Here is a 142,711-nt window from a genome sequence, read left to right on the forward strand (position 1 = left end):
AATTAACAGAGGTTTTTTTTTAAGAAAACAAAGACATTATTATAAAGGTTGAAATTTGAATTTTAAATTTTTACCGTTTCTACTTTTTTTAAGCATGCAAATTCAGGACCGGCCCAACATATTATGTGGCCTAAAACGAATGTTAAAATGAGGCCTTTAATTTTTTTTAAAAAAAAATTAATTTTACAAAGGCACATATTATCTATAATTATTTAAATGATAATAATAATAATAATAATAATAACTAGAAAAAAAATATGACTGAACTTTCTTTTATGTCTATTTTATTGCATAAGTTTAACCCTAATTTAATGTTTTTTTTATTTCAAAATATCTTTATTGATTTTTTAAATTTAAGATTCAATATTCATATCATATAATATTAAATTTAAGTTAAAAAAACAACTTTTGTTTTTAAGAGCACATTTTTTAAATAAAAAAAAAAAATACATCAGGCCAAAATTGGTGAATGTTCTGGTAAAAATTATAGGGGTTTGTATTTATTTGATTAAATAACTATTAAAATGAAAGACCAAAGTTCAACCCTTCTTGTTTGAAGGATTGAATCGGTCTTGGCGCTAGTAAAGAAATAAAATGGCCTATATGATAAGAAACTCAATGATGAACCGAAAAAATCCAACCTTTTTTCAGAGTAATGATGTGCTATTTATAGGCTGCTCCTCCTTCTGCTGTCGTGGCCACGTTCCTATCCGCCACCTCCCCCGTCGTGGGGTCGTGATAAATGGTGGGCTGCTTCTCAATGTTAGATCGCGTGATCGTGGGGGTGATGGTGTGTTGTCCCTGTTGGTGCCCTGCGATCATGGAGATGGAGAAGATAAGTTCTCCCGCCTATTTTACCTTGTTCAAATGTTGTTGGGCCTGTCTTCGATGGGTCAAAATGTTATTCGGCCTAAGCAAAGAGACTATGGATCGGTGCCCAGTACAGTGATAATTGTTTTCAAGTCTCTATATTATAGGATAAAGATCTTTATTATAATTAAATTAAATAAAACTCCACAGTTGTAGAACAATTAGTTCAAAAATAAACAAACTCTACTAATAGAGTACAATAGTAAAGCATTATTTTTCATAATAAAGAAAAGTTATGGGCTTCTTCTATCAAATAAAAAAGGTGATGGCCTTCCAAAACAGTTAGAAAGGAGAAAATAAAAAAGAATTTTAACCAAATCTGCTACCTGCATGATTTGAGCCTGAGACATCCTTTCAAAACTATGAACGTGCACCAACTGATCTACACTTCTTTTATGGTATTTTTGGACATGAGGCTTATATATAATAAAACAAAAATTATTTGGAGGCCTAAATAGACTTTTAAGAAAAAAATCGATTTTTCGTTGAGACCTAAAGCCCTAACTTGGGCTGCTTGTAGCTTGGGCCGTCCCTGTGCGAATTTAATCACCAAACTATTTATAATAAGAAAAAGAAACAGCATATTTAAATAAGAAAAAGAAACGGCATAAATAACTAGGAGAGACTAGATTCAATAATAACTATGATGGGAAAATTAGGATTAGTGAAAATGATGGTAATGAATAATGTGGTCCTTGTATCCCCAACGAAAAAAATATGGTGGTCCCCTGTCTTGCCGGGTAATTTGGTGCAAAATTAATATTTGAAAGTTTTCCTTAAATCATTCTTGAAGAATAAGAGGTACTTAACCAATAATCAGTGAAAAGTTTAAGGGGTATACTTCACAAAGAAAATTACGATATTCACTTGTTGATTAGTTATAAACTTATAATTGCACACATCTTTGATGGACACATTTTGTTCTACCACTTGGACTTGAGGAGAAATTCAATTCTCACTCTTCTAAACATTCTGAAGTTCTATAATATAATTTCTAGCTTTTATAGATCTTTTTTCATTGTAGGATTATTGGAAAGTACTCCAAGAATATATTTTTCATAATCTATTCTTTTAAATTTCTAACAAACCTTATTCATATCATATTGCTCTTTATCTAACAAAATCTTAGAAGACTAAATATGTGTATATTATAGGATCAGAGACAAAGAAATAAAGAATATATATATATATATATATTAGGCTAATGATTCTAATATAAATTTATAATGAGAGAATCATAACACATCGTCACACCCCCCCCCCCTTCCCCTCAAACTCAAGTAGGTGGAGCTGTAAACAACTTGAGTTTGGACAATAAAGTGCGGAAGCGACCTGGAGAATGAGATTTTGTGAACAAATCAGCAGGTTGGTCTAGAGTGCCAATAGATACAAGATGAAGTTCACCACGGAGAAGATGTTGGCGGATGAAGTGATAATCAATTTCAATATGTTTTGTTCGCTCATGGAAAACATCATTGTGAGCAATTTGAATGGTTTGAATGACACTTAGATTGTCGCAATAAAGATCTGTCGGTGAAGGTTGAGATGTCTCTAAATCAGAAAGAAGCCAACGAAGCAATAGTATCTCAGAAGTAGTATCAGCAAGAGCACGATATTCAGCTTTAGTGCTAGAGTGGGCTGTCAAAGTTTGTTTCTTGCTACGCCAAGATATAAGAGAATCTCCAAGAAAAATACAAAAACATGTGGTGGAACGACGATCACTAGGATCACCGGAACAATCAGCATCAGAGTAGGCTCTAAGAATCAATGGGGATGTAGCTGAGTAATGAAGACCATAAAATAAGGTATCCTTGATATATCGAATGATCCGGAAGACGGCAACATGATGTGTGGTACGTGGAGAAGACATAAATTGGCTCACAAGATGAACATCATATGAAATATCCGGTCGAGTAACTGTGAGGTATATCAGACTACCTACAAGTTGTCGATAAAGAGTAGCATCATTAAGTAAAGTATCATCTTGAGGAGTAAATCAAACATTGGGTTCAAGAGGAGTGTGTTCAGTTTTACAATCGGTGAGACCTGTAACAGCCTGTGGCCCCACCAATTTAGGTAGTCCCGGCACTGTCACCTCACGATCTTCTTTACCACCCTCACTAGTAGAATTTTTGCCTTCTGTGGGAATCGAACCACGTACCATGGGGTTCAAGTACGTGTTCAATCCATTCCCACTACCAATGTTAGTTTTTTTTTTTTTGAATGACTACCAATGTTAGTCGTTAGTATTAACTTGTTATGTTAGTTTTTTCTCCTTTGTCAAGACTTGAACCGTGAACCCCCTACTCCTTAACCCTTAGCTTAGCTAGTTTAACCAGTTTTTTCATTAACATTTGTCAGTGTGGCAGAAGCTGATCTTGAGAGATTTGAAATTGATTTGATGTTGATCGCTCACCTATAAATTTCAGGGGTATTCCTTTTTTGCATTCACAAGGTGTGAAACCATCTAGCATAAGAAGACTGCAATATCATAAAAATTTCATATGTATTTTTATTATTTGCGTGGGACCATATGATAAATTATTTTCAAACCTATCACACATGATTGACTCGTTAGTCGTTACAATGAGAAATGAGAAATGAGAAATGATAAACTTTTGTGTGATTATAAAATTTTGGAAATCAAAATTTGCACACTCACAAAAATGAAGGAAAAACATAGGAAAAGAAAAAATAATTAAATAATTTATATTTTAAATAATTAAATAATATTTTTTTAAAAGTTTGTGTTTATATTTTGTATATCTTTTTGTGTTTTTTTATAAAGTTTCTTGACTATTTTCTATAATAATAAATTTTGGGGTCCTAAGAGAATCGTTATGGATCACACTCATTTGCATTCTTTTATTTTCTTTTATATATATATATATATATATATAAGTATCTATTAAAAAGAAGAGGATATATTTAGAATTAATTAAAGTAAATTAAAAATATATTGTCTCTAGAATGTTTGGCTAGAAATGACTGTTGTTGATTGCTGTTAAATCGATACAATTAATAAATTATTGGTGGTCTTCGTACCATCTTTGATTTCAGACTAGTCTTACTATCCTCGTCATTCTTCGGTTTGACATTAGACTGGTTGGCTCAAAAGAGTTATTGATTTCTTGTTGTTGTTGTAGGGAGTTGTTGATTCTTAGACTCATTTTGTGTTGGCAGTCGGTCCATTCACTAGTTGTTATACCTATGATTAGTTAGGCTGAAATAGAAGTTGGACATTTGTGTTGTCTTAAACTGTTTAGGTTACCTACACATTGTGTGGTACCACTGGCACTACAAGAAAAGTTGTGTATACCCAGGGTGTTTTTACCCACGGCCATTTTCCGTGGGTAATACCCACGGCAAAGCCGTCGAAAAGCTAAAAATAAGAAATCACTTGTTTCCCTCTCACATTTTCAAAGGAAAGTATTGCATCCACTAAAAGATGGGGTTAGCGCGAAAAAATATTTTGGTTACCCACGGCAAATTCGTATATAATAAGGACATTATAATTATTAATATTTTTTTTATTAATTTACTTCCACTTCCACTATACCTTTCTTTTCTCTACCACTATTCATACTTTTCCCAATTCTACACAAAAGTCTGATAAAAAAACGAAGGCTGGAAGACAACACGACGACGAAAGGCAAAACCCTATCACTCTCTACTCCGACGACCATCTTCGTTCTGGCGACCCTCTCCGCTCTAAAGACTGTCTCCACTTTCTTCGTTCCCAGCTGCGTCCTCTCTGTTCGTCCCCCCTCCACCGGAACAGTGAGTATAATCCTTACTACTCAATCTTCATGTTTTGCTAATTAATCGATACAATCTTGTTGTGTGAAGCTGAGAATTGATTTTGTTGTTGTTGGGAAACTGGGAATTTGATGGGAATCGGTCTTAGTTGCTATATGTGTTTATTGGTTACTTCAATATCATTTTTTATCTTTGTTCTTTTGGGGATTGTTTGCTCATTTGGAAATTAGAATTGAAATGTTCAATTTTCTTGTTGGATGATTTACATTTTGTAGTGAAAACCCTAAATTTAATTTTCATATGATTTGAACTTTACATTTTTTTTCCTATGAAAGTTCATTCTTTTTGTGGATTCATGATATGAAAAAATTCCCAAATATGAAAAGTAATAATTACCTTTTTTTTTAATGGCAAAAATATATTAATGGTTACCTTTGTGATTTCTTATTAGTTACTACTTAACCATTGTTTTGAGCTATGAAAAAGTTGAGGTGCATTCATAATGGAGATTTGTCCAAAAGTTTCTTCAATGGGTCATTGCCTCCTAACACAACCAGCTAAGTGGAATGGAATACAAATAAAAAATAGCAATATAGCCTTCTAACCATGAACCTGCAACAAGTACTACTACTATGGCAGCAACAACAGCTCAGGTAGCTTGTTTGTGTCTCTTTTTAATAAGAATTGTGTTGTTTTTGAGACGTTTTAGATATTGTTCTTGTTAGCGTTGTCATTAGAATTTATTTTGTTGGATTTTGACAAATAGATTGGAATTGGAAATAAATGAATTTCATATTCAAATACATTTTATGCATTCAATTTTCCACTTATGTGCTTAGGTGATTTTGGGGTTGTTTGTCTCTTTAAATAAAACTTTTTGAGCTTTATTGGGTCTGCATTGTATGGTTTGCAGTATAGCCTGCGTAGTTAGATAATTGGAGCAATTTGGATTATGTTTGCTGAGTTGGGTTCGGTGGACACTTTGAGTATTGCCTAGGAGCTTTTGTGTGTGTTTTATGTTGGGAGTTTTGTTGATGGTTTGTGCTAGGAGTCTCTGATGTATATTGGGCATATTTAATAGGGATTCTCTCATGTAACACATTTGGTTTCCATGTGGTCTCTATGCTGTTTTTTTGTATTGTTTTTCATGTACTATTTCTTTTTCAATGCATCAAATTGATAGATGATTAGTTCTACACTTCTACTGCACTGATATTGAAGACAGTGATCATAACAGATGAAGTAAATGCTTCTAACTTGAATAATGCCCAGACTGGTGCGACAGCCTGCCAGAAATCAGGCAGTGTCCATTTTAACACTGAGGAATCTGATCTTGTGAAGTCAGGCGCTATGACTGAGCACCCCTTTAAGTTCTCTGTCTAGTCTAATCTAAATTTTGTTATTTTTCCTAAACCAGGAAAACTGCATGATTGTTTTTTTGTCTCATTAGTTTGTGTACTATTATTCATATTTTGTTTTTTCCTAAACCAAACCTGGTGAAAATTGGAAAACTGCATGTATTGTTATATGCTCAAAGTTAGCTTTTTTCTGGCTCTTGTTTAATGCACTTCCAAACATGAATGCACACATGCTTGTTTGTTTGATGTTTCATAAACAAGAAAAATAAAATTAAGCATGACATTAAGATCGACACATTCAGAATAATTACGACCTTTTATACTTGTATTTAAGTGTCAACAATGATGTTGACATATAACTTAATGAAGGCAAATACAGTGCTTCCCTCATCAATGTTTTATTATGGTGATATGCATTACTATTAGACATAATATATATATGCACTGCGCACATGTCCTGTTCTATATTAGATCATAGTTTACAATATTGGGTCCCTAAGTTTATCTCGGGTCAGCTATTTGTGTTCTATATTTGTTTTGCTGATGAAGATTTCTTTGGAGCAGGAAGCTCTCTTTGGGAAATTGATACAGCTCGTCATCACCATTATTGTCCTCCTGTCTCATGGCAAGTGTTTTGATCTTTGGCACATTACTCCTTGCTTTCCTTTTCGTCAGTTCCGTGTTTGTGGATTTTGACATTCTTTTACTTGTACTTTTAGGTCACTTTGTCTCTTTAAACTGATTTGACAGTCAGAGCCAAAACAAGTGACGTTGGTGATTTTAGTGCTGGTTCTTATGCAACAATAGTTGGAGCGGAGGTGAATTTCCATTTTTTTCTTCTTCCTTTACAGTAATTTGTCTACATTTTTTGCATACTAAGAGAAAGGTTAAAATTTGGCTTTGATATCTATGATTTTTGTTTCTATCAAATATTTATTTTTAGTCGACACATTTGACATAAATAATGTGTTTTTTTTGTATTGTTTTTCATGTACTATTTATTTTTCAATGCATCAAATTGTATTCAATGTTGCAAATTGATAGATGATTAGTTCTACTGCACTGATATTGATGCCATGTGGTCATAATTTACATGTATGCCACAGATAGCAATGCTTATTTTATGGTATGGCCTCCAAGTATTTTATGAAATGAAGGTAGCATACAAGATTTAGGTGCTTCTGAGTTTGTATGTATGCAATAATTTGGCACAAAACTAAAGTCTGTCTTGTTTTATGTTTATGAAAGGCTGCAAAGTTGGGTAGAGTACTCACAGTGGAGAGGGTCTTTGTAAGAACTCAAACCAATGCATAGAAGTCATCTTGGGTTGAACAAGATATAAGTTGCAGGCCTCAGAAGCTGCAGATGGTAAGGGCTCCCAAACGATCAATACGATCGACCCTGCGACTCATTTTAAGTTATGTGCCTAATCATCTAGGGGGAAAACTGTTATGACTACATATTTTGTCCAAATTGTTAGTGTCTTATCTGTTTATTTTGAAACTTGTAATAGTGTCAATTTTTGTTAACACTACACTTTAGTTTGAGTAAGTGATCTTTTGATGATATGATTCAATTTGCTTAGTTTTAAATTTAGTTATTGTTTAGTTTGTGTTTGTTTGGTATTGGTTATCTTGTTGGATGAAAATGGACGGAGTGTTATGTGATAGTAGCATACAATTGCTACCAGCTGGTTTATGGATGAAAAAAAAAATTGAGCTTACCCACGGTAATACAGTAGGTAATGCTTTCCTATGGCAAAGCTGTGGGTAAGTATTTAGAAATGTTTTCTATTGCTTTCTATGGCAAAGCCGTGGGTATGCTCTACTTATGGTATTGCCATGGGTAACTATTCACGGCAAAAATTTGGATAATAACGTGGGAAAAGCCGTGGGTAGCCTACCCACGGCATTTTCTTGGGTAATGAGTTACCAACGAGGCAAAATGCCACGGACCAATGCCGTGGGTAATCCGTGGGTAAATCTCATGTACTCATAGTGAAGCCGTGGGTAATGGCAAAAATGGCCGTGGGTATAGACTAATTTTCTTGTAGTGTGGGTTAGGTTTTATGCCCTTCTCCCTAGTTTTTTTTCTTTTTGGGCAAATAGGGTTTTACCCCTACAAAATAGGCGAATTTTGTGTTACTCCCTACAATAACAAAAAAATTGTGATTACACCTCCCGTAATGTCCAGATTCCTTCAATTACCCCCTGAATGGCCAACTAGATATGAAATCTTCCTTTTTCATGATGTGGTAGCTTATGTGGATTATTGTTTCAATTTTGATTAATTTATTCAGATGAATATATTACATGTTTATTTAATTTTACTTTTTTGGTCAAAATATATTTATTATTTTAAAATAAAAATGAAAAAGATAAAAAAAATCAGATTATAATTTTTTTATAATTTAATTAATCCCTCAATCTTCCAACCTAATCCCTTCCTTCACTTTCACCGCAAAAGATTTCTCACCATCATACTCATCGATCATCAACCTCACCCAATGTAGAAATTCATCTTTTTCCCTCTCCTTCACTGCAAACTTTTCTCCAAAACCTCACCTTCAAACCTTTCTCATATCTTTCCCTCTGCTTCCGAAAACACCAACACACGCAGAAGAAGTTAACAATCGAGAGAGATTCGAAATAAAAAATGAAGAAGGGTCTTAATGGGTTGTTGTTTTTGTGAGGAAGATGAAGAAGGGTTTGAATTGGTTGTTGTTTTTGTAGTTTGAATCTTGTTCTTGGCCTGGGTTCTGAATTTGTTGCTCTTGTTTCTGAATATTTTTGGATGTGTTGTTCTTGTTTCTGAATTTATAATTTTTTTGCGTCAAAAAAAAGAATTTATAATCTTTTTTATTTTTCTTTTAAAAAAAAAGTATACGTAAATTGAAAACATACGAAAAAAAGTATTTGTAAGGTAAAAAAACATTACGTTACGTGATTATATCAAAAGAAAATGGATATTATAAATAAATAAATAAAAGTTCCGTAACAAAGAAAAAGGATATATATGAAGAATTAGCATAAAGAAGTTTACGTAAGATATTAAAAGTATATATATATATATATATATATATATATATATATATATATATATATATATATATATATATATATATATGTAATAAAATGATTTTAAAAAAAATAGAAAGTTGGGAACATAATAGAAAAGGATGATTTGATATTTTAAAATAACTATGAAGTCAATTATATTAAAATTGTAATAATACATATCACCTTCTCTCCCTTTCCCTCTTAAAAATTGAACCAAACTCATTTTATTAAAAATATCCGCTCACATTCCCTCCCCTTCCCTCAAAACCTCCCAACCACACACACCCTAAAGGTAGTTTAAATTTTTTTATCCTGAGTTTGTTGGTGGTGTTGTTGCTCTTGGTGGTATTGATGATATTCTTGTTGATTATTGTTTTGTGTTCATGTGGTACTAGTAGCTCTACAAGCACCAAATCAAATTGGAAAAACCATGGTGGAGATTTGTTCTTTTTTTTTTTTTTGCAGATTTGTTGCAGATTTTTTTAGCAGATTTGTTCATGTGGAATATAAGATATGCATGGTGGAGGTTTATGCAGATTTTTTTTTTTCAGATTTTTATTTTATTTTAAATAAATATGATTTGGAATAATTATAATAATAAAAAATTTTAAAAAAATCCAAATAAGCTGTCACATCATAAAAAAAAAGATTCGACATTTAGTTGGCCATTCAAGGGGGTAATTGAAGGAATCTGGATATTACATGGAGGTAATCACAAAAAAAAAATTTGCACGGGGTAACACAAAATTCGCCCATTTTGTAGGGGGTAAAACCCTATTTACCCTTTCTTTTCTATGTGTTATATTATTATGAGAATATGATATGCGATGAGGGTCTTTCGACCTACTAACTGAATTGGTGTGTTTAAAGATCCTTTAATACTTGTTATTCTCTTGACTTATAAATAAAATAAAATAACACAATACATAAAACAAATAATTTATAAGAAAATACATTAAAAGAACTTCAAAAACCTTAAAATAAATTACTAGCACAAAATAAATGAAAAATATATATTTAGAACAATTTTCAATTATAGTTATTTTCATGCCCAAAGCGTTTTCATATATGCTCTACCAAGTCATGTTGAAGGTAACATTGAATTTCCTTATCACAATCATGTAATCTTTTGCGTAAGAACTCTTGAAAATCAATATTAATATCATCGGGTACTGTAGTCGGGTCGCTTAAATGATCATAAGATTAATTAAAATTGTCACCATATGTGGCGCGTTCATCTTCAACAATGATGTTGTGCAATATGATGCACAAATCTATTATACATTTATGTGCGTTCAAATGTCAAGATCGAATCGGATTGCGTATGATCCCAAATCGAGATTGGAGAACTCCAAATGTTCGTTCAATATTCTTCCTTGCGCCTTCTTGATATTGGGCAAACAATTTTCACTTATCTCCTTATGGCATTGGGATACTTTTCACAAATATGACCTCCTTCCTAATTTTACAATTATGTCATCATTTACGGTAAAAAAAATTACATAATCATTTGTTGAGACATTCATTAATTAAAACACAAGTACATCACTAATTTTGGCTACATCTACATATGAAATGGACATCCAACTCTCCCTGTATGCCTAACAAAGGTAGAATCCGTAAGGAATGTGATGTCCAACCTCTTAAAATATATAAAATATTATTGAAAGTTAGTTTTTGGTAGTATATTTTATCCGATAATTTATTTTGATAAATTTAAGCATATAAAAGTAGAGATTTTGTCTAAAAGGAGATGGAGAATCACCTGAATATGATGATTCAATACATTTGGGGCTCTAATTGGCCTTTATTGGTTTATATTTCTTGACTTACCTTTTAGGTGAGTTTTCTTTTTGCTGAAAAATACAGAAATATGTCTATTATTGTATAGGTTTTTGTTTGGTTTGTTTATCAATTAATAACATCTCAGTTAAGTTTAAAAAAAAAAAAATAACATCTCAGTTATATTAATTTTTTTAGTTAAATTTATATATTTAAATTTGTTTGTCTTTAAAATATAAAACTAGTTGAAATGTGAGAATTGTCACCCCTCACACTGTGATTCAATAGCGAAAATTTGATAAGGGCAACCTGATGAATCTTGAGGAGGGTCTCACAATATTAATTTGATTATAAATGTTGAATAATAAAAATAGCATACAAGACAAGACAAAAAAACATAGCGTACAAGAAATTACACCGTCTTAAATATATATAAAACAAAAAGTTTGTAAGATAATAAATATCAAAAAGGGCCCAACCGGGTTCGAACCGGTGACCTCTTGATCTGCAGTCAAATGCTCTACCACTGAGCTATGGACCCTATTATTAAATATTTCAAAAAGGACCCTAAACTATGCTTGCCTTACGGATTCATTTCAAATATTTCATAATTGTTGAAAAATTGATTTCGACATTGAATATTAAAATGATTTTTTTTTTATAAGAAAATATTAAAATGATTTTATCGTTTACAGTTTGGTTTGCTTACATTTTTTTATTCATTTTAACTCGGTGATGATATCGGGTATGTACAGCGGATTCAAAATTTTGTATCCCGAATTCACTCCAATTACGTGTCAATTATTTTTGGAGAATGTTAACATGTGCATATATGGCACATGTTAAGGTAATAAAAATAGAAATAATGTTTTAGAATTTGTGCATTTTTACTTTTCAAGCATTAAATGTCTTGTATCATTAAATGTTAAATTTCTATATTAAGATATCTTATTATGTGCCCTATATGCACATGTTAACAAGACCCATTATTTTTTGAAGCTACTTCTACTCTGCCACTCCTTCCTGTCACATTGTTTTCTTAAAAACCACATTCCTATGAATTTATCAATGCTAATTCTTTTCCTCTCGCATTTGAATGGGTAATTCTAAAAACGTAAATTGTTTTTCTATATTCGAACAGGTAAATTCATATGGGACGTTGCGGGAGAAATAAATTCCCAAATTTTTACCTCCTCCAGATGCCCAGCCCAATTTTGAGTAAAACCAAGGGTCCACTTTTGAGGCAACAATAGAGACACTCTACTGTGTAAAAGAGTCTCCACTTTTTTTTTATTTATTTTTAACTTGCTACTATTTGTTAATTAGATTTGCTTTATTCGTTGAGATCTCATTTTGTCGCCTGACTGATTTTGGGGCGCGCCCTACGAAATTATCAACATACTCTTGTCCGCTACTTAGATAGCAAACACCCCTCAAAACATCCTACCTTTCTAACGTCCGCTACTTAAGCAGCGGATGTTATTTTTCAAAATTTCTGATTTTTATAACGTCCGCTACCTAAGTAGCGGAAGGGTAAAATTGGAAAATCGTAGGGCGCGCGAGTAACCGGTAGAGTGACAAAAGTAATTCTCTTATTTGTTTTGTTGTGTTTGTGGATATATTTTACTCCCTCTTTACCACAATATGTCACTTTGGGGAAACATTTTGTACCATAATATATATCGTTTTATATTACCAATGAAACATTTAATGCTATTTTTTCTATTATACCCTTAACTATTTATTACTCTTTCTTCTTTCAATTCTTCAGTTTATTTTTTCTATACCATAAATGAAGGACAATTTTGTAAATCAACTCATAATTTCTCTTTTCCATACAATATTAATTATTTTTCTTAATATATGTAAATGTGTCAAAGTGACATATATTATGGTAGGTAGGGAGTAAGTACTTGACTTGATAATGTGGTGAAATTTTAGGACTTTTGAAATGTTTGAAAGTATCTCATTTAGTTACAACTTTTCTTTGAATGAAAAACTGTTTTTTTCTTTATGAGTCACAACACAACCCAACCATGCTCAGATTTGATTGGTCTGATTCAGTTTTGGTGTGAAAAAATGAATTATTGATTGAACCCGTAGTAAAAAAGGAGGGTGTATATATGAAAAGTTGTTCCCTTGAATATAACTCAGTAAAATCATTATATTATATATGTAGAAGTCGGAATTCGATTCTAGAATTCCCCATATATTCACTTGAACTTTTAGCCACCGATTGATAAAAAAAATTACATAACGAAATTTTGAAAAACAAGTACGATTGGGCTTATGAGTTGTGCTAGTGTAGACAAGTCATGACCTTTCGAAAATACTTAACTATAACTAAAATTTTGTTGTTTTATACTAAACTAAAACTCACATATAAAACTCTGAGGTGGTCTCGAGTTTGAATTCAGTGAAGAGGTTCAATCTAACAATATCGGCATTGACTGTTAATCTAAATTTAAATACAATAAATAAGATTTAAATATAACTGGATATAAAAATATATATTGCTAAAACTCAATAATCCATGAACCATACATAAGGGACCAGAACAGACTCTAATCCAGTACCTCCTAAAGAGAAAAACTGACCAACATTCTCATTTCCTAGCTGAAAATCCCCTACCAACTACACTTTGATGAACTAATAAATACGAAGGAAAAAAAAAAGTTCTGCCCAAAGGAAAAACCCATGAGGAAGACCAAACCTAAAAAAAAGGAAATTGCACCTGTGTTCAAAATTTCACTAAACTGATGATCATTCTAAAAGTTCCCAAGATTTCAACTCCATATAGTTGAACATCAACTTGCTTAAGACATCACCTAGGGTCTTGATGCAACAAAAAGACTCCAGTCATAAACCTTGAAGCTTGTAACAGCATGTTTAAAGACCTCATCCATTGACATACATCCAGCTTGTGCAGCAGGAACAGCCATGCCGGCACCAACCGTGTCCGCACTTTCACTAAAAGGGCTGCAAACATAAAAAAAATAAAAAAAAAAATAAAAAATAAAAAATTAGAATAAGTGCGTATTTGGAAAACAACAAAAATCACGGTAGAAAATCATGGTCAACAAGAAACTACATATTGGAACTGCTAAATTCAAAGTGCAAGAGCTCTAAACTCACGATGGTGGTTGCCCACCGCTCAGCCATACACATGCTTAAATGACAATCAAACTAGCTTCTACAAAGTCAATCCATTTAAGTATAACATTTCATTTCTTTTTTCTGATTTGACATCTAATCTGTGTGTAGCTCTCTAATGTTGTTTGGGTTAGAGAATGTTTAGAAAAGCTTATTTAAAACTGATTTAAAACTCATTTCATAGCATATGCTTTTGTATTACGCTTTAAATACAATGAAAAAAGTAAATCACAACATAATTATAAAACTATTGTCTGCTTATTTGAGCACGGACAGACTGATTATAGACACGCCAGAATAGTACATGGATAAATACTTGATTAAGCTCTCTAGAATAGTTTCTTGAATAAAAGTTCAATTAAACTATTGATCCAAACACACTCAAAATTATTGATATTAACATTTACACAAGAAATCGATGGTTTTGAAAATTGGAAAACAGAAGTCTGAATCAAACCAGAAAGCCAATATAAAATTCAACTCAACTCCCCTAATCGGTCCTAATCGGTAAACAAATGAAACAGCTAAATTTCAAGACAATTTTGTAAAGAGATTATGTCAAGAAAAATGTATTCCAGAAACTTACTTGATAACAATGGGCTCATATGCAGTGATTAGTACATCAGTATCAACTCCTTTAATACGCAAGTTTGCCAAATAAACCTAATTAAATGAAACAGTGACAATTTAGCAAGACCAGTCAACGTTTATTATGGATAAAATTACAGATTAGCAATTGCAAAAGTTCAAAACGTGCCTAACAAAACGGAACATACTTTGACAATATTTTGTGCTTCCCTTCCTTGTCGTCCCTTAGAAATCGCCTAGCAATATTTGTTAATAACAAAGTAAGTGAAGGGTAAAAAGAGTGCACTGGCATAAAAAGAAACACGCACACATGATAAGGACGTCCATTTCCTTTTACGAAAATAAAAAAGGATTGCTTCTGATCAAACATGTTAAAAATTATATTATCATCTTCCTATCATTCAAGTGGATTGCAATATCTAATTGGCGATAAAAGCATAAGAACAATGTATGAAAACTAATCCTAAGATTACTCATTTGGATGACTCAAAATGATGTAGTACTAGTAACATTGCATAAAAATAAAAACAAGTAAAAAAAAAAAAAAAACTTTACCATTTGACCTACTGCAGTTGTTACAACAGCCGGTATATTATTATACATCAAACCAGGTGCTTCAAGAACTCCTGACTGCTCAATAACCTGAAATAATTTAAAGGGCATGGATGATCATAAGACAGTAATGGAACTAAGCTGAAGGAAAGTTATCCTCTCTTATAGAAAGTATTGTTCTTTCTTTTGTGTTGGTATTCAATCCATACGTGAATGCATGCACACATAGAGAAATTGTAGTGTTTTAGCTTCATTGTGTCAAATAACTTGAGCAACAGAAGTGACATAGACATAATACTTATGTTATATATCAACCATGTATTTTCACCTTAGTGCTTAAACTTTTCGAATAATGGTTCATGATATGGTATTAGAGCCTTCTAAACCCAAGTTATATAGAGTTTGATCCTTACCATTCCCACTCTTCTAATATAAGCATGTTTTGATTGAAACAAATCAAACAAAACCACTAGTTACAAACTTACAATTCATTCATCAGGCGACCTAATACTATGGAAAAAACAGTTGAAGTTTTGAAAAACATGATTCCTTGATCATTCATTGCCGCCACATATGATAAACACACACAACAAGATCCAATCTCTATATAACAATTGCAATGTCAAATTTCGCATTAACTTAGAAGAAACCAAAACAATAACATACCACAGTTCCTTCAGCATCCTGCTCGCTGGCAAGGTCTTGAAGAAACCATGTAGCACTTTCATTATCAGCAATATCAGGTTTATACTCTAAAAGCTCAACTATCAAGCTTTCATCACGACTAGGATCCGCAAACACCTCCTATAGAAATCACCAACATCACAAAAATTATGTTAGTAAAACGATCAAACATAAGAGTACAATATAGCCAAATTCAATGAGAAAGCACAACAAACCTGATGATCCGGGACTTCTCGAATATTGCTGACATCCTACAAGGAAAAAACCAGAACCTTGATTTCATCAAAGAGTTTTAATTTGATACCAACTGTTAGTGTAAAAAGTTTTACACCATCAACAAATCATAAGTAATCATATGTTTGTTGGTGTAAATATCTATGAAGCACTGACACTCCTCAAATTAAGTCGGACACGCATTGGTGTCTAACACCCACACAACACAGACACATTATTATATTGAATGATGTAATTTTCTAAAATTATTATTCACTTGTTGGTTACACCGTGTCGTGTCTGGTACGTCAGTGTAAAATCTATATATACAAAAGTGTATATGAACTAAATTCTTTCATCAAAACTAAAAAAACTACCAAATTTCAAAAATTCTAAACAAAACAAAAAAGAATTTTCACCTGGAACCTGTTAGGGAACATGGCTGATAATTTTCCCCCAAACAAAGGGCGCTGATGAACAATTTCTTGTGACATTTTTGCACTAGTAAAAACAACAGATACACTATATCAGTTACACCAAAAATTGAAAAATTCAAATAAAGAAAACGAAATTGAAAACTATGTTGTTAATAAGAAAAATGTTAATAAGAAATTGGAAATTGGGAGTAACAGTACCTAGCAATGGTAGGAAGTAGGAACCGAAGGAAGATGAAGAAGAAGAGTTTGGTCTATTCGGTCACTGCTGAGTGTTGAATAAATAGTACTTTATACTGCTTCAAATTTACGCTAAAAAAACTGTCAAAAACTGCTTCAAATTTAAGCTAACATTTACTCTGCTTAAAATTTAAGCTCTACCCTATTTTATTTTAGGCTTAACTACATATTTGGTCTTTTATGTTTATTTTAGTTTTTAATTTGGTCTTTACAATTAAAAAGTATTAATTTAGTCTCTTACGTTTATTTGAAACTTAAAATAAACATAAGGGAGCAAATGTGTAGTTAAGCCTTTATTTTATTATTTTGCAAAACTCTTTTTTTTTCGAAAAATACTTACTAGAATAGATAAGCTTTGTTTTAATTTTTTAAATTGTGATTTTTATTTTGACAGCTGTGAAATTTTTATTTTTTCTGACACCTGTGATTTTTTTTTTAGTCTCTATGAAATTGCTGATTTTGGTTATTTATTTAATTTTCACAAGAAATCACATTTTTTTACTAATCTTTGCTGAAATAAAATATGTTTAATTATCTTTTATTTTTAAAATTTTTTATTGCCTTAGTGCATGAATTTTAGAATGTTATAAAAACTTTACATTGATATGGTTTTTTTTGTGTTTTTGGTATTGCGGAATTTGGTGGGATATATTTTTGTGTTTTTACGGAGAAGAAAATATATTGTTACACGAGGAATACTATGTCTGTTTTTCTTTATCATGTATTATTCATAACTATATATATTTTTTTTAAACTTGTCAAAAAATATATATTTTTTTTAAACATTATTCATAATTATATGACTCTATATATAGAGCTACATAAAAACAAATTATATATTTTAAATAACAAACTAATCCTATAAATTCTAAACAAATCCTTAAAATTCTAAATATAAATATAAATCTTAAATTATAATATTATTTTATTTTAAATATAAATCTAAAATATATTTAAATCTAAAATCTTAAAAAAAATGTTTAGGCATTATTTTCAACATGCATCAACAAAAATTTATAATTTTTTAATGTATGATGAATTAAATATAAATTTTTTCAACGTGAAATATTCAAGATAAACATTAGAACTAAAAATTAAAATTTTGGTTTATTTTATTTGAATTTTTTATTATGTTTCATGCATGTCAACAAAAAATATTCAAAAATATATGTTAACTTAACTGTATAGATTATTAAAACTACTATTGTAGAATATCTTTGTAGGTCAAAAATACCTCTAAAAGCAGAGATATTAATCCAAAAAGGGGGAAGCTTGATCCAATTAAGTTGTTTGATAGAAGGAGGAGGCTACAATTTTCTCTTGTGAAAGAAACGTAGAGTGTGTTTGGATGAGAGATTTTAACGAGGGAAAGTAATGTTTTGAGGGAATTAAAATAATTTGAGTTATTTGAGTTAAAATTCATTGTTCGTATAACAATGTAAAGGATTTGTGAAATTCCAAGAATTTTGAAAAGGATTTGTTCCTCAGTCTACAATTCATTGTTTGGATAATAATTTAAAGGATTTGTGCAAAAGACCTCTTTAAACCTTCTCTATATCTAGTAGAGAAACTCGCATGAATAGAAGACACAGAACAAAATATTATAAAACATATCAACCAGAAAATTATATAAAATAACAAAAGAATTTATTAACTTGAAACTGAAGTTACTACATAAAAGAGGGTGCTTATTTTATTTATGAAGCACCAAAGCCACTCTTAAGTCTTAACTATATCCTTCTGATGTAGGACTTCCACAACATATCAAAAAACCAACTATATAACAATTCAATTGCATTTATTCTCAAGACTTTCAACCTGTCGAATGGTCTATCGTGCATTTGCGTAAATTCTTGGGCCGGTTGTTCTACATCAATAAGTACATAGGACCAAAGAGAAGCCAGAAAAAGAACCTTGTCTCAGCTCGGAAGATATGGATGTGTCCGTCAAAATGCACTTATTTCATTCCAACCAAATCCATTATCCGAAATGCACATAAGCGTCTTCTTCCAATAACAACTATATCAAAACTTACAAGTTCTTAACCCTACTACTCTTTGGGAGTAAGAGATACCTTTTAATTGCAAGTATAAGGACCCAAGTAGTAGCAGAGATCTTCTCCTTGATCATCAAGAGCAATGCCGAGCTCAAAACAGTTTTCAATATCTGAGCATGTAATCCTTTAAAATAGCCCAAAACTCCCTCCTTTTTCCATATTCCATAGAGAACGCTGGACACGGTTTTCGGTGATTTTATCAGTTTTTTAGAAGATTCTTCATCCGCGTCTGCAGCTTGAATGATTACTTTGCACCTATATGAAGAACAGAAGGTCTCAGTAGAGCCGTGGAAACTATGTTCACAGATCAAAACAAGTTGAAGAAACAACTATATACCTGATAGCAGGATACGTTAGACAGGTAGCAATACTCTTCGAAATTGCACCTAAAAGGAAGGCCATAAATGCAGACAGTGATGTTGGAGATACTCCTTTCTCGGATATGTTTTGGTTATTTGTCAGTACTCGGTTTTTCAGCTGATCAAACACTGTATACTGTAGCGCACGGTATTTCAAAGTTAAGCTACATCGGTCTTATAGATCAAGCATTTTAAAATACAACATAACTTAAAAAGAACAGAAACAACAGTTCCGGTGGGTACAAACTAGTTTGAGCTACCTGAATTGCAGGGTTTGTGGTGAGCATCAAGGAAATGCTAAGGCCATCAAATGCATCACTCCATGTGCCTTCCGTAAGGGTTTTCAGTAGCCCTTTAGATTTTCCAAAAGCACTTGTCTGCATCCTTGAAGAGGCTGTATCCAGGGGCTACATAGTCATCAATTAAGATACTCTTGCATTAAACTTACATAGTTTGATTAAAATAATTTGTCTCTCATATGTGACATAACAAACAACAAACAGAAAAACAAATGTTTGAAGATAGTAACAAATAATTGCAACAGCGATTTATTATATCTACTTACTTAACATTATGTGAGATTGGCCAAAGCACATAGTATTAGAACTTCACAGTTTTTTTTGTATAAAATGATTAAATTAAATGTGTCAAATTCTATGGATGAATCAGTTTCGATCCATATTCTAACGGTGAACATCATACTATAAAGCATAACCATCTATTTCGTTGGCGTGAGGTTATCTATTGACATAAACACATGTGAGACTGTTTAAGAGAACTTATGGAAACAACTTATATAAGTTTCTTAAAAAAAATGTCCATAAGTTGTTTTCAGTTTATTTCCATAAGCCCTCAAGGATGGCTTATGAAAACAGCTTATAGCTTATAAGAAAAACAGTTTCAATTTACTTTATCTTTTGTTATAAAAATAGTTTATACTTAGCACTTATAACATAAACAGCGCCTAATATCACAAATTTGAGCTATACAAAACAACGTCGAAGATATATTTTAAATGCACTGCAAAAAATAAAACTAAAAAATAGGTAATGCTACCTCACCTGAGTTGTAATGGCTGTGACAGCCCCAGCAGCAGCAGCAATTAACAAGTTTGCTCTTGTTCCAATGGATTTATATCCACTTTTTTCAAGATACAGTCTTTTAAAGTAACTATAACCATAGAAGTAGACAAACTGTGAAAAAAAGGATTGAAGATTTTTTGTTCCAAGGCCCTGGTAAAGCGAAAGAATCTGACGGTTAGATATCGCCTCCCATAACACATCAGAGAGATTCCTGCAAAGGTAAAAACACGTACAATGTAATTCAGTACATAAATCCAAGAGATTAATCTTGTAAATCTTAGGATCATGGAAAATAACAGTTTCTTCAAATTATGCTACAATGCTATAATGCCACTATTTGACAACACTTTGTACTAAACAGTGCATGGCGGAACAATAGTAATTTGTTCAAATTCCTCCATTGCTATTTGACAACACTGTAAGAGATACATTCTGGCTAGTTTTTTTGTGCAATTTCCATGGAGTGAGGATCAATCAACATGTATACTCAGCCAATCAAATTCTGATAACTACGGAACCATAGTAGTTATGCAATTAGGCAGACCCACACGAGAAACATACTTATCATTTGTAAAATTTGAACGCACCACACTTCATTCCCATGTTTAATTCATTCAAAGCAATGTAAAAATATAACAATTATCAAAGGAAAAATCAATAATTAAGAAACCTAAACCACTCAATTGTTCCTTATAAGACATAGTTTTCAACAATTTGGTCCCTCTACTTCCAGTAAAAGGTTTCTTTCGTTTAATTAAGAATTTCATCCTTCAATGTCCATGCCAATACACTATGAAGCATGACACTTCTAGGATTATCCGTGTCTGCTTGTCCAACACATGACGGTGTCCGACACCCATATGACACTTAGACAACACTAACAACTCAGACAAGTGTCCAAAGACAACTTTGTTATATCTTTGAGATTCCTCGCACATAGCTCAGACACGTAATAACGGACATCTAAAAAAGTAGAACAAAAATCATTTTAAAGGTAATACATCAGTATTTAAAAAGCCATTTTAATTGGCAATACATCCCAAACTGCAAACTCCTAGGATAGTTGACATGAAAGAAAAAAAACAGAGATACTTATGCCACAATCCAGATATTTTAAACTTGTAAGCTATGAACCACCGTCACTCACACGTCGAGATCGATAATATTTTGAAAAAATGACATAATTCAATATAATCTTGTGTCGGAGTTAACCAAGACATTGAACTCGGGTGGTTAATGAGCTCCCCCGGGATGAATCGTTCGGGAGAACCCGAGTTCGATTCCTGGTGGAAACAATTTTTTAACGGACTTTACTTACGTCGCGGATTACCAGGCCCCCTTCCCCTGGGAACCAGATGGTTAACACCAAAACTAAAAATGTAACGCATGTCCGACGACACTTTTGTCCCTGCTTCATAGCTTGTAAGGCATGCAAATTATGCAGGATAGAGAACTATAATACAATTACACAATTCAAAAGGAGCTGTCATTAGCTTTGGGGTACATAAAGAAAACATTTTTAAACAGGAAATGAGAATCTTTTCCCACCGCCACAAAGAACTACAACACAAACAATAAAAAAAAGTTCAATTCAAAGGAGACTTTTTTTCCTTTCAAAGGAGGAACAAAAAGAAACAATTTTTATACCATCAACAACCAAATGATCAAAAACCCACCAATCAAAAAAAACTAAATAAGCGATATTAATGAGGCAAAAACCAAAACCAATAAAAAAAAACATTCACAAATTGAAAATCAACGATGAATCAATAACAAAAAAGTGATTATTAGAATAAAGGGTATAAGGATCAAAAGTAAAAAGCCATGAAATGAAAATTAAAGGGAAATTAAACCTACTTGTACTTTCTGTTACCATGAGAACGTGCCTCAGCTTGATACTTAGTTTTGCAGGTATCAAGTGGGTAGAGAATTGTTGTGCTAAGCAATGATCCTATGGCTCCAGAAGTGGCTTCTGCCAAGGATTCCAGATCCACGTTCATCTTTCTCTTCTTCTTCTTTTCTTCTTCCTCTTTGAATCAATGACACGGGTGCCAAGGTGGTAGCTGGTAGTTGTATTAAATTAAATTATCAATCAATATATATACAAAGACTATATGTTTGTTTTTGTTAAAAAAAAAAGACTAAATAGTTTTTTTTTGGACGGAACTAATAATTATATATTTTTTTCGTCAAGTAGCATAATGACTTAAAAATTCATTTAAGGTAAATTAGTGGAGTGTTTCGCGTTCGAATTCGAACTCCTGCGTATATAATGCAACGTATTTACCAACTGAGCTAAGCTCATGGGGACGGAACTAGATAATTATATTATTATTTTATTATTATATTTTTGGTCATCATATTTTTTTTGTCAAGAAGGATATTTATGATTACCGTATAAAATAAATTGGTATTCAACTTTAAGGGTGTGTTTGGTTTGAGAGAAAAAAATAAAAAGAGAGAAAAACACGAATTTTAATCGATGTATTTGGACTAGCTTTAGTCCAAATACAAGCCGTGTTTTTCTCTATTCTCATTTTCTTTCTATCAAATCAAAAACACCCTAAGGGTTGGTATGTAAAAATACAGGAATTAGAGTTCAAGAGGTCATGGAGTTCGAGTCTCACTAGTGTTCTTGAAGGAAGTAAAGGTAATTATTTTTGTAGTATTTTAAGAATCCTAAGATCATTTTTATCTTGGACTATTGCACGTATTAAATTTAAATTTATCTTCTAAGTTTTACTTTGTTATCTTTTTAGTGACTCATTGTATTAATGCATGCACATGTGTTCGTTAAGTAAGTAACATGATATTATACGCTGCATTTTGACCCTCTAGGTTATATCTGTTTGGCAGATTCCCACGCATTAGGCACCCGTTCGCCACTTTGTTTTCAATTGTTCCCACCTCCTGGGCGAGAAAAACTACCTTCACGCTAGGAGCCTCTTTTCCTTCTGCCCAGCTCCCCAAGCGCACGGATCGTACTCGAGCTTCGGATCAATGTCCCCATAAGCAAGGAGAACGCCCGCATGTTTCAACGAGAACACCAAAAAAACCAAATTCAGCTCCGTGCAAAATAGTCAACGTACGATTGAGCAATTGACATGATATATTATTATTGATTGATACTAGTGTGAGAAAAATTATGATTTTGACTGAAATTGAACCAATTGCTCACAATAAAACTCTAGTTGCTTTTAAATGAATCTCAAATATAAACAAAACTAACAACGGAACGGAGTATCAATTTGGGTTCAATTCAATGGTTTGAAAATTGAAAGTAAAAGGAGAAGATGGATTTTAATTTGTAAATTTGCAAATTTTGACCAACGCATCAAAAACCATAGGAAGGGTCATAGGAAGGGTCGTATTCATAAATCATGGAACGGCACCACGTAAAGTTGTGTCTTGTTGGAAACAACTTAGATGCCACGATAGATCCCATTGTGAAAAAAACGTGGGTGGACTTGGGTCCAAGTTGGTCCCTCTAAAATAAATTTAACATTTGTTCATAAAGTAGAAATATTGAAATTGTTAGCTCAAACGCTATGATTGAAATTCGAGCTCCGGTCCTTCACTTTGTATGTGTGAATATTTTATCTCACCAAAAAATTGAGACAATCGGAAGCCCGACAAAAATTTGCGATGAGTTGCGGTTTAAGACAAAGGAGAATTAATGAGAGACTCTAAATGCTAAAACTTAAGCAACTATGAAATACGAGTTCTTCTTTTCGCGCTCCTTAGGACCCGATTGGTTCGAGGTAGATGGAGATGAGAGGAAAGGAGGGGAAGTGAAGTGAGGGGGCAATCTTGATAAAAAAATATTTCTTTTTATTAAATTTTTTTTATAAAAAAATGATGTTTTTTTATTCTTAAAAAATAAAATAAAAACAAAAACAAAAAATCTCAATTATTAGAGAGATTTGATTGGTTAAAAAAAACGTTTTGAATTGGTAAAGAGAATATTTTAAATTGTGAGGGAACATTTAAAAAAAAAATTATAAAGGGGCAAACTGAATGATGTGAAAAAAAAATAAAAAGATGCAAACTGAGAATTTCTTATATATATTCTTTTTCTAATATAAGTAGATTTTATAAAGGAAAACGATCTCAGCCGCGGATAATAAGATATTAGACAGTTGAGATCAGTCTGCAGGATATCTGATCTGATTCCAATAAAAAAGGTATATGCGAATTCATCTAACCCTAAAAATCTAGCGACAGTAGTCAACTCTTATTCTCTATCAATTCTACGTTTTCCTGTATCATTCTAATTACGTGTGATATATAATTGATCTACAAAAGATACTTTTTTGTTTTATTTTCGTCATACATACCAACAAAAAGATATAGTATATATTTAACTTTTTCATTGTATCAATAAGTTTCCATCTCTATATCTATGTGGTTAGTAAGTGTAATATTCTTCAAAGTAAGAAGAATAATTTGTTTTTGGTATTAACCGTCTGGTTCTCGGGAGAATGGACCCCGATAATCCAGAGTTCAGCTGCGAGGTAAATAAAGGAGGGCCAATAATTGTTCCCACCAGGAAAGAAATTCAGGTTCAGAATATGACGAGCAACAGTATGAACCAAACTATAAAAATATTTATGAGGAGCAGAAATCTAGAGGAGGAATCCATGAAATTAGAAAAGTTTTTGAAGGATTCATGGAAATTTTTGGAGCATGGACTCAATGCAATCTTCCACAAACAGAATGATGATTATATCAGCTTGGAACAACTTTACAGGTTCTCTTCTGTAATTATCTATTTGTTCTTCTTTTTAAAGAAATTTTGATTTTACTCCTTGATCTATTGTTTCATATAAGAATCATTTGAGATTTTTGCTTTTAATTTTACAATACTTCTATATTATTTCTTGAATTTAAGTGTTCTGCTGTCCTACCGAGTTTCAAATTGCAGATGGTCTTACAAAAGTTTTGAAGATTGATATATTTGTGTACCTAAGGGAATAAATGAGAATTATACTTGAGTAGGTTCATGGTGGTGAATTGAGTAGTAGTGAACTGGTGATCCAAAAACTTATATAGATTGTTAAAAAAGTTAGTTAATTAGTTAACTTGATGATTACTTGACTAACAAGCAGTGTTGTCAATTGCTGATAGAGCAAAATAGTGGATTGTTAAGATTCCGCCGTGCAATACCACCCCTATAGCGGCTATTTGACAACATTTTATATTAAAAATTGTGTGTCACGGAATTATAACGGTTTGTCCAAATTCCGCTACACTATAGCGGTATAGCGCTGCTATAATGGCGCTATTTAACAACATTGCTAACCAGTCATGACTCTATAAATAGTTGCAATCTATGATGCCTAGGTACGAATACGGTACCCGTACTGGTGCGGGTACCGGTACTGGATACGACATTTTTGAAAAATCTAAGGTACATGTACGTTAATATAGAATATCAAGAATATTTTGTGAGTGAATTTGTCCACCGCCTCTACTATTTTCATCAAAAGCGAGAGAAATAGTTAAAATATAATAAAAGAATTAAAATATTTTATGTTGTTTTTCCACCACCTGCACTTTTTCCCGTATCCACCACCCCGAATCAAACAAATGAAAATGGACTTGGATTTGTAAGACTCAACGAGTACCATACGCGTACCTGGTACAAATACTTCACTATTTTAAGAGTATTCGTGCTTCAGAGGTCGTAATAGCATTTCATTCACTTATGAGAATCATATTACAACAACGATCTCTTCTCTCTTTTAGCTATCAGAACATTCTTCAATAATTTCTTGTGTTACAAGAAACTCATACGCTGCGCTGTATTTTCAATAATTTGTGCTTTGATCTTTTTCTATGTAAATAATTCTCTTTTTTTTTCCATGCATGCTCTGATCAGTGAAGCCTATAACATGGTGATTCTAGGACAAGTCACAAGATTGTATATGGTATCAGTTACCATCATGACATCACATGTCAAAGAAATATCAAAATCCATTGAAGAAGCAGGAGAAGGGGACTTCTTTCTGGAAGAACTTAGTAGAAAATGGAATGATTACAAAATGGCTATACAAAACATTGAAAACATACTAATCTATATGGATAGAACTTATGTTAGAAAGAATGATAAAACCCCAATAAGAGATCTTGGATTGAACCTATGGAGAGATAATGTTGTTTATTCTGCACAAATTCAGTCTCAATTACAGAACACTCTTGTTGAATTACTACATGGAGAGCGCATCGGTAAAGTTATTAACAATAAAGCCTTGATAAGGAACATATTTATGATGCTAAAGTATTTAGGTGATTCAGATTATGAGACATCGCTTGAGATTCGTTTTCTTGAAGTTTCGGCTGAGTATTTTAGAGGCGAGTCTCAAAAGTTAATTGAATGTTGTGATTTTAGTGATTATATAAGAAAAGTTAAGAATCATTTGATTGAAGAAATGATTAGAGTGAGCCACTACTCGGATTTCATATGCGGAAAGAAGATTGTTGATGTAATGTGCAAGGAGATGATTGAAAACCGAATAGAAAGTTCTTGGTTAGTAACTTTTTTCCTTGATGACAGATATGAAGATTTAAGAAATGTGTATATGATGTTCACGCATTATGTTTCTGACGGACTCCGTAAATTACAGAAAGTGGTTAGGAACACATGTCAACTGTTTTTAACAGATCCAGAAAGGTTAAAGGATCCTATGGTTTTTGTTCAAGATCTTTTGGATAAGAAAGATAAATATGACAGTATATTAGACTCGTCATTCAACAACGATGAAAAATGTCATGCAGTTTTGAACTCCTTCTTTGAGTACATCATTAACATGAATCTCCATTCGCCAGAGTTTCTTTCATTGTTCTTAGATGTAAAGTTAAGGAAAGGTTTTGAAGGAGTAAATGCGGAGATTATTCTTGACAAGGTGGTGGCGCTTATCAGATTGTTGCATGAAAAAGATATGTTCCTTAAGTACTATAAAAAGCACCTTGCAAAGAGGCTTTTGTTAGGGAAAACAGTTTCTAAAGATGCCGAGAGAAGCCTCGTTGTTAAACTCAAAAGAGTTTGTGGTAACCAATTTGTTGTGTTAGAGAAAATGATTGTTGATATGGAAACCTCAGAAGAAATGTTACAAGGGTTTTATAAAAGCCACACTGAGCTAAGCGATGATCGTAAACTAAGTGTTCAGGTTTTGACCACATCTTTGTGGCCAATATCAAGCACTACACATTCATCATGCAACCTTCCGATCGAAGTCTCAGCACTATATGAGAAGTATAAGTCATATTATCTAGGAATCCACACTCAAAAGAAGCTATCATGGCAAGTAAACATGGGAAATGCAGAGATAATAGCAACATTTGGGAGTGGTCATAAGCACGAGTTACATGTCTCGACCTATCAAATGTGTGTACTAATGTTGTTTAATGATGTTGATCAACTAAGCTACAAGGATATTGCAAAAGCAACCCAAATTAATACTTTGGATTTAATCAAGTGCTTGTATTCCATGGTTCTTGTGAAAGGAAAAAATATAATCAAGAAAGAGCCGATGAATGGACATATTGGTGAGGACGATGTATTCTTTATCAATGACATGTTCAAAAGCAAGTTCTATAAAATTAAGTTAGATTCAGTGGCTGCAGAAAGGGAATCTAAACACGAGAAATTACAAACTCAAAAGAATGTAGAAGATGACAGAAGGCCTCAAATTGACGCAGCAATAATGAGGATTATGAAGTCAAGGAAACAGCTTGATCATAACAATATTATAGCAGAGGTGACAAAGGAAGTAAAGTCATTATTCCTTCCTAATCCAACAGAGATAAAGAAAAGGATTGAATCTCTTATTGAAAGAGATTACTTGGAGAGGGACAATATTGACAATAATTTGTATCGGTATCTTGCATGAAGAAATTTAATGAGGCGACTCTTCGCTAGTAAAGTGAAAGGTTCAAAGAAGTCAAGTTCAAAATTAATGTAACACTCATCTATTCTTTAACATCTTTGTTTGGAATTTCTTTTTCTCTACACCGAAACAGATTGGTTTGTTCTTGCTTAATTCGTTTTAAGTGAAACAGATTATTTTTTGTGGATATGATTTTAAGTTTTGTTGGTTTGGAGATGTGTAATATTTCTAACACATTTTTATTATCTTCGACAATTGATTTGTTTTCTAATATTTGAGGATTCATATGTTAGTAATAATTTAAAATTTATTCTTGTAACCGTAAAATCAGTATGCTGGCGTATAATCCACCAATATGGGTGGTAAAGGGTCACGATGTTTGCTAAAGTTATATCTCGATTTGAACTGGTTTTCTAGTGACTGGAGAATCTATGCCGTATGATGATTGGAGCCTTATGGGTTTAAATGGCAGGATTTGTCTTAAAGGCGTGTATGTGACTGCGGACTAAGTTCAGTTTCTTCAGCTCTATCCTCCCTCGAGGGGCGACTGATATAATTTCATATGAAAAGATTAAATTTCAAAAGAATCCAGCCACAATATCGAAAGCTAAACACACCCAAGAAAACTCATGAAGATAAATAATTTCATATGAAAAGAACTAAACCCCAAAAATGACCTAGTGTTATGTATCCTACAATCTAAGCCCTAATGAAAGAATGAAAAACTCTGGTTTTGTATATCGATGAAATGATGGTGACACCTTCTAGCCCGCCAGCTGACCCTGGTGTTATCTCAACAACATCAAGGTTCAAGACAAATCGGTGTTCAATGCTACCTTAAAATTTTCTTGTGTCCTATAGTGTTCTTTTGCAAATCAAACGGACCCTACTTTCTATTCTCAACTACTCTAGCAATCTTAAAATTCATCTAACAGGTTTATTGTCTTGTTATTAACATCCTTTTTGTTGAATAAAATAATCCAATATCGATTGTTAATGCAACATTGCTTGTTAAGTCAATCATAAAAACATAACTACAATTCTACAAATATGAACACAGCCACACATCATAATTACTATGAATTGAAAAGCACAATCATAATAATGATTATACACACTGCACAAATAATAGAGAAAGCTTTAACGAAGAAGAACAAGGTCACACTACCTTCGGTTGAAAATCTGTCAACGAATCAAAGGCTGAAGCAAATAAGTAATTTTGCCTGATTCAATAGTGATAATATTATACTATACAAGTAACTAAAAAGAGAATTGTACAACAACAAAGTCAGGATGGCCGAGTGGTCTAAGGCGCCAGACTCAAGTTCTGGTCTTCGAGAGAGGGCGTGGGTTCAAATCCCACTTCTGACAATATTGATTTTTTTCTAAAAAATTTACATAGATTATAATTTTTTTATATTCAGATAATTACTCACGATTTGTGCAGTTCATTTTTCACATTCGTAGCATGGACAAATCTAGAAAAAAAATTAGAAAAGAGATGATTTGGGTAGTAAAAAATAGGAAATTGAAAAGTTACGTTTGTTGTGTCGAGTAGATAAGTATAAGTTAGTAGATCTTGTTAGTTTTGTGGGGGAAATAAATATTAATAGTGTACCGGGCCATGGACCAGGGTGTGATTTGTTAAGGCCCAATACGAAAAAGCCCAATGGGAGCATCTAAAGGAGAAGCGTGAAAACAACCATGAAAAACACATGATAAACATGATCCACCATGACTTGGAGAAGAAGGAAGAAACTTGGAGAAGAAGGAAGAAGCTTGGAGAAGAAGGAAAAGAAACCGCCCACTACCCATGAATTCCTCTCCAAGCAAGGCGGTTATCAAGCAACAAGAGGGAGATGTTTTGCCTATAAATAGAATCTTCTTCAAGAGAATAAGGGGGACTCTCTCATTCTGAAAAACCACCATACTTTCATTCTTGTAAAGAGACAACTCTTTAATTCTTGTAAAGTCAATCAATTTTTTCTCTGATCATACTTGTATCAATTATCAATCCTGAATAATACAAACCCCCTATGTTCTTCACCAGAACAGGATCTTCATCTGACTTATAAAACTCCCAGGGTTGTTGGGATTAAACCAAGTGTAATCACACCATTTAATCAATAATACAAACCCCTTTGTTTTTACCAGAACATTTTGGCGCCCACCGTGGGGCCGCGGTAAAATCATTTGATCCCGGCCTACCACATCAAACTAGACAGAAATTAAACATCTCCATATGGCTGGAGAACACGGAAATAACGATAATTCTAGTGTCAGTACTTTGCAAGTGGCCGTCGTGGAAATACGGCGTTTGCAGACTCAGATCGCGGCCATTGAGGCTAAAAGAACACGCGGAAAAGAAAAGAAAATATGCTGCGGAAAAGAGTAAATCAGTGTTAGCGATGCAGAGAGAAAGGAAAGCGACTCGGCGACAGCGACACCTGAGTCAGCCAGGGTGTTAATCGGGCAGGTGGAAGGCTTCGCCGGCTGAATCGGAGACGCCGTCCTTGAGGACGGATGAATCAGGTGCTAGCTTTCTTTTAGGCTTAATTAATAAAATGGTCCCTTAAAGACATTTTTGGTTTCATATTGGTCCCTTAAAGAAAAAAAGGTCTAAATAGGTCCCTTAAAGAAAAAAAGGTCCGAATAGGTCCCTTAAAGACATATCCGTTAATCAGTTTGGTCCAATTTAGACCTCTTTTTAGGGACCAAACTGATTAACGGATATGTCTTTAAGGGACCTATTCGGACTTTTTTTCTTTAAGGGACCTATTTGGACCTTTTTTTCTTTAAGGGACCAATCTGAAACCAAAAATGTCTTTAAGGGACCATTTTATTAATTAAGCCTTTCTTTTATTAATTTCTATATTGCTAAATCAGGCTCAGTCGTGCTACTGAGTTGATAGTATTTTACTACTTGCAAGTTTTGCTTAGTTTTGCTAAATCAGACTTAGTCATCAATAAAATTTTGTTAATTGGAAAATAGTCTTTCGTTAAAATGGATAAATAAAGGTTGTTAGCACATAAAACAATCAAGGGCATTTTATTTATGTTTAAGAGGCATGCCTGTTTTTCATCAATCTGTTTATATTTATAAACTGTTTTTGTGCTTCTCAATAAATTGAGTTTTCAGTATCGTTGGTTGATAGCAATAATCATTTTTCCTGGTGCTAGCATATTTTGAGCAAGGCATGTAAGAGTGTATAGAAAGAATATTTTTGTATAAATCATAGCTGACTTTTGAGTGATAGCAAAAGACACTTCATATAATACTTGATCTGTATAGCAGAACTGTTTCAGTAGCTTATACATCAGGAGCAATAAAATTATGTAAAAGATTGTAACCTCTCTTTTTCGCTTTACTAATAATTGGCGGTGTGAGATAATATTTATATTTATGGTAACAATTGAAAGATAATCTTAGGTGATAGAGCACTTAAGTAGTGTCCAGTTTAAAAACTCAAGACTAAAGATATAGTGCTTACCTATTTCAATGAATGAATAGCACATTTAGTTAATTCATATGTACATCCCCAATTTTATTTGAAATTAGATATATTTGAATCTACATATTTATTTGTTTACATATTCATTGACATTTGACGAAATATGTATGCTTACGAGGAAATCACTCATGTAACCATTTCAAACGTCGACATCATCGCCGTCAAAGTCATGAAACCGAGCACACAAACATTATCGGATCATTTGTTAAGCTTGAATAACCATAGTCCAGTACAAAGTACTATGTTAAGGGTGGAGTGCCCCGTTACCAATGATCATCTTGAGGTGGATGCTGTTAAGAAGGAAAAAGCTGTCAACGAGCAACCGTAAGACATTTCAAATCAGATCAAGACCGATGCCTAAGGCGTGTCATGCTGCTACTCGAGTCAAGAAACAAGTTGGTCGACTTCTTCATTGTTCCATGGCGGAATAGACAACTCAGGTCTCAGAGACTATGCTTGGAATCAGGTTAAACTTTCCACTTTTATTTGGTCCACTTTTCTCGATTATGAGTAAACATTAATGAGACTGTAACTATTGGTGACTGTCATTATAACATCAATATCGCCCTGACTATGTGTTATGTTCAAAAAGTGAGAACAATATTCATTATAACTCTTTTAGTTTCTGAGCATAAATAATGGTCTAAGAACCCTTTGCCTAAATCCATGATCCACTATAAATTAAATTCTTCCACCATGATAAGGTTGATTTCCTTGTTGTCATGTTTTAATTTAACCAATATATTTAATGATGACAAGTACCTTTCACCTTCATTTCTATATGATTCTTCTCGGGTGACCACATTTTTATTCCGTCATTCTAAAGATAAAGTGACATATAATTTAGCAGTTATATTATTTGATACTGAACTATCTCTAACTCCATTTTTCATAATGTTGTTTGTGTCTTTCTTACATATGTTCAAAGTACTTTGACAGCAACACTTTTTCAAGAGGTGATCATAAAACACAAGCAATTGGTCATTAATGCCACTCGGCGAGATAGAAGTCGCCAACTAATATTTCAGGTTGAAGCATATTCCGCGATAACTACCGCAATGAAACTCGGTCTCGCCACACCAAAACATAATTGCTTTTCTTTCTAGGCGAGGAGCGCCGCAACAAACCGCCCATGGCGGTATCATTTTCGTTTGTTTTATTTTTCATATATTATTATCGTTGAACCTTTAATGTATCAAAGCTTATTTGCAGCAATCATGATTAAATTGCGGGCTCTGAACCATAATGAAGCCAGCCGTCTCTAAACCAATAAAGGCTAACCGGTGATGGAATAAAGGTCAACCTGATTAAGTTACGGGCTCTGAATAAGAAAACAAGGTTGAAAGGCCCTGGCGTTACCTGTAAACCTTACGAGTAGGGTACGTCAAAAACAGAAAATAAAACAAGGTTGAAAGGCCCTGGCGTTACCTGTAAACCTTACGAGTAGGGTACGTCAAAAACAGAAAATAAAACAAGGTTGAAAGGCCCTGGCGTTACCTGTAAACCTTACGAGTAGGGTACGTCAAAAACAGAAAATAAAACAAGGTTGAAAGGCCCTGGCATTACCTGTAAACCTTACGAGTAGGGTACGTCAAAAAACAGAAAATAAAACAAGGTTGAAAGGCCCTGGCGTTACCTGTAAACCTTATGAGTAGGGTACGTCAGAAACAGAAAATAAAACAAGGTTGAAAGGCCCTGGCGTTACCTGTAAACCTTACGAGTAGGGTACGTCAGAAACAGAAAATAAAACAATGGTTAAATGCTTTCTCGATGATAGTACAATCTATATGTCAAAGCAAGTTCAATATTTTTAGTTTCCATTTCCGATTCATTTCAATTTTAAATTTCAACATGTATTAATCTGTGTTGTTTTTGAACAGGGTGCTTGAGAATTAGATCTGATGTGGAAGAGAAAGTGTATAATTAACATTATTTTTCTTGAAAGAAGGTATCTATTTTTTCTCAATTATTTAGAAAGTTTCAATCTTCCACCGAAAGACCCCGTTTGACAACAATATTTTGAATTAGACCAGTATTTTACAAAGTGTGCTATCTTTCTCAAAAGCTTTTGTATTGGATAAATTCTGACCGATGATGTTAAATGTTGCCTCGATGACCCCTTAAGTCTTATTAGACTAGATAGCCCTATATTTGACATGTTGGGATGATATATTGACCCAAAATATATTTGTTGCTATATATTGACTCTATAAATTAATTTAAGATGGTAATATGTTGCCTCAATGAAGCATGAGTTCAATTTCTATTGGCTCTTCAAATTCACTTATGTTAAAATGTTGCATTGATGATCCTTAAGTGTAAATTCTATTGGCTATATAAATTCGGTTATATGTTGCCTCGATGACCTTTATTAAAAGTTGTCTTGCTGACCATTATTAAATGTTGGCTCGATGACCCTTAAGTCAAATTCATATTGGCTATATAAATTTGGTTACATATTTGCCCTAAGTATTATATGATGATTGAGTTTTAAAAATGGCACTTAAATCATCACTTGCAGGAAATTCCTCTAAAACCCTACCTCTTCACCAAACCCAGTTTCAACCCTGCACTTGCGACTGCATCACCTTCATTATGTGAACCGACTATTTGATTCCCTCTCGTAAGAAGTTCGACAAGATCAAGATGCACTGTGATGGCTGGCTGACCTAGTCTAAGTGTAATATGTAGGTATTTTTCTCCATCTTAGCAATATTGAACAATGTTCTGGAAATTTCAAAATTGTGTTCTTTAACTTCTTTTTGATCCTATGCTAGTTGATTGTGATTGTGAAGAGACAAAGCCTTGAAGCTTTCTTAACTTAACTACTTAAAAAAGGCCATTGAACACACCTCTAATTTCTCAATTGTTTGCGTATATTCAATTTCAAATTTCGATTGATAAATTCGGTCAAACATAGCTACATAATCTTTTTTGAAGAAGAGTAAATAACAAATCTAATGGAAGGGTTAATTTTTATTTACTCTTCAAGCTTCTGTGTGTGAAGTTTCAGCTGTAGAATTAACAAGTTAGAAAAAGAACTTACAAGGAGTACTCTTTGAATCAAAACACTTGTAAATTTTATGTCCAATTATCGATACCAGTGAAAAGCTTGTAATTAACCAATTATGTAGGTATTTTTCTCCAATTATATTTGTCCCTTAATCAAAACCCATAATTGGTTATAAGCTTATAACCTTCCATCTTCCATCTTCCACTGCCAATACCACCACCAACGCCACCACCAACGCTGCCGATTCAACCTCCAAAAATCCTCATATTTCCACTTCTCCCAATTTATTCCTCTTTTTTCATTTCTTGATTTATTGAATCATTTTTTGTTTTAAATATGGAACGTTAGATGTTATAGAACAAACCAAATCCTCATCAAAAACACAATCCTCCAAAAGAATTCTCTGAATATCACCACTATCTAAATTCTCATTAACACCTTCCTACTCAACTATGTAATATTCAATCATATACCTAACAACTTTTTCAATTCGAACGACGCTTTTCATAAACTTTTTCAAAATGTAACGTCCAATCAATGTAATCGACCGTGAAATCTTCTTCAATTCATCGGTTACAATTTTGTTTTGTTTTCTTCTTTGTTTTCGCATCGACCTCTTCGTTTCAAAACCGATGGTGGATCCGTCGTTTTGGACATACATTTGCGGACGCTTCATAGTTAGAGGTTGTTGAGATTTTAGATTTCGTGAAAGGTTCAGAGAAAAATAAGAGAGATTATGGGTTTTGGAGGTTGTAGCAATGCTAGGGTTGATAAATACCCTAACAACCTCCAAAACCCTAACAATTTTTCACTCACAATCTCTCATATTTGTTTTACAGAACTTTTCACAAAACCTAAAATCTCAACAAACCCTAACTTTGAAGCTTCCATAAAAATCCAAAACTACGGAGCAACCATCAGTTTCAAAACAAAGAGGTTGACCGCGAAAACAGAGAAAAAAACAAAATGAAACTGTAACCGATGAATCAAAAGATTTCAAAGCCGATTGCATTGATTGGACATTACATTTTGAAAGAGTTTTCAAAAAGGCCATGTTCGAATCGGAAAAATTGTTAGCTATAGGATCATATTTTATAGAGTTGAGTATGAAGGTGTTTATGAGGATTTAGATGATATTCGGAGAATTCTTTTAGAGGAGTGTGATTTGGATGATGATTTGATTCGTTCCATAAATTCTGACGTTCCATATTTGAAATAGAAAATGATTCAATAAATCAAGGAATATAAAAAAAGAGGAATAAATTGGGAGAAGTGGAAAGATGAGGATGTTCGGAGGTTGAAGCAGCGTTGTTATATATATATATATATATATATATATATATATATATATATATATATATATATATATATATAGAGAGAGAGAGTAAATTACATTTCTCTCCCTTGAGAGATGTTTAAATTACACTACCCTCCCCTCTTATGTTAAAATATATACTCCCCTCCCCTCTTATGCAAATTATAATCTCACTCCCCTCTCTTGAAAGAGGCTTAAATTACACTACCTCTCCTCTTATGTTAAAATATACACTCCTCTCCCCTCTTGTATACAAATTATAATCACACTCCCCTCCCTTGAAAAAAGCTTAAATTTCATTCCCCTCCTCTCTTATATTAAAACCTAAATTTCTATCATTTAATAAAAATTCATTTTAATGTGATCAAACTTTTAATGCATATATTTTAATTATTATTTTTTGCTCACATCATTAATATATAATGTTAAATGTTGTTAAAAATTATGAAAATATACAAAATAAAATACAAATCTCAGATAAATTACTAAAGTCGATTAAAAAACAATTTTATATTCTAAAATAATAAAATTTTCAAAGAAAAGAAAATTAATTTCTTAGAGTAATGAATTAAAGTTTTTGACATGAAATAATGGCTTGAAATGAATTATTATCAAAAAATTATTTATTTATGCTTTTTTATGTTAAAATGGACTAAAGTGTATATTTTCATATAAAATTATTTTTCAATCGAATTTAGTAATATATCCGAGATTTATATTTTATTTTGTACAATTTGATAATTTATAACAACAAATAACACATGTTAATGATATGAGCAAACAATAATAATTAAAATATATGCATTACATTAAATGTGCAAAATGTAGGTTTTAATTATAATATAAGAGAGGAGTGAAATTCAAGCTTCTTTTCAAAGTACGAGAGTGTCATTATAATTTGTATAAGAGGGGAGAGAAGTGTATATTTTAACATTAGAGGGGAGGGTATTGTAATTTAACATCTTTCAAAGAAGGGGAGATTATAATTTGCATACGAGAGGAGGGGAGCGTATATTTTAACATAAGAGGAAAGGGTAGTGTAATTTAAATATCTCTCAAGGGAGGTAAATGTAATGTATTCTTATATATATTATATTTGCCATTAAAAAAAAAAGAGATCTCTAAAGTGTGTTTGAAACCGGTAATAAACCATAACCACAAAATGGTATCCATATTTATGTTTTGGGCCTTATATGGTCCAGTTTGGTGTTTTTTTTATTAAAGATAGCTTCTCTTCGGGTCCCGTTTTTTTTTCTCTTTCAATTTTCAATTTTCCCTTGGAAAAAAATTCGGAACGCCGAAATCGAAGTTCAAATTCATGAAATAGAAACCAAAGTTGTTTTTCAAGGCAAAAAAAAATTGGTAAACAGAAACCGAAGTTTTTATTAGAAGGCAAAAAAAAGGAAATCCAAGGGGGGAAAGGAAACACGGGGTTGTACCAAAAAAAAGAAGAAATACGGGGGTCCGAAGAGAAACTATCTTTAAAAAATGGATGCAATTTAATAACCAAATTGTTTGCACATAATAACAACCAACTCTCTAAAATACACTACTAATATCAATGAAGATGTATATTTACATGGTTTTTTACCATTATTAAAAAGATTTAACGACGCAGCTTGTTGCCCGTTTATGCCTTTTATTCTTATGTAATTATTATAATTATAATATATATAAAGATATGGACCTCACATTGGTTTGATTATTAAAAAGAACCCAAAAACATGTATGTATTATTTCTTTGTTAAAATATTTCCTCATAGAAAATCACATGCGTTGTACAAAAAAACCTTGATATGATAGTACTTGAGTCGAGTTTAAATTGTTGCATCGCATGTAGATCAAAGTGAGGCAAAGTAATACAAAATTATTGTTTTTCCATTTTTAGATCTACAATCGATGCAACAAAACTCAACTCAAGGACTATAATATCAGTGTATAAAAAAAAAGGAATTATAATATCAAAGAAAATACAAAGAAAGAATATATAAATATATCTCGGACAACGTGAATTAGAGATTTAGAGAGAAAATGACGAGAGGAGGAAACCATGTGTTTGGATGCTTTGTTGAGGCTTTTCTTTTTTGTTTTATTTTGTCTTGTATTTTCTTCCTGATTAAAAAAAATACAAAGCCAGTCAATAAAACCATAATGAGATCCAATCAGAAATCAGAAATGTATATATAAATATACCTCGGATAGCGTGAATTAGGGTTTCAGCGAAAAAGTGACGAGAGGAGGAAACTGTGTGTTTGAATGCTTTGTATGAGGCTCTTATTTTGTGTTTTATTTTGTCTTGTATTCTCTTCCTGATAAAAAAAATACAAAGTGAGACAACAAATCTATAATGAAATCCAACCACAAGTGCAACATTTGCAGTTCTTTTTAAAATGCAAATGGACCAAGTACAATGAGAATTACATCAACAACACTATAATTGAAAAATTCAATAACTCAATTGAGCAATTTTATACTTTGGTTTGAGCTGCATACTACAATCTCAATTAACAGAACCCTTTTGTCTACTGATTCTACCACATTAACAATTAACAATCTAGATAGAACAATATATCAGATCCAAAAGAAGGTTTGAACCTGAGATTTAGATGATGGGCTATATCGAGGTGTTGATTATGGACGGTTGGTATTTAGCTCCGTTGTGAGGAGGGGTTGGTACCTACACATAACTCCAATTTATATAGGATGAGATTTAGGGTTTGATAGAAAACCTAGAACATTCTACTGGTTAGTTTATATATTTGGTAAAATTATAATATTGTATTATTCATTAATTATAAAATATTAATGTATATTTATTTATAAATATTCTTTTTGTTTTTTACTAAATTTATAAATATTCTACATCTATATAAATTCCTTTATTTAATTTTCTATATATTTTTTTCTTCATTTTCTTAGTCAAATCGTATCATAAATATTAAAAAAATTCCATATACATTGTATGTGTACTAAGAATGAAGGCTTCATTTTAATCTAGTGATGATGGATAATATGTTATAGGTCCTGGGTTCGATGCCCAACTCATTATAAAAAAAAAAAAATGAAGGCTTCATAAAGTAATAAAATTGCAATAGTCGTTATGTTGAAATTATTCAACTGCGAAGCAACATTTCACGGAGCCTAGTGTAATTTCATAATTCATTTGTATCTTGTATATTGGTTTAAATGGCGACGGTTAATTGCTTTGAATTGATGAAATACATTGAGTTATTTTTATATCCTTGTTAATCTTGTTCTGCGTGGATTAACTTTGAGATATTTTGTACTGTTCTTCATCGGTAATTTTGTGGATGATTTTATTTATTTATCTTAGACGGTTGTATGTTAACGGTACCTTAAACTTACAATAAGTAATTGCATAATATATTTTCGAGTTCAATCTTAAAATTAGAGAGTTAGTTTATCTTTACTCTATGACATGAACCGAAAAAAGTTTTGGTTGGTTTACTTTTAAATGTGTATTTTTTTTTATACACTAGTGCATAAAATACATTTGGTTAAGGGCTGCCACATATGTGGGTATCGGTGACATGTATAGTTGAGGAGAAACTGGAACACGGTACAATTTTTTTTCTGAATCGGCTAAATTTTATTAATGGACAAATTCCCTATACAAGAAGTATAAAGAATTGTCGGATCAAACAAAAAAAAAGTTAGGCGATAAAAACATCTAAACCAATCAAAAAGTACAATAAATAACCGCTGTCACCCACCCTTTACAATAGATTAAACGTCTATCACCAAGACTAAAACAAAGCCAACATAATCCCCACCAACAATCTCAACCAAAACCAGAGCAATAAGAAACATATCACTTTCCTCACAAAGTTACAACCACCACAAACGTCCCTAAACTGTAAGCATTTTCTCCTTTGATCGAAAAGTTTAAGACTAACATATGATCGATCCAAATACAAATTACTCCAAAGAAAATGATAGCAGGTCACAAAGTCATAAAACATATGGAGGTGACACAAAAAATGGTCCCAACAAGCTGTTATTTTCGAAAAGGGACCATTCACAAGGTCGATATGAATAAATATGGTTTTGATGTCATTATTATCTAATAAATCCCATTTTATTTATTTATTACAATGCGCAACACATGTATATCTAATAAACTCTCACAATATGACAAATTAAAATTTGATTACTTCCGGCAAAATAAACTATAGAAAATCAAATAAAGAAGTGAGTGTCTTAAAAAGTATTAGAAATATAATATTAGTTAATTGGTTAGATAAGTAATTTGCAACTCCTATAAGAGTTGGTTAGGAGTTGTTAACAATATAGAGCATGATAACGTATTCATTTTCCACAATCTTTTTCAATTAATTCAACATGTTTTTCAAGATGCAATCTCATGAGAATTAATGTACTCTTTATGTTTCTCACTTATATGATCTTCCCTTTTTATCCATGGATTAGTAACAAATCAGAGAGTGTGTTACTAGTATAAAAGAAGTTAAATATATTAAGATTGTCTCAGGTGCATTTAGTTCAATTGGCAGGGGGTTGAGGTTCGTGTTGGGGATTTCAGTGGAGCTCGGGAGAAATAATGGGGTCAATACTCCATGACCACAAGAAAGGGAGACACCACATCTCAATCCAAAACCCTAAGGCATTAGGTTAATGGTCATCTCTCTTATAAATTCAACATTCTTCTCATGCATAGTTGATGTGTGACTTAATCACTCACACTTGAAATCCAACATTCTCCCCCCAAGTGCGAGTCCCCACATCCTATATATAGTTGATCCAATTCTAAGGATCCACTCCTGCTCCCCCACCAAGCCGAACCTCGGCTCTGATACCACTTGTTGGAGAGTCTGGAGGAACTCGGGAGAAACAATGGAGTCAATGCTTCAGGACCACAAAAAAGGAAGACACCACGTATCAACCCAAAACCCTAAGGCATGCATTAGGTTAATGAGTCACCTCTCTTATAAATCCAACATTCTTCCCATAATAGTCGATGCGAGACTTAATCACTCACAGTTGAGACCCAATAATTTACCTTAAGAGTGAAATTTCTAGCCACTAAATTATTTGAAAACAAATATATTAAGACTTTCAGAGTGTTGGGGTCATGTTAACCGCCAGCCAATTCAATGTCCACCACTTAATTGGTTACCCTTATTTGTCAAGATTCAAATGTTCAAACAGATATAGGCCAAATTTGAGGAGATGGGCAATGACATGTTATTCACATCATAAATATGGAAATTGCAAGGTGTTTGATTATAAAGGTCACTATCTAATGTATTTTCATAGATAAGGAGTAAACATATACCAACAAGAGAACACAAAGGATGCAAATTAGCTAAAGGAAGGAATTATGGTGATAGGTATATGATGATCTATCACATATGGATTTTGTTTCCAACATTATTTGTCCCTTTGTGCCCTTCTTTTCTGCCCTGTTTTTCAACAGTAGCATATGAACATATTTTCTCTTGGTGCCAAAAATTAGTAAATGCCAATGACTTTTTTAAAGAATATTTACACAAACAGATCAATAATAGAGAATGGAAACTGTTGAAGGTGTCACACTGAATATGAAATGAAATTATGTTTATAAATAGGAGATATCTGTTCTTTACAAATTGATTTTGTAGTTTTTTTTTATTCAGCAAATTTTATTAATGGACAAATCCTCTAAATAAAAAGGATATGTTGAGTTACAAGGAGGCGGCTGCGAATCATTTACATTTGGCTCAAAACAACCATATATTATATACAAGTAAGCTGGACACCACATTTTTATATAAAACGGTTGAAAGATAATCTTTTACCGTTGGATTAGCTGCAGAAGAATTCTTCCAATTATAGATCACTGTCATCTCACGAATTGGATTTGAACCAATATCTCCGGTCGCAGGGCCGTCCCTCAGATTTTGGGTGTCCTGTGCAAGTTATAATTTTGGTGCCAAATTTTTTTTACAAGTCATATAAAAATATATTGTGAAAGAAAAATTAAAGATTATACTTTCAATTGTTAAAATTTCTCTGATAACTTTTAATTCTTTAAATGAATTTTACTATCAAGATCATAAGAGTTCAAGTCAATTTTAAAATTTAGTTATAATAATTATTTAATTTATTTATTTTAACAGACGCACGTACGCACACGCGAGTGCACACTCGCACGCACACAAACACACTAAGTAAAAAACAATTGGTGCCCTGTGCTGTCACTCCTCTCGAACACCCTCCGGAACCTTCCTGTCCGGTCAATTCTTTGTCGAACCATCGGCTCTGATACTACTGTTGGGCCACGAGGGACAGCCATAGAATCATCCATATTGGGCTCAGAACAACCATACAAATGAGTACTATTTAAGAAAGAAAATACAAGGACCTTGTGAAAGCCTTTTAGATTTCTTTATTAGCTACAAACTGATATTCTTTATGTTGATATTCAAATTTGTCACCCTGTTTTCTTTTGGCAGAGACTGTGTACAGAAGAATCCAAAAACCTTCAGCTAAAAACCTTCATGATCTTGAGAATAATCACCAAAAATTTGACCAACATTATGATATATAAAAAAGAAGGAAAGGGGAAATTGTCTTCACATATATATAACATTCAAAAGAGAAGACAAATTCGTGTTCAATTCCTGATGAAAACAATTATTGGTCAGACATTATTTACCTCCCAACCTAACTCTGAAGGGACTCCCTCTCCCTAAGAACCAGAGGGTTAAAAAAAAAAAGAGAAGACAAATATCTCAGCAGAGAGAATCTACACCAAGAAAAAAATGGAATGCTCAATCAGGTGCAAAACATTTTTAGGTGCCTACCACTTCCTCCTACAACTCTCCTCTTCACCTAAGGATCATTTTCCTGAAATGAAGAAAATAATGAATTTAACTTTTGAAACAATTAAGCAAAATTATACTTACTTATATATAGAAGCACACGCAAAAATATTGAAATAATATATTACCTATTGACTTTTTGCAATGGAGAACTGCTTCATAAATAGAGCTATCATCATGTTCAACATGAAAATCACCAATAAGATATGCTTTATGTGAATTGCTCAAGCTTTTAACTAACCAATCTGTCTTATCAATATCATCAACTTTGGTACTTTTCCTTGACCTCTCCATTTTCTGCCTTAATTGGTTGAAATACTTAAAAAATTGTACCAAAGTTCTCCATGTTGATTTTCTCAATCTTATAAGAAAACCATGATGATGACTTTTCACACTTCTTGTAGAAAATGTTATAGAAGATAAAGAAGTAGTTTCAATCTTTGTTTGAATAGGATCTGAAGTATTGTAGAAAACCTCTACTTTTGAAGGGTCAAGAAAAAATGGCCTTAAAAGACCATTAGAGAAAATTTCATCAGCATGAACAAGAACAAGATTTGATTGAGAGATACAAGTATCAAAATTGAAGTTTTGGCTATTATTTGAGGTACTGTCTCCATAGAAACTGCTCATAGAGTCTCTATGTGGTTCATCATGAAGGTAATCTAGAGGGGGTTTATTAGAGTTTGATAACCAACTATATGAAAAACTATCACTAGCCAGAGGCATTGAGGTTTCCATTTTGCAATGTTTAATGCAAATGATGTTATGAATTAATATAAAAACTTATATATATACCAACAAGGACAAAGGTTTTTTTTTTTCTTTCTTAATTGCATATTTAGTCACTTATGTTTATTTTAGGTTTTAATTTGGTCTCTTATGTTTAAAAAGTTTCAAGTTGGTCCTTTTCATCAAATTTTTGTTTAAATCGTCGACGTGTCTAATGAATTTGAGTACGTGGACCACTTAGGAGAGTATTATGTGAAAGTGTTAGAAGAAATTAACTCAAAAATTTAACAAAAGTTAGAAAAAATTAACCCAAAATTTAACGAAAAGGACCAACTTATGTTGAGATCAATAACATAAGGGACCAACTTTTTAAACATCAGAGACTAAATTGAAACCTAAAATAAACATAAGAGACTAAATATGCAATTAAGGCTTTTTCTTTTCTTTATTTTATTTTTTATATAAGTTGAAAAGAAGGCGACACACCGAGACACATGCTTTTTTTTTTTTTTTTTGCGTAAACTGGATATCTGGATATTCTTCGTGTGCAATTGTAGCGACCAATCTCTCGAACCTTGTGAGAATCAAATGGGTCGTGAACTATCCCTTAGAGTTTAACACTACTGCATATGCCTAAGCCGGAGATCGAACCCAGAACTTTGGTTAAGTTAGAAGAGACCTGCGTTATCTCATCTAAGTGGAAGAGATATGCATGCTTTTTGGATATTTTTTTTTATAAGCATGCTATTTTGGATATGATATAGTCTTGTTTGGAGAGTTGAGGGAGGAAATAAATGGGAGGTTTTTTTTGGTTTTCACCACCAGTTTAATCTGGTTCGGAGGTCAGTTCTGACATCAAGTGGTTTCAGCCCCTCGCGATCGCAATTGTGGGGGATCGAACCGCGGTCCTTCCTACCAAGTTTAGCGCCAATCACCACTGAACCAACTGACGATTGGTAAACAAATGAGAGGTTTGAAACAAGCCTTAGAAGCTACCATGACAATTGCTTTATACCTCTAAAAAAAATTTAAAAAACTTTTTAATAAAAAATCTCATACTTTACTCTAACCAAAGTTAGTAAAATTTTATCCATAATTAAAATTGTTTTAACAAAATCGATTAAATTCATCTTAATAAATTATTTTCTATCCTAAAATGCAAGAAACTTTTTTACCTCTCAATATTTAATAATTTTATTAAAATATTATTATAAATTTTAAAAAATATTACTTGACTTAATTTCAGACACCACTAATAATAGAGGCGGTTGCAACATTTTATGTACTATTAATTGCTTATAGTGACAAACCAATGGTGACCACAAGGGGAAAGTTTGTCTATTGTGTTGTTATCAAAAACAAAAAAAAAGTTTGTCTATTGTGTTAAGGTCAATAGAGAACAATTTTTTTTTGTTAAAATAATAATTACACTTAAATGAAAGTCAAATGAAACAACATAAAAGCAAACCCCTATTGACTTTAAGTGTTAAGTATAGGTTGATTTCTCATTTTTATTAGATGACAATTTGACCCTTATTTTTTGCAAAAAATAAATAAATTTGACCATATTTAGTGGGTAATCTTCAAAAATACTCAAAGGATAAGATAAAAATTCGCATTTTTAGTATCGACATTTTTTTTAAAGTCATTTTTGGTATGGACATGGATATGAGTATCTGTGAGCGGGTATGAGTAAAAGTACGAATACCTTAGTACTCACCCCGCCCCGTACCCTCATGATATATATAATTTATATTACTGTATAATAATATATGTGTATCAATTTAAAATATAGCACTATTAAACTATTACACATTTTTAATAAAACTATTTATTTATAACATAATTCAAACATAATGTAAATATGTCAACTTTCCGTCAAAAAAAATAATGTAAATATATCAACAAAGATATGAACTTTAGCATGAGATTAAAAATAATTTTGTTTATAATTTTCATGAGTCAACATTAAAAAATTTTGAAATTTATTTAATTCTATTAAAAAATATGATATTTTATAATCGATTTATTTTTAGCAAAAATGCGGTAACATGTACATGTATAAGTACTTAGATACTCATATGGTATATATGGACACAGGTACAAAAATTATTACCCATGCAGATATAGAAATGGATACGAATATTTTTTTACAAAAATACGAATATGAATATAAGGACTATAGTACCTTATTCATACCCTACATATTATCATCCCTAATTTTTATAGATGCCATATGCTAACTTGTGTCTTTATACTTGTTAAAAAAGACTTGTGTCTTTATAATACAATTGTATAAACTAAGTAACTGAAAAAATAAGTAAAAAGATAAATTTGCATCTAAGAAACAACATTTTAAGTTTTTAAAATATTGAATACACAATTTTTTAGATTATATGTGTCTTCTTAATTGACATGTACTATAAATGCATAAGTTAGCATTCCCTTTCTATTGTTATAGTTATAGTTATAGTTATAGTTATGCTTGTCTTTAATTTCAATTTCAACTAGACAAACAAATGTGATAAACAAACGAAGGTAATTAGAATTGATCATTAGTTAGTTTAATGGTGACTGACGATGAATTTTATAGAAAGTACCACAACTTGATTTTCCGTAACTGCGATCAGAAGATGATTGAAATCACTTGATGTTAGAACTGACTCCGGAATCATATTAAATGGTCCAATGAACCGAATACTGAAGGTGTGAAAACACAAGAAGGGGGGGGTTGAATTGTGTTTTAGCTAAGTTAAAACTTTTTCAAGTTCTTAACTCAACTACGTTAGCAGCGGATAAATAACACAAATAATAACACAAGAGAGAGAGAGAGAGATCACACAAGCAATTTATACTGGTTCCTCTCACAAAACGAGAGTAGTCCAGTCCCCTTGCACTTCCAAGGGATTTCACTATAATCACACAAGATTACACCTGCTCAAGCACACAAGCAAGAGACTTCTCAACAATGCTCAAGCACACAAGCTTAAGACTTCACACTTAAGCACACAAGCTTAAGTTTTCTCACGTAATAGTAAAGTATATGAAAATATACAAATGCTCTTAACAGAACCTAACGAGAGCCAATACAAAGAGTACAGAGTATTAGACTAAAGTGCAAAAACACTTAACAGAGGTTCAGAGCTTGTATATCACAGAGTTCAGAGTTTGTTCAGCGCGAGTTCAATTCTTGATAAAGTTATATGTTGTAGCTGATTCTTCTAGTATATATACCACTAGAAAAGAGTCGTTGCAAAAAGAACCGTTGGAGTTGATAATCTTTTGTCTTCAAGCAGTCTGTCTTGATGCAGTTTGGTTGTATCCAAAACTAAGAAAGAGTTTCAGGTACTTTGACTACTGCAGAGTGGACTTTCCTTATTCAGCTAACAATTCTGAAGACCCACGTTCTCAAGTGAGGACAGACAAACAGAGGGTAGCTGAACTGATCAGGCTTGAAAGGTCCTTTTCTTCATTGGTAGAAGAGTTGACTTGAAAAGGGAATCTTCACAGATATCAAAAAGATCTTCAGAAGTTGATGACGCTTTAGTCACTCAAGAAGTTCTGAAGTCTTCATCCTCTGAAGGTTGTAACTTCTGAAGTCCAACATCTTCTGAGCGCTTGTGAACTTCTGAATTCACATCCTCTGAGCTTCACTCAGAGCTTATTTGATGCTTATATCTGCACACTTAAAATAAATTTTTAGTCCTTCCAATTGTTTATTAATACTTTGTTATCATCAAAACCTTTATAGATTTAGGGGCTAATATTTTAAATCAATTTTGTTCCAACAAATACTGGTGGTAAAAAATATACGAAGCTAATTAGATATTTTCATCTTTATAATTATGTAAAGAAAGTTATTCAATTTGTCTCATAAAAATATTTCATTTGTAATATTTTTTTGTCTTAATAATTGTTACTTTAGAATATCAAAATTAATTTTTTTCTTGCTAATAAATCCTTATTTATTTTGTAATTTCAATTCACTTAACTACTCTATTAGCCATAATTAATAAAAGTATTTTAATAAATAAAATTTATTTTATTATTGAAGTTAATATAACTAACTATTTCTTTAAGAATCGTACACAACTCAAATAGTATATTTTTACGAGAAGGATGAGTAAATTTTTTTTTATTAACTTAGTTTGCTTGGTAATATTTTTTTATTTCAAAGAGATTCCTATCACACCAAATAATAAAAATAACGAAAATAATAAAAATTATAAAATGAAGACGAAGCGTGAGAGCATGCTGATGGCCATGTTTGATGATGCAAAATGGTGGCCTAGAATTTTGACATATAATGAGCATGAGAAATGCCATCATTTTCCACTCAATTAAACATGTTACGGTCACTTGGTAGAGATATATTGCAGGGGAGCAGTTCCCTTTATTCATTTTTAAGTTGAAATTTCTAGCTACTAGACTACTAGATAAAAAAATAAAAATAAAGATGTTACTCCTTCATAATTCATCTTGTGCGGTATACATTTTTCGACCGAGATTAATTATACGGTGGTGGAAACTTTGTACTTATATCGTGTGGTAATCCAAAATAAAAAAAGTTACTTACTAGTAGTTTTGGAAAAGAAAAAAAAAATTGTCCAAAATGATAAGTCGTTTTACGGTACCAATGAAACATTTAATGTTACATTTTCTATGTATACCCTTATAATAGTTATGGGAAAAGCTAACACATGTCCTTAAGACATTTGTTAGTGTATAAAGATATTAGTTTTTTATCGAAAACTGTGCACTTTTTATCACTTTATAAGTCAAAAAACTGTTGTATCAAAAACTTTTTTACTATTTCAAGTATATATATGTGCCCTTATGACACATGTCAAGAAATAAAGTTTTTTGCGGCAACATATGTTGTTGAGAAAAATACAAAGTTGCTACGAAATATGTTTTTTCCAGCAAGTGCCGTTGCGAAAAGTTTTGCAACAACAAAGATTGTTATCTTACATGACTATTATCGCTGCAAAAAGATATTTTTGTCAACAACTAAAGTCGCTGCAGAAATGTATTTTTATCAACAGCTAAATTCGCTGCAATAAGTTATTTTTTGACAACAATATAAATTTTTATATTGTTAGATCTTTTATACCTCAATAACAAAATTAGATATTTTTGTTATTTTGTCCCATAAATCCTAGATCAACTAACAAACTGCCAAAATTACTAGGCCGGCCGTCGTGACCCGGGTTCGAACACGGAATCTCACAATTATATGTGAGTTTAATTTCAGCGGATTACCACTTCATCTAAAACAAAAAAAAAAGATATTTTTGTTATTTTTTATAAGAAAATTAGCATCAATTACTTAATTTTTGAAAAAAAATATTTGGACATTATTTATAAGTTATTTTTTTCGTTCATTTTTTTTAATCAACAAATTTTATTTATAAAAAAAAATACAAATACAAATCAAAGTCTTCTAGACCGTTACAAAACCATGTACTTAAAAAAACAAAAAATAAAGTGCTCATTCGCATAATATCAAAATAGTACACCTTCTTCGTACTCCACTCAATAAAAACGATCTTATAACTAACCACTTTTCCGATTCGAACAACAATTTTTGAAAACACTTTCAAAATGTAACGTCCAATCATTGCAATCAGTTTTGAAATCTTCTTTGATTCATCGGTTATAGTTTTGTTCTATTTGCTTCTTTGTTTTCACGATCGACGGTTCATTTCGAAACTGATAGTCACTCCGTCATTTTGGATTTTTGCGGAAGCTTCATAGTTAGCATTTGTTGAGATTTTAGGTTATGTGTAAGGAACATTGAAAAAGAAGAGAGATTGTGAGTGAAAAAGTGTTAGAGTATCTATCTTCTTTTCACAAAACCTAAAATCTCAAAAAACCCTAACTATAAAGCTTTCGCAAAAATCCAAAACAATAGAGCCACCATTGGTTTCGAAATGAAGAGGTAAACCGTGAAAACAGAGAAGAAAACATAACGAAACTGTAATCGATGAATCAAAGAAGATTTCAAAGTTGGTTACATTGATTGGGCGTTATATTTTGAAAGAGTTCTCAAAAAGCGTTGTTCGAATCGGAAAAGTGGTTAGTTACAAGATCATTTTTATTGAGCGGAGTATGAAGAAGGTGTATATGAAGATTTAGATAGTGGTGATATTCAAGAATTATTTTGGAGGAATGTGATTTTGATGAGGATTTTTTTTTTTTTGATAAGCGATTTTGATGAGGATTTGATTCGTTCTGTAAATTTCTAACGTTCTAGATTTGAAACGGAAAATGATTCAATAAATCAATGAATGAAAAAAAGAGGAAAACAATGGGAGAAGTGGAAACATGAGGATGTTTGGAGGTTGAAGTAGTGGCGTTGGCAGCTGAAGATGGCAGGGATAGGGGAGAAGAAACATAAAGAGATAATCGATGATAAACTATAATAACCACAAAATGGTATCCAAATTTATGGTTTCGGCCTTATAGGATTCAATTTGGTTTTTTTTATTAAATGGATCTGGGCTTTTAAAAAATGGATGCAATTTGGTTCATAAATCAGTTAAGGATAACCAATATTTTAGCACACCCCTAGTAATAACAACCAACCCTCTAAAACACACTACTAATATTAATTAGTATGTATAATTATATAGTGTTTACCTTTATTAAAAAGAAATCTTGATATGATAGTCCTTGAGTCGGGTTTAATTTGTTGCATCGCATGTAGATCAAGAAGAGGCACAGTAATGTACAAAATTATTGTTTTGCCATTTCTAGATCTACAACAATGCAACAAAACTCAACTCAAAGACTATCATATCAAAATATTTTTTTTTGCAGCATATCTATGATTTCTCTTAGTAAATATGAGAACAACAATAAAGAAAGAATACATGTTTTTGTGTTCTTTTTAATGAAGGTAAAATATAAATATACCTCGGACAACGTGAATTAGGGATTCGGGCGAGAAATTGACGAGAGGAGGAAACCGTGTGTTTGGGTGCTTTGTTGAGGCTCTTCTTTTTTGTTTTATTTTGTCTTGTATTATTTCCTGATAAAAATAAAATAGTGTGAGTCAACAAAATCATAATGAGATCCAATTACCGCAAGTGCAACACTAGTTCTTTCTAAAATGCAAATGAACCAGGTACAATGAGAATTACATCAAGGACACTATAATTGAAAAATTGAATAACTCAACTGAGCAATTTTATACTTTGTTTGAGTTGCATGCTACAATCTCAACTAACAGAACCCCTTTGTCTGTATTGATTCTACCACATTAACAATTACAAATACAGATAGAAAAATATATCAGAACCAAAAGAAGAAGGTTCGAACCTGAGATCTGGATGATAGACTTGTATTGAGTTGTTGATTATGAACTATTGGTGATTGAACTTTGTTGTGAGGAGGGGATAATACTTACACATAGACTAATTTATATAGCATGAGAATTAGGGTTGCGAGAGGAAACTTAGAACATTCTATTGGTTAGTTTATATATATTTGGTAAAATTATAAATATTATATTATTCGGTAATTATAAAATATTAATGTATATTTATTTATAAATATTCTACATCTATATAAATTCCTTTATTTATTTTTCTATATATATTTTTCTTCATTTTCTTAACATAATTAGTCAAATTCTATCATAAATATACAACAAAAATATGTTATCATAAATATTAGAAAAAATAAATATACATTGTATGTGTACTAAGAATCAAGGCTTCATATCATCATAATAAAATTGCAATAGTCGACATGCTGAAATTATTCAACTGTGAAGCAACATTTCACTGAGCCTCGTCATTCACAAATGTCTTCTCTGAACTCAGAAGCTTCTTTCTTTTCAATTGTGTGTGTGTGTAATGTAAATTATGTAATTAAGACGATTGGTTATGCTATTCGCCATCGACCAGTCACATTGTTCACTATGGGTTCATTTTGAGATTATTTATTGTATTGTTCTTCATCGGTAGTTTAGTGGATGAGTTTATTTATTTACTTGGAAGGTCGTTTGTTCCTTATTTAATGGACTAATAAAACTTCTTCAATTAAGGGTTTTGATTATAACCAATTTTTCGATTTTGAAAAAAGTATTATCATATTCATAAAGAGTTTCGTTACTATCTCGATCAAATATTTTTTGGACCGAACATAATTTTAAAACCCGGACCGACGATCAATCCGGTCAAGGCACTAGGTCATTGAGTTACTGGTCAGACCAGCGGGTCACTAACCCGGACTATATAAAAAATTTAAAATATTTCATGACTTAAAATTATTGACAATAAAAATTTAATAAAAGTTTTTCTAAAAAATAATTAATAAAAATTATTTTAATGAAATTATTAAATCATATTTTTAATTTATATATCAAAATCAAGTTCATAATAACAAAGAAAAACAAAATTAACAATGTATTTTATCATATATTATTGATATATTCATATAGGAATAGTTCACCCAAAAATAAAATATATTGAGGTTGCTACTTTAATGCATTAACCATACTAATGTCTTCTTGACAAAAAAAAAAAAAAAAAACAGTACTAGTGTTTTTTTTTTCTTTTTTTTTTTACTCAAAAACAGTTCGAATGTCTTAATAAATATATTTGGTTACAAACCAATCGTCAGTTGGTTTAGTGGTGATTGGTGCTGAACTTGGTAGGGAGGACCGCGGTTCGATGCCCCGCAACTGCGATCGGGACGGGACTGAAACCACTTGATGCCAGAACTGACCCTCGAACCAGATTCAACTGGTGGTGAAAAACCAAATATATATATATATATATATTTGGTTACAATATTTATCAAATAAGATGAGCTGGATGAGTAGCAAAGTTCTTGCATCCATATGCGAAGGGAAGGGGCTCGATTCTCCTCGGCTGCAAAACTTGCAATTTTTTGGAAATATCAATTGATGGTCCAAACCGGTTCGGTCCGCTGTCGATTTCACTAGTTCACCAGTTTAACAACTGACACATTCGGTTCACACCGGTTTACAACCGGTTTAATATAAAACCGGTTATGCAGCTCAACCGACCCATAAATACCACCGCTTCTCGTTCGGACCGGTCTGAACAACCGGTCCGATCCGCTTTTTAAAACATTGGGACCAAGAACTTGTGTATGTTGGACTCTCACTACTTTTGAGTAAGTGCCCTGCAGGTTGCTAATAGTATATATGATTCATGTCTTTCTTTAGAGACTTATTTATTTTTAAAAAGAAGAAAGGACACCTTGCGTCTGCTGCTAACCGCTGTTAAAAAGCTAGAGCAATCGGAGAAGTAGAACAATCCCGATGAACGGATCTTAATTAAATCACTAATCACAAATCAAACAAACATAAGTTTATGTGTTTACTTCTTGAAGTGCAGAACTTTTGAAGCAAAACAGTTTATGATCACCAGCAAAGCAACCCAGCGATGCGTCTACTTAGTCCACACGAACGATTCCTCCAATCGCATTGCTATCTGAAGCTTGATTGAAGGTTTAGAGAGAGAGTGAGGGCGCGATATTTAGTTTAGAAAAATTACGATTCTGAATTCTCAATTCTGTTGACTTTATCCTCTACACAAGAGTTCTATTTATAGAGTCTCTTATGTGATCATTAAGTCATACTTGCTTGTCCTTATTCTTAATTTCATCTCACTAAAACGCGCATAATTATCCGTTATAATTATTCCATAATTATCTAACTACTAATAAGTCTCACTTAATTAGCATATTGTAAATAAATCCTATTTATTCACTTCGTAATTAATTATTCTTTATAATTATTTCGTAGTTATCTAATTAATAATAAGTCTCGCAGAACTTTTGAAGCAGAAAAAAGTTTCTGATCACGAACAATGCAACATAACAATGCCTCTAGTTATAATTTTTTTTTGGTATACTAGTTATAATTATTTTAATATTTTTAAATGTGGAGAAGTGAAATTCTCAATTTTGTACTTAGACCCTTATAAATCAGTGTTCTTAACAATACTGACTAAATGCATCACATTAGAATATTTTAATCACAAACATTTTATATAAATTGATATAATTATAGTATTCATTAGTTAATTAAAAAACAAAAATCTATATTTATTTATATACATTTTATATCTATATAAATTTCTTTATTTCTTTTTCTATTTAAAAAATTCCATTTACTTTTTTCAACATATTTAGTCAAACCATATCTTAAATATTAATTTTTTTCCATTTATGAATACAAGCGGGTCAGGCAAGCGCGTTCCGCGTCTGCTTGTGTCTAACTTATATCTAAAAAAAATGTCTTATGTTATGATCAATTTTTTAATAAAAAAAATTGCTGCTAAAAAAAATAGATTAAAAAATAGTTTGTTAATAAAAGATTTTTGTTGCTACTAAAAATAATCAAGGATATTATTGGTATTATGAAAAGTCTATACAAAAACTCATGTATCCTCTTTATACAAAAGTTTGATCTGCTAAAAAATAAATGACTGGACATGACAACTTATGCTATATTGTGTTTTATCTTAAAACTGTTCGAGGTACTGGACAAACGGGGGGCCAGGAGACAGGGCAAAATTTGAAATTCTTGTCCCCACAGAATTACGGGACAATTTTTTGTCTTCAGCACAAGTTGTCTAAAATATCAAAATAATCTTTTATCCACCAAACATCGTACAACACAAAATTTGTTCAAACCCTTAAATATTTATTTTATGCTGTTCTGTCTTATATTGTACTGTTCTGTTCGATATTTATATTTTGCAGATCAAACGCGCATAATTATTTGTACGGTGTGAAACAACCGAAGCTAATATAAAAGACGCGCTACAACGCGTGCATACGTGCGCATTCAACTGCTCACCAACGTTTCTTCTCACAGTCAGCTTCAAAACCAAAAATTTCTCTGAACTTCAAAGCTTCATTTTTCATCCAATCACTTCAATCATTCATTTCCAGTAAACAACTTTTTCAGTAAATTCTCTAAGCGACACTATTTTTCTTGCTGTTAATCTTTGTTTTAAGACTATTGATTTTTCATTTCTGTTCAATTTGATGTTTTTTTATGAAATTTAGATCAAGGGAAAGTTTCGTTTTTTTTTTATTGAGTTTTTTTTTTTGTTTGTTTGAAGGAGAAGATGAGTAACAAGAGGAAGAGGGATTTTCAGGTTGAGCCTTTCAAGCACACAATCATTCCTGATCAGGAATATAGTGAAAAGACATGGAAAATTCTGGAACATGCAATTCATCAGATATTCAATGACAACGTTGGTGCTCTCAATTTTGAAGAGCTTTACAGGTTTTTTTCTCATTCTTGTTGCTTCATATCATATTTAGTTGACATTAGATTTATTAAGGGGTTTTTGAAATTATCAAATTGATGCTAATGAAACACGGACACGGGACAGACACTTACACATGTCGACACCGATAATAAGTTGAGAAAATGACACAATTCAATGTAATTATAAGTGCCGGTGTCGTGTCATTGTCTGCCACATACGCGTGTCCAAGAGGACATGCCTAATCCGAGGAGTGTCTGTGCTTTATAGTGAAGCATAGACACACACACCATACACTAGTAACAATTTGAGAAAATGGATTAATTATATGTGCTGGTGCCGTGTCCATGTCGGGCACATGACACGCCTTTGATCAGAACTGTCGGCGAAGCACATACACCTCTATGATTAGGCGTGTCGCGGTGTCCAACACTCGTATTTTGTTAGCTTTTTGATAGTAGATAGATGAATAAAGGTCAAATATTATAGTATATTGTTTTACAACTTTTTTTAATGAAAAAACTTGCTCAACTTAGACGCACATGTATATATATATATATTTTTTTTGACAAACACATGTATATATTTTGATTCTCAATTTAGATCTTTTCTAAATATAGAGCGGTGTCAGTGTCCTATGTTTTTTATATTAGCAGTGTCGACGTTTCCGTGTCGTGTCAAGTGTCTGTGTCGGAGTTCGTACTTGGTACTATTGAAATGGAAATTTAGTTCAGATGTTACTTTTAAACTGATATTAGATAGCAGATCCACAAGATTCTATTTGGAAGCACTTATGAAAATAGTTGATGATATATATCAATAGTTTTAAGCTTATTTTCATAAATTCCTCAAATCACTTAATGTCAAAAGATACTTTCAGCTGATTATGCAGAATTTACACTAATTTCTTCTTTGATAAAAGAAATAGGTTTATATAAGCTCTTACATAACATGATAAGCGTATATTGAATAGATTTTTGGTTACGATATATACATCCAAAAGGAATCAGTTACTATGATATAGAATTTCTTAATTGTTGGACCAGTTCATTACATTTTTGTACCTTATATGGCTCATTAGTCATGACTCATGAATGTCTTCATTTGTTTTGTATTCTACTCTCTGTTGAACTTATGCATCTTCTGTCTTCATTGTGAATTGTTATTGGATTTATCCCTTTCTCTTCGCTTTTTGTGTTAATAGTAATACTCATAGATTATTCTTTGGAAAAATTAGCTATTATACCAAATAATTTCATAGTATGGTTAACTGAAATTCTATGTTGGATAACTGGACTGTTGTTATGATATGATGTCGTGTTTGGCATAAATCTTTTGATAACCAGTCATCATATGTGGTAGCAATACATATATGCTAATCTTTGGTTAACATATATGTAGCTATTAGATTCGAGTAATGGTTTTTTCACGTATTAATTATGTGTATATTTGTTTGGTTTGATAATCAGATATTAAATGCACAATCTATGGTCAATCTATGGTTAGATAATTGTTAGAGTTTGTTGCCTAATTTTGTTATTGTCCTCTCTTTGAATTGATTGTTTATAAATCTGAAATAACCAATTGTTTTTGCATCTAAGATGATCTTGCTAATTTGCGTCAAGAAAAAGATGATCTTGCCAATTGCTATACAAAGTTTCATTTGGGTAATGTGCACATCAAATGGATGTTGTACTTTATTGTCATTATTTTGTGTATTTTATCATCTAATATTTTATCATCTTTATTTCGTGGATATAGGAATGCTTACAAGATGGTTCTTTACAAATTCGGCGAGAAACTATACTCTGGGCTAGTTGCCACCGTGACTTTTCATCTAAAAGAGATGGCTAGATCTATTGAAGCTGCTGAACAAGGCTCCTTTCTGGAAGAACTGATCAGAAAATGGAATGATCACAGTAAGTCATTACAAATGATTAGAGACATTATGATGTACATGGACATGACTTATATTCGAAGTGCCAGGAAGTTTCCTATTTATGAACTTGGACTCAAGCTGTGGACAGAAAATGTTATTCATTCCAACCAGATAAGGACTCGACTGTCGAATACACTTTTGGAATTATTATGCAGGGACCGTGCTGGGGAAGATGTTGATAGAGAACTGATTAGAAATATAACTAAGATGCTGATGGATTTAGGTCATTCTGTTTATGGACAAGTAATTGAGACTCCTTTTTTGCTAGTTTCAGCTGACTTCTACTGGGCCAAATCTCAGAAATTTATTGAGTGTTGTGATTGCGGGGATTATCTCAAGAATTTTGAGAGGTGCCTGAATGAGGAATTGCATAGAGTGAGCCATTACTTGGACCATGGGACTAAAGGGGAGATTACTAATGTGGTCGTGAAGGAGATGCTTGAAAATCACATGCTTAGATTAATCCATATGGAGAACTCTGGGTTAGTTAACATGCTTTGTGACGATAAATATGAAGGTTTGAGTAGAATGTATAATTTGTTTGGCCGTGTTACTGATGGTCTCTTGAAAATACGTGAAGTAATGACTTCACACATCAGAGAGTCAGGTAAACAGCTTGTTACTGATCCAAAAAGGTTGAAGGATCCTGTTGAATTTGTGCAAAGGCTCTTAGTTGAGAAAGATAAATACGACAAGATTATAAGTTTGGCTTTTAATAATGACGAATTGTTCCAAAAAGCTGTGAATTCCTCATTTCGTAAGAAGCTATACTCTGGGCTGGTTGCCACCATAACTTCTCATCTCAAAGTGATCGCCAGATCTGTTCAAGCCAAACAAGGAGGTTCCTTTCTTGAAGAATTGATTGGAATATGGAGAGATCATAATATGGAATTACAAATGATTAGAGATATTTTGAAGGACATGGATTGGACTAATGTCCGAAGCACCAAGAAGAAAACTATTTCTGAACTTGGACTCAACCTGTGGACACAAAATGTTATTTATTCAGAACAGATAAGGACTCGCCTGTCGAATATGCTTTTGGAATTTGTATGCGGAGAGTGTGTTGAGGATGTTAATATAGAATTGATTAAAAATATAACAAAGATGCTAATGGATTTAGGTCCTTCTGTTTATGAGCAAGAATTTGAGACTCCTTTTCTGCAAGTTTCTGCTGAGTTCTACAGGGCTGGATCCCAGAAATTTATTGAGTGTTTTGATTGTGGGGATTATCTCAAGAAAGCTGAGAGAACTCTGGGTTAGTAAACATGCTTTGTGATGATAAATATGAAGATTTGAGTAGAATGTATAACTTGTTCGGCCGTGTTACCGATGGTCACTTGAAAATACGTGGAGTGATGAGTTCACACATCAGAGAGTCTGGTAAAAAGCTTGTTACTGATCCAGAAAGGTTGAAGGATCCTGTGGAATTTGTGCAGAGGCTCTTGGATGAGAGAGATAAATACGGAAAGATTGTAAACTTGGCATTTAATAATGACAAGTTGTTCCAGATTGCTTTGAATTCCTCATTTAAATTATTCATTAACTTGAATCCTCGTTCTCCAGAATACATTTCACTATTTGTAGATGATAAGCTTCAAAATGGTCTAAAGGGAGTTAGTGAGGATGATGTAGAGATTACTCTTGACAAGGTTATGATGCTATTCCGGTATTTGCAAGAAAAAGATAGGTTTGAGAAGTATTACAGACAGCATATGGCAAAGAGGCTTTTATCTGGAAAAACAGTTTCTGATGATGCCGAGAAGACTCTCATAGTTAAGCTAAAGACGGAATGTGGATACCAATTTACGTCAAATTTAGAAGTCATGTTTAGAGACATGAAAACATCTCTAGACACAATGCAAGGCTTTTATGCTGGCCATTCTGAGTTAGTTGACGGTCCTACACTTAATGTGATGGTCCAAACAACAGGGTTTTGGCCAACACAATCTAGTGTGACATGTAACTTGCCGGCTGAAATTTTGGCACTTTGCGAGAAATTTCGGTCATATTACCTCGGCAGTCATACTGGTAGGAGATTGTCCTGGCTAACTAATAATGGCACGGCAGACTTGAAAGCTACTTTTGGGGAAGGTAAGGGATATGAGTTAATTGTCTCCACTTTCCAAATGTGTGTACTCATGTTGTTTAATAATGCTGATTCTCTAACCTATAGAGAAATTGAGGTTGCAACTGAAATTCCAACTTTAGATTTGAAGAGGTGTCTGCAATCTTTGGCTTTGGTTAAAGGAAGAAATGTCCTTAGGAAAGAGCCAATGAGTAAAGATGTAAATGAGAATGATGAATTCTTTGTTAATGACAACTTCAGTAGCAAATCGTTGAAGGTAAAAATAGGAACCGCTGCACAAAAGAAATTGGAACCAGAAACACTTGAAAATTGGCAAAGAGTGGAGTTGGACCGGAAGCCCCAGATTGATGCATCAATAGTGAGGATTATGAAATCTAGAAAGAAACTTTATCACCACAATCTTATAGCTGAGGTCACAAAGCAATTGCAGTCGCGATTCCTCGCAAATCCTACAGACATAAAGAAACGGATTGAGTCTCTCATTGAGAGGGAGTTTTTGGAGAGAGATGATAGTGACAGAGAACGGTATCGATATGTTGCTTAGAGCTGGTAAGTTTGTTTATTTTTGTAAGGTTATTGATTACAGTGATATAAATGGTGTGCCTTGTAAATTAGGTGATTCTTAATGTATTTCAATTTGTTCTTCTTATTGCTTCATGCTATTTTTTTTATATTACTATCATCATCACCAATCACACTAATGTGTGGAAGTTTTAACATTATCATGACAAGTGACAAAGTTGTTGCTAACAGATGGATAGTTCAATCATTATATTCAAATAAAAGCTGGGCTTACAAATTACTATAGCATAGTATACCACTTCTAATTATAATCAAATACACAATTTATTTTCCCGCGTGCGCAACGTGTGGGTCAGAGTCTAGTATTTATTTAATTTTGAGAATCTAGCTTGCCTCTTGAATGAACAAAAAGAAAACATAGGGTGATTAATAATTGGAAAGACTAGCCCTACTTATTTTCTACTTTTCTACTTCTCCTTAAAAGAAATAGAGAAGTAGAAAATTGTATTTGACCCTATTTATCCTTAAAAGAATTAGAGAAATAAAGTAAAGAAATAGAAAATAAGGAGAAGTTAGGTCAAACACAATTTTTTACTTCTTTACTACTTTTAAGGAGAAGAAAATAAGTAGAAAATAAGTAGGGTCAAACAGACCCTAAATATCTTTGGATAATATAGTTAATAATCCAACAATGCATAGATATAAATCTAAAAACAAATTCAGAAACTATTTATATCTCGTGAGCACTGCATAAAAGAGTATTCAATTCAGTTTTTTTCTTTCCCAGCATTAACACTTAAAGGAACAAACACAACTTGTAACAAAAAATGAGAAAGACTTTTGAGCTTATGACGAAAACTAGAAACACATGTAACATGAGACTCATTTAACAGATGGAGATTACCACTTTTATTCTAGCCATTCCGAGTTAGTTGACGTCCGACACTTACTGTGCAGGTTCTGACGACAGGGTTTTGGCCAAAGAAATCTAGTGTGACAATCTTATATCTGAAATCACAAGTCAATTGCAGTATGTCGCGATTCCTTCCAAATCCAACAGAAGTAAAAAAACAGATGAAGTCTCTTATTGAGCGAGACTTTTTGGAGAGAGACGATCGATAGTGACAGAAAAAAACTGTATTAATATCTTGCTTAAAATTGGTAAGCTTGTTTAATTAGATAAGGTTATTACATTGATATAAATGTCTGCTTGTGAACTGGGTGAAAAATGACATGTTACCTGATCCATGAATTCTTTTTGGAGGTTTTAACATTATCATGATAACTTAATTATAGTGGATGCTTCATTAATAACTGCATTTTCAAAATTAAAATGGAAAAACACATACTTCTTCAGCTGAGTATTTATATAAACATCTTCAAAGCTGAAAAAACATAACAGGATGATAGTTTCTTACATTCAACTGATCAACTAGATCTTCTTGATTATTCTGCTTTATCAGACACTCATTTGCTAAATTATTATTGTGTATCTGGTTCAGTGGTACTTGGTATGGCAGATTACTACCCTACTTCATAGGAAATACCGTAGATTACAAGCTCTCGTAGTTCATTGTGCTCAATGCTCATAGCCTATAGCCTATATAAAAAACATTTCAAAATCAGAAACAACTATTTGATCTACACTACTTATGGTTAGGCTCACGTGGTGAATGAGTCTCAGTTTAGGAAAAATCTTTCGTAAGAATCTGAGTTTTAATCTTGTTTGGAACAACCATTAGCCAGATTTTACTTACGACTCAACTGAACTGTGGATTACCATGGTCCCTTCTCCTAAAAACCGGAGAGTTAAGACTAAAAATATAATCATAGTGAGACTTAAAAGTTAAAATTAATATCTGATATAAAAATGAACATAGAGAGTACATCTTTTTCGGACATCAAATATCAAATTGAATAAACTTGAATTCATCTAATTTTGCAACAAGTCAACTTCTTGATTGAAAATAAAAATATATCCTAACAAAGATACTTTCCACATAATACCAAATTCTTGAGATTTGCATTCAAATCACTTATTTTAAAAGCAACAAAGAACATTTATTTTGGCCTAATTACCATTGAGCCTTTGAAGTTTGAGTGCCTTAAGCTCCTCAATCAACTGCATCAAATTGGCATAAGAAGACCCACCAACTAGTATAGCTTTCTTTGCATCATCACTCAAAGATTTAGCTCTTAGTCTCATTTCCTCAGCTTCTTTTCCATTTTCCATCACCAAACCAATAGCCTTTCCAATATCCTCCCTTTTCACAAGATCCTCACTCCTAAATTGATTCCAATTTCTCCATTCTCTGACCCCAACTGACACCCCAATTCTCAAAACATCAACCACCAATTTCTCATGAAAAAATTGCTCAGAAAACAAAGGCCAAGTGACCATAGGCAATCCAACATTAATGCTTTCAATTGTTGTGTTCCAACCAAGATGAGTCACAATTGCTCCAATAGCTTTGTTTTCAAGTATCAACAATTGTGGGGCCCAACCCCATATCAAATAACCTTTGTTGCTTTCTTTCACTCTTTTCTCAAACTCTTCCATGAAACCTTGTTCTAATTCTTTATCATTAGTATTCTTAGTACGAACCACCCAAATGAAATCATGGCTTGAAGCTTCAAGTGCATGAGCTATTTCAATGAGTTGAGGTAATGGAAACTTGTTCATGCTACCAAAACTTACATAGATAACAGAATTCTCTTTCTTGGAGTTAAGCCATTTAAACAAACCATCTTCTTGAACCACTTTTTTGTGTCCTCTTTCTGCCTTATAAGAAACATCTTGGTTTGCCCATAATGAAACTGGTCCTAAGCTCCAACACTTTGTTCCAAATACATTCTTGTAATGCTCCTCATAAGCACCCTCCAAATTGTAAAAGCTATTGAATACTGCACCATAGCTTCTGCTAGTTGTATCATTTATCACCTACATTACAAAATTTGAGTAATTAGCACTATGTCTCATTTTATAATCAATTAATAAATTAGTCCATAACGAGTGATCCATTTAGTGGATTAGTTAGATGACTTTAAATATAATAAATTAGAGTAAATTGATAAAAAAAAATTAAAAAAAAAAACAGAAAAAAAAATTACATGTAAACTCAAACGAGATAAATTATTTGAGACATTGAAAATTTACAAAGGAACGCTTATATAATGAGACGCAGGGAGTAGTTAATATGGGTAATTTTGTAAAATTATTACAATTTTTCATTTATTCATTTATTTTTGAAATTGAGAGAAAATAACATTTATCCCATCAATTAAATAAAGATTATTCTTGAATGAAAGTATATTGTCTGAAAACACAAGTCACTGCAACTGCGATCGAGGGAGGCATAATAAACTACTTAATGTCAGAACTGACCATGAACCCGATTAAACTGCCGGTGAAAACCAAACAAAAAAAACACAAGCAAAAAAAAACTAAGAGATTCTACCATACCAAAAATAAAAAGAGAAATGGATTAAGTGATGACCTTCATTCTCTCTCCAAACCTATTTGTCTCTTTAATCCAATCTGGTAACTGCAATCTAGTGATCTCCAATTTATGTGGTAGCCCAAATATAGTAAATTTATCATAATCAGAATCCACTTTGGTGTGAGTCTGATCTTGTTCAAATGAGAGCTCTACACAACGAGAGAAAATACTGGTAGGACAGAAAACAATTCTTGGAATGCCTAACTTGGATGCAACTTCCACAGTCCAAGGATAAAACGAGTCACTAACTATGCAATCAACTTCTAATGTCTCTCCAAACAAGTAATTCTCTATTTGTGGTTGTAGCATCTCAAACCCCTCTAAGACTTTTGAGGCCATGTAAGGAGGAGTATCAGCGTTAAAAGTTTCTATTCCAATGGGAAGACCGACTTTTTCAGCCGGAAACTCTAGGATATGTGTTTTTATGGAGCGACCATGATTACTAAAATCACGGTCGATGGAGTTTTGAAAAATCCCATTATTACCTCCAGTGGTGATTATGGTGATGTCCACACCACCATGTATGGCAAATAATCTTGCCATGTCAACCATGGGGATGATGTGACTTGTAGCTATGAAGGGGATGAAAATAACCTTTAGGCTATTAGCTTCATGAGACAACATTGTTATTTAGTCTCTAAAAGTTTAGTTGAGAATGAATCTGATGAATGAGAGAGTATTAATTAAGAAGAAAATTTATGGTGGCTATTTGATAGGTTTCCGAGGTTCAAGATAAGGCGCTGGCTAGCATGCACAAGGCTTCTAGGACTCCCACCATGCACAAGGCTTCTTATGCATTGGATTAAAAGTAGTACATGATATTATGGTGTACTGTCAGTGCTATATTATTTTTTAAAATTTTTTTTTAACTTTTTTGTAATCAGCAATATTATTTTTTTTTTTTAACTTTTTAATTTTCGGGGGAAGAGTTTATGAGACTGTTTGGCAAGACCAATAAACAAACTAATTTATAAAAGTAATAAGGGAAAATAACATATCAGTCAAAAAAAAGAACTAATTTTACCAAGAGAAAAATAATAGCCGAGTCTTTGTTAAAATAACATCGTTTTGTTCGGTAAAAATAACGAATGACTGATAAACTAACTGATAGCTTATAGCTTATGGGTGATGACAGATAACTTATAGTTGATAAGATAAATGAAGTGTTTATAAACAAATATAATAAATGTGTTTACATTTATCATATAATAATTTTTTATCCATATAATATAATAAATATTTTGAGATGAATGGGATGGACGATGTAAATTGCATTTTCTTCAAATTGTCGACGTGGTCAAAAGTAAAACGTTTGCCCGTACCAAAAAATTTTTTACCAAAAAACAAGTTGAAAAAAATTATTTGCCAAATAAAATATAACGTTTCGTAAAAAAAATAAAGAATAAGGAAAACAATAAAAAACACAGAATGTCTGGCAGGTAGAAATATGTCATATTCAATTATAAAAAATAATAACTATATATCAAGGATAAAATTGGATTTTAGATAAAATAATAAGGGTAAAAATGAAAAAAAAATGTGATAACCTATAAGCTCAAAAGTTATTTAAAATTGCATATAGAAAATATTATTTAAATAAGTTATAAGCTCATGGTAAAAAGACTATTACCAAACAACATGTCTTTTCACTTATAAGATATAAGACATGAACTATAAATTAGTTTTTTTATTGGTCTTGCCAAACAGTCTCATAAAGACTCTTCTCCCGAAAACTAAAAAGTCAAAAAAAAAATATTGCTGATTAAAAAAGTAAAAAAAATATTAAACAAAAATAATAATATAATACTGACAGTACACTAATAAATATTTTGAGATGAATGGGATGGACGATGTAAATTGCATTTTCTTCAAATTGTCGACGTGGTCAAAAGTAAAACGTTTGCCCGTACCAAAATTTTTTTTACCAAAAAACAAGTTGAAAAAAATTATTTGCCAAATAAAATATAACGTTTCGTAAAAAAAATAAAGAATAAGGAAAACAATAAAAAACATAGAATGTCTGGCAGGTAGAAATATGTCATATTCAATTATAAAAAATAATAACTATATATCAAGGATAAAATTGGATTTTAGATAAAATAATAAGGGTAAAAATGAAAAAAAAAATGTGATAACCTATAAGCTCAAAAGTTATTTAAAATTGCATATAGAAAATATTATTTAAATAAGTTATAAGCTCATGGTAAAAAGACTATTACCAATCAACATGTCTTTTCACTTATAAGATATAAGACATGAACTATAAATTAGTTTTTTTATTGGTCTTGCCAAACAGTCTCATAAAGACTCTTCTCCCGAAAACTAAAAAGTCAAAAAAAAAATATTGCTGATTAAAAAAGTAAAAAAAATATTAAAAAAAATAATAATATAGTACTGACAGTACACTATAAAATCATGTACTACTTTTAATCCAATGCTTACGGAGCCTTGTGCATGGTGGGAGATCTAGAAGCCTTGATGCATGCTAGCCAGCGCCAACCTAGAAGCCTTGTGCATGCTACCAGCGCCTCATTACCGCACCCCTAACCTAAAAATATTAAAAGGAATATCCCTTATCAAATCATGCCTATTTAAATCCTACATACATTTTACAATAAAAATAACATATTTTATTCATAAAGTTATACTAGGATTATTTACCAACTTTGAAAACACGATGCTTTGTGTACCCTACACAAATTTATTTCATCATATTCTCTAAATACCACCAACAGACACTCGTGGCTATGGGGAAATAGATTGTCACAATTTTATATCTCCATCTCTATTATATACATTAGCAGCTAGATCCATATTTTCTATTATGCAAATTTATGTAAAAAAAAAGAGACATGTATTATATTATGTTGTTAATAAAATATTTTTGTTGTTCAAACAAAAGAGTCAAGAGTATTGTTGACATTATGAAAAATCCGCATCAAAAATATTTTCTATTATGCAAACTTATGTCGAAAAAAAAGTTTTTGTGGGGATGCATGGAATGGAACATTAATTAATTGTTGGACAGAAAATAAAAATGTTTTTTTTTTGTTAAGTAGTATAGTGGCTAGATTTCACACATATAAATATGGAGAAGTGTTGAATTTGAGATTCGAACCCCGGCCACCCAATAATATCTCTGGTATCTACCATTTAAGATACCCTTATGGAATGAAAATAAAAATGTTTTAGGATCGAATGGAACATTAATTAATTGTTAGACAAAAATAACGTTATTTTTAAAGGTGCTTCAATCATTCTAAGTAATGTATTAGATAGAATTAAACATTTTTCTTGGTTTTGGTTTGTTAGTAGGAGTGAAAGGAATTTATGCTATTCCTATACCAATTGGTGTACTAATCTTTTAGATTGCCTTCAAAACATCTAAATTTTTCTCTTGGTTGAAGTATCCTCAATACTTCCTTTATATAAAATAATTTGCTTATAAAAAAATAAAATAAAATTGTTAGACAGAAAATAAAAAAGTTTTAGCGTGGGATGCAAGGGCTGGAACGTTTCATTATTGGACAGGAAGTCAACGAAAATATTGTTTAATATCTATTTATATATATATATATATAATATGTAATTTAGTAATTGTATATATAATTGTATTGTATTAAACGAGACACGGACTATATAGTATTTATATCAACTATTACTGTAGTTAGTAGTTATATCAACGGATGTAAAAAAAAAAGTAGTTATATCAACGAAATTCTTTTGTAAAAATAAAACAATAAATTGTAGTTATATCAACGAAATTCTTTTGTGCTTACCAAAAAAAACGAAATTCTTTTGTAAAAAAAAAACAATAAATTGATTGAATGCTTATAATATTAATCATAAGTAAAACTATTGTAAAAGTACCACGTGAGTTTAGCTCAGTTGGCAGGGACGTCGTACTATATGTGCAAGAGTCGAGATCGATTTGGATCATCAGCTGCAATCACTGCTGCGCTGGATTAAATTGTTTTAACTCAAGTGTTGGATTAACTTAAATTAGAAAAACAGTTTTACGCCTCGGCTCCATTCAACTCAGTAGCACACGTCGTAAAAATATCATTGCAGCCTGTGCAAATAATGTGTACATATTATTTTAAATTTTTCAACCAGATTTCATTGTGAAAACTAACAATTCAAACAATTTTTTCATAAAAAAATAAATAAACAATATTTTATCTCCAAAAAATAATACTCAAACAAAATTTAGCATAAAAATTTAAGTATTAATGTAAATATTAGTTCATAGTGTATTATTGATGATTTTAAGTTACTATTTATTTTTTTTAGGCAAAAGAGGTGCAGATGGAGTAGCAACCACAACACCCTAGATAGATAAATAAAAAGAAGGAAAAAAAAAAGGGGGGGACATGGGCCAAAACCTTCTCAAGCAAAAAGAGCAAGAAAATGAAAGCAAGCATAACAAAACAAAGAAAAGAAAAACAAATGCAACAAAATAAAAACGAAGGGACATGTACTACAACAAATTACTTCTCGTAGAACGGGTATAACGAACCGGAAAACCATTCTGCGGTTTCTTTTTCTTAGCCTTAGACACCACCGTAAAAGGCTCTTCCATAGCAGTAGAACGGTTCTTCAAATAATTAATTGTTGTAGTCTCCTCCTCATCCGTATACACCCTATGCCTAGTGTCACTAGCTAGAAGAGCGGCCGAAGCAGTGACGTTGGAAGAAGTACCACACCAAGATGAGGATCTTGAATGTAATACAAGTCTGTCAGTGCATTACTACAGGAACTAACAATCCAAGTCCGGAGTGATACTCTCAGGATCCACTCTAGGTCACTAAATATGTGTGGAGTATTATTATGGCGAACTAAATGCACCTCCCCACTAATGGGCCACACTCCCCACTCACACTCATTCTAATTACAAAGTTAAGTTACACATAAGCACACAAAAACACACCACATCACATATATAAATAATAATAAAATAATAATAAAATAACGCTAAAGAAAAATCTGGGTGTTACAACCCCTAAACGTGATTTTATTGTCCAGGTGTCAACAAAAAAAACAATATGTGTCAATTTAAATTTGTGATGACAGGATATATTGAAAAAGTTATCAAAGATAAGTCTTAAAACCCCACAAGTCACTAACACTGAAGGTCTTGAGAATGATAATGTTGTTAAGTTATCTAATAACCTATCGATGTTTGTAGTTTATTATATAGTTATATTATATATTTTATAAATTTCATTTATGAAAAAAATTATATACTTGAATTAATGTGTGTCAAAGTATCATAACGTGTCTTTGAATGATATCTTTCTCGCGAGAACAATAATGTGGAGATTTGGGTTTGTGGGTCTGAATAAAGAGTTTTGAGAAAATAAGGGTTCTGTTGAAAAAATGGGGTTCATAACTTTTTGTCTGTTGAAATTAGAACCACTCAAAACCAGTGTGAATTGAAAAAACCGACGAATCAGTTAACTGGAAAAACCAGTCGGTTCAACATGAGTTAAAAAAAAAACCATCGAGTGAAACTCATTTCAAACTAAATGGAATAAAAGAAGCTAAAAAAGAAAAGATCATAAATAATTGAATGAAATAATAATATAATATAGATTGATTTTGATGAATAGAGAAATTGTACTAATTAAATAAAAATAAAAATAACTGAGATGAAAAATATCATAATTAAAGGGTTTGAGGCATGTGTGTTTCTTTTTATTAAAAGGTGAGGTTTTGTGTTTAGATGCTTGGATGAGTATTTTTGTGTTTTCTTTAAAAGGGTGTATTTTTTATTTTATTATATATACACATCTTTATTTATTTTTGAATCCAGTTTAACCGGTTTAATAACGGATGAACGGGTTAAAACGAATAAACCATGATCCGAATGTCACACTGGTTCAATCTTCAATTCGATTTTTAAAACATTGATTGACTGACATAAGAAATCTTCAATGATGGCGATGACATCAGTCTTTGCAAATGCAATAACATGGGTCTTTGCAATGGTTATAACAACGAGCTTTGCAATACGGAACACAACAAAGTGTGACGAGGACAAAAACGAATCTATAGCGGCAACGACGGAAAGCTTGTTGTAGCAACCAACTTTTGCATCATCAAGAACTCAACAAAATACGATCTAGGTATAAAGGAGAGAGAATGATCAAATATCTGCCAATTGTTTCTTCATCGTCTTTGATTTGGTTCAACTACTCACCTTGATTTTATTTATCTACTCTATATTGAATAATGTGTTGTATTAAATTAGAATTTTATTTTAAGATGATATAAGGTCATTTGAAGAAGATAAGTTTATAGGAGATTGACATGCTTGGATTTCAATTTATTCTTTTCCATTTTTTCGACTCTCTCATTTTTACTGGGTAATAAAACGTAGAGGTGGTGATTATAATCTTTTTCATAGACAACTCTCTGCTGTCAATTGTTTCATCATCATCCTTGATTTAGTTCATCTACTCGCCTTAATTTGGTTTATCTACTCAATATTGAATAATGTGTTTTTTATTGAAATTGTAATTTTATTTTAAGATAATATAAGGTAATTTGAAGAAGTCAAGTTTCTACGGATTAAGGTACCGTTTGGCCTAGCTTTTTTTAAGCGTAGAAGTTCTTTTAACCATAAAGCTAGAAATAATAGCTTTAAAATTAAAATTAAAGTTGTTTTGTAAATCTTAATTTTTTCTTTTAAAAAAAAAAAGTTAAAAGTTTTTTTTTATTATTATAATAAAGTTAAAACATATGTTTATACTATATTATAATTTGTTTTTAAATATAGAATCTGTTTTTTTTTCTTACTAGAGCTTTTAAAAATTGTTGTTTGCCCTAGCTTCTTACTTCTAAGAAAAAAGAAGAGGAAAAAAATTAGGCCAAATGGTACCTAAAAGGCGCGCTTTCATACCACCTGACACTACAAGAAAACAACAAATTACTGGCGGTCAAAAGCCCTCTAGAAGTGCCTAAAACCGCCACAAAATTAACATTTACTGGCGGTCAACTGGCGGCCTGAATTCGCCAATAAATTGTTCGTCGGTAAATATATTGGCGGCCTAGACCGTCACAAGGCAATTTACTGGCGGCCTGAACCGCCACAACCCTCGAAAAAGGCTTCTGCAACTTTCTGGCGGCTCGGACCGCCACAAACAGAAAAGTACAATGCTGGCCTAGATAGTGGAGGCCAAAGCCGCCACTCAATAATCTACTGATTAAAAAAGAAAAAGAGTCAGTCCCAAGCCTGCTCTTCATCCAAAACCCAATTACAAGAATGTTATCATCTTCATCTTCATTACAACAATGCTAAATTCACACAGCACACAAAAATAAAACATGAAAAATTTATAATTTGTCAAGGATTTCAACAAAATAACCAAAATTCTTGTGCCAAACAAAACTCAGTTCAATTTCAAAACCTGTAAGTTATTGTGGGGGTTTTTATGTTGTGGGGGTTTTTTTCCCACTTATTGTGGGTTTAAGCCGCCAGTAAGTTATTGGGGGCCAAAACCGCCAATAAATATTTCTTAAATCCGTTGATAAATAGAAGTATTCTTGTAGTGTGATGAATAAATAAACTGAAGAAAATGTTCCGATAGGTTTTGAGGATCACCAATACATATTATAACGTATAAAACCCATTAAATATAGTTTTTGTCCATTTTCTTAAGTTGTTCTGGTAATTTAGAATTCAGCCCAAAGTTAAATAAAATTTTATCAAAATATTTATTTTTTGTCCTTTTAAAATTTTCTTTACACATTCTATCCTTTTAATTATTCCAACTTTCATGTTTTTGTGTGTAATAATCATGCTTTTAATTTTATAAATAATCAAATCTGGTTTAAATATTAAATTAAATATTAAATATGAAGAGGATCAAATGAGTCGGGTCATCAAAATTTAAGGTTAAATACGGAGAGGAGCAAATGTCTAAATTTTTAAAATAGATGGACAAAATTGTGTCAACAAATAGAGTATCAAAATTGCACATTTTATAAAATTAGAGAATTAAAACTACATTTAAGCCAACAAATACTTAAATTATTCGAAATATGCGTGTACCCATACTTGGTACGGGCTCCATTCTAGTTGTTTTCTATTGTAGAATTTTGTTTCAAGTGATTTTTATGAATTGTATAAAAATAGTGTTTTAGGTAATGATATAGCTGATAATTCTTAGAAAATAATTGAGCATCTATTTTTTCTTAGAAAATAATTGAGCGTAAAACTTAATTTTTTAATTAACAAGTCAATCTAATGGCTAATACTTTAATTTGCAGCATGATTGCAGCAGGCATAGGCGCTGCTGAGGATACAAATGGGAGACGGGGTTCGAACTTTGGACACTACACTTATTCACCTTTAAAATGGATTTTCCGACCACTAAGTTACTTGACAAAAAAAAAACCTTATTTTAAAAAAAGTAAAACTTTTAACTTAGACTTAATCTATCATCATGTATACTAAAAGTTTAACGAGGGATATATACTCAAAAGATTGGTGTACGTGATGCTTTACATGCTAAAATGTGGGGTATGTATACATGAATGAATTTGGTTCGAAAATAATGAGTTACTTATCTCATTGTTGAAAGTGACTTCAAAGTACTAATTGACATGGTTACAAGGAGATGCAATCTTAATGGGGTCACCCCTATATATTGATCCGTAGAATCCAGGGGCTCATAAACTTCGATTGGCTGATCCAGTTTAAGCATACGTGGCGAGAAGGCAATAGAAACGTTGATTGGCTAGCTAATCAAAGTTTAGTCCGTAGTTCTTTTGATGTAATATTTTTGGAGACTCCTCCTGGAGAGCTCCAGAGTATCATCTTTGATGATATTACTGGGACTTGCATGCCCAGGGATGTGTGATTACTTGCATGCCCCGGGCTTTCGCCCTCTTCATGTACCAAAAAAAAGTGCTTAAAATAAATGGCTTAAATGTTGTTTTACCTCCATATATATATATATATATATATATATATATATATATATATATATATATATATATATATATATATATATATATATATATATATATATATTGTTGAATCGGAATTTTACCCCCCCAATTTTAAAATAAGGAATTTTAACCCTTCTAAGTCGGGTTTACTGAGGTTTTCAAAGTGGGAAACAAAATTCAACACGCATACGCAACGTCAATCACATTCCATACTTTGTTTGAAATTGCTAGTGGTGTTGGTACGCCTTTCATGTTGGATGAAGCAATCAAGAAATGCTCCTTCAGTCATTATGCTAGGGTTTGGTTAATATTTTTTTTATATAATAAAAAATTGAATTATAAGGAGTACAAGGAGTTTTGGTTAATGTTGATTTATCTAAATGATTATTTTATGAAATATTCGTGGAATGAGAGGGTTACACTTTCTATGTTGAAATTATGTATGAAAAGCTGCAAGAGTATTGCTCTCACCGGTCAATCCATTGGTCGCTCTTTAAATTATTGTAAGAAATTGCATCCCAAAGAGAAAATGGTGGTGGTAGAGATGTCAAAACGGGCGGCCCGGCCAATTTTGGGCCGGCCTGGTTGGGCTTCAGGCTTCGTCGGGCCGGGCTAAAAAGCTCGGATAAAAAATGGGCTACCAAAATTAGTGCCCGAGCCCGGCCCGGTACGGGTAGTCGGGCTTTTCGGGCCGGCCCGGTTTATTTTTTAATTTTTTTTTTTTTACTTCTAGTGCTCAAACTCAACCATGTAAATAGCATTAATAATTCTCGCGCGTCCTATTTTTTACTCATCCGCTATATATATATATATATATATATATATATATATATATATATATATATATATATATATATATATATATATATATATATATAATAATTCTCGTGCGCCGTATTTTTACTCATCCTCTATCTACGAGTTTCTCGCGCGCCCTATTTTTACTCATCGACTACCTACGAGTTTCTAGTGCGTCATATTTTTACTCATCCGCTACCTACGACTTTCTCGCGCGCCCTATTTTTACTCATCCGCTATGTACGAGTTTCTCGCGCGCCCTATTTTTATTCATCCACTACGTACGAGTTTCTCGCGCGCCCTATTTTTACTCATCCACTACCTACGAGTTTCTCGCGCCCTATGTTTACGCATCCGCTACTTACGAGTTTCTCGTGCGTCATATTTTTACTCATCCGCTACCTACGACTTTCTCGCGCGTCCTATTTTTACTCATCCACTACGTACGAGTTTCTTGGATGCCCTATTTTTACTCATCTGCTACTTAAGCATTTGCTACTTAAGTAGCGGACGGTGTTTTATAATTTATATTACAAACTAATTTCAAATCATCCAAAACAAATTATTTATATTTATATTTTATTTTATTTTTTTAATTTTAATTTTTTCAGACTTGCGGACCGCCTGCGACCCATTCGGGCTAGCCCATATTTTTATGGCTTTGTCAGGCCGGGCTAAAAAGCCCGAAAATAATTCAGGCTATGATTTTCAAAGCCCGAGCCCGGGAAAAAATCGGGTTTGGCGGGCCGGCCCATTCGGGCTAGCCCATTTTGACAACTCTAGGTGGTGGCAGTAAGGTCGGCGACGGTGGTGGTGAGGACTGAGGAGAGATCTGATTGGATTTGGTTGGTAGAGAGAGATAGAGAGAGGAGTTTACCAAAATGGCCTTAGCTTAAAAGAGTGAAATGTCAAAACTGTCCTTGTGTCATATTTGTGTATGATTTTATGTGTCTCAATAAAAATTGCGTAAAAAAACGTGGGGAATGACTTGTTCAACCCTAAGGGTCTGTTTGGTTCAACATAGGGGGAGGGGAGGGGAGGTATTTTAATGAAGGGGAAGGGAGGTGAGGGGAGGGGAGGTGAAATTTGTACTTACACATATGTTTGGTTCAAAAGAAGGAAGGGGAGGGGAGGTGAGGGATTTTAATTAGATATATGTTTGGTTCAAGAGGGGGAGGTGAGAGATTTTAAAACTAATTTACTTTTTTATCCTTATAATTTTCATGTAGTCTGACAATTTTATAGCTACTTGGTGCGAATTAACCTATATATCCACAATATTTTCTCAATTTTTATGATTGATCTAACCCAAAAATAATATTTATAAGTTTAAATTACCTATAAATATATTTAAAATTTTTTTTTGATAATTATTAACAAAAAAAAACCTTGTACTAATACTAATATTGTACAAAAAAGTAATATTTATTTATAAGTATAAAGATCTTGTACTAATACTAATATTGTAAAAAAAAAAACTTTTGTATATTATAAGTTATAACGTAACAAACTTAATGATATTTTAAAAAATATAATAGTGCATATAAATACTAACTAATATGATGCAGGTAAAAAGTAAGTAACAACGTTGATTTTCTATAAAAAAAAATAACATCGTTGATTCAAAAAATTATATGAACTTTACAAGATAACAATGTAATACAAAAAAAATTAGCACAACAGTTTATGAATATAAAAAGACATGCGTAACAATAAAAGAAAAGTTTGAAAAAAAATTAGAACTAAAAAATGTATAATTTAGGCATTTTAAAATAATTATGAGGACAATTATGTCAAAATAATTAAAATGGTAATAATATCTTTCTCCTTCCCTCCCCTCCCCTCCAAATCCCCCCAATTTGGGGGGAAGCAAAAATTGGGATTTGGAGGTATTTTGCTCACCTCCTCTCACCTCCCCTCCCCTCCTAAAAATTGAACCAAACACAATTAATTTAAAATATCCTCTCACCTCCCCTCCCCTCCCCTCCAAAACCCCCGAACCAAACAGACCATAAGCAACTTTTTACTACTCACACCTGTTCTGGACTGGGCCAAGAGCTGGCCCAATCACTTATGCCCGACATTTGGGGCACAGCCCAACAAGGGGAGGTTTCCCCGACACGTCAGCCTATGACGTGTCCTGCTCGACATAACAGATTAGCTTCACGCTAATCACGTGCTCGACTATCCGAGCATAATAACTCATTCAGCCTTAGCTTAACAGCTAAGCAGCACGTTTAACACGTGCTCCATTGACCAAGCTTATCCGTCACGGAGTTATCCATTACCCGCCAATAGCGGGATGACTCCAAACCAGGATAGAGGCGAATAACTGCCTTCCCCTACACCACAGGGCCTATCCTGGCAGTTGGACCTATTGGGCCGGTTATCCAGGCCCAATAGACCAACCTTTGGCCCAGCGCCGGGGGCACTATATAAGCTCTCCTATACAGGAGAGCCAGGTATTCTGAATCATTATTCACTCTACTTTCTCTTTCTTCCTTTGTATCTCTCTGTTCACTTTGCTGACTTAGGCATCGGAGCACCTGCAGGTACAAACCCCCCCTTCGGTGTGGACGCTCGCTCAACGGACCGGCCATCAATCTATTCTGATCACCAGGTACGATCAGTGGCGCCGTCTGTGGGGACTGAGTTCTTCCCCGTTCTTTAACCTTTCCTCAAAGAAACAAGAATAAAAAACCAAATCTTTCAAGAAACTTCATCATGGCCAGTTCTTCGCAGCCACTCAACACCGACGCCAGCGACGACAACGTGCTCAACGTTCCGTCCTCTCCGCCGCCGCAGCATAACGCCGTGCTATCACCGGTGCGTGACAATACCACCGTACCACGCGGTCCAGAAACCGACTCCCGCGACGGACGGGAAACCTCACTCTCTTCCGATGAAGAAGACGTTGAGAACCTAACCGATCGTCGTATGGGCAAACGCCCGCAATTTAAGCAAGAAGCTCCGGCAAACAACGCCGAGCAGCCCGCCGTCTTGGCCAACTCTGAGGTCGCAGCCTTGATCGCTGCCCTCAAACAAACAACGGAGGCCATGCAGGCTCAAAATCGTCGACTGGACGAGCAGAGCGAAAGAATCGCCGCGCTGGAGAAAAGCCGGCGTCGCAGAAAGACCAACTCTCCCCCGCGGAGACACCAGGCTACTCCTTCCCCTCCCCGTCCGGCGGCCGTCAAACATCGACGCCCCGACTTAGAGAGGGTCGAAGTTACTCCTCGGAAGAGGGATCGTACTCCTCCACATCGCGAGGGTAGGCTCTCCCCGGGCAAGAAAGGGAAGCACGAAGCCCCGCGCCGCCATTCACCTCAAGGATTGGCGAACATGGCCAAGCATGGCGCGTCGGGCAGCTATCGTCCTCGCAAATCTCGCAGTCCAACGCCCATGCCCGGCGATTATTCTCCACGGTCTTCCGAGGACCATTCTCCCAACGGGAGCGACGAGGGCGATCCCCGATGCCCTCTTTCCAGAGACATCTTAAAGAAACATATTCCAAAGGGTTTCGAGAGACCTCCTACGCTCCCCGCGTATGATGGTCTGACCGACCCCGACGATCACATAGCCAATGTCAACGCGAACCTGGATTTCAGGAACATTAGCGGTGCCATTAGGTGCAGACTGTTCCCAACCACGCTGAGGAAGGGAGCAATGGCATGGTACCAAAGCCTGCCTCCTCAATCCATCCATTCATGGAGGGATCTTACTGAACAGTTTTCCAGACACTTCACTGCTTCCCGCAAGCATCCAAAGACTGTGCACGCCTTGGAGGCCATATACCAAGCCGAGGAAGAAACTCTCCGCAATTTCGTCGAGAGGTTCAATAAAGAGGCCGTGCAGGTCGAGACGACCGACGACATGAAAAAATACTTGCTGCAGAGGGGCCTTCGCCCGGGCAGCGATTTTGCCAAAGCTGTGGGCATAGAAAAACCACCCACCTGGGACGACCTCCTCCTAAAAGCTCAAAAGTACATTGATTACGAGGAAGTCCAGGCAGCTGATGTCGCCCGCCTTGCCCGACCTGGAAGCAGCCACCCTGCCCGCGAGCCCTCCCATAGGAACGATGACAGGGGTGGCGACAGGGGACACGATAGAGGCGGCGATCGGGGTGGCGAGAGGGGCAGAGACAGAAGGAGGGGTGAAAGACGAGAGCCTCGTGGTCCTCCAAGCACATTCGCCACCTACACCCAACTCGTCAAATCACGGGGAGAGATATTCGCTGAGGTTCACATCTCTGAGTTCGACAGAGCAAATGTGAAGCAACCAAAGCCAACCCCCCTAAAACCCGGCCAAGACAAAAATAGGTATTGCAGATACCACAAGAGTTATGGTCACAGGACCGACGACTGCATCCAACTGAAGGATGCTATTGAAATTATGATCAGAAACGGACAACTAAGACAGTTCGTGAAAAGAAACAATGATCCTCGACCAGAAACCGCGGAGACTCGCGCGGTCGAGGAGGTCCCTCCACAGCCAGCCGGGCAGAAAAACGCCAAGCAGATAGCTATGAGCGTATCCCGGCCAGAAGATTTGACTATCCCCAGCGATTTTGAGGACACCTATACTGGTCCTACGCTTAGCACGGGGGACTACTTCACAGACTCACTCGTCATATCCGGCGGTCACATGGACAAGCACACCGTCGGATCAATAAAAAGAAAATTCGAGGATCTCATCAACACGTCCTCGAATATGAACGCAACGCTGGACAAGGCGAAGGGGCGATCAATGCCTTTAGCCTTCTATCGAGAAGAGCTGCCCGGTGGGACAGCCAATTTCCAAATTCCCCTCCTCGTCCGGGCAGACATGGCCAACATGGACGTTCGTCGGGTCCTCATCGATCCGGGGAGCTCTTGCGACATCATGTACGCCAGTTTGTTCAGGACCTTACAGCTGGACGAGACACACCTCACCCCATACATGGGCTCAGACCTCACAGGATTCAATGGAGCAACTACTAGGCCTTGGGGTTATGTCGACCTGATCGTCACCTTTGGCTCCGAAGAGACTGCTAAGTCGATCAGGGTGAAATTCTTGGTCGTGGACTGCCCCTGCCTCTACCAGTGCATCATCGGCAGGACGGCCATAGCAGACCTGATGGCTGTCCCCTCCACCGCCCACCTGAAGATGAAATATTACACTCATAAGGGGCAGGTTGCTACTTTGCACGGGGACATCGAAGCCGCGAGGAGGTGCTTTGACGCAGCATCCAAAGGAAACAACTTCATTGGCAAAGCTCCTGAAGCAAAGAAGCCAAAGCCTTCCTCGGAAACACCACCAAAACCATCCCCGGAAGCACCACCAAATCTGCCCGGTCCAAGTGTGAGCTCTGTTGATCTTGACAGCCGGACCTCCAAGAAAGAGCATAAGGAGGAGAAAAAGCTGAGGAAGGAGGAGAAGGAGGACGACGAGGCGAGCAAAGAGCATTATCGCCCCATTCCAGATGGAGACTTTGAGATAGTCCAGTTTGGCGAGGATCCAGAAAAAGGAGTCAAGATCGGTACGGGACTCCCCGAGTTGGCAAGGAAGCAGCTGAAAGCCTGCCTTAGAGAAAATGCTGACTTGTTCGCATGGCACGCTGCTGACATGCCCGGACTGGATCCAAACATCGCTTGTCATCAACTTACTGTCGACCCACTTGCTAGTGCTGTAGTGCAACGTAGGCGTAGGCAGTCTCCCGAAAAAGCGGAGGCTGCTGAAAAAGCTGTAAAAGACCTCCTAGAGGCAAATTTTATTTCTGAAGCCAGATACACTACCTGGTTGTCAAACGTTGTACTAGTTAAAAAATCTAATGGAAAATGGCGCATGTGTGTTGATTATACCGATCTCAATAGGGCTTGCCCTAAAGATTCCTATCCTTTACCTTGCATTGATAAATTAGTCGATAATTCTTCTGGCTTTAAATTATTGTCTTTTATGGATGCATATTCAGGATACAACCAAATCCCAATGGCTGTGGCCGACAGGGGAAAAACAGCTTTCATGACCGAGTCGGGCAACTATTACTACAACGTAATGCCCTTCGGTCTAAAAAACGCTGGTGCTACATACCAGCGGATGATGAATAAAGTATTCCGGGCAGAAATAGGCGACATGCTCGAAGTCTACATGGACGACATGATCATAAAATCCCACGAGGAAATCGACCATACCGCCCACCTACGTAAGGTCTTCGAGCAGGCCAGAAAACACAACATGCGATTCAACCCAGAAAAGTGCACCTTCGGGGTACGAGCAGGAAAGTTCCTCGGATTCTACCTAACAGAACGAGGAATCGAAGCCAACCCCGACAAATGTCGTGCCTTTACGGAGCTCCCAACTCCGAGCAACAAAAAATCCATACAAACCCTGAACGGAATGCTGACCTCATTGTCTCGCTTCGTAGCAAAATCTGCTCAACACGCATTACCGCTTTTCAAATTACTAAGGAAAGAAGCTGTGTTCGAATGGACGGACGAGTGCGAGCAGGCCCTCCAACATCTCAAGAAGGCCCTGTCCGAACCCCCAGTCCTCTCGCGCCCGGATGTCGAGGAGGTGTTATACATCTACCTCTCCGTCGCATCCGAGGCCGTCAGCGCAGCCCTTGTCCGCGAAACAACGGAAGGACAAAAACCAGTGTACTTCACGAGCAAGGCTCTACAGGGGCCCGAACTCAGGTATACACAAATCGAAAAGGTGGCCCTCGCCTTGATCAACGCAGCAAGAAGACTACGTCACTACTTCCTAGCACACACGATCATAGTACGAACCGACCAACCCATCAAATCATTGCTTGGTCGACCAGACATGGCGGGCAGGATGCTCAAATGGTCCCTCGAGCTTTCCGAATTCGACATTCGTTACGAAAGCAGGAAAGCGCTAAAATCACAAGTCCTAGCAGACTTTGTGGCCGAAATGACGAGTCCAGCCTCCTCGACAAGCGAGGCAGACAAATGGACAATATTCGTCGACGGAGCGTCAAGCTCCACAGGAGCAGGAGCAGGAATTATCCTGGAAAACGAAAATGGGATCATCATCGAAGTTTCCCTAGCACTATCCTTCCCGACATCAAATAACCAAGCAGAGTACGAAGCCTTCCTAGCAGGGCTACGGTTGGCCGAGGACATGGAGGCAAAAGAAATAAAAATTTTCACAGATTCACAACTTGTTGCCTCACAAGTATTGGGAGAATATCAAGCCAAAAATGATAATCTCTCTGAATATCTAGCATTAGTGAAGGAAAAAATCACTAAGTTCGAATCCGTGGAGGTGCAACACGTTCCACGCGAGCACAACAAACGGGCAGATATCCTGTCCAAACTGGCGAGCACAAAAAAGAAAGGCGGAAACAAATCCGTCATTCAGGAAGTACTCCCCCGACCAAGCATCGAGAAGGCTAGCAACGTCCTCGACATAAATGTCATTGGCGACCAAAATTGCTGGATGACCCCCGTATATAACTTCCTCGCAAATGGAACCCTCCCCGACAATCAAAAAGAGGCAGCAATAATTAGACGTCGAGCATGCGCATATGTCGTCCTCGACGGGAAGTTATATAGAAGAGGATTCTCAATCCCACTCCTTAAATGTGTCGACGAGGAAACGGTCGACTATATCTTGCGCGAGGTACACGAGGGAATCAACGCCCAGCATCTGGGAGGAAGATCGCTGGCCAGGAAAGCTCTTCGAGCAGGATACTACTGGCCCACCATGCAGCAAGACGCAAAGGACCATGTGAAGAAATGCGACAAATGTCAACGACATGGGGACATGCACCTAGCTCCTCCCCACGAACTCAAATCTTTGTCGTCACCATGGCCCTTCGCTTGGTGGGGCATGGACATACTTGGCCCCTTTACAAAGGGACTCCACCAAAATAAATTTCTAATAGTCGCCGTGGACTATTTCACCAAGTGGGTAGAGGCTGAACCCCTCTCCGACATAACGTCGTTCAGGATACTCCGTTTCTTCAAACGCGACGTACTCTGCCGATTTGGGATACCACAGGCCGTCGTCACGGACAACGGGACACAATTCACGGACAAAAGTTTCCAAGACTTCCTCGCTGCCCTGGGGACTAAGCAACATTTCACTTCCGTGGAACATCCCCAAACTAACGGGCAAGCCGAGGCCGCCAACAGAGTAATCCTGCGCGGCCTACGTCGAAGATTGGACCAGAACAAAAAGAAATGGGTCGAGGAGCTCGAAAGCGTCCTTTGGGCCTATCGCACAACACCACACTCCACAACCGGGGAGACCCCATTTAGAATGGTATATGGAACAGAAGCAGTCATCCCCGTGGAGGTGGGCGAGCCATCTCGCCGAACCGAGCAACCGCTCGAAGAAGAAATGAACGACGAAGCTCTCCGTGAAGAGCTTGATCTCGTCGAAGAGATCCGCACGGGGGCATCCCTTCGGGAAGCCACCCTTAAACAAAAAATAGCTGCCCGACATGACGTCAAAGTCATCAAAAGAGAATTTGAAGTGGGCAGCCTCGTCTTAAGACGAAATGCTAAGGACTCCCAGGATGGTAAATTGGCGGCCAACTGGGAAGGACCATATCGCGTCATCGACAAAACAGAAAATGGCGCGTATTATCTCGAGGATCTTCGAGGAAAGAAACTTCCTCGACCTTGGAACGCCCAAAAATTAAAACAATATTATAGCTAAGTTATTGCCAAACTAAAAACAATTCTAAAAGGCTGCTCGGATCCTCTAGCAACGAGCCCGACACCCTGACAACGGAAAGCACGCGGGCACACGTGCTCGATCCAATAACTGAATAAGAGATACTTTGGCTCAGGAAGGGCATAGCGTCTCCTCGACGAGGATGACCTTTGAGACAAGCTCCTCGTCTTCGTGCCAAGGCTTAACGCCCAGCTCGCGATGGGAAGTTCAAGCCGCGGGGGCGGGCACAACAACGTGTCGGCGTCCGTATTAGCCTCAGAAAACAACTCTAGGCGCTTAGTTAGTTCCCCAAACTTTCTAAGTTAAATCCGAGGACGACCTCCTCGACGAAACGCGCTCGCAACAAAAAACTTACAAATATAAAAACGGTTTTGTCGAGCAGGCATACAACAATGTCGAGCAAGTATACGAATATCAAAACCAAAAATTTGTTAAGTTAAAAACGAGCAAGCATAAAGACATGCATATTTCACACAGGCATAACTTAGCAAAAACAAAGAGCAATAACTTAAACATACATACGAGGAGATAAAATAGACGAGCAGGACGAATAAAACGATCATTGTTATAAATACCGGGCATAAAAACCCATTTGTTCAGGTGTTACAAAAACCGGACACGCAGGCCCCCAAATATTGTTCAAAATAAAAGAAAAGCACAAGACAATGGCGCGCAGGCCGAAAAATTAATTTGTCGAGGAGACCTAATGGCTTTCATCGTGACCTTCCTTATCCTCCTCGGGATTCTTATCCTCCTCGACAACATCATCCTCAACCTCATCCTCCTCGTCTTCACCATCACCTTCCTCCTCATCCAACTTTTCCTCCTCGAGCTCCATCTCCTTGTACTCTTCAGGGATGACGATCTGCCCATTCTCAACCCGCTTGAGCTTGTGAATGCCATCAGTAATCAAGCCATGCTCGGCATTCACAACCTTGAGTTGGGCGATCGCATTCTTCCACCCGTGCACCATACTCGCCAACATCAGGCCCCCTTGCCTTTTGATTTCCTTCACCAGGTCTCCTCGAGTTGCAAACTTGAGAGTTTCCTCCTTCTCATCCTCAAGAGGGGCACACTTGGCTTGCAACATAGCCACTTCTTCCATCAGCTTACCCCTCTGCTCGGCACTGCTGACTTTCAGGTCCTCGAGCACCTTATTCGTCTTCTCCAGCTGCTCAGCGGTAAGTCGGGCCTCCTCCATATTCTTGAAATAATTTTCCTGCTTGCTCCTAAGGTCGAGCAGATCATTTTCCAACAAAGCAATTTCAGCCTCCAGCTTCCTGTTTTTAACGGCCAGCTTCTCAGCCTCGAGAGTTGGCCCCCCTTCATTTAATACCAAGGCTGTCTCCGCCAGCCGGATGACAGCAGCAATATCCTCGTTCAACTGGTTCTGTCGGGCGGTTGAAGAAACACCCAGAATGTAATTCTTCTCCGACGCAGGCACCTGGAGGGGATTGGTATCAAAAAATTTCCGGTTGCTCAAACACGCGGGGAGGACAAAGCCACCATCCCCCTCCGACAGGTCGACGATAGGCGTCATCTGTTCCTCCCGGTGCCTCTTTGCACGACCTCCCGGGGTCCCAGCCGAGCTCCCCGCCGGTGAAGATTGGGTGATGCTCCCCGAAGCAGTCTGCTCGGTAATCAGAATATTGGGCTTGGATCTCCTCGCCTTCTTCTTTGACTTCTCCCCCTTTTGCTCAGCAGCTATCCTCATCAGCTCGGAAGCAAGATCCGCCATTCTACCTGCAAAGTCAGAAACGCGGTCAGAAACACGGGGAGAAACTCAAAACATCAAATGCCGAATATAAAACAAGTAAAAAACGGGCAGGAATTAAAACAGATACCCAACAAAGTGTCCTCGGCAGAAACAGTTTTGCACGACAGCAACAATTTGGTATTAACAAAACGAGGCTCGATCCTCGGTTTACCATGCTTATCTAATGCAGCATCTCCTAAACTGGTTATAACCCTACAAGGCTTAAAGCCATCCACGTAAACCTTCAGCTTCTCAAAGCCTGCCATTTCCGCCGGGGTCAGGTCCTCGGCAGCAGTCAGATATTCATCGGTTCGCATTGCAAAATGCTCCGACGACCACGATAACGGAAACCGGAGAACCCACTCCGTTACCTGCTCCCCCTCCTCGTCCAACTGAGGAGTCCCATCCTCGAGGAACACAGGCCTCTCCATGTGCAGGGAATCTTGGGCAAACTCCGTCACCGCCCTCACTACATAATATCTCTCCTTGAAGCCTCGAGCAGACTCAACAAACATCCTAAATATCTTGCTCGACTGATGCTTCAAGGAAATCCAACCCTGCCGATCCCCGACTCTCTGACGTTGGATTTGGAAGATATAGAAAAATAAGGCAACGGTAGCCTCTACCTCCAGATACCGACATAGGATCTGGTATGCCCGGATGAATGCCAATGAATTCGGGTGCAGCTGAGAAGGAGCCACTTTTAGCCGGCCAAAAATCTCGGCTTCAAGATCGTTGAAGGGCAGCCGAAATCCTAGCTCCTTGAACGCCATCTCGTACATAGTGAAGCTACATCCAGTGTACGACGAACAAATCCGCTCCCCTTCCGCGGGTGCGTGAACCTCCCAGTTGACCGCACCAGCCTCCTCGACGATAGTAAAAAGCCGGGGATCCTGGGCAGTGATCGTCGAAGCAATGCCCCGAGGCTCGGGCGCAACCCAGGCCAGCTCTGGATCCGTTATGGTATCAACCAGCTTGTGTTTTGACATTGCTTGGCTCCCCGTCACTTCCTCTGTATCTGACATTTTGAACCTGAAAAGCAGCGAAAATAAAGTGAATTCGACAGTCATATCAAATCCACCCTTTCACCGCAATTCAAGTGAAAGGGCGTGAAATAGGGCGAGGACGCTGTCCCCGACCAAAAGCCCTTATCAAAATGGCAAACAAAGACAAAACAGAGGAAACGAGGAGAAAGCCCAAAAACGGGGAGAAGTTCCCCGACACAAGCTAACAATATTGCTCGACGCTCAGAAGTAAACTTAGTTTTGCATAAAATCTAAAATCGAAAACGGGGAGAAGCTCCCCGACACAGAGTTTTTACAAACTCATTTATCCACAAATTTCCCAGCGAAATAACAGGGAGAAGGTCCCCGACAGTTAAAACATTCGCGAAAGCGAAAACGGGGAGAATCTCCCCGACACAAAGTCTTCAATCCCCAAGGGTGAAACGGGGACAAGGTCCCCGACAAAGAGTCTTCCAGAAACTCTTTTCTTTACTAAGCTCTCCAAGACAAAACGGGGAGAATGTCCCCGACATTCATACAAGTCACAAAGACACTTAAAATGTCCGCGAAGGCGAAAATGGGGAGAAGCTCCCCGACTAAAGGTGCAGCTAACCTAGCTTTTTGCTACAATAAACGGGGAGAGGAAACAACATTCTCCTCCCCGACAAAAAACATAGAATTCCAGAAATTGAAGCGATATTCATCATGTCCTTCGCAAATTCCCAGAAATCCATGAATGTTCTTCACGTTTTTCCCAGAAACGCATGCATATTCTTCGTGTCCATCCCCTTTTCCAGAAAATATCAAACGAAGTGCAGGAAATACTCATGGGCTCTTCGCAGAACCCAGATCCCTAAAACAACTAAAAACGCCTGAAATCACAGCAGAAAATGGCGTTTAGTGATGGTCTTGCCATTACCAAACACTAGACCTCACCAAAACTAAAAGATTTACAACTACCCAGCACATAATAAAAGGGTCACGATGAACCCAAATTCCAGAACATGAAATACAAACATAAACCCAAACGACAAAAGTAAGGCATAACAACACAAAAGATTAGAACTTCGCTTACCTTTTGTCAGGAAGAAGATCTGAAATGTAGATGCTGAAACGCAAGAAGTAAGAACTTGAGAGTGTCTAGAACACTTGAAGTAAGCAGCAATAGTGAAGAACAGAGAAGAAGCGAAAAAATGAAAGTGACTCCTCCTTCTCACATTTATAGACCCAGTATGTGGTGCACCCTGCTTCACGAGACAACGCGCCTCATCATATTACAACCGTTGATCAAGATCCAACGGTTATGATGAGAAGCCATCATATGGCCTTGATTTAATCTGATAAGAATCGAAGGGACGCGCCAATCCAACGGCTCACGCACCTCCTCGGAAAACGAAGCAAAAAAACGCGTACTCCCAATATCATCATTGCGTCTGTTGATAGCCCACACACGTGGCAACATCAGACGAAACGTCTGTCTTTTCACATCCCATCGAACAGACCACGCGTCTCTCGAGGGGCTCATCGTTATCACCAACGTAATTGTCTCCTCGACACAAGGAGCAAACGCGAGTTACGGACAAGTGAAACAAACGCCACAAAATATGCCCGCTAAAACGCGCAGCATTAACAAACATACAATTACCACAATATGCCCTCGACAAAGAAAAGGGTAAAATCCTCTCCTCGTACATCGTGGCACGCGTGTTACGGGCAAAGAGAAACTTCCCCTTTGTAAAATCCTCCTCGTCATACTATTGAGAAATTTATGAATAACATATGAACTCTCCTCGACATACGGGCATGGACCTTAAGTCATTACTCCTATAGCTAGGAGCAACGACTTGGGGGGCTCCTGTTCTGGACTGGGCCAAGAGCTGGCCCAATCACTTATGCCCGACATTTGGGGCACAGCCCAACAAGGGGAGGTTTCCCCGACACGTCAGCCTATGACGTGTCCTGCTCGACATAACAGATTAGCTTCACGCTAATCACGTGCTCGACTATCCGAGCATAATAACTCATTCAGCCTTAGCTTAACAGCTAAGCAGCACGTTTAACACGTGCTCCATTGACCAAGCTTATCCGTCACGGAGTTATCCATTACCCGCCAATAGCGGGATGACTCCAAACCAGGATAGAGGCGAATAACTGCCTTCCCCTACACCACAGGGCCTATCCTGGCAGTTGGACCTATTGGGCCGGTTATCCAGGCCCAATAGACCAACCTTTGGCCCAGCGCCGGGGGCACTATATAAGCTCTCCTATACAGGAGAGCCAGGTATTCTGAATCATTATTCACTCTACTTTCTCTTTCTTCCTTTGTATCTCTCTGTTCACTTTGCTGACTTAGGCATCGGAGCACCTGCAGGTACAAACCCCCCCTTCGGTGTGGACGCTCGCTCAACGGACCGGCCATCAATCTATTCTGATCACCAGGTACGATCAACACCCAAAAGTATAAAAGGAAAATCCAACGCCGTCATTTTGACTAATAAATTAGAAGGAGAATATGAGTAACAAGAGGAAGAGAAATTTTCAGTTTCGGTTTGTACCTGATGCAGAAACAGAATATTTTGACAAGAATTGGAACATTCTAGAACATGCAATTCGTGATATATATAAAAAAGGCAACTACAGCCATCATAGTATTGAAGACCTCTACAGGTTCTTCTTTCTCAAATTTCTCTTCATATCATATTAGTATGTTGTTTAGTTTTGATCATAACAGTTTTTATCTTTTAAGATACGTAGTTAGTAATCCACTTGGGGATGGTCTAGTGATGTTGGCTTGGGTCCTTGGAGTATGCTCCTCTTAAGGTCTCAAGTTTGATTCCCTCGGGTGCCAGTTTCGGTGTGCTAGTCCATACAGAGCATAAAACTCTGGCTTTAGATGGCCCCCGAAAGTGGACGGTGAGATTGGTCCCCTTTGATTAGTAGGTTCTACGGCCGAATACCAAGTTTTTTAAAAAAAATATATGTAGTTAGTTGTAGTATTAGTTGTCATTGAATTTTGTTTAGGGGTTTTTGGAATCATCTAAAAAAGCAACTTAGGAATTCATCTATGAATAATAGACATGGACACCGGACACACACCCACACTGACACATTGACACTAGTAACAAATTTGATAAAATAGAGTAATTGAATGTAATTACATATGTTGGCAGTTGGTATTGTTCGATGTCGGACACGAGTCGACACCCACCCAACACACCTTCAATCAGAAGTGTCCTAGCTATTGAGATTAAAATTGAGTCCAATTGTTACTTTTATAAAATTTGAGTGACAAATTTCATGTTTCTAATATTTTACTCTGTGTATATTTGTGGATTCAGATATGCTTTCAATATGGTTCTTCACAAATCTAGTGACAAGCTATACTCTGGGCTGGTTGCCACCATGAAGTCCATGACTTCTCATCTCAAAGAGATAGCTGAATCTATTGAAGCAACTCAAGGAGGTCCCTTTTTGGTAAAATTAAACAGAAAATGGAATGATCATAGTAAGGCATTACTAATGATTGGAGACATTCTTATGTACATGGATAGGATTTATGTTCCAAGAACCAAGAAGGCGCCGGTTTATGAACTTGGCATGAACCTGTGGACAGAAACTGTTATTTATTCAAACCAGATAAGGACTCGACTGTCGAATACACTTTCGGAATTAATATGTAGGGAGCGTGATGGGGAAGATGTTAATAGAAAACTGATTAAAAATATAACAAAGATGTTAATGGATTTAGGTCTTTCTGTTTATGTACAAGTATTTGAGACTCCGTTTTTACAAGTTTCATCTGAGTTCTACAGGGCCGAATCTCAGAAACTTATTGAGTGTTGTAATTGCGTGGATTATCTCAAGAATGTTGAGAGGCTCATAAATGAGGAAATGGATAGAGTGAACCATTACTTGGACCCTAGGATTAAATCGAAGATTACTTATGTCGTGAAAAAGGAGATGATTGAAAATCATATTCTTAGATTAATCCATATGGAGAACTCTGGGTTAGTCAACATGCTTTGTGGCGATAAATATGAAGATTTGGGAATAATGTATAACTTGTTCAGTTGTGAAATTGATGGTCTCTCAAAAATATGTGAAGTGATGACTTCACACATCAGAGAATCAGGTAAACAGCTTGTTACTGATCCAGAAAAGTCGAAGGATCCTGTTCAATTTGTGCAGAGGCTCTTAGATGAGAAAAATAAATACGACAAGATTATAAGTTTAGCATTTAATAATGATAAGATGTTCCATAATGCTGTGAATTCCTCATTTGAATTTTTCATTAACTTGAATCCTCGTTGTCCAGAGTACATTTCGCTATTTGTCGACAATAAACTTCGAAAGGTTCTAAAGGGAGTAAGCAAGGATGATGTAGATATTACTCTTGACAATGTGGTGATGTTATTCCGGTACTTGCAAGATAAAGACATGTTCGAGAAGTATTACATACAACATCTTGCAAAGAGGCTTTTGTCTGGAAAATCAGTTTCTGATGATGCCGAGAAGAGTCTCATAGTTAAGCTAAAGACAGAATGTGTACACCAATTTACCTCAAAAGTAGAGGTCATATTTGCAGACATGAAAACATCTGTAGACACAATGCAGAACTTTTATGCTAGCCATTCCGAGTTAGTTGACGGTCCTACACTTACTGTAAAGGTCCTCACAACAAGGTTTTGGCCAACGCAATCTACTGTGACATGTAAACTGCCGGCAGAAATTTCGGCACTTTGCGAGAAATTTCGGTCATATTACCTCGGCACTCATGCTGGTAGGAAATTGTCTTGGCAAACTAAAATGGGCACAGCAGACTTGAAAGCTACCTTTAGGAAAGGTAAGAGACATGAGTTAATTGTCTCCACTTACCAAATGTGTGTACTCATACTGTTTAATAATGCCGATAGACTAAGCTACAAGGAAATTGAGCAAGCAACTGAGATTCCAGCTTCGGATTTGAAGAGGTGTCTGCAATCTTTGGCTTTGGTTAAGGGGAAAAATGTTCTTAAGAAGGAACCTATGAGTAAAGATTTTAGTGAGGATGATGTATTCTTTGTTAATGACAAGTTCAGTAGTAAACTGTATAAGGTAAAAATAGGAACTTTTGTTGCAGCGAAGGAATCGGAACTGGAGAAAGTGGAAACTCAACAAAGAATAGAAGAGCACTGGAAGCCACAAATTGATGCAGCAATAGTGAGGATTATGAAATCTAGGAAGCAACTTGATCATAACCATCTTATAGCTGAGGTCACAAAGCAGTTGCAGTCACGATTCCTCGCAAATCCAATTGAGGTAAAAAAACGGATTGAGTCTCTCATTGAGCGGGACTTTTTGGAGAGAGATGAAATTGATAGAGAATTGTATCGATATATTACCTAGAAATTGTTTGTTTTGGTAAGGTTATAGTGATTTAAATGATCCATTGATTCTTAATGTATACCAATTTGTTCTTCCAATTGGGCCTGCTGTTTTTTTTATCTTACTATATACATCACATTTCACATTAATGTCCTTCCACTACACTCATTCATTTCTCCTTATGTAGGAAGTAAATGTGTGGAAGTTTTAACATTGTCATGATAAAATTGTTGCTAACAGATGGATGGTTTTACTGAAAGTCTCAATGTATTCAAATAAAAGTTTCCACGCTTCTATAATCTTGTTATATATGAAATATGATAGCTTGAAGTTTGTTGGTTACGGCCAATGAAGCCTTCAGCTTAGTGAGGAAGAATTTTTGGTATAACTTTCAATGTCTATAGGGTAAATTCTAAGCTGTTCTTAGTGTAATACAGTACTAATCTATAAGTTTTAAACAAAAATAAATAAAAAGTTGAATATGGGTTTTGAAGTAGTTATAATCAATTATATTATTTTACTAATCAATTAGATGCTGTGGTTGGGTGTTAGAAGCGAAGAAGAAATATTTTCGGACCCTGCTGTGAGTGTCGACAGTCGACACTCGACAGTATGGTGCCTATGGTTAGCAAGGAATAATGTCATTTTTAAGAAGGTTACTGGGGTTAAGAATACTGTTACAAGTATCAAAATATTGTCACGGGGTTGGATTTTTGCGTTAAAGATTTTGGTGGCAGGTGCTAAGTTCTCATAGACCTACGCTGCGCATGTAAAAGGCTATTTTGCTGATTTAGCAGAATATGTTCTGCCGAATTTACTAGGAGATGCTGTGATGTGTGATGGGACTTCTTATGTGGTTTATTGATGCATGAGAAGTTTCTAGCATAAGTAAGCATATCATCTTTGTTGCTTTATGTGAACCTTGGTGACAATTATATTTTTCTGTTTCTGAGCAAGAATTTGAGACTCATATTCTGCAAGTTTCAGCTGAGTTCTACAGGGCTGAATCCCAGAAATTTATTGAGTGTTGCGATTGTGGAGATTATCTCAAGGCAGCTGAGACTCTCTAATGGAGATTATCTCAAGGCAGCTGAGACTCTCTGAAGGATCCTGTTGAGTTTGTGCGCGCAGAGGCTCTTAGATGAGAAAGATAAATACGACAAGATTATAAGTTTGGCATGTAATAATGACAAGATGTTCTTATCTGCATTGAATGTTTCATTTAAATTTTTCATTAACTTCAATCCTCGTTCTCCAAAGTACATTTCACTATTTGCAGACTATATGCTTCAGAAGGGTCTAAAGGGAGTTAGTGAGGATGATGCGGAGATTACTCTTGTCAAGGTGGTGATGATGATGATGATGATGCAAAGAAGCTTTTTCTCTGGCAAAACAGTTTCTGATGATGCCGAGAATTGCCTCATAGTTATGCTAAATGCAGAATGTGGATATCAGTTAACCTCAAAATCAGAGGTCATGTTTAAATTAAAGACATGAAAACATCACTAGACACAATGCAGGGCTTTTATGCTAGCCATTCCGAGTTAGTTGGCGGTCCTACACTTACTATGAAGGTCTTCAAAACAGGTTTTTGGCCAATGCAATCTAGTGTGGCATGTAACCTGCCGGCTGAAATTTCGACACTCTGCGGTCATATTATCTCGGCACTCATACTGGCAGGAGATTGTCTTGGCAAACCAAAAAAAATGGGCACAGCATACTTGAAAGCTACTTTTGGGAAAGGTCGGAGACATGAGTTAAATGTCTCCACTTACCAAATGTGTGTACTCATGCTGTTTAATTCTGATAGTCTAAGCTACCAGTAAATTGAGCAAGCAACCGAGATTCCAGCTTCAGATTTGAAAAGGTGCCTGCAATATTTGTCTTTGGTTAAGGGGGGAAATGTCCTTAGGAAAGAGCCTATGAGTAAAGATGTGAGTGAGGATGATGAATTCTTTGTTAATGGCAAGTTCAGTAGCAAAATGTATAAGGTAAAAATAGGAACTGTATTTGCACAAAACAAATCGGAACCAAAGACACTGGAAACTCAAAAAAGATTGGACGTGGACCGGAAGCCCTAGATTTGATGCAGCAATATTGAGGATTATGAAATCTCGGAAGCAACTTGATCACAACAATCTTATAGCTGAGGTCACAAAGGAGTTGCAGCCGCGATTCCTCGCAAATCCAACGGAGTTAAAGAAACAGATTGAGTCTCTCTTTGAGAGGGACTTTTTGGATAGAGTTCATAGTGATAGAAAACTGTATCGATATCTTGCTTAAAATTGGTACGCTTTTTTATTTCGGTAAGGTTTTTACTGTAACATAAATTTTGTCATATGAAAAATGACATTTCAACTGATCCATTTATTATTTTATATCCCAGGACTTCTATTTTTTTGTTATATTTGGAGTTAAAATTTAACGGAAATGACCAATATGACAAAAATATGTCTTTAAGGGACCAATCCGGACCTTTTTTTCTTTAAGGGACCAATCCGGACCTTTTTTTTTTCTAAGGTACCATTATAAAACCTAAAATGTCTTTAAGGGACCAATAGACTAATTAAGCCAAAAAAATACTATCTAAAATTGAGAACTCATTACATAGACATGTTCCGATCTTCGATCAACCCAAGTTTTATTCTTAGGATGTTGGTGTGCGTGTACAAACAAATTTGAAGGAGGGGGGAGTGTCATTCAATTATGTCTATAACAAAACAAAGAGTAGAAGCCAAAGAAAATTTGGCATTTTCCATCATGAGAATACAAATTATCACCACGAACAATTAATTCCATACTAAAATAAAAATGATGATTGATTCACAGATAGATACATGTATTAGGGGCTTCATTTACAGTTTACAAAAAGAAAATTTAATAACCAAGCTTTCCACATCAATTGACATTTTTATAAAATAGAGTCAGAGATATAAACTCTACAAAACAAGTATTGTGATATCGAAAATTACTAGCAGCAGGCATATCTATTTACAATTACAATAATCAACTTTGATACAATAATCAACAATAATCAAACTTTAATTGTGGAATAAACTCAAAGGTTAGATGAGCAAAAGTTCTTTTCTGGTGTACTTTCATGCATAATGCATAGATAGCCAACATCATTAGTATTGTTACAGGGAGACACAGATTGAGCAGTTGATGAGGCAAGATTAGCCTTCCAATTATATCAGATCCCATAGATATACTGAAAGCTAAACACAAGGTCCAGTTTTTGACTTTGATAAGCTTAGTAATAGTAGGACATTGATATATAACAACACCAAAAATATTATGCTAACTTTTTGATCAAGATTTTCTGTTTATTAAATATAGTGTCAGAGTGTTTATCTAAGACAAAAATTGACCTCATATATGTTTAAAGCAATAATGAAAAACAAACTGACTTTGATAAGCTAGATGGCAGAATGATAAGTCGTTGACTTTGACTTAGATAAACACTCTGACAGGGATAAAATAGAGGTAGAAATTAAGACAAAAATGGATGCATTGATATCTGATCAGTATGATGCACTTCTCGAAAAAGAAAGAGTTGTAACCGGTGAAGTTAAAACATATTTGAGTTCAGATACATCATGTGAACAAAGCGAAACTCTTGATGGTCTAGATAATATTATTACTCCTGAATTTTTGAATACCATCAGAGCTTCAGGCCTACCAAATCATGAATTGAAATTAAAGGTTGGTGTACCTGTTATGCTACTCAGAAATATTGACCAATCATCGGGATTATGTAATGACACGCGTCTCATTATTACTCAATTGGGAAAATTTGTGCTTGAGACGAAGATCATTTCAGAAAATAATATTGGCCAAAAAGTTTTTATTCCGAGGTTGTCATTGACTCCTTCTGACATGAGAATTCCATTCAAATTTCAGCGCACACAGTTTCCTATATATGTTTCTTTTGCAATGACAATAAATAAGAGTCAAGGTCAATCTCTTAAACATGTTGGGATCTACCTTCCACAATCTGTGTTTACCCATGGTCAGCTATATGTTGCAGTTTCTAGAGTTACTTCACGATCTGGTTTAAAACTTCTTATCATCGACGACGATGGTAATGCCACTAATAAGACTTCAAATGTTGTTTACAAGGAGATCTTCCAAAATATGAACAAGGTACGCTACCTATTCTATGCTAAATTATTATCAAATTTGATTTCATTTTTTATTTAACAAATTATTTTATAAAGTCATTTTTTTTACAGGTTTAGTTCAGGGGTTGATTATGCTATCGAATGATATTAGAATGGTTAGGAAATTCTTACTCCAATGCTTTTATATCTCATTATCTCAATATATAGATAAATATATGAATATCATTAATTTATTTATGTTTACTTTTTTTTAACAGAGGTGGATAGTGCCGATTACCATTTCGAAAAGTTCTGCTGCACGTTGCATATTGTGTAATTTTGTTCAAATTGATATTTTAATTCACCTTCAACATATGATTGGGATGTACCATTGTCAGTGTTATAAGAAGTTTTAGTGTGTGTTTGGTTAAGCGGCGGAAATAATTGAGTTTGACAGAATTAAGTTTGGTTAAAAGTGAGTTTAACAGAATTGATTTATATTTGGATGCATTCATGAAAAAGTGATTCTCAACATTTTAAGTTGTTTGGATAATTTGAATCAAAATTGCTTTTGGAAACACAATTACCAAATTGGGTTTTAATGTGTTTCTTTTATAGAAACATAAAACAAAATTACTTATCATAAAAAAAATAAAACAAAATTACTTAGTAAATCCTCTCTCGGTCATTTTTATAAGAAACATTTTGAAAAAATCACACAGGCTAAGGAAACTCATTTTTCTCGTTAATAATTCTAAAGTTTTATGTTTTATTCCAAAACTAACCTTGGAGTAGCATGAGAAATAGGTCTCTCTAATTAATGCATTAATTTTTTTTTATAACAATTAATGCATTAAAATTGAAATAACTTTCTAGAGTTGTTTTTATTTAATAAAGGTACAAATGAAATTGTCTATTTAATAAAAAGTAAATTTAAAGAGTATTTTTTATAAAAAGAAAAAAAAAACAATGTGTTCCTTATAAAAATGATCGGAGGGTATAATATTTAAATAAAATCATCTTAAAAATAATATTAAATTTGCATAATAATAAATTATTATGGATTTAAATGAACATAACAAATGGTGGTTAGTAAAGAGATTTGCTAAACATTTTTTGCCAACAGCAAGAGAAAGGGTAAAATAGAAATAGTGGAACTGCAACACTTGTTGAAAGGGGCAAAGTTGGTAAATCAAATTTATTTTATATAGAATCGATTCACTAAAACGTAGAAGCTATGAAATGGAGCTTCAAGTAGAAGCACTTCCAATGAATCGAATCACTTTATAAAATGAGATCCAAACATCTTTATATTTTATTGGAATTACGTTTGGAGGGTTGAACATGCGTCTAAGGCATGTTAACTTGAAACCAAACAGGTACTTACATTATCTTTCGTATTTCATATTGTCTTTCACATTTTGAGTTTTTTTTTTATTTTTTTTATATGTTTCTATTATACGGGTGGAATGTCACTTTTTGTCTAATATTATGTAGGATATAATTTTTTTTTCACACATTCACATTTTTGCTATAAAAAATGCAAAATGCAATATCTATCCACAATTTAAATAAGGGTCTCGTTAACATGTGCATATAAGACACATGATAAGATATCTTAATATAGAAATTTAACATTTAATGATACAAGACATTTAATGTTTGGAAAGTTAAAATACACAAATTTTAAAACATAATTTCTATTTTGATTACCTTAACATGTGTCATATATGCACATGTTAACATTCTCCGTTAAATAATATATACGAGTTCACATTTCCCCCCATTCTCCCTTTCCCTTCCTCTCCGCCGCTCACGAACTCACTCCGCCTTCATCCTTCTTCACCTCACGTTCTCACACCGCCAGTCACTATTCACGTTCTCTCGTCTTCAGAGGTATGCTCTTCTCCATCTCACGTACTCAGATTTCTACAATTTTCTGCCTATAGTAGAAAACCCTAATTAAAAATTACCCCCAATAAGTTTTGTTTTGAATAATATCATATGCAGTTGATGTTTTGCAAAATATTGGATTGGGTTTATGAACTGATTGTCTTTTGATGTAGTATTGTAAGTGACCTGTGTTTGTCATGGATTTGGAATTAGATGAAACATGAAGCTTATATATATATAGCTATTATCTTTATACGAGACATTCTGTATGAATCTGGAGGGTTTGGTTGTTTTTCAAGATTATGGTGTTTTGATGCAATCGTTTGGAAACTGATAGATAATGTCTTTTCTTTTTGCTATGTTGATTTTGATGTAATTTTCAGTATTGTCCACTATAACAAGTTATATCTGAGTGATTTCTTACTTCGTTTGGAAATAAAGCTCTATTCTTTTTTCCAATGTTCTTCTTTTGTGAACTTAAGTTATTTTCGTAGCTATATTCTTGTGCAGTCTCTAATTCCTGTCTTTTTTAGTTACAGATTTAGTGAAAACAACATTAGATTTATGTATTACTAATTCAGGGGTGTGTTTAAGGTGTTGGTTCCTCCACTTGTTCTGTTTATTTTGCCTCTTGTGCTGTAAATTGTGTTTCGATTCTGTCCATTTGTGTCTTAACCAGTTAGTGCAGTGTCTTTTTGATGCATCTAGATTCTGGTTATGTACTTGATGCTTAGAATTATGTAATTGTGAGGGTGTCTTTATCTATCAATTTCAGTTACACTCATTCTTTTGGTTTTTCTTCCATTTATATTCTGCCTTTGTGATATTTTAACTAAACCTGGTATGATTTCATCACTGTAATTTTTATTTTTTTTATTGTTTTTTCTTATCCTAATTATATATTCACTATGAAATATAATTTTGTTATCTTACTGACATTGGACATGTTCAATTGAACATATTATGTATTTTGATTTGTTGTTATATGTGTAAATGATAGAAATTTTGGGCGCAAACAGTAAAATCTGGGATTTTAGCTACTTATCATGTTTTTGCCACTCATTTTTCGTGCACTACATTTAACAATGCTGATGCTACTTTATTCCATTTATATTCAGAAACTCAACTTTTTGTTATTAGCAATTGAGGAAAGGAAAGTTTAATGTTATTTAGTTATATACTATGTTGTGTTTTAGAAACCATTCTTGATGACAGGATATCTATAAAACGGGAAATGAATCCTTTCACATAAATTGTCTGTACTAGTGATATCAGATTCTAAGAGTGACAAAACTTGAGTTGTTTGTGCTCGTGCCCTTATCTCATTTGCTGCCATTTCTTTTAGTTTATTACTACTCTTTTGCTGATATACACATGTATCCAAGCACTGCTTAATCTCGTGAATTTGGTGGCACAAGTTGTCAATGATGTTGTCTAGTACTAGTAAGTAGTATATGTGTGTCCATTGTGAAAGCTATTTTTTAGGTGTCATTTAATTAATTCTCTCTATTGCATTTGCATTCATACACACTTCAAGTGTACATTGTAATATATCATGCGACACTTCATATATCAAATATACGCAAGTCGTGATGCTTTTCTTGATTTGTATGAAATGAATATGTCAACTATTGTATGAAAAAATGGTTGAACATGTTTAGGAGCGAAATTGGCCTCCAAAAGTGAAGTAGAAAGCGAAGAGAAGCTAAACAAAAAAGAAAAGAAAAGAAAGTGAGAGCCTGCTCATCGTTAAAGAATTGGAATGGATTTCAACACCCCAATACGATCCAACACCACGCCCCTCTCCAATCCAGTCTTCAAATCTAAACTCGTATTTCTCATTCACTCTTGTTTCTTTTCTTCACCAAATGAATCACAATACACACAAAATCATGATTCTACTTTCTTGTTTTGTAGATTTTCTTAAACGAATGGTGGCTCATGAAGCCTCAAAACCAGTGCAAGGGTTTAGCTCTTGCTGGCATTGCTTCAATGGAGTAATTTTTCTCTTTTTTATTTTTTATTTCAATTTTAGGTTTCTAATTGGTTCTCTGTTTGGGTTAATTTATTATTGTGACTATTGGTGCAGGAGAGAAAGAATGTTTCTATCTTCTGTGATTGTAAAGAGACATGAACCCAATGTTGTAGAGACTGAAGATGGCATCACAATAATCTTCCGTGGTTTTATTAACTCCTCTCGTACATCTCAAAATGGATTTCCCTCCGATGTAGGGTACCCTTTTTCTTCCTGATTTCATTTCACCCTTCTCTATCTATATAGAGTTGTTTGCACTATCTTTTAACAAAGTTGATTTTGAATATATTTAGTGTCTTTGGTTCTATGGTGGGAAAATATTTTTTTGAAAATTTGATTTTAATTAAAATTGACTTGTATTTAAAATGTTGTGTTTAGATACACTCAACTAAATGTGATTCAATAATAATTTGAGAGTAAAATTACATTTGTACACCAAAGCTCCAAATTTCAGCTTCAATTTATAATTCATTCTTGAGGGAAAAGTGATTCTAATTACGCATATTCGAAACATGTCAACATTAGTGTTTGGAATCACTTTTTTGCTTCTCAAAAAGTGAATCCAAGCATACAGTTAAATATTTATAACAAATTTTGGTTTAATTGAGTTTGAAGTTAATTTTATTCAAGTACATATGTTTTTACTTTCAAAGAAGTTCGATGCAAAAAGTACTGTAAAATTTTTAATTCATAGAAAAATGTATTGTTACCTTTCTAAGTGTCTGTTCACTTTCATCATTCACAATGTGTTGAACCTAAAGCTCCAAGTTATAGTTTCAAACACACTGATTCCACACACCATAAATGAGGTTTATCAACCTATCACTTTTGTTTGGTAGAAATCAAACATCTATACTTTTGCCAAATTTGTCATGTGAAACTAGACACACAGACATGATGTTTAGAGTCTATTAATTTTATCTTAATACACACATAATCTTCAATGGGTTGAATGTTAGTCACCCAATTAATTTTCTTTAAATATCCAATGTTTTGCAACAGGTATGTCGCCGGTTCTCAGTTGGATTTCCACACAATTGGAAAAATTATTTTGTTCATAGTTCAGGAAATGAATGTATTGATGTGGATAAAGTTACCGGTTTTGATGACTCAAATGCTTCTTCCCACAAAAAAACAGCTGAAGAGACTTCACAGGAAGTTATGGAAGCTGAAGATAACGGAAATATTGTGAGTATTAGGTTGCCTCAACCGCAGGTTGGCATGGTTGATAATGGTGAAAATGTAGTCTCAGATGTTAACGACTTACATGCTTCTTCCCACCTAAAAACAGCTGATGTGGCTTCGCATGAAGCTATGGAAGCCGAAGATAAAGACAATATTGCGAGTCTTAGGTTGTCTCAACCGCTGGTCAACGTGGGTTATAATGGTGAAAATAGAGTCTCGGATGTAGATGACTTGAATGCTTCTTGCCACAAAAACACAGCTCATGTGATTTCACATGAACCTATGGTAGCTGAAGCTAACGTCAATATCGGGAGTCTTAGGTTATCTCAACCGCAGGTTGATTTGATTAATAATGGTGAAAACGGAGTCTCAATTGTTGCAGCAGCTGAAAGTAGACAATCTTTGATGAGGGTGTTTGAATTTGATCCTATTCATGAGCAAAGCAATGTTAGGTCTCCACTTAACCCAAAGAAATTGGAATTTGAACAGTTATCAAGTGACCGCAAGGAGAAAAAACGTATCAAGAAGAAGATTGTAGAGGATACAAGTAGTTTGTGTAAAAAGGTGCTGACAAGAAGCATTGCCAAAAAAAGTCACATGATGCGTAAAAGGGATGTGAAAGCTGAAGTAAAATGTTCTAGTAGTCCTGTTAGAAGATCTCCCAGGGTACTTAATTATGGAAAAAAAAATTAGCTATTTGGATTTTTTTGAAGATATATAGGTGTAGTTGGCATAGGATTTGGGGTCCTTTGGAATTTTCAAATTGGTGCCTCAGGAAGCATATATTCTATAAGTTTTAGAGTTTGCTTTTGTTTTAAACTTTTACCCCTTTTTGGGATGTTGAATTAAAGATATATATATATATATATATATGCAGGTCTGTTATGTTTAAAGTTTTTTTTGACTAAAGTGTTATGTTTAAAGTTATTGTTACATATTTGTATGTTTCTTAGTTGCTTCTACCTATTGGTAAGTAGGCAATCTCTCGTATTTGTGCTGTTTTATCTTATCTTCATCACCTGACATGATGCGTCATTGCCCCTCCACGATACTTCTTTCGCGAGCTTTCTTCGGCGTCCCAGCTATTGCTACACGAGCTCTCTGTGCTCTCATATTTATATTTTTCATCTTCAACAATTTTCAGTCTTGTGTGCTTACTCATTGTATTTTGTAAAAAGGGGTTCAACAATTCTCTTAAGATTAAATAATTAAAGTTTATTTAAGTAGAAAACGATAATGTTTGCTTGTTATAAAAAAGAAAACGATTATGTTAAAAAAAAAAAAAACGATTATGGTTGCTAAGATATAAAAAGATTTTTTTTAATTAACAAAAAATAAAAATAGGTTCTGTAAAAAAAAGATTTAAATAAATAAAATATTTAGTTAAATAAAAGATTTAAAAAGATTTAGTCAAATAAAAGATTTAAATATAATTTGGCATAGCGTAAGATTCTATTTTCTTTTACAAAACCTAACACTATATATATTTCATGTTACAAATCTTTGTTGCAAGACCATCTCTTCAATTTGAGGGAAATTTGTGTTAAGAGAAGAAAAAGATGAGCAATCACCACATGAAGAAGTACTTTCCGATAGAGGCTTTCAAGCATAAAGTTATCATGGATCCTAATATTGCTCACGAGAATTGGAAAATTATTGAACATGCAATTCATCAGATATACAATCACAATGCCAATGCTGTCGCTTGTGAAGTGATTTACAGGTTCTTTCTCATCATTATTACTATTATTCTTATTATTATATCAAAATTTATGATCATATATATGTTTATAGTATTCAGTTTATTTTCATATGCTGAATTTATTAAAGAAATAGCTTATATATATATATATATATATATATATATATATATATATATATATATATATATATATATATATATATATATATATATATATATATATATATATATATATATATATATAAGTTGTTATGTGATAAACACTTATCGAATAACTGTTTGTCCAAAAGCTCCCTTTTTTCTCTTTTCTTTTTAAAGATTGCTTTTTTCAATGACTTGTCACTGGTGTACATGTTCATGTGGCTAGAGATTTATTCAACAGAATTATATTACAAAATAGTTATATTATTATTTGGTTTTTTTTCTCTCAGTGTCGGGTTTCAAATCGAGTGGCTATTATTCGTATTTTAATCATGTGGTTAACTACAAGAAACCCAAAAGTAGTAAATTTTACATTGACGAAAACATATTTTACATTTTAAAAGAAAATTTACTATACAAGTTTCAAAACAATTTTACTATTTTTGGTTATGATGGAAATAAAATAATCTCATTTAACAATTTTTACAACTTTTACATGAAATTTAATTGTGGGACAAGACTTTGTTGCTGCTGTTATTGTTGTTGTTTTGCATAAAATTTGAGCGACGAATGAATGCTGTATTTTTCGGATTTAGACATGTTCCTAATCTTTCTGGTTTTTTTTTTTTTTTTTGACAGTACATGTTCCTAATCTTTTTTCTTTTTTTTATTCTGTGTATTTAGACATGCTTACAATATGGTTCTTCAAAATTTTGGAGAAAAGCTATACTCTGGGTTGGTTGCCACCATGACTTCTCATCTCAAAGAGATGGCTACATCTATTGAATGCACTCAAGGAGATTCCTTTCTGGAAGAATTAAACAAAAAATGGAATCATCATCATAAGTCATTACAAATGATTAGAGACATTCTGATGTACATGGACAAGAAATATGTCCCAAATGCCCAAAAGACACCGGTTTATGAACTTGGTCTTAACCTGTGGACAGAACATGTTATTTATTCAGAACAGATAAAGACTCGACTGTCGAATACACTTTTGGATTTAATATGCAGGGAGCGTGTTGGGGAAGATGTTAATGGAGAATTGATTAGAAACATAACAAAGATGCTAATGGATTTGGGTTCTTCTGTTTATGAACAAGAATTCGAGACTCCGTTTCTGCAAGTTTCAGCCGAGTTCTACAGGGCTGAATCGCAGAAGTTGCTTGAGAGTTGTGATTGCGGCGATTATCTCAAGACAGTTGAGAGGTGTCTGGATGAGGAAATGGATAGAGTGTGTGAATACTTGGACCCTAGCACTGAAAAGAAGATTACTGATGTTGTCGAGAAGGAGATGATTGCAAATTACACGCTTAGATTAATCCATATGGAGAATTCTGGGTTACTAAACATGCTTCGCGATGATAAATATGAAGATTTGTGTAGAATGTATAACTTGTTTTGTCGTGTTAGTGATGGTTTCTACAAAATATTTGAGGTGATGATTTTACACGTTAGAAAGTCCTTTAAAGAGCTTATTACTCAACTAGAAAGGTCGGACGATCCTTCTGAATTTGTGCAGAGGCTCTTAGATGAGCAAGATAAATACGAGAAGATTATAAACTTAGCATTTAATAATGACAAGTTGTTCCAATATGCTTTGTATTGTTCATTTGAAGTTTTCACTGACTTTTGAACCAGCAATAGTGAGGATTATGAAATTTGTTTTCTTATCCTATTGGTGATACTGTTTTTTATCTTAATGAAATTTGTTTATTTTTATCATATTAATGCATTTTTGTCACAATTGCACTCCTTTCTACTTATTTATGCAGTCTGTGTTTGTATTTTATAATCATTAGTCGAACAAAAAATGGAATTACTCATTGAGTTGGTTCAATGCGAATATAAGATATGGCTGCAGTTGTGTTGACAAAGTCGTTGAAGCTGGAAGCTTTCTAGAAGCTTCCTCTACGACTTGGATTATTTATTTAGACTAATTGCATTAAAGTTATCATTAGTTTGTTGATATGACTTGGTTTTCAATCCTAAGCACAAGAAGTAACTAGGATGAGAAAAAAAGTACATACACAAACAAAACCTGCTAAAGCAGGTTCAAAAGCTTAAAAGAAGAAAAAGGCTAACAAAGACAAAAGGTATGGTCCATTGGTATGGTTTGATTACTACCCTGCTTCATTGTGCTCATAACCTATAAACAACATTTCTAAATCAAAAACAACAAATTGAACATGATACTACTTCTGCTTAGGCTCAAGTGACTAATGAGTTTCAGTTAAGGACAAATTATTCGGGAGAACCTGATTTTGAATCCTGTCTACAACAATTATTGGCCAGACTTACCATCTAGCCGAACCATACCAAATTCTTGTGATTTGCATTCAAATCAGTTATTTTAAAAGCAACAAAAACATTTATTTTGGCCTAATTACCATTGAGCCTTTGGAGTTTGAGTGTCTTAAGCTCCTCAATCAATTGTATCAAATTGGCATGAGAAGACCCACCAACAAGTATAGCTTTCTTTGCATCATCACTCAAACCTTTGGCTCTTAATCTCATCTCCTCAGCTTCTTTACCATTTTCCATCACCAAACCAATAGCCTTTCCAATTTCATCCCTTTTCACAACCTCACTCCCAAACTCATTCCAATTTCTCCATTCTTTGGCCCCAACTGACACCCCAATTCTCAACACATCAACAACCAACTTCTCATTGAAAAAATGCTCAGCAAACAGAGGCCAAGTCACCATAGGCAACCCTACATTCATGCTTTCAACTATTGTGTTCCAACCACAATGAGTCACTATTGCTCCAATAGCTTGGTTCTCAAGTATCAACAATTGTGGGGCCCAACCCCATATCAAATAACCTTTGTTGCTTTCTTTCACTCTCTTCTCAAACTCCTCCATAAAACCTTCATCATCACCTTCTTTGTCGTTATTTTTACGAACCACCCAAATGAAATCATGGCTTGAAGTTTCAAGTGCATGAGCTATTTCAACGAGTTGAGATAATGGAAACTTGTTTAAGCTACCAAAACTTACATAGAGAACAGAATTCTCTTTCTTGGAGTTAAGCCATTTAAATAAATCACTATCTTCTCCTTCTTCTACTTTTGTGTCTCCTCTTTCCGACTTATCAGAAACATCTTGGTTTGCCCATAATGAAACTGGTCCTAAGCTCCAACACTTAGTTCCAAATGCATTCTTGTAATGTTCCTCATAAGCACCCTCGAAATCGTAAAAGCTATTAAATACTGCACCATAGCTTTTTGTTGCTGAATCATTGATCATCTTCATAACAAAAATTATTAGGTGATAACACAATATAAATTATACCCGGTCATTATTAAGCATCTGAATTGCTAAACATGTAATGAGTTTTGTTTTGAATTAACCGCGGTAAATTGGATAATTTTATAATGACCGATAAGAACTGTTTCTAGAAAACTGTTTTCCTATCATAATCGTTTCACGGTAAGATAGATGAATTCGCTGACATTTTTTACCATCAAACGATTAAGATTGACTGTCAGTATAAAAAATATTTTCATTTACGGTGTATATGAATTAAATCAAAATGTTAATTCAAAAGTTATTTCAAACCTTCATTAACTGTCCATATGCATTTGACTTTCTCATCCAATCTGGTAACTGCAATCTAGTCATCTCCAACTTATGCGGCAACCCTACCATCGTGAATTTCTCAGAATCATGATCCACCCTAGTGTGAGTCGCGTGTTGCTCCAACGTGTGCACTGCAGATCGAGAGAGAACACTCGCAGCATAGAAAATAATTCTTTGAATGCCTAACTTGGCTGCAACTCCCACGGTCCAAGGATGAAACATGTCACTAACTATGCAATCAGCTTCTAACTCTTCAAACAATTTCTCTATTTGTGGTTGTAGAATCGCCAGTCCGTAGTAAATTTTCGGAGACATATCAAGAGGAGTATCGGCGTTGAAGGTTTCCACCCCAACTGGAAGACCGACTTGTTTTGCCGGAAACTCTAAAACATGTGTTTTAATGGAGTGGCCGCGATTGAAATCACGGTCGATGGACTTTTGAAAAATTGCAGCATTGCCTTTGGTGGTGATTATGGTGACATCCACACCATACATGGCAAATACCCTTGCCATGTCAACCATTGGGATTATGTGACTTGTAGATATGAAGGGGAGGAAAATAACCTTCATGTTATTTGCTTCGTGAGACATCACCATTGTGTGTGTGTCAAACAAATTATCAAGGCTCGAGATTATAAAATTGATATATGGGTTTTAGAGTAGTTGATAGTGATGAATGAATATGTGACGAAAAGCTACATTTATAGATCAAGTTTGTTTGTGGATTATATTTTAAAATTATTGGGTTGGGTTGATTCACAAATAAAAAACATGTTTTAAATCTGATTTAAGTATGTTACCAAAATAAAAATTTAATTCAAGGACAAGTTGGGTTATTTAAACATTAAAATATAAATACAGTGAGTAATTTCATATATTATTTTATTAAAAAATTCTTGTATAATCACAAGAATCTGTACATAAGATTTGAGCACTCTTATGAAAGTGAAGAATCTGGTTAAGCTAATTTTAGTATGGTCATTTACTTATATTACTATTAGGGTCATGTTTAGTACTAGTAGTATCTTTGAAACACTAGTTAGAAAACCAAACCAAATAAATTTTGCATCGCAAACAAGTAAATTTCAAGAATTTTTTATCATATTTTGCATCAATTTTTTTCTAATTATATTTAGTTCTTTAACTAGTACTCCATGTTTAGTGGCGGTTTATTTATTATTATTTTTTACAATAACAAACTCATTATTTCATTCATCGAGTCCAGATAGTAGTAATACAAGATGGTATCAAATCAAAAGATCGAGAACTAGCATAAAATTTTGACGCTCGCAAGTGAGTGAGCAACAAAATTTGTTTGCCTCTTTACGAAACTTATCTTAAAGTTTAGACAATTCCTTAACAACGTTTACATTCTTATGTAATATTGCAAAACTCGGATTGATATTTAGAGCTACTCCCTCCGTCCCAATTTGATTGACATAGTTGACTGTTTTATGCATGCCGATGAATAACTTTGACGATTAATAATTTTAATTGTATAATAGTAAAAATTATAAAAATTTGATATTTTAAAAATACTCATCGAGACGAATCAAACATCTTACATGCTAATATTTATTTTTGTTTATTACTTGAAAAATAAGGTCAAAGCAATATGTGTGAATAGTGCACAATAATCAACTGTGTCAATCAAATTGAGACGGAGGAAGTATCTTTATGTGGCAGCTTTATCTACTAACTTTTTTTTTTACATTTTTTTTTCCTTCTAATAGTCGATATATATAAATACACTATATAGTCTGTGCTGTGTCTCAGTTTAATATATATTTTGTTGACCAAACAAATAATGTATATACTTTCTGTCCATCACATGCATCCCGCTAAAACTTTTTTGTTTTCTGTCCAACAATGATTAATTAATGTTCCATCCCATGCATCCCACGCTAAAAAAAAATTAATAGTAAGATATTAACGTACGGAAATACAAATTAAACCGTACCCCCACAATCAAATCAAAAGGGGCTGAAACTAATTAATATCAGAATTGATTCTCGAACCAGATTAAACAGTTTAATAAGTCATATTCTGGTGGTGAAAAAATAAAATGAATTGTATCCTTTAATGTACCAACCAAAAAAAACTGTATTCTTTAGGCTCTGTTTGAATTGATGGAATGAAATGGAACGGAATGGAGTATAATAATGTTTCATTGATTGGATTTGTAGAATAATAATGGAATGGAATAGGATGAAATTGATTTCATTCAATACCACCATTTACCTTCAATTTTGTTCATCTCCTTTTTAAAATATCCAAACAATGGAACGGAAGATTTATTTCATTCTGCTCCATCCCATTCCACCCCACTCTATTCCGCTCCGCTCCATTCCATTATATTCCATCAATCCAAACAGATCAAGTATAGAATTGGTTATGAAATGCATGTGCTAAGTGGATTAGTGCTGTGAGGATTCCTTGTGTAATGGTACTCTATATGTAATGATTGCATATGTGAATAAAGGAGGAAAATGAACATTGAAGTGATGAATGATGATAGCTTAGTCTCTTTCTTTCGGTACTCCAGTTAGAAGATCTCCTAGGGTACATATTTATAACAAATGAGTAAAATGATGATGTTTTGTACATATTTCTTAGTCCTGTTTCTACCTAATGCTGATTAGGTACTAGTTCATTACATTTTTGTACATATTTCTTAGTTGTGGTTCTTTTCTTTTTTTGGGTATGTTCTTAGTCGTGTTTCTACCTAATGCTAATTAGCGACGAATTCATTGTATATTTGTAACATAGGTAGTTGAGTTAGGACTTACGAACAATACACTAATAGAGTAATACTCCTGAAGAATAAGATTTTCTTTAAAGTTTATTAGACAGTATTTATAAATACACACACATGTTAATATAATTTAGTTAAACTTTTATTAGATTAAATATAGTACGTACCGATACATAAAAATCTCTCATTGTCAAGGGAGTTCCTTCATTTTAGTCTATCCTCCTTTCTCTGACATAACTTGTGAGAATATAAAAGGAAGTTTGAATCAATGCCATATCTGAGGCATAGGTTACACAGATCTGTCAAAAATATTTACAAAGTATGGTAATAAAATATTGCAGATAACATACACTCTTGATTATTGCTTTCACTTTTCATCTCAACATTCACAATGTCAGCACAAAAAACTGAGATTGCTTTGTATGCTCACAGCCACAAGTAAAATTATGCCTCTGGGTCGAGAATGCGGATTTGTATCTCAGAGAATGTCTTCACATCAATACCCAATAACCTGTTTTGACATTAACAGAGTCAGGGACCTTTTTGAAATATTTATAAAGTCAAGGACCTATTTGAGAGCGCCCTACAAAGTCAGGGACCAATTTGCTGGTTTACTCTATAAAAAATTATTTGTAAAGCAATAATCACTTCAGACAAGAAAAAGCTCTCACCAGCAATCAATGCCTACAGCGTTGGCCCCCAATTTATCTGCCTTTAGATCATCTCCGATGTGTAAGGCTTTGCAAGCCTCTACATTTACTTGATCTAGAAGGAAAAGAATAACATACACATTAACATATGTTTTTGCAAATGAAGTCTGCACAAAAGTAACTAATAATCACATACCTAAAGCAGCTTGAAATATTCTTGGGTCTGGTTTTTCATATCCAACCTCTGATGATATAATGACAGCATCAAATCTGAGGCGAAAACCAGAAAACGAAACATTAAAAACCATGTATAAGATACATTCATCAGATTTTGTGAGATTTCTAGTGTTTTTTCAACAAACCATCTTAAGTGAACACCTCACAAAAGATGCCGATAAAATGTAGAAAAATGAAGTATAGTTAGTATAAGCATGTTGAAGGAATTGCTGATGCTCACAAATTTAAAACATTAAGATCCTTCAATAGCTTCCTTAAGCGAGAGTCGAAATTGGATACAACAGCCATCTTAACTGTGTCACTGCTTGTCACGTTAGCAAGAACTAACTTCAAAGAATGTAGGGAAAATTTACAGGTAATGTAATAATAGCTTGGGAAAAATAAATATTTAATTTATTTGACCTCCAGCATCCTTGAGAAGAGTCATTGTTTCAAAAGCTCCATTGGGAAGATGCCATGCATCGCCTTTTGCATAGTACTGATACAAACAAAAACTGACAGGATGAATATTCTGGAATCAACAAGATAAGAACCTATAATGTCAAAACCAATAGCTCGTATTTCAGTTATGTTTCAATGGAGCTGATGAAAGGCAAAGAGAAATTGCAATTTTCTTCAAATCATTTTTAATAGGTATAGATAAACTTTTTCAAAAAGATTAAAGCATTGTACAGATAAGTTAGCTCCTGTTGATTACATCTTCATAGATTGGAAATGGACGAATGACAAATGGAACTACCGAGATAGGTTACCTCATAAACTTCTTCAAAAAAGTCTTCGTCTCCACAACCAGTGGCTTCAGAAACTACAAATTTCCAAAATGGCCTCCCATCACCCTGTAGTGAATACAACATAAAGATTCCATGTTATTTCCGTAACAAACGCCATTTGCCAATAAAAATAACATCTGTTTACATACTCTATTGAAAGAAATTAACATGGAAAACCACAGTGACATTAATATTCTCTGGAATGACAATAATACAAAGTTGGCTTCAATTGACACAGAAGTTGAGCAAGTTGTCACTTTGCATATCATGATAGTTACGTTCCTTCGAAGAGATTCTTGTCAAATTGTGAAAGCATAAAATTTTCTTGCGGAAACTACTATGGTCCAGCTAGCATATGAATCTTCTAGTACAACAAAAAGATAATGACAATAAGCCAATACTTCGTAAACAAAATCATTACAACTTTCGATAAACTTTCATTACAACATTTTCTATACATCATCTTTACAGGGTCATTACTCATAATAGAAAAGCTCAATGACAAAAAGTGAAAAGGAAAATATGGTATAAAGAACAGAGAAGTCATCAGAAGAAAACAGGCTTAAAATGACGATTGGCCATTGAAACTTAATGCACAATCATGCAGAAATAACAAGAAAACATATCAATGGTAGAGCATTTAGACCTGGTAACGTAGTTTTTCAGGCCATTTGGCAGTAAATGCTCTCTTAAATCCTTGCTTTATCTCAGCTGGATTTACAGTCAAACCTGAACATTATAGACATAAGCATAACAAATGAATACATCTATCCGAAATGACTAATAGAAGGAAAAGGGTGTAGCAATATAACAACTCTTATTAATGTGTATATAAGTTAAGATTCACACATTGGATATAATATGACCTAAAAACGTGTTTATAAGCGAGAGTCTGTCACCTTAAAAGATAAAAATGATAAACATGTCTTTTATATAATTTTCTCTCTTATTTTGAATTCTAACATATATGAGAGAATAACAATAAACATTCTATTAACAAATAGAACATTATATTGTTCTTATCATGTATTAGACTCTATTAGGTACAGCTAAACCACTAGATTATAGATGATAACGTATAAAGTATAAACTTGTATGACCAAAGTAGAGTTGTTTAGTAACGATCATTCACTCACAAGCTTACAGTGTTTTTTCAAATGCTACTTCAAATAGGGTTTGAGCTTTTGCCATTAGTATTCTAAATAATTGAAGAAATTTTAACAAGTAAAAATGGGATATGCACAATCAATGTAAACTAGTTTTACACTAACATCTAACAAGAATCAAGTATGAGGTAGTTATTTTTAAAAAATGGTTGCAAATTGGGCTATGTAGCAATATGAATCATTTGATGAATTTTCATCGGATGTCAGTCTAAGTTATATTTACACCGACCGTGCATGACCATTAAACTCCTTCAATATTTTTTTTTAAGAAGCTAAATTAGCCCACCCAAATTGGCACTAGAGAGAATCGAACCTGAGACCTTACGGAGGAGCACACTCTCAATGTGCTCTTATATTTATGAATTAGTAGTTCAATATGATAATTTTCGTGGTCCAGTGGTAAAAAGACAAGTCTTCCACTCAGAGGTTCTGGGTTTGAGCTGTGTTATTACCCTTAGAAGAGGTAAATATAAATCTATATGTAAGCGCTCTTTGAATCCTAAGGTCTTTCCTACCTTAGACCGTGAACCATCCTCTCACCCTAAATGTTTTTCATAAAAATAAAATATTACTAAATAATTTAAATTAATTTTTCAAATTATAGATAAATAAAACTCTAACACCCATATGGTGATATAGCCTAATGAGAGAGATGAGTGAAGAAAGTAAGTAACCATATTTGGATCCAATAGTAGCATAAGTCTCTTCAACAGGTTTTGCCAATTGCAAGAGAGTACCTCCAGCATCCAACAGCAATGCATCATATGCCCTTCCACCACTACCAGACCTTGATCCAGTTCCTACACAATTCAATTTAACATCATCAATTCATCATGAATCATCGCAAAATTGATGTAAAAAATGAACAAGTTAGGGAATGAGTGAAACAAAGAACCTTTGTTGATTGGGGTTGAAGATGAAGAGAGTGGAAGTGAATTGGGAAGATTGGAATTTCGAGAAATGGGTTTGAGAGCTCTGAAGAAAGCGTTGCCGGGAGAGCATCTCATGACTGTAGTAGTAGCGCCCATCGTCACTCTCGTTCGTTATGTACTAGGTACCCAACTTCTTACAGTTACATTTTACTATATTTTGCGAAATAGATTATCATTTTTTTTTTGGCATGTCGAAATAGATTATCATTAATAAAAGTAAATAGTCAAATACATTAGGTACTCACTCCCTCATCATCTTCATCTTAATTAAGTAAATTTTTACTTGATTTTTTAAAAAATTAATTTATCTGGTCTATAATTAAGCATAGATATTTTAGTTATCCAATTAATTTAATATTAGTTATCCAATCGATTGGAAAATTGCTTATGATTAAGCCCGGAGAAAATATCTCATTAAAATTAAAATAATGTTAAAGTTTTTTAAAATGTCAAATATGAACATCAGATACTCCATTTAATTAATTCAATGGCAAATTGTTAATATATTAATTTTTTAAAAAAATTTGATAACCGGGCTTAGGACCGACGAATTCAAGGGGACCAATCCCACCGCTCACTTGTGGGGGCCCATTTAAAGCCAGAGTTTTTTTTGCTTTATATGGACTTAGTCCACCGAAATTGGCAACAGGATGAATCGAACCTGAGACCTTAAGAGGGGCATACTCAAGGACTAAAACCAACACCACTAGACCAACCTCAAGCGGGTTGTTAATATATCAATTGTTATGTTAGTTTTTTACATTTTGTTAGGACCTGAACCATAGACCTTCAACTCTTTTAAGTGAAATACTTGCATAGACCATTAATATTTGGTAACAATTTGGTCACACTCGCTAGTTGAGAAAAAAGATATGTTTTATATGTGTGTGATAAAATGGTGACCAAGACCATACAAGTATTTCTTCTCTTTTAACTCTTAGCACAATTAGTTCAACCCATTTTTATTTTTTTTATTAACTATTAGTTCAACCAGTTGAACTATCCATCTCACCCAAATCGATAATTACATCAAAACGACATAACAAAGAGTGAATAAACAACAATTTTAAAATGAAAATGGGTGAGGCTGCTCCGTTAGCCCGCATGACACATATGGATCAGATCAGATCGGACTCATTAATATGTGGTCCACTAACTAATGAGTCAGGACATATTGGTTCGTTAGATCGGATCAGACGCATTAATATATACTCGTACCTCAAGACATTGTTTAGCATTACTCACCCCGGTCCTAAATATAAGAGAAAAACCACTTTTTAGATTCATTGAGAATCTAATGTGTTTGGTCTATAATATGGACTAAATACATTAAATTCTCAATGAATCTAAAAATTAGTTTTTCTTCTATATTTAGGATTAGAGGGAGTAATATATTTGGTTCACCATCACAACCAATTAGAGGGAGTATATTAACAAGGAAATTTTGATTGAAACTTGTGTATTAAATATCTTAAAAAGTGTAAAAATTATTTTCTAAATATTAACTTTTTTCTTTTTTAATATGATTAACAAGTATCCTGGATACTCCGATTAAAATTACTATAATTTTTTTGTTAGGTACTATATATATTTACCAGAAATTTTAAAAGTACTGTTTGCATTGGAAGATGAATAGTTCTAATTCAGGGATTAAAATTAGAGAGCAGCTTTCCTCCTTTTCCTAAAGTTGCTCTATTTGCTAAATAAATAAAGTTTCTTGGAACATTTTGAAAATAAATTCAATTAACATTTTAAAATATTGAAATAAAAAAATAAATTTATAATCCATGAAACAAACACATACGCCAAGTGTCACACTTGAGTATTCTTCTCGTGCAACCGCAAGAGCACCACAGGCATCATAAAGCAACGTTAGAGCATCCACAATAGAGCACTCCATTTTTGAGTACTTAAATGGTCCCACATAGACACATCATCAATTTATTATTTTTTTAATAATAGTACCTAATAGGTACTCAACCCCTCCAATGGAGCATTTCTTAAAAAGTTCTAAAATGGGTCCCATCAATAACTCCACATCATTAAAATTTGAAATTTAATTTAAAATAATATTGCCAAATTAAATTTTTTTGAATATATTAATAAAGTGGGTCCCATAAAAAGAAGAGAGAGAGTTCTTATATTAGAAGTGGTACCTATTAGGTACTAAAATGTTTTGTGCTCCAATGATAGTACCTAATAAGTACCATGAGTACCTAATAGGTACTACACTATTGGAGATGGTCTTAGAGACTCTTGAGTTCAAAAAGAATGTTGCATACGGTGCAGCTGTTCAAGCTGCTATTTTGAGTAAAGGCTTTCAAAATGTCCCAAACTTGGTGCTGCGAGATGTTACCCCGTTATCACTTGGTATCTCAATAAATGTTGATACTATGGATGTCGTGATTCCTAGGAACACTTCCATACCTGTCAAGAAGACAAAAATATTTCACTCGGGACAACAGTTGTAAAGTCTCGATTAAGGTTTATGAGGGTGAGAGAGCAAGGGACACAGACAACAATCTGCTTGGCTTCTTCACCCTTTCTTGCCCTCCGGGTACTCCTCGTGGTCAGCCTTTGGAGGTATGCTTTGCCATTGATGAAAATGGTATCCTAACTGTTTCTGCAAAGGAAATATCCTCAGGCAATATGAACGAGATCACTATAACCAATGACAAAGAAAGGTTATCAGCATTTGAAATTAGAAAAATGATTGAAGAAGCTGAGAGGTATCATGTAGAAGATCAGAAATTCTTAAGGAAGGCCAGAGTATTGAGTGAATTGGATTTATGTGTTTACAAAATGAAGAATGCTAAAATGAAGAATGATGTTAATCTAAAGCTCTCCCCTCAAGAAAGTGAGAAGATCAACAATGCAATTACTGTGGCCACGGATTTGCTTGATAAGAATAACCAACAGAAAGAAGTAGATGTTCTTGAGGTTCATCTAAAAGAGCTGGAGAGCATGTTGCAACGCCTTATATCCATGACTGAGTAGTTTTATTTTTCTTTATTTAGATTTAAAGTGATGTTTTGCTTTTGTACGTGCTGAATGCAAACCTTTAAGTTTTGTTATCATTATCCAATATTAGTATTCTAGTTTATGGTAAAGTTTGCATTGAACATGTTACTTAATTTGTATCTGTTTTCTGTCTTGTTTTCTAGTTTTAGTAGCATCTTTGAAAACTTTGCTTCTAGATCAAGATCCCTCTCAGGCTCTTGTGCTCTGGTTAATCTTTTTTATGCTTCAGTTTAGCAAATAATCTTAGTACCTTAGTTGATATGTGTTATAATTATAAACCATAGCAGAGTTAGACATCTTCAAGAATTCATTTGCCTCTTCATGTCTATATGCTTATTAGCGAAAAAGAACACTAATTTATTGTTTTTAATTTTTAAAAACTAAACATGGACAAATTTTCAATGCATAAGGTGGATGGTGGCACGGGTTTTAAAAACCATAAGTGCGTTTAATCTTGCAATGTTTGGTAAACAAAGTTGAAGGATCATGACTAATCTTTCTAGTTTAATCTCTTGATTTTTCAAAGCAATGTACTTTCCACAATGTGATTTATTAGATTCCATAATAGGACATAATCCTAGTTACGTCTATAGAAGCATATACACAACGCAGCTTTTATTACACGAAGGTTGTAAGTGGAGAATTGGATTGAAAGTAAATGTGCCGGTTTGGGAGGAGAATTGGCTAGGTGATGGAAATTTGATTACAATACCAAATTCTGTAAATTTCCGCATTGATCATCTGCAGGTGTCTAACCTGTTGCTTTCTCAAAAAATTGGAATATTGACTTTATTCAGTCACTTTTTGATTCTCCTGAGGCTATTAGAATCCTTAATACTCCACTTTTTAATTTGTTAACGAGGACAAGAGGGTGTGGAATGTTGAGAAAAATAGGTTTTTTTCAGTTCATAGTTCATACCGCCTTTGCATCAATGAAATTATTGAAACTACTCATCTTTGTGCGATCGGTAATTGGCATTTAATTTGGAGGCTTAAAATACCTCCAAAAGTAAAGAAACTGCTATGGAGGACTCGTCGTAACTGTTCTAATACGCGTTTTTTCCTATGCGAAGGAGGCGTTGATTGTGTATCCAAAATTGTGCTTTTTGTGATACAGACGTGGAAGATAGTATGAGTCTATTTTTTACATGTTCCACTAATGCCTAGTGTTGGAGAAATAGTGAAATTCTGACGCATATCACAGCTGCCACAGCTGGAAACAGCAGCGTTTCTGCTTTCCTTTTCGCAGTTCTGCATAATCGGATAGAGAATAGGCTGCATTTTTGCTATGCAATTATGGAGCATTTGGAAGTAGAGGAATAGTCTGATTTGGAAGAAGTAAAGGGAGCTGCCGACACAAGTTTGTTTTTGTCAAAGTAATCTTTTATAGAAGTGGTTACTTGCTAGCAAAGTGCAGACCGGTGCTGTGCATTCTGCAGAAATTACAGTTACAGACTAATTAAATGTTGTAAACCAAGCATTGGCAGTTATGCGGCATTTTAGCAGTGATGTGTATCCGATGCTGAGCATCATTTTGTTCTTACAAGAACAAAATGGTTTTCCCTAGTTTGTGATATCGCAATAGGCGAAACGTGTGTGGATTGTTATCTGCGCTAAAGCGGATCCAAGGACTACAGCTTGACTACGAAGTATTCATAACAATCGATTGAATACAATTTAGAATACTTAATAAGTAGTACAAGGAGACAAAGATTGATGCACACTTATTTGCTTATGTGTAGGTTTTGTTAACCCCGCAAAAACCGCTACAAATATGGAGCTCTAGACGGTCGCACACCCTGCCCATCCTTAGGGCTGCCATCGCTCTAAACCAATCATACTTATAAATTTAGAAGAAATTATGATTGAAATTAAATATTTTTATTGATCTAACAATTGTGATCCATTTACAATGTTAATATTATATACACTATACCAATTTTATCCTAAAAACGATACTCCCTCCAAATTTAAATATAAAAGAAAGTTAAAATATATTTGGTCTAAATTTTAGTCAAATTGTAAGTACAAATTAATTTGTTTAACAATAAGTGTTACATTTGCTCATTTTTACATATTCATTTTTACAATAAGTTAAATATTCTCAAAGTAAAATCATAATGCAGTCCTGTGAGCTTGAATCAATTGGTAGAGAGATTATATTATATATGCAGGGGGGCCGAGTTTGAACTCTGGTCATTCCACTTATCACCACTAGACTACTTGACAAAAAAAAAAAACTCATACTGCAAATACATTCTCAATTAAAAAAAAAGTAAATATTTACACATTAACCAAGAAAAAATTTACACTTCCGATCCTTTTTATAATAAACTTTTGACTTTTCATGTTCATTTAATAATTAATGTATTTGGTTTATATTATAGACCAAAATATTAGTTGTTCAATGAACCTAAAAAATTAAAGGTTTCTTATAAAAAAAAGTCTGAGGAAGTACTTCTTAATATTTAGTGTGTGAATTTCACTACTAGACTCTTTTAAATAAAAAGAATAGACTTAAAAAAAAAATTATCAAATAATTCTTATTACTAGAATAGACTATAAAAAAAATTAGGCAAAATTACACTACATATCCTTTATCTTATTTTTTTTGTAACACTTTGGTCCTTTATCTTTTTCTTGTAACAATTTGGTCCTTTATCTTTTTTTTTTGTAACACTTTGGTCATTGTCTTATTTATTTATAAAAAATAAAGGACCACAATGTTACAAATAGAAAAAGATAAATGACCAAACTGTTACAAAAAAAGGACTAAAGTGTTACAAATAAAAAAAAATAAAGGACTAAAGTGTTACAAATAAAAGATAAAGAACCAAAGTGTTACAAAAAAAAGATAAAGGACCAAAGTGTTATAAAAAAATAAAATAAAGTTACAAAAAAATAAGATAAAGGACCTGTAGTGTAATTTTGCCAAAAAATTATCAAATCATTCTTATTACTCCATCCGTACCACAATATATGTCACTTTGTAGAAAAAAAATTGTATCAAATTATATGTCGTTTTATAATATCAATGAAACATTGAATGCTATTTTTCCTATTATACCCTTACTTATTTATTACTCTCTCTTCTTTTAATTCTTCAAATTATCTTTCTTATACAATTAATGGAGGATAATTTTGTAAATTATCTCATAATTTCTCTTTTCCATACGATAATAATTACATTTTTTTAATATGCATAAAATAACATTGTGGTAAAGTGGGAGTAAATATTATTAACACCTTAACCATACATTGTTGTTAATTGAATTCATTGTATAGGACACAGGACAGGAGCATGAATGCAAATCTTGTTTTTAAGTGATCCAAATCTTATTTTAATTGATGTAAAGCGAATCAGCGAAATAAATTTTCGTCATACAGAAGCGCCAAATGAAATATTTCCCGGCAAACACCGCGCGCGAGAATATTCGAAAACCAAAAAAGAAAAGAAAAAAAAAAACACCAACATGCCCCAATCTCTCCTATTAATCTCAATTCCCGCTGATTTTCATCTCTTGAAAAATCCAAATCTCATTTTCCAAAAACCCAAAAGAAACAAAAAATGGATATCTCAGAGATCGCAAAGAAACTCGGATTCTCCGATTCCAAACTTCTCATCCGTAAAGCCGCCGAACTCCGTCGCCTCTGCGATGTTCATTTCGATTCCTCCATCATCGGCGTCGTAAGTTCCCTTCCGTAACCGCTTTGTCAAATTCTGTAACCGCTTAGTCAAATTCTTTAACCGTTTTAATTATTCTGTAGGGTGAGGTTGCGAAAGCTATCATCTGTTTGGAAATTGCCGCAACTAGGCTCGGTGTTCTCTTCGATCGATCCGCTGCGGTGAAACTAAGTGGAATGTCTGAAAGAGCATATATTAGATCCTATAATTCACTTCACAATGGCATCGGAGTCAAGTTAGTTAGTTTTCCTTTTATAGATTAATTTTTTTTTATTAATTTTTAGATTTTCCTGTTTTTTAATTGATGAATTTGGTGTTTTTAGGTTGAAGCTAGATGTGAGAGAATTGGCGATTCAATTCGGTTGTGTTCGGATTATACCTTATGTTCGTGACGGTCTCAAGCTGTAAGTTATTGATTTTGTGGTTTTAATAATGTCTGCTACATGTTTGATGAAATGCTATTGAGAAAAAACACTACAATGTGTTGCTAAAAATCTGAAATGGGTTCTTGTTGTTTGTAGTTATAAGGATCGGTTTCTTTCGTCGTTGCCGGCTGCTCGCCGTGCTAGTGCTGATTTTACTCGTCCGGTGTTTATGGCTGTTGCTTTTTATTTATGTGCAAAGAAACACAAGGTACATTTGCAATAATCTTAATATAAACACATGGCATGTGGTTATATATCGTAATGACATAATTTGTGATTGTTCTTTGCAGCTCAAAGTTGATAAGATTAAGCTAATTGAACTCTGTGGTACATCTGAAGCTGAATTTTCCAGTGTAAGTGTTTTATATGTACAATGAATATCTAATGTACGATGATTTTATTATGCTTGTGAGTGGTGTTCATGAATTTAAATGAATTGTGAATTGGTGCTGCAGGTTTCTACTACTATGAAAGATTTGTGCCATGATGTTTTTGGGGTAGCTAAAGAAAAGAAAGATCCTAAAGAAGTTAAGACCAATAGAGGTATACCATTTTTTCAGCTTTATGTATTGCTTTACAATGTATACTCTATTCAGATTATTTTTTCAGTTCCTGTTTTTGCATTAAGTATGTTCTTTCCTGCTTTTCCTGCTCTTTGTGCAGATTTGCTTGATGTCTTGCCAAGCAAAAGAAAAGCTGAGGACGGTGGCTATTTGTCTGATGATGGAGCAGAGGTATAAATGGCTAATAACTCTATGAAACTTGCATAACTAAAGATTATTTTCATTTCGGTTCCTTGTGTTATCTATGGATATAAATTTAGGAAACGGTTATTTTCACACAATGCCTCTTACATGAAACTGATCCTTATAGTTAACTTTCATATTGGTTTTACATTTACTTGATAAACAAAACTAAAGGTGAAGGTTAATGTGTAGTGATTGATCCCCTACAATTTAAGGACTTGAGAGTCAAAGTAGAGAAGAAAATTGATATATGCATTTACTTGATAAACAAAACTAGAGGTCAAGGTTAATGTGTAGTGATTGTAGGTAATGTTGAGATGTGAAACACAAGGTTTGGGGAAAACTATACCAGAATATTATGAGCAAACTGTCTTATTTCCCTCACCAGCTTTCTGCAATTTATGAAGGCTTTTATCCTATTAGAATTTGTTTGATGACCAGCAGCAAAAACACTCAAGATGACCCATTGGTTTTGCTAAACATGGTGGATGCATGATTGTCCTGTACAACTCTGCCTTGTCAAACATCAGTTTCTTTTAAGATTGATGAGCTGAGGATGTTCACGGACACTGATGTGCAACATCCTTACTAATTGATGGTTTAAGTTTAAATGGCAATTCAGATCTAAATTTTACAGTGCAATACTATATTTACAGGATCAAATCAATTTTGATAACAACAATAATATAAGCTTGCATTTAAACACAATACCACCAATATGACGGGGAGTCAGTTTTAAACACAATACCACCAATATGACGGGGAGTCAGTTTTAAACACAATACCACCATGCTCTACCTTTTGATTCTGTTGTTTACTTTCACCATTATGTTGTTCTGATGCCCATATATTCTTACTATTTTATGTTAACATTTTCCGTATAGTGACTTTTCCGATTCATATGAATAATAAAGTTGTCATTGTTATGTATATCCAGGTTTCAAGTTATAAAAAAAGGAAACAGACAGAAACACGTGATTATGAGAAGTGGAAATCTTCAGTCCTTACATCCAACAAACAAGATAAGAAAGAAGGTATTGAGACAGTTCTTACACTATTCTTATTCCATATCTAAACCAAAGACTGAAACAGTTAACCTTGTTTTTGCTTTAACTCTCTGTAGTGCCTAGCAAGAAACCAATACAGACTCGCCTCAACTTTGTTAAGGAAACTCCTGAGATCCAGAAGTTGGAGGCAATGTAAGATGGTATTGCTTGATTTGCTTTATATAAGCTGGTTCAGGAGGAAGTTCAGTACATTAAAAGACAAAGCTATCAAAGGATGAATATTTGCACTAACCTATTTACCAACATAAAAGAAGTGTTCTAGTTAATTATTCTTACATATATGGTTCTCAATTTTGTTACAAGTTGTCTTTTGGGGAATTGCCAAAGCATTAATCAATAGCAAGAACTCTGTACAGACTGTCACTTTTTTTTTATTTTTTTTAACTTATTGGTATTTTGGCTTCAAAGTGAGTCACTTATATTTGTTAATTTTCTGGTATAGTAAATCTGTAAATTAATGTTTATTTTTCTTTGTATATATTCATTTCTGTCTATTTAAACAATTTTGGATAATGCAGAATGTGAATTAAAAAGAATGACACTTTTTACATTTTAATGTCACAATTGATTTAGAAAAGTTGTTTTCTTACACTGGTTATAAGTAAAAGGTCGACGTTTATAGTTTAGACATTAGATTATGTAAATCGATTATTATTTTTCACATTGATTTCTTATGCAATCAATATAAACCATTTTTACTCTGGTTCAAAATTGGATGTAAAAATTGGGCTAATGCCCTCATGTTTATCAAAAAAAAAAAAAAAGGATGTAAAAAGTCATTATGTACAACATCAACAGATTTTTCAATTGTATTGTAATTGATACAGGAAACTTTTCTATCCATTTTTTTAAGCAATAAATTATTAATGAGTACAAAGGCTATTCAACCTGTTACATAGCATAACACTCTTACAACATCATTAGACACAGCAAAGAACACACATATCTTAGATAACATCCAATTAGATAACATCGGACTGCTACGTACCTATAGTTTTAAGAGACTTAAGAACAGACATATCTTAGATAACATCCACTTTCAAGAGACTTGATACTAAAAACTACCCTATCTTTATCGCGGATACAACCCTTAAAGACAATGTTGCTTCTAGCATTCCATAACATGCATACAACCATGTAACAAGCTGGGTTTTCAATGGTGCGAAGGATTGTAAAGTGGCAGAGTTCATGAAATTTACATCAAGGAGGAGTGTTGAAAAGTGATGAAAATTTCTAGAAGATACTACTTGTATTTACATTGTAAAGCTAGAAATTTCTAGACATTATAATATCTAGTAATGTATGTAATTATCAAGAATCATCTAACAATTATTAAAATAAACCAATCACCATGCCAAAGGCGGTGATCCAAGCCTATAAATAGGCACTCCAATCATGTAATTGATCATCTAAGAAATCAATAACATTTTCTCCTATAAGCTCTTAGTCCATATTTCAATATTTCCTTCATCACACAATTATTCTAACTTTCTTTTAAGCAAGCTTTTAATACTACTCTATATAGCAACCTTTCAACTACTAACAGATACTATAATGTAGTATTAATCAGAAACCGATTGAAACTCATGATATGCATAAATACAAACAGAAGAAAAATAATCACAATGAAAATCAATCAATCTATCTAAACATTTCACTAACTATAATTAATTAATTAAAGACAAACGCAAATATAAGCAAATGAACCATGCATAAATAGAAATTAACAAAAACCCTAAATATGATAGAAACAAAAAAGAGAAGAACACATAAACTCAAAACCCTAAAATTTAGCCATATGTAACTAACATTCCCTTTATATTCTTTCTCATGACACAAACCAGCGCCGTAATTTTTGGCTATTTCATTCTCGTTGTGAGTTGGCACAAAATGCATGAAAGCGAAGAAACTGTTCAAGAGATGATGAATGGAAAAATGAAAGAAATCAGTATTGATGAGCTTAGTGATGATGAAAGGTGCTTGATACTACAATGCAAATATGGAAGAATGTGTAAAGTTGCATATGCAGGGGTAGATGAGTTTACTGTTGATACCATTAGGAATTCGAATTTTACAAAATTATCATTGATGTAAATTTATCATTTATAACTTTTTTTTAAAATAACTTGAAAATCATTGATATTTTTTTGAAACATTGAAATTTTTTGATATGTTATCGAGACTTGTCAAAATTATTTATATTATTAAATACTGTTAATTATTATATTAAATACTGTTAATTTTGATGGATCTCAATGACATATCAAATGATTTTTAATTATTTTTTACAAAATTATTTTTTGCCAACGGTAAATTTTAAAACTTTCATATTCATTATAATGAAATCATTAACTTGTCCATTTATAAATGACATGATCTACATGTTCATATTAGCCCAAGTCTGTATTGAATATTCATCTTGTAACATTGTAATATTTTAATATATTTTATAAATTTCATATAAATATATTTTAGTAATTTTCTTGACATTTTATTCATTATTTATTTCAATATTATAGTTTTTGGGCAAAGAAAAATATTATTGCGTTCGTTCTTATTTAAATGTTGTTTTTTTGTGATTAAAAAAATGTTGTTTTTGACTACTGCACACATGTCGATGCAAAACCTTGATCATTAATATTTTTAATTATTTATTATAAAAAATTATGATTTTTTTTTAAAAATATTTATCAAGATAATTTGAACAATTTTTTTTATTTTTTTTATAATACAAATTGAACAATAATCTTATATGCTAACTTTATTTTTTGTACCACGTGAGATGCCAAGGCCCAATTCTCCTAAACCCAATAGCCGATTCGATGGGTTGATTGCCCAAAAATAGGTCAAGCCCACATGAATGAGTCCAAGATTTTACTCACTCCACGATTATACGTCTTGAATACCAAGAAAATAGAGATTGATAGGATACCACGACAGAATAAACGTTACCCCTAGATGGAACCCCTACGGAAGAACATGGGACAAAATCATTCCACCATTTCCAATTATTCCAATGCCTATATATAGCACCCTTTCCCTTCACCAAAAGAAATAAAGCTTAAGCTTAAGCCTAAAATACTATGTAGCTAAGTATACACCCTAATTATCCTTTTTTTTTTCTTACGGAAAATACACCACATTATCCTTAGCAGGAACATTTTTATATATTAATAAAAAAAATTAAATTATCATGAAAATAGATTATGAAATAGTAGTCAAAAACGACATTAAAAAAACAGGTATAATAGTTTTTTTTTATTTATTTGTTTTTAATTTGAGACGAATAAAATATGATATTTAATCCTTTGAATTTCCAGACCACGACCGGCCCCGTTCCGCACATCGTATTCAATACAACTTGCTCGGTCAAACATGGCGTCGTTTCGTAAATTCCACGGTTTCAATCCTCTACAAACAAAACTCCCAAACACCCCTATACCTCAACAATCACAACCTTTCATTCATTTTATTATCTTAACAACAAAACCTTTCATCCATTCACTCACAACTACCCACGATAATTCTCTACACCGTCACATACGCAATCATCTGATATTTTTCTCATGTTCGCATGAGCCTGCAAAAACAATTGTCAAAATTCTCTCTCTCTCTATCTCTTTGGAACCTTCCTTCTGTGTGAAAACCTAACCATGATTAAATTCCCACCCAATATTTAATTGGGTTCTGATTGATTTTTGGTTTTGGGTTTACCTTCAATCATTCAAAGTTTGAAGGAACAATAACAAGAGGAAGAGTTTCAATTTGGGATTAGGGTTAAGTTTAAGGTTAAGGGTTTCCACTTTTGTTATCAAAATCCTGTCTTTTTTTTTCTGGGTACTGTGAAATTCATGCAAATTTTGGGTTTTTTGAATTGTACCTAAATCAAATCGGAGAAAAAATTTGATTTTTTCTTCTGGGTGTGTGAGAAAATGGATTTGGGGATTTCTGATGAGATGTTAGGGACTTTTGCTCCACTTTTAGTTTATTGGATTTATTCTGGTTTTTATGTTGTTTTGGGTTTCTTTGCTGAAGATTATAGGTTACATACAAAACAAGATGAGGATGAAAAGAATTTGGTTTCTAAGTTTGATGTTGTTAAAGGAGTTCTCCTTCAACAAGCAGTTCAAGCTGTTGTTGCAACTCTCTTGTTTGCAGTAAGTTTTATAGTTTTCCTTTATTTGTGTGTGTTTTTCACAAGTAGATATATTAATTAAGTCATTTCATATTGCCAAAACTGGTTTTTAGAGATTTAATTACTTAATCAACAAACTGTCCTATTTGGTTCCTTTATGTCTTTTGAGGAAACTTAGACAACAAACAAATTGTTTTTCAATATATATATTTTTTAATTGGTTGTAATTGTTTGTTTTTTTAGTTTATCATCTTTTGCAAAATATCAAGAGGTTTTTTTGATTGACTTATTTGAGCTTATTTACTAGTATAAACACTTATGAGACTGGTTGAGAGAGCTTATGGTAATAGCTTATGACATGTCTGTAAGTTGTTTTCAGCTTATTTCCATAAGCTCTCTAGGATAGCTTATGAACCTATGGAAATAGTTTGACTTTATTTTATATTTCGCTACTAAAATAGCTTATTACATAAACACTTATATATATAATTAACACGTTTAATTAAGCTGTTTATCTAAATAGGGTCAAGTATGTTTTGCCTAGTTGTTTAGAATTCAGAGCTAAATGTGGTTCATTTTTAGTGTGTTGTGTTTTGTTTGTTTTCCTTTTTCTTGCTGTTGTAGATTCTGATAAGGTTTTGTTCCTATTTGACACATGTTACTAAATTACATAATCTCTTGAGTTATAGTCTTCAAGATGTTTAGATGATTGAATTGGTTTTGAGCCTGTGTTTGTCATAGGCAACATCGAAAGGGAGAGTTGCATATGTAGATAGTACTTTGGTAGGTTATAGTCACTCCTTAGTTGTAATATGTTATGAAACCAAAATAAGTTTATTAGAAGTGAAAGAAGAGTATATAACACCATTGCAGAATTGGGTCCTACTGGTTACGAGTTGTTCTTCCATTTTGATGATTGAAAAAAGAAATTGTGAGTTGTTACTAGTTGAATTTTCTCAATCAGTTTCAAGTTTTTGCATTTACTATCGATGGAGAGTTTTCTATCTAAATCTTGTATAGAGTTTTACTTTGAAATTTGTTGATTTAACATCATCTGTATGTTTTGTGTTTACTAATAAACCATTGTGAAGTTGTGATTGGATCTTGTATAACAAAATTATGATTTGGTTTTGTGTTTGTGTAGGTGACAGGAAGTGATAGCCAAAATAGTACCGATGAGAATGCTTCTCTCCTTGTTTTAGCAAGACAATTTATTACTGCTATGTTGGTAATGGACACATGGCAATACTTTATGCACAGATACATGCATCAAAACAAGTTCCTATACAAACACATCCACTCTCTACATCACAGACTCATCGTTCCTTATTCGTTTGGAGCTTTGTACAATCATCCCATTGAGGGGCTTCTTAATGACACAATCGGTGGAGCTTTATCTTTCCTCCTCTCTGGTATGAGCCCTCGAGCATCCATCTTCTTCTTCTCCTTTGCGACAATTAAAACCGTGGACGATCACTGTGGGTTATGGCTCCCGGGAAACGTGTTCCATATGTTTTTCAGTAATAATTCTGCTTACCACGACGTACACCATCAGCTCTATGGTAACAAGTACAACTTCTCGCAACCGTTCTTTGTTATGTGGGACAAAATCTTGGGTACCTACATGCCATACTCATTGGAGAAGAGGCCAAGTGGTGGTTTTGAATCTAGACCTTGTAAAGTTTACAAGGATGAATGAGTAATTAATCTTTTTTGCTTGATGAGAGTATTCTTTGTGTACTAGTATTGTTTTTTTCCACGTTTTGATGACGAGCACCACTACATTAATGAGAGTAATCATGCCTGTGTATATACATATGATGTGTCCTATTCTATATTTTTGTTTCCCTTATGTTCATACTAGATAGTTTGAATAAGGAATATTGTGGAGGAACCGATTACAATGTGATTTTTGCTCTTGTATTGCTGGCTGCTACAGCAGTTACCTTGTATCTTTGATATCTTACATTGTTTAACTTGCTTATGCTTATGCATGCAATCCAGTGTTGTTAAATAGCATCATTATATCGTAGCAAAATTTGAACATATCTATATTGTTCTGTGATACAGTACTTAGTCCAAAGTGTTGTCAAATAGCGGATATGATTAGTAGTGGAACATGAATAAATTGTTATTTTCTGCCATTTAGGATTGATAACACTGGTTAAATTGCGGCCATGGCAGAATGATGTTGCAGATTTTTTTACAACTGCCATAGACAATTTTTGTTGTGAAAGGAAGATGTCTGCCATAGGCCACAATGGCGTGTTTATATGGTCGATTTTTGGTCTTATGTCATATTATGCTGTCCGCCATCAACAACCTTTATGCAATCTTTGATATCATAATACTTTATTTATGTTGCCGACTTTGTATATGCCAATTTATGTCCAAAGCATGGCTATCAAAGTTGATTATTGTAACTGTAATGGACATGCCTGCTTCTAGTAATCTGGTATCTTATGCTATTTAATTAGCTTGCTTAGGAATGTAATTTTTTATCACAATACTTGTTTTGTAGATTTTATATCTCTGAATCTATTTTATAAAGATGTTATTTTATGTACAAAACTTGGTTATTAAATTTGATTGTTGTAAACAGTAAATTTGATTAATATCACAATACTGTATATATCTATCTGTTAATCAATCATCATTTGGATTCTAGTATGGAATTAATTGTTTGTGGTGACAATGTGTATTCTGATGATTGAAAATGCCAAATTTGCTTTGGCTTCTAGTTCTCATTTCTTAGGCAATTGAACTGTCAATGTGATTGGCACAACTTTTTTTAAAAAAGTATATTGATGTTTTCCTTTCATCCTTTTTACTGTGATTCAAGGGCAGACACCTCTTTCAAAATGAGATTCAAAAAGATTTCTTCAAAAGATGTATTGTATATTGACGAAATTTTAGGGGCAGTTTATTTTGTAAACATATTCTTCATTTTCGATTTTAAAAATTTGTGTTTGTTTTAACTTGTTAATATAAAGATGTGTGTCTTTTGAAATGAACTATTGTCATGAAGAGAAGATGAAATGTTAGTTAGGATAATGCATGTCATAAAATAAACGGACCTTTAAATTGTTTCCTTAAAAAAATAGCTAATAGAAAGAGATTATTCATCATCAGAAGGTCAACATGGATAGTAAGAGAAAAGGAAAAAATTTATCACAGTGTTTTGGTAACAAATTAAATTTTAAAGTAGGATTTGTGATCATGCATCCGTAATTTAGGTGTTTGAAAGCAATATATGCTAATGATTTTCTTCTAGCTATTCCTATCGACGGATTAGGCTAACACATGTCCCCAATAGAGTATTGAACTATCCTTAGGTACCGTCTCATGATCCCGTTATTTCCTTTTGATGAAGTTTGTCCGGTTTGTCGTACGGCGTGCGTAAATACATTTGGGGAGCATGTAGCTCATTGTAAGGAGCTCATAGGATTCAAATACAGACATGACCTGGTTAGGGATGCTCTTTTTGATATTTTTATGCGTGCATGAATATCTGTGAAGAAAGAGTCACTTGTGAACTTCTTGAGTGACCCACAAGAGGGGAGATCGACACATCAGCCGACAGATGTTTTGGTGCATGGATGGGTAGGAGGTAAACATGCTTGTGCGAACTTGACTGGAGTTTCTCCGCTTGAGAGACTGGAAACTGGAGATTTTACTGTTGGACAGATAACCCTGAAAGCCGCTTCCAACAAAGTGGCAAAACACGATAGAGTGTGTTCTGACAATCAACATATTTTTTATCCCATATGCATAGTAATATTGTGTCTCACAAATCAATAAATATAGTTTTTAGGAGGATTGATTTTGCCATCCAAAAAGATTTAGCAGCGCAGTTTGTTGTCCGACTACCTTTCATCCATATATATATATAAATATATATATATATATAAGATAAAAAATAAAAAATAAAAAATAAAAACGAAATAGAAATAAATGTATACAATATCAAATATTAATATTTCGTTCAAATACCGTCAACTTGCTTACTTTTTTTTTATACTCAAAATAGGTATCCTGATTCAAATTGAAAATACATAGATCACTATAAATTTAAAATCGATAAAAACTAAAAATGGTAAATCTACAAATAATCTTGCAACACCTAAGTTAATAATATATAACAATATCATGAAATTATTACCTATAAATATGACAAAATTAAAGTAACGAATAATTACGTATATACTATATGGCATTTCGTTCAAATAATATCAACTTGCTTACCTTTTAGTTTCATGCTGCTCATACGTCGCTCACAAATAGTTAGGTATATTATTAGGGAAAGAACCACCAATCCTTGCTCTGCCATTATTAATTGATATGATATATCATATAATTGTTGGCCAGCATGTTTTATCATCCATCTAAATCAACAAGCCTAAGTCCCAAAGCGTGTGTGTAGTGGATACAAATATTAATTGGTTAGTATTTTAAATCTAAACACATGTCGTATTCATCTTCCCATTACGGATATATACATCGTTTCCAGCTTTCTTGAGTTGATGTGAAGACGCTACAAATTCAGATTTGTACGTTTCAATTATCTATATTTTTTTAAAAAGTAATTTGGTAGCTAAAAATTTCACCTTCCAAATAAACAAGTAAAATGTCCGAAGTTTAAATCTCAGCCACTACATATTGTTCGTGATATCACATTTCTATTCACATTTTTTAGGTTGTATTTTTAAATTAAGAAATGTTTTTTTTTTTTTACGAAATTAAAAAATGATTTTTTCAGGTTGTTTTTAAATTTATCCTACTGATAACTCTTCAAAACTATAGTAATGAAGAGAAAATATGGAAAGGATCCTAACTCTTGAAAATATAGATATCAATGTTTAATTAAGAAGCAATATTTATTAGGTATCAATACTTAAAAATAAGTACCCACCATTAAAGATGATTTTTTTTTTTTGAAACATTAGAGTTGATCTTTTTTTTTTGTTGACAATATTAGAGATGATCTTAGATATATAAACAAAATGATAAATATCACTAAAATTCACACAACATATCGTTTTATGTTTAAATCGGAATAAAAACATTTATTCTAATAATATGGACATTGTTAATTGAACTAAAATATATAAATTTAACTAGTATTTTTTGGTTTACCATATTGGCAATAAGGATCAAAATTAAGACCTCATATATACTATCTAAATTCATCACCATTAGACCAAATTTAGCTAGTGGCTTATAAATTAAACTAGTATGGATTCAGCAAGTTTTTTATAGTATTAATTATTATACGTATTCAATGTATTTAATACTGTATATATTCATTTTGTGGAGAGGCGCTTGACGGCACCACGTAAAGGCCTTAAGGCCACTAGGGCCCGATCACTGTGCTATCATCTTATTCGTGGTCCTTACCTCTTTAAGTACAAAAAATGTCAAAAAATTTATAGTTGTACCTACAATTTCATACTCCGGCCTCTTTTCGAAACAAATATGCTCATTTACATACTTATTAAGAAGTTACTTTTTGGTCCTATAAGTCCTAGCTCAATCGGTAAAATTGTCGAAATTGTTAGGCTGAACGTCGTGACCCGGGTTCAAACCCAGGATCTCACAATTATTTGTGAGTTTAATTTCAATGAATTACCACTTCACCTAAAACAAAAAAAAAAAAAACTTTTTATCTTGATTTTATGTAAAATTTCTATTACACCTCCTAAAATTTAGGACTAATGTTAAAACTGACATGCTTAATAGTAATCAATAAAGAATAATAAAAGGATGTTTGACCCAAAAAATAAATAATATAATGAACGGATATTAATGTTGAAACTGATATGCTTAATCTGTTAGTAATTTACACCACATTTACAAAGGTCATTCAAGCAATAAGTTCGTCGGCATAACGTGACATTAGATTTTGCATATATCTAATCTAATCCTTTTGTAGCATTAATTGCTTTTTCTTTCTAAAAATATATAGCTCATTGACCACATTATCACGTCATGCTTGATCACTTTCCATGTAGGTATTTAGAACTCTAGGCTATATTGAAGACTAGTAACTGTTAGTAAATGAAAGAGTTTTTTCACGGCTTAAATGTGGGACTCGTAGCGGTTGGTCTTTGTATGTTTAATGAAAGAGTTTTTCATGGTTTCAAATTTTGTTGCATTAGAAGAAATGAAGGTTTAATCATACGGTAGATATGCCATCATTGTTTTAAATTATGGGAAAAAACTAAAATGTATCATAAGGGTATATGTTAGTGATTCAAAAAATGAACTATTTTATCATAATTCATGCATATAATTTATTTTTAAAACTGGTCACAAATTAATTACACAAAATTTAAGAAAATATTTCTAGTTTTGTGTTTTCTTTAACATATGTCTTTAGGACACGTGTTAGCAAAACCCCTCAAATTATATATCTCATGAATTATTATTTGCAAGATATATTTGATAGGTCACGAGAGGACAACCATGAGATCATCTACATTGAGCTCACATCAAGTTATTAGGTTTATGAATGATCTTACTTATAAAGTGTAAAACCTTCCTCAAGTGTGAGTCATTCAATTCTTTATGCTTCCCGTCAAGCGGAAGCTTTTTTTGTCCTTGCACTTGAACCATGTGCCGCTACACTCAACAAAACACGCTGCAGGAAGACTTTCTATACAAGAAACATGTCGAACCATTAGCTCTGATACCATTATTGGGTCACAAATGAAAAGTCAGAGAGATCATCATCCATATTAGAGTCGAAACAGCTACACAAATAAGCTTGTGTTGTGATCCTAAAACATTTAACCCAATATTTTTTCCATACTTTCCCGAACTCCCCCAACAATATCTCATGATTTCTGGAGTTCTGGACTACAGGTAATGACACAAATTCATCACTTAATGGACATCCTACTATTTAATTATGAGGTAGCTTTAGAATTTGAATGCAATTAGCTTCATTCCTCTGTGGTCATATTATAATAAACAATTATATAATGTCGCTTTTGATAGTTGAATATTGCTGTTAAGACATTCTATCCTTGAGATTGAAGGTTATCTGCTACACAGTTGTATGATCAATAATCTCTATTTTTTTTGGTGGATAATCAATAAGCTCTTTATTAACAACGCATTTTGTCTCTCCTATACATAAGTTTTTTTATTTTAAAAAATAAAAAGAAAAAAACATTATTTTATTAAAAAGAAAAATTTAACCAGTGCCCAACTTAAGACACCGGACACTAGTTAAAAAAGCAGATATAGTAAAATTATCTTAGAATTAATACCGATGACTATTAAGAATATTTATAAAGAATACTTAGGTAGTAAATTTTGGAGTTATTTATACATATTAAAAAATTAATAAAGTTTTTATGAAAAAAAAAAAAAGAAAACTAATTTTTTTTATGAAATTATTTATTTTTCTTACAATATAACTATTATTATTGCATTTCACATGTTTAATTCTTTAAAATAAATATTTAAGAATATTATTAACAAAATAATATAATAATGCTACATTATACTTTGAATATGACAAATAAGTATCAATAAAAAAATATCTACAAAAAATGCAAGTAAAAAGTAAATGGAACGAAGAGAGAAACAATTCTGGGGAGTTTTAACTTCAACCTTTGAGATTCTTTGAGATTATATGAGATTATAAGATTAAACCCTTCACTCAGCTGATATCTCATAAATATTATTGAAATATATGTACGAGCGCTAATCACCACATAATTAAAATATGTTCTCATTAATTAGCCAATTGACTGATATAAGTAGTTAATGAGGTTCACATGAATTGTTCAGAGTTTAATTTTGAGATGGAATAATTTTCAGTTTGACTATACTTACCTCCTAACCAAACTGCGGATTACCAGAACCTCATCCATTAAAAACTGTTGGTTAACAACAAAAAATTACGCTCCCATTAGAAGGAGAAATCATTAGTAAGTACATAATTGTCTACAATTGCCCTTTGTTGTAAGAATTATTAGCTTTATTTTTTTGTTGTTAGGTATTCTAGTAGCTAGAAATTTCACTCTTAGGTTAGAATAGTGGGGCGTCCGGGGTTTATACTCAGCCCTTGCATATAAAATGCGATATCCATATCAACTGAGCTAAACTTACGGAGATTGAATTATTAGCTTTATAACCACTTTATTTCCTCTTTGTTGATTGCATGCAGTATATAGGAAAAAAAGTATATACATGTCACTTTTTTTATAACTTTTTTATATTGGTCATCTAAGAATGACATCATGAAAAGTACAAAGGGAAAACTCTCAAAACTCTTTGATAAATATGGATTCTTGTATTTATCTATGATTCTCAGAATCATACCCAACAAAGCATAAAAACAAATATGTTATGCAACTAGCAGGCAGTTGATGAGAAAGAACATTTGAGGAGGCAGTTTCCAAAGCTTTGACAATACGAGGATCATATTTCACATCCTAATTTTCTTTGTATAAAGGACCAAATGCATGAATACAAGAAATTCATTCTCAATCATCAAACATTTTTCTACTATAAAAAGTGCAAAAATTGATTAGAAGAATATATCAAAACAAACAGAAGAGTACATGGAAATTAGTTAGGGGGAGACACAAGACACTTCACATTCGAAGTGGGAATTTGATGCCTTTAAGAAATTTTAATTTCCTAAGAAACTCTAAACTCAGCGTATCTTTGATTATGCCGCGTTAAGAGAATGAATTCTCTCAATTTTATTCTTTCAAGTGTTTAATCGTTACCATTAAATTCTCCTTTTTGCTTTTTCTTCTTATCTCTTTTCCCAAATCAATGACTTAATTTTATTTTTTTTACCATAATGTCACATGAAAGAATCGTCTCTCGCCATGTTAGTTAGATTGCGATAAAGTATTAAGTAGTAGCTGTGGCGGTACCACTCACCCCACCCTAAAAAAATTTTATTTTTATAAGTATTAGTTTTTTTTTTTTTTTTTACAATAAGTATTAGTTGAAATATATTATTAATGTAGTAGTTGAAATTTTTGGTACAAATATTAATTTAAAGTTTATAATTAATGATTGTAAGTCACTCGGTATGCATATTAGTTCAAGTATTAATGCAAATATTAGTTCACAATTTATGATTGATGATTTTGAGTCATTTGGTATACGTAGAGTATTATTTTAAGTTATACATTTTAATTTGATACTATCTCCGTCCCTAATTATAAGACCATGTTTGATCAATGCGAAGGGAAGAAGAAAAAGGAACGAAAAAAAGTATAAGTTGATAATTCAAAATCAAATTATGAAAAAATTTGATCCAACGTACATCAATCCACAATTTTGATCAATAATATCTTAATTGTCTATTAGTAAAAATTATAAAAATTTAATATTTTGAAAATACTCATCAAAACAAATTGAATAAGATCTTGTATGCTAATATTTACATTTATATATTATTGAAAAAATACGATAAAAACAAGGTAAATGAATAGTACATTTTTGTTAAACAGGGTCTTATAATTAGAGACGGAGGTAGTAATAATCAACTTTAACTTTGTTTGCAAAAAAAATAGCAGATAACTAATTGCATTTGTAGTTTTAGGTAAAAGTAACATTTTTTTTATATTGGTAAACAAGAAAAAATTAAATCGATGGAGCCAGGCTCTTTAATGCGAAGCCCAATAATAATTGGGTCAAATAGTCTATCCCATCGGACCGGTCCGGAACGACCCATTTGACAGCTCTAATCGAATTTAACAGGACTTCCACAGCCATTCTAAACAGAGGATAAGTCTATTTGCATAACTTTTCTGTTAGTTGAAAAAGTTAGTTAAATTCCATAGTTAAAACACAAAAACAAAAATCCTTTTTGTGTTTCTTATACAAATATCATAGAATAAATGTTTTAAAACCGAACCAAATCAAATTATTCAATTGTTTGAATTGTGTACCATCATTGTCTATAGTTCGATTGTTTGAGTAGTTTAATCACAGTTTTATTCCAATTTAAACAATTTAAAACAGTAGAACCAAAACCTAAAGTCTCACCGATTTAATGTACGATTCGATTTTTAAAACATTGCTAGAAAAAGGAAACATATTTTCTCTCATTTATTTCTTCTTTTGATTATTCTGAAAACTCAATAGCCAATAAAATTAACAACTTTATTGCTTCTACTAACTCAAGACTCAAAGGTACATAATTGAACAATTTTCCAACTACACACAAAAATACACTTGTATTAATTAAAAGCAAAATATCTAAATGTACAAAAGTTGTGCACCATGTGGTTCATGTGATCTCCTAAGAGGTGGTTTTCCATAACCATGTTGTTCATTTCTTGCACCAAAACTTTCAACCTTAAACTTTGTCATCTGAGGTAACATTTCTGACTTACCAACAATTTTCTGGTTACTACTTTGTTTCTCATATGTAGTTGTAAAAGCATCAACAGCAACACCAACAGATTTCTGACTATTACAACCTAAAAACTTACTCGGACGCCGCTTTGGCATGGATATCTCTTTGTTGACTTTGTGTTTACCATTTGATGATGAATTGATAGATGTTCTTATAGGACTTCTTATAGTTATAACTGAACCTTGATCTTCATGATCTGAAATCACGGAATATTCAACTGCACTAGCTGTTATCACACTCCATTCAATGCTTGCTTCACTTGGTGCATAACATGTTGGACTATTACAACCAGAAGCAACATGTGATGTTGTTGATGTTCTAGTAAAAAATGAATTTGTTTTATTACCAGTTAAGCTTTCAATCTCAAATAAATCTGAACTTGCATCACTTCCAGCATCATCATCATAGTTACTTTCATCACAATTTGTAGAAAATTCGGTTTCTTGTTCCACAAGTTTAGTACTAGCTTCCCAAGATGGTTTCTTTAGCCTCATATCAAAGCTTAAAGATTTGTTGCATCTTTCATCTAATATTGGTGAACCAAACACTTCCAATTTTTTCCTTGGTTTCTCTACTTGTTGAAGTTGCACTTTGTAAGTAGGAAAATCTTTGTTCATCATGAGTTCTGTTGCAGCAAGAGGATTCTCAGTTTTCTTATTCTTAACTGAATGATTAGAAGAATCTTGATCATGTTTGATGATCTTTTCTGAGGTTGATTTTCCATGAACTACACTTTTGTTGAAACTGATTTCACCTGCATGATCATTTACATCAACAGAATTTTTATCATAACAAGAACAATTACAACCAAGACTAGCTAGAAGACTTTTTCTATGAACATGGTTTTTTCTACTATTACTTGAAGAAGAAGTTTTCAAAGCACTTTGTAAAAATGCACTTTGGCTATTAACACTTGATTCTGAGCCAACACTTGAAGTTCCATATTGAACTTTGTAGTTTCTATTTTGTTGTTGGTCTTTTAAGTACTTGATTTTATTAGCATCTATGGTAGAAACTCTTGGAATTGGAGTATCTATTTCAACTCCATTGAAGTATTTTTCAGCATCAAAAACACCAATTTCTCCATCTTCTTCTTTCTTTACTCCAAGGTGAAAAGGTTCCTTTCTGGTAAGGTGAAAAGGTTCCTTGTTTGTCAAGTAAGAAGAGAAAGAAGCATCGCGGAGGTTATTGTTGGTGTTTTGAGAGGTGAAAGTGGTTGCTGAGATAACCATGGTTAAAGAAAAGTGGTAAAGACAAAGAAATATACTATATAACACTTTTGAGAAATGAAGAAAAATAAGTTATATTATTTTGAGAACTTTTTGGAATTCAAAAGGTTTAGAAGGATTTGAAAGGTTCTTAAAGGAAAACACAATTATGTGAAGGAAAAGAAGTAGATGCAAGAGATGGTTTTAAATGAATAGCTTATTTAAGAGTGGCTCTATAAGTAGGCTAATGGAATGCAATTTGTCAAGTAAGTAGGACCAATATGCTTGTAGCTTAATTGACACTTCACCAATAATGTTTACAAGTAAATTTCGAGTTGTATTCTCGGGCTCACTAAGGTCAGAGAAAGTCTCAAGACTCAAAGACTGTTTCCAGAAGTAGTAAATATTACGCACTACATTTATCTACCAGTAAGATTCGAACTCAGATTCTTGTGAGATATGAGTTGAATCCTTCCCAACTAGAGTGAACTTTATTGATTGAAGCACAAGTAAATTTCGAGTTGTATTCTCGGGCTCACTAAGGTCCGAGAAAGTCTCAATATTCAGAGTATATCCAGAAATACTTACATATTACCTACCAGTAGGATTCGAACTCAAATACTTGTGAGATATGGATTGAATCCTTACCGACTAAAACGATCTTTGAAGAAATGTCCTTTGATTTAGACCGTTAACAGTTTACAATATTAATTGTGTGCCTAATAACATGCATAACAAAGAAAATTTAGGTGTTTATTTATTATATTAACAGTTTTTTGTTGCTTATAATAGAAAAGCCTATGATTTGTCTCCTTCCAGGAGGAAGGTTGATAACTACTAGAGAGAGGAACATGTTCTAATCTACTTGATTGTATAATCTATAGTCTCTATCTTAATTTTTAAAAGTTTTGTCTTTTTCCTTTTTCACAGTTGGATCTAACCCTTTCATCCCTATAGTGAATAGTCCCCTGTACTTCAATACAGTTTTCAATAATTCAAATGGAATAGATTCAAACGTGCTAGTGATCTTATTGTGACAGACATGAAGGGTCATGCATGGACTAAATATTGTGATTGCACTTAATGCACTTGTTTTACTGTTTTTTTCTTTCTTTCTTTCTTTCTTTCTTTTTAGTTTTCATAGAATTTCTTAGAATTGGAAGTTGGATCTAACTTATCATTCTAATCATCTCGCAATCGATGTGAGACTTTTTAACATACCCCTTCGCGCCCAACACTATTGGGCTTGGTACGCATATATAAATGGTAGATGCCCCGATTAGAAACCTGATAGCAAACAGCCCTGCAGATCGTGGAGGAGGCTTTGATATCATCTTAGAATTAAGAGTTTGACCTAACTCATCGATCCTTACAAAACCGGCTTATAAAGTGAGGATTGCCTACACTTTATAAACATATATTTAGACCATCTCACGACCGATATGAGATTTCTTAATAAATTTGTTAGAATTTGAGCCAAATCTAATTCAATCGTGTAAAACTAAATTGTAACTTGATGAATATAATCACTTATAACTATGATTAACGTAATTATCTCATTATTCAATGAGAGATTCTTCATATGTACTCTCATATGTAAGACTAGACATCGAAAATTTGGCTTTGGAAGACAGATTACATGTGATCCAATAAATCTAGAGTTGTTATATTTCGTGAACAAATTAGATGTTAACAAAATTTAAATAAGTGTTAATTACGTTGAACAGATGATTAATGAATATAACAAAGTGTAATTTATTAATAAGAACACAATAAACCATAATCTAAACGTCAATCATCCAAATTGATTTCAAATATACATATAATTTCAGTTGTTCACATATACAATATTTTGTATTCCAATATACACTTGAAAATCATGATTAATGACGTTCAGAATCATCTTATTATACTCACATATACTTGCACATCTTATTTATACTCATTAACCATATATTTAGATGGTTATGAAAATATAATTTCTTCAAAGTTAACAAACTCTGACACTATTTTGGATTGAGCCTATAGCTCAAGTCCACAAAATCGACATATGCACCCCTTACAATAACTATGTAGGTTACATAATAATTTAATGTAGGACACTGAACAAAGAATGATGTTTTGACACATACCAATTCCAAGAGTACATTATGGAAAATGAACAAGGCTTCATGGTTTGTTTGCAATGCTAAAAAACCACCACAAAAACCATTCCTGACATAGAGACTAACCAACTAGTTTGTCTGCTTGGTTCATTCAGAAATATGGTTATGTCCACACAAATTGATAGTACTCAAACAGCCAAAAATTTTATTACCCGTGGCATTAATTAGCCTATCATATATCATCATATGAATCCAAACCAGCCATTAAATTTTGACGACATTTAATAATGATCGTAGTATTTTACACCACACTTTTAACAAGAAAATAATAATTTAATAATGATGTTATGGTAGTAGTATTTTACACCACACTTTTAAGATAAATGATACAGAAAATAGTTTTGAGCACCCCATGTTGCAGGGAAATGGATTTGCTGCTGACACATTTATATATAGTTGTGGGAGTTCGATCCGAATTAAGGGACAAAATCATTTAACTGTGTATTTAATTAGGACTGTTCGATCTAAATTTAATGGCTGAGATTGATTATTGTAGGAAGTTTCCACAACAGAGAATCCAGATCCATGTTACATTGGCTATGCTATAGTAGGTTCGAATTTTTTCATTACCATTTTTTGTGTTGGATCAATTTATATAAAACTTTGGTTTAACTTTAATTGACTTCTGCTGGTGGACGGTACTTCAGACTAGTTGGTATTTGAACCGTGTATCGAGTTTTTAATTTTTTTTTTATAGTATATAAAAGCTATAACCATCAAATTGCAAATTGGATCCTCTCATTCTCTTTTCTCTCTTTCCCTCTCCTAACTCTCTATCTATCTCTTAATTCTACTCTCTCTCTTGATTATATTATTATTTTTTTAATGAAGAGATAGAATGAAATTAAGAGAGATAAATTTAGTTAGGAGAGGGAATGATAGAAAAGAGAAGGAGAGGATCCAAATTCGTTTCGAAATGGCCCAAGACCCATCCAACCTATAGCTCCCCATAAAAGGTCCAACACCACACACATTCACCTCTACAAGGACGATCATCTTATGGTGGAGATCAAACGTTGTTTCGCTCATGGTGGTGGAAATAATCAACCTTTTCAATCGACTTTCTATCTTATCATCAGTATCATTTGAAATCCACCTCAATTTTCCACTAACTTGAGCGTATAGGGGCTGAAAGGTATTCCACTGCTGTGGATGTGAGATGTTATGACCTCCCCGCCGCACCTCACTAACACTAGCCGTTGTTCGAAATCTACTTTTGTGCTATCGCCTAGTATAACCATAGTTTTTTTTGCCGTAAACCGGATATCCTCTGTGCACAACTGGAGAGACTAATCTCTTGAGTCTTATGGAACCCAAATAAATGGCAAGCTCTCCCTAAGAGCCCGATTGGTTCGAGGTAGATGGAGGGGAGGGGAGAGGGGTAATCTTGACAAACAAGATTTCTCTTTATTAGATCATTTTTTCAAAAAAAAAAAAAAAGTTTTTTATTCTTGAAAAAAAGAAAAAAAATTTTAAAACAATTTTTTAAAAATGTTTCCTCACAATTTAAAATGTTCTGTGTATTTAAAATATTCCTTTTGGCAATTTAAAACGTTTTTTTAACCAATCAAATATTTCTAATATTTGAGATTTTTTTGTTTTTGTTTTTAATTTTTTTTTTAAGAATAAAAAATGTTTTTTTTCTAAAAAAAAGATTTTAATAAAAATAAATTTTTTTTTGTCAAGATTACCCTCCTCGCCTCACCTCACCTCCCCTTCATCTACCTCGAACTAATCGGGCCCTAAATGTTTTAACGTTGTAGCATATCAAAGGCACATATGGAACCCAAACCCTTAGTATAACCATAGATTTAATATCAATACAAATACAATAATAGAAATATAGCATCCCAAAATTAAGAGTATCACCGGCCAACAAAGCAACGCCATTTCTATTTTTGTCTCTTTATCTCATTTTTCAACCTTAATAATTGATACTCATTTTCTTTCCTCAATTTTGGTCTGCCTTTTGAGTGTACTCTCACTAAGTCTAAAATCATAGATCACCAATATATGACGAAAGTATACAACCCCACTTGAAAACCATGATTAGCTAATGATCAATTTCATGATCTAGTATAGAGTAACCATTGTTTTCATAATAAACTTTGGTTGTCTCCTTAATCAATATATAAGTCAAATCTTTACGTTATTTCTTGACATATTGTTAGGGAGTCTAATATCCATGAAAATTAGCAAAAGATTATTGATCGAGACCTCCAAAAAAGATTATCTTCGTTATAAACTTCGGTTAATTGTCTTCTTAATTAATAGGCCATCGTTAATAAACAATAGATCAATACATCATATCTTGATCTTCACTTCAATTCAAAGCTTAATGTATTAGATATATGAATCACATTTTTTACGTATCATTCATTTAATACGTTTTTTAACTACGGTGAGACTAACTATCCGTACTTGAACTTTCGACACATTATCCAATGCATATGTTGTGTCCACCAACAATTTCATTTCAATGTGACCACTCAAACACACTTACGTTTATGAATTTTCCATTCCATGCATTAATTAATTTCACACACCAACAATTGTGTGGCAATGAAAGCAGACCCCCACCGTGATCAGGCCTGGATTATCTTGGACTCTCCGCATGCAGAAATGTACCATATATCTCTAGAATTGACTGCTTACCCAACATTGTCCAAAACCATGCATCATGGGAGGTTACCTTCACTTCACATTTCACCCCGTGACACCAAGCAAGATGTGTAATTGGAATAGTAAATAGTTCTCTTGTGTGGTAGTGGCTATCTGTCTATCCGTATCACGGTTCTGATACCACTCATTTTATTCATCAACTTTTGTATATATATGATATTCCACTTTTGTGAATGTTTTTACTATTTTAATTTCATTGACATAAGTAGAAAAGAGCTACAAATGCTAGAGGAGAAAAATATTTGTCAAAAAAGGACACATTCCAATTGGAATTATGGAACATCTTCACCAAAGCTATTTGCATAAGAAAATATTTGTCTCTTGTGAATTATAGAAATCAGACCCCCCCGGCAGTTTATGGTGGTTGGATCATGAATTGATTTCTGGAAATAAATACAATAGATAGTTTGTGTTGGATATGCCTTGAAATCTCAGTTACAAGAAGTCAGAAAAAATCTTTGTTGAATCTTTTTTGCATCTTTGATGTTTTGAAGATTTTTTGGGAAAAAAATATATTTTCTTGGAAGATACTTTGACTTGGATTTGTTTTATTTTAAAACAGATTTGTTACTAATTTTTGGCATATTATTTTTCTATAAATAGGGAGTGTTTTATTCATAGAAAAATTGAGAGAGAGAAAGAGAGTAGAGATGTAGAGGCAAGGATTAGGGTTTGCCACCACACAAGGGCTAGGGTTTTAGAGAGGAAATAGAGTTTTCTCTTGGTACAACTCTAGGGTGGGCGAACTATCTTTGTGGTACACCTTGGGAAACACTTATCAAATTGAGTCTCTTGGCCACGGGAAGAGATTCGGGATTTGGGTAGAATTAGGATTAATTCTTGTAACCCAATTGGGAATTTTTTTGTAAAGTTACTCGTTTGATATAGTGGAACGGAGGGGCTGCTCTCTCCCCCAGACTAGGTCATTATTGGACTGAACTGGGTAAACAAATATCGTGTTCTTTCTTCTCCTTTATCTTGTTTATCGGTTATTATTATTATTGTTTATTCCACTTAATTATCGGTTGCCGTTCTATTGCTCCACACATCAAGTTCTTTTATTGGTGTGATTTTAAGACGAATTCACAACAATTTGTAATGGCTTGTCACTGTACAAGATGCATTAATTCAAGTACTAGCTAGCTAGTTGTATTATCACACCTTAAATCAAATGTGTGCCGACATGATTTTCTCTTAACATTATATTTTTCTTAGTTAGATGGTGTAACGGCTATAAATTTCATCCATAAAGTGAATAAGTGAGATGTCCGGGGTTGAACCCCGACCCCTACATATAAAATACTATGTCGCTTACCAAATGAGCTAAGTTTATAGACACCTCTTAACATTATCTTTATAATTAGGGTTGGGAACAGGTCATGCCTTGATAGGCCTGAGACTGGCATACGATTTTTCTTCAGGCCTGAGTCTGGTCTACGGCCTATCAAATGTTATTTATTTTGGTCTGGCTTGAGCATTTTTAAAGTCTGACTTGACCTTGTAGCCTATTTAAAAGTCTGTGTTACATAAAGTTCTCTATATAGTCTTTTTAAATAGGCTAAACATGCCTTAAAAACATATTTCATATTTAAATTTTTATAATTTCTTCAACATTAAGAAAAAGCTAATAAAATGATTAGCACAATAATTAAAAGTTAATAAAATAACAAATATGATTAAATAATAATATTTTTTCCTTTGGAAAATATAAATAGATAATAATATTATATAAATAATAATAATAATTAAATATAAACAGGTCAGCATATCAGGCTTTGTAGGCTTTTTTAGAAGCATGGGTCTGGCCTATTTATGTAAACAGGCTTTTTTCAAAGCCTAAGCCTGACATTTTTAATAAACAGGTCAGGTCAGACCGAAGGCACCTGTAGGCCGCCTGACCTATTCCCAACCCTATTTATAATACACATATTTAATAATTTTACACATATTAATTACACATATCAATAGTTACAATAAGATGCTCTAAATAGTTGTAGACACCATTAAATTTAGAAGAACTATTCATACTTGAGCTTTCGACACTACCGATCAAGCCATTACACACTACCGACCACTTCACTTTCCAAACCTTCACTGGCATCTTCCAAACCTCGAAAGGAAAAAAAAATTGGAATCACATTTAACACGGAGTTAATCAATAAATCCTCCTTCCGAGGCTAATGTATTTATTTCTCCAAGAATGCAAATGATTCTGAAGGTGTTCAAACAACGGATCATGTGGACATACATATAAATTCTTCATCAGCAACAACTTGTTTCTCAAGTACTAGTATATAATAGTTAATTTAAACTTTTCATCAGCAATGTGTTCCCTATGTATAGTAGTTATTTAAATATTTCATTAGTAACGTGTTTGCCATATATAATAGTTGATAACTTGTTCAAAAAAAAAAAAAAGTTGATAACTTGTTCTCCGTATATAATAATAATTTAAATTTTCATCAGCAACAACTTATTCATCATGTATAATAGTTAATTTAAATTAATTTTTTATAATTATTTTAAATTATGAAGGAAAAAAAAAAAGACATGAATTAAAATTGAAAATATAGAAGGACCAAAGTTCGAAGGAAATATTTAGATGGACTAAAAATGAAATTTGATATATATAGAGATTAAAAACATATATTTAACTCTA

General features: G+C 33.7%; 15 protein-coding genes, 2 long non-coding RNA genes, 2 other non-coding genes and 2 pseudogenes across 25 annotated transcripts; 13 read left to right on the plus strand and 8 right to left on the minus strand.

Moving 5' to 3' along the window:
- Positions 1 to 4,405: 4,405 nt before the first annotated feature.
- LOC123908807 lies at positions 4,406 to 6,613 on the plus strand. Its single transcript, XR_006809718.1, has 3 exons — positions 4,406 to 4,650; positions 5,081 to 5,282; positions 6,552 to 6,613. It is a non-coding gene; the product is annotated as an uncharacterized LOC123908807 (long non-coding RNA).
- Positions 6,614 to 6,705: 92 nt separating this feature from the next.
- LOC123908808 lies at positions 6,706 to 7,583 on the plus strand. The gene is made up of 2 exons (XR_006809719.1): positions 6,706 to 6,805; positions 7,236 to 7,583. It is a non-coding gene; the product is annotated as an uncharacterized LOC123908808 (long non-coding RNA).
- Positions 7,584 to 11,297: 3,714 nt separating this feature from the next.
- On the minus strand, positions 11,298 to 11,369 carry TRNAC-GCA. The gene has a single exon. It is a non-coding gene; the product is annotated as a tRNA-Cys (tRNA).
- A 1,942-nt stretch (positions 11,370 to 13,311) lies between these two features.
- Positions 13,312 to 16,802, minus strand: LOC123910129 (ran guanine nucleotide release factor). The gene is made up of 8 exons (XM_045961181.1): positions 16,654 to 16,802; positions 16,438 to 16,519; positions 16,021 to 16,056; positions 15,788 to 15,925; positions 15,125 to 15,211; positions 14,758 to 14,805; positions 14,568 to 14,644; positions 13,312 to 13,807 (listed from the first exon to the last, which is right to left on the minus strand). Exons 2-8 carry the CDS (start codon positions 16,510 to 16,512, stop codon positions 13,657 to 13,659), a joined length of 612 nt encoding a protein of 203 aa, XP_045817137.1. The 5' UTR covers positions 16,513 to 16,519; positions 16,654 to 16,802; the 3' UTR covers positions 13,312 to 13,656.
- A 1,515-nt stretch (positions 16,803 to 18,317) lies between these two features.
- On the minus strand, positions 18,318 to 22,305 carry LOC123909580 (peroxisomal adenine nucleotide carrier 1). The gene is made up of 5 exons (XM_045960448.1): positions 22,047 to 22,305; positions 20,169 to 20,400; positions 19,368 to 19,514; positions 19,086 to 19,243; positions 18,318 to 19,003 (listed from the first exon to the last, which is right to left on the minus strand). The coding sequence occupies exons 1-5, from the start codon at positions 22,187 to 22,189 to the stop codon at positions 18,724 to 18,726; spliced, it is 960 nt and encodes a 319-aa protein (XP_045816404.1). The 5' UTR covers positions 22,190 to 22,305; the 3' UTR covers positions 18,318 to 18,723.
- Positions 22,306 to 24,320: 2,015 nt separating this feature from the next.
- LOC123910217 (cullin-3B-like) lies at positions 24,321 to 28,384 on the plus strand. Of its 2 annotated transcripts, none has more exons than XM_045961308.1 (2): positions 24,321 to 24,939; positions 26,071 to 28,384. In XM_045961308.1, the coding sequence occupies exons 1-2, from the start codon at positions 24,671 to 24,673 to the stop codon at positions 28,079 to 28,081; spliced, it is 2,280 nt and encodes a 759-aa protein (XP_045817264.1). In that variant the 5' UTR covers positions 24,321 to 24,670; the 3' UTR covers positions 28,082 to 28,384. The 2 variants fall into 2 exon arrangements, with proteins under 2 accessions (XP_045817264.1, XP_045817265.1); XM_045961309.1 differs by having other exon boundaries at positions 24,742 to 24,939; positions 26,076 to 28,343.
- Positions 28,385 to 29,365: 981 nt separating this feature from the next.
- Positions 29,366 to 29,449, plus strand: TRNAL-CAA. The gene has a single exon. It is a non-coding gene; the product is annotated as a tRNA-Leu (tRNA).
- Positions 29,450 to 42,258: 12,809 nt separating this feature from the next.
- Positions 42,259 to 43,573, minus strand: LOC123904750 (probable membrane-associated kinase regulator 6). The gene is made up of 2 exons (XM_045954374.1): positions 42,889 to 43,573; positions 42,259 to 42,785 (listed from the first exon to the last, which is right to left on the minus strand). The coding sequence occupies exons 1-2, from the start codon at positions 43,496 to 43,498 to the stop codon at positions 42,778 to 42,780; spliced, it is 618 nt and encodes a 205-aa protein (XP_045810330.1). The 5' UTR covers positions 43,499 to 43,573; the 3' UTR covers positions 42,259 to 42,777.
- A 10,721-nt stretch (positions 43,574 to 54,294) lies between these two features.
- LOC123905730 lies at positions 54,295 to 60,614 on the plus strand (annotated as a pseudogene).
- Positions 60,615 to 61,139: 525 nt separating this feature from the next.
- On the minus strand, positions 61,140 to 63,559 carry LOC123905731 (soyasapogenol B glucuronide galactosyltransferase-like). The gene is made up of 2 exons (XM_045955441.1): positions 62,798 to 63,559; positions 61,140 to 62,241 (listed from the first exon to the last, which is right to left on the minus strand). The coding sequence occupies exons 1-2, from the start codon at positions 63,422 to 63,424 to the stop codon at positions 61,372 to 61,374; spliced, it is 1,497 nt and encodes a 498-aa protein (XP_045811397.1). The 5' UTR covers positions 63,425 to 63,559; the 3' UTR covers positions 61,140 to 61,371.
- Positions 63,560 to 86,513: 22,954 nt separating this feature from the next.
- LOC123904412 (cullin-3A-like) lies at positions 86,514 to 89,386 on the plus strand. Its single transcript, XM_045954082.1, has 2 exons — positions 86,514 to 86,668; positions 87,340 to 89,386. Exons 1-2 carry the CDS (start codon positions 86,514 to 86,516, stop codon positions 89,384 to 89,386), a joined length of 2,202 nt encoding a protein of 733 aa, XP_045810038.1.
- A 511-nt stretch (positions 89,387 to 89,897) lies between these two features.
- LOC123904413 lies at positions 89,898 to 91,648 on the plus strand (annotated as a pseudogene).
- A 1,128-nt stretch (positions 91,649 to 92,776) lies between these two features.
- On the plus strand, positions 92,777 to 93,898 carry LOC123909810 (ATP-dependent DNA helicase PIF6-like). Its single transcript, XM_045960722.1, has 3 exons — positions 92,777 to 93,511; positions 93,601 to 93,644; positions 93,747 to 93,898. The coding sequence occupies exons 1-2, from the start codon at positions 92,870 to 92,872 to the stop codon at positions 93,604 to 93,606; spliced, it is 648 nt and encodes a 215-aa protein (XP_045816678.1). The 5' UTR covers positions 92,777 to 92,869; the 3' UTR covers positions 93,607 to 93,644; positions 93,747 to 93,898.
- A 1,333-nt stretch (positions 93,899 to 95,231) lies between these two features.
- Positions 95,232 to 99,384, plus strand: LOC123910028. Of its 2 annotated transcripts, XM_045961052.1 has the most exons (5): positions 95,232 to 95,364; positions 97,023 to 97,192; positions 97,279 to 97,358; positions 97,451 to 97,589; positions 98,399 to 99,384. In XM_045961052.1, exons 2-5 carry the CDS (start codon positions 97,124 to 97,126, stop codon positions 99,272 to 99,274), a joined length of 1,164 nt encoding a protein of 387 aa, XP_045817008.1. In that variant the 5' UTR covers positions 95,232 to 95,364; positions 97,023 to 97,123; the 3' UTR covers positions 99,275 to 99,384. The 2 variants fall into 2 exon arrangements, with proteins under 2 accessions (XP_045817008.1, XP_045817007.1); XM_045961051.1 differs by lacking the exon at positions 95,232 to 95,364 and having other exon boundaries at positions 95,388 to 97,192.
- Positions 99,385 to 101,052: 1,668 nt separating this feature from the next.
- On the plus strand, positions 101,053 to 102,063 carry LOC123904414 (cullin-3A-like). The gene has a single exon (XM_045954083.1). It carries the CDS (start codon positions 101,122 to 101,124, stop codon positions 102,061 to 102,063), a length of 942 nt encoding a protein of 313 aa, XP_045810039.1. The 5' UTR covers positions 101,053 to 101,121.
- Positions 102,064 to 102,393: 330 nt separating this feature from the next.
- On the minus strand, positions 102,394 to 104,772 carry LOC123910404 (soyasapogenol B glucuronide galactosyltransferase-like). Its single transcript, XM_045961499.1, has 2 exons — positions 103,992 to 104,772; positions 102,394 to 103,679 (listed from the first exon to the last, which is right to left on the minus strand). The coding sequence occupies exons 1-2, from the start codon at positions 104,607 to 104,609 to the stop codon at positions 102,810 to 102,812; spliced, it is 1,488 nt and encodes a 495-aa protein (XP_045817455.1). The 5' UTR covers positions 104,610 to 104,772; the 3' UTR covers positions 102,394 to 102,809.
- Positions 104,773 to 106,887: 2,115 nt separating this feature from the next.
- On the minus strand, positions 106,888 to 110,688 carry LOC123911032 (haloacid dehalogenase-like hydrolase domain-containing protein 3). 2 transcript variants are annotated; one of them, XM_045962347.1, is made up of 9 exons: positions 110,486 to 110,688; positions 110,265 to 110,390; positions 109,071 to 109,153; positions 108,407 to 108,490; positions 108,057 to 108,132; positions 107,875 to 107,947; positions 107,614 to 107,687; positions 107,439 to 107,532; positions 106,888 to 107,278 (listed from the first exon to the last, which is right to left on the minus strand). In XM_045962347.1, the coding sequence occupies exons 1-9, from the start codon at positions 110,616 to 110,618 to the stop codon at positions 107,212 to 107,214; spliced, it is 810 nt and encodes a 269-aa protein (XP_045818303.1). In that variant the 5' UTR covers positions 110,619 to 110,688; the 3' UTR covers positions 106,888 to 107,211. The 2 variants fall into 2 exon arrangements, with proteins under 2 accessions (XP_045818303.1, XP_045818302.1); XM_045962346.1 differs by having other exon boundaries at positions 107,875 to 107,977; positions 110,486 to 110,683.
- Positions 110,689 to 112,762: 2,074 nt separating this feature from the next.
- On the plus strand, positions 112,763 to 113,607 carry LOC123904415 (heat shock cognate 70 kDa protein-like). The gene is made up of 2 exons (XM_045954084.1): positions 112,763 to 112,892; positions 112,936 to 113,607. Exons 1-2 carry the CDS (start codon positions 112,763 to 112,765, stop codon positions 113,517 to 113,519), a joined length of 714 nt encoding a protein of 237 aa, XP_045810040.1. The 3' UTR covers positions 113,520 to 113,607.
- Positions 113,608 to 116,847: 3,240 nt separating this feature from the next.
- LOC123908424 (origin of replication complex subunit 6) lies at positions 116,848 to 119,929 on the plus strand. Of its 4 annotated transcripts, none has more exons than XM_045959052.1 (9): positions 116,848 to 117,231; positions 117,312 to 117,463; positions 117,552 to 117,632; positions 117,750 to 117,861; positions 117,944 to 118,006; positions 118,109 to 118,196; positions 118,317 to 118,387; positions 119,337 to 119,433; positions 119,523 to 119,929. In XM_045959052.1, the coding sequence occupies exons 1-9, from the start codon at positions 117,112 to 117,114 to the stop codon at positions 119,600 to 119,602; spliced, it is 864 nt and encodes a 287-aa protein (XP_045815008.1). In that variant the 5' UTR covers positions 116,848 to 117,111; the 3' UTR covers positions 119,603 to 119,929. The 4 variants fall into 4 exon arrangements, with proteins under 4 accessions (XP_045815008.1, XP_045815006.1, XP_045815007.1 ...); XM_045959050.1 differs by having other exon boundaries at positions 116,971 to 117,231; positions 118,263 to 118,387; XM_045959051.1 differs by having other exon boundaries at positions 116,972 to 117,231; positions 118,281 to 118,387.
- A 2,860-nt stretch (positions 119,930 to 122,789) lies between these two features.
- LOC123907946 (sphinganine C4-monooxygenase 1-like) lies at positions 122,790 to 125,600 on the plus strand. Its single transcript, XM_045958426.1, has 2 exons — positions 122,790 to 123,623; positions 124,746 to 125,600. Exons 1-2 carry the CDS (start codon positions 123,399 to 123,401, stop codon positions 125,298 to 125,300), a joined length of 780 nt encoding a protein of 259 aa, XP_045814382.1. The 5' UTR covers positions 122,790 to 123,398; the 3' UTR covers positions 125,301 to 125,600.
- Positions 125,601 to 133,722: 8,122 nt separating this feature from the next.
- On the minus strand, positions 133,723 to 135,395 carry LOC123911247 (protein PHYTOCHROME KINASE SUBSTRATE 1-like). The gene is made up of 2 exons (XM_045962622.1): positions 134,857 to 135,395; positions 133,723 to 134,751 (listed from the first exon to the last, which is right to left on the minus strand). The coding sequence occupies exons 1-2, from the start codon at positions 135,227 to 135,229 to the stop codon at positions 133,838 to 133,840; spliced, it is 1,287 nt and encodes a 428-aa protein (XP_045818578.1). The 5' UTR covers positions 135,230 to 135,395; the 3' UTR covers positions 133,723 to 133,837.
- Between the last annotated feature and the right edge of the window lie 7,316 nt (positions 135,396 to 142,711).

Source organism: Trifolium pratense, linkage group LG2 (assembly GCF_020283565.1).
Source record: "Trifolium pratense cultivar HEN17-A07 linkage group LG2, ARS_RC_1.1, whole genome shotgun sequence".
Taxonomy (NCBI): domain Eukaryota; kingdom Viridiplantae; phylum Streptophyta; class Magnoliopsida; order Fabales; family Fabaceae; genus Trifolium; species Trifolium pratense.

Excerpts from the sequence above, each read along its gene's own strand:
- LOC123904412 (XM_045954082.1), top strand. The coding sequence starts at position 86,514 with ATGAGTAACAAGAGGAAGAGAAATTTTCAGTTTCGGTTTGTACCTGAT. Across the intron at positions 86,669-87,339 it reads AGTATTGAAGACCTCTACAG|ATATGCTTTCAATATGGTTC; the intron begins GTTCTTCTTTCT and ends TTGTGGATTCAG.
- LOC123907946 (XM_045958426.1), top strand. The coding sequence starts at position 123,399 with ATGGATTTGGGGATTTCTGATGAGATGTTAGGGACTTTTGCTCCACTT. Across the intron at positions 123,624-124,745 it reads TTGCAACTCTCTTGTTTGCA|GTGACAGGAAGTGATAGCCA; the intron begins GTAAGTTTTATA and ends GTGTTTGTGTAG.
- LOC123911032 (XM_045962346.1), bottom strand. The coding sequence starts at position 110,618 with ATGGGCGCTACTACTACAGTCATGAGATGCTCTCCCGGCAACGCTTTC. Across the intron at positions 107,688-107,874 it reads GATCTTAATGTTTTAAATTT|ATTTGATGCTGTCATTATAT; the intron begins GTGAGCATCAGC and ends TTTTCGCCTCAG. Across the intron at positions 107,279-107,438 it reads GCTGTAGGCATTGATTGCTG|GTTATTGGGTATTGATGTGA; the intron begins GTGAGAGCTTTT and ends ATGTCAAAACAG.
- LOC123909580 (XM_045960448.1), bottom strand. The coding sequence starts at position 22,189 with ATGAACGTGGATCTGGAATCCTTGGCAGAAGCCACTTCTGGAGCCATA. Across the intron at positions 19,515-20,168 it reads TCACAGCCATTACAACTCAG|CCCCTGGATACAGCCTCTTC; the intron begins GTGAGGTAGCAT and ends ATGACTATGTAG. Across the intron at positions 19,004-19,085 it reads CTAACGTATCCTGCTATCAG|GTGCAAAGTAATCATTCAAG; the intron begins GTATATAGTTGT and ends TTCTTCATATAG.
- LOC123904415 (XM_045954084.1), top strand. The coding sequence starts at position 112,763 with ATGGTCTTAGAGACTCTTGAGTTCAAAAAGAATGTTGCATACGGTGCA. Across the intron at positions 112,893-112,935 it reads TGTTACCCCGTTATCACTTG|GAACACTTCCATACCTGTCA; the intron begins GTATCTCAATAA and ends CGTGATTCCTAG.
- LOC123910404 (XM_045961499.1), bottom strand. The coding sequence starts at position 104,609 with ATGGTGATGTCTCACGAAGCAAATAACATGAAGGTTATTTTCCTCCCC. Across the intron at positions 103,680-103,991 it reads CATATGGACAGTTAATGAAG|ATGATCAATGATTCAGCAAC; the intron begins GTTTGAAATAAC and ends TTTGTTATGAAG.
- LOC123911247 (XM_045962622.1), bottom strand. The coding sequence starts at position 135,229 with ATGGTTATCTCAGCAACCACTTTCACCTCTCAAAACACCAACAATAAC. Across the intron at positions 134,752-134,856 it reads TTTGAAAACTTCTTCTTCAA|GTGAAATCAGTTTCAACAAA; the intron begins GTAATAGTAGAA and ends ATGATCATGCAG.
- LOC123910217 (XM_045961308.1), top strand. The coding sequence starts at position 24,671 with ATGGACCCCGATAATCCAGAGTTCAGCTGCGAGGTAAATAAAGGAGGG. Across the intron at positions 24,940-26,070 it reads AGCTTGGAACAACTTTACAG|TGAAGCCTATAACATGGTGA; the intron begins GTTCTCTTCTGT and ends TGCTCTGATCAG.
- LOC123908424 (XM_045959050.1), top strand. The coding sequence starts at position 117,112 with ATGGATATCTCAGAGATCGCAAAGAAACTCGGATTCTCCGATTCCAAA. Across the intron at positions 117,464-117,551 it reads CACAATGGCATCGGAGTCAA|GTTGAAGCTAGATGTGAGAG; the intron begins GTTAGTTAGTTT and ends TGGTGTTTTTAG. Across the intron at positions 117,633-117,749 it reads GTTCGTGACGGTCTCAAGCT|TTATAAGGATCGGTTTCTTT; the intron begins GTAAGTTATTGA and ends TGTTGTTTGTAG.
- LOC123904750 (XM_045954374.1), bottom strand. The coding sequence starts at position 43,498 with ATGGAAACCTCAATGCCTCTGGCTAGTGATAGTTTTTCATATAGTTGG.
- LOC123905731 (XM_045955441.1), bottom strand. The coding sequence starts at position 63,424 with ATGTTGTCTCATGAAGCTAATAGCCTAAAGGTTATTTTCATCCCCTTC. Across the intron at positions 62,242-62,797 it reads GGTTTGGAGAGAGAATGAAG|GTGATAAATGATACAACTAG; the intron begins GTCATCACTTAA and ends TTTGTAATGTAG.
- LOC123910129 (XM_045961181.1), bottom strand. The coding sequence starts at position 16,512 with ATGTCACAAGAAATTGTTCATCAGCGCCCTTTGTTTGGGGGAAAATTA. Across the intron at positions 15,926-16,020 it reads GAGAAGTCCCGGATCATCAG|GAGGTGTTTGCGGATCCTAG; the intron begins GTTTGTTGTGCT and ends TGATTTCTATAG. Across the intron at positions 15,212-15,787 it reads AGGATGCTGAAGGAACTGTG|GTTATTGAGCAGTCAGGAGT; the intron begins GTATGTTATTGT and ends AAATTATTTCAG.
- LOC123909810 (XM_045960722.1), top strand. The coding sequence starts at position 92,870 with ATGGATGCATTGATATCTGATCAGTATGATGCACTTCTCGAAAAAGAA.
- LOC123910028 (XM_045961052.1), top strand. The coding sequence starts at position 97,124 with ATGGATTTCAACACCCCAATACGATCCAACACCACGCCCCTCTCCAAT. Across the intron at positions 97,359-97,450 it reads GCTGGCATTGCTTCAATGGA|GAGAGAAAGAATGTTTCTAT; the intron begins GTAATTTTTCTC and ends CTATTGGTGCAG. Across the intron at positions 97,590-98,398 it reads AAAATGGATTTCCCTCCGAT|GTATGTCGCCGGTTCTCAGT; the intron begins GTAGGGTACCCT and ends GTTTTGCAACAG.
- LOC123904414 (XM_045954083.1), top strand. The coding sequence starts at position 101,122 with ATGGTTCTTCAAAATTTTGGAGAAAAGCTATACTCTGGGTTGGTTGCC.